The sequence below is a fragment of the Vitis vinifera genome, chromosome 19, assembly GCF_030704535.1.
Source record: "Vitis vinifera cultivar Pinot Noir 40024 chromosome 19, ASM3070453v1".
Lineage (NCBI taxonomy): Eukaryota > Viridiplantae > Streptophyta > Magnoliopsida > Vitales > Vitaceae > Vitis > Vitis vinifera.
In genome coordinates, this window is record NC_081823.1 from 4,235,569 (window position 1) to 4,379,747 (window position 144,179).

Genomic DNA, 144,179 nt, shown 5'->3' on the forward strand with positions numbered 1-144,179 from the left:
TGACGGTAATGACTCTGGAAGCCTAAGCAAGATGACGGTAATGGCTCTGGAAGCCTAAACAAGATGACAATAATGACTCTGGAAGCCTAAACAAGACGATGATAATGGCTCTGGAAGCCTAAACAAGATGATGGTAATGACTCTGGAAGCCTAAACAAGATGATAGCAATGGCTCTGGAAGCCTAAACAAGATGACGGTAATGACTCTGGAAGCCTAAGCAAGATGACGGTAATGACTCTGGAAGCCTAAACAAGACGATGATAATGGCTCTGGAAGCCTAAACAAGATGATGGTAATGACTCTGGAAGCCTAAACAAGATGATAGCAATGGCTCTGGAAGCCTAAACAAGATGACGGTGGTGGCTTTGGAAGCCTAAACAAGATGACGGTGGTGGCTCTGGAAGCCCAAACGAGACAACAGTGATGGCTCTGGAAGCCTAAACAAGAGAACAGTGATGGCTCTGGAAGCCCAAACAAGATGACAGTAATGGCTCTGGAAGCCTAAGCAAGATGATGATAATGGCTCTAGAAGCCTAAACAAGATGATGGTAGTGACTCTGGAAGCCTAAACAAGATGACAGTAATGGCTCTGGAAGCCAAAACAAGACGACAGTGATGGCTCTGGAAGCCTAAACAAGACGACAGTAATGGCTCTGGAAGCCTAAATGAGACGATAGTGATGACTCTGGAAGCCTAAACAAGATGACGATAATGGCTCTGGAAGCCTAAGCAAGATGACGGTGATGGCTCTGGAAGCCTAAACAAGATGACGATAATGGCTCTGGAAGCCTAAACAAGATGACAGTAATGGCTCCGGAAGCCTAAACAAGATGACGATAATGGCTCCGGAAGCCTAAACAAGATGACAATAGTGGCTCTGGAAACCTAAACAAGATGACAGTAATGGCTATGAATGCCAAAACTGAGAAGCGATGATGGCTCTGAACGCCACACTGAAAATAGTGATGATGGCTCTGAACGCCAAACTGAAAATAGTGATGGCTCTGAACACCAAAACTAAAGAGCGATGATGGCTCTGAACGCCAAAACTGAGAAGTGATGATGATGACTCTGAACGTCAAACTGAGAAGTGATAACGACTCTAAACGCCGAAACCGAGGAGGGGACTCTGAATGTCGATCTGAAAACCGATGATGACTCTGAACGCCGAAACTGAGAGAAGTAGTGATGATGGCTCTGAACACCGAAACTGAGAAGTGATAACGACTCTGAACGCCGAAACTGAGAGAAGTAGTGATGATGGCTCTGAACACCGAAGCTGAGAAGTGATAACGACTCTGAACGTCGAAACCGAGAACGCGACTCTGAACGTCGATCTGAAAACCGATGACGACTCTGAACGCCGAAACAGAGAGAAGTAGTGATGATGGCTCTGAACACCGAAGCTGAGAAGTGATAACGACTCTGAACGCCGAAACCGAGAACGCGACTCTGAACGTCGATCTGAAAACCGATGACGGCTCTGAACGCCGAAACTGAGAAGTGGTGATGGCTCTGAACGCCGAAGCTGAGAAGTGATAATGACTCTGAACGCCGAAACCGAGAACGCGACTCTGAACGTCGATCTGAAAACCGATGACGACTCTGAACGCCGAAACAGAGAGAAGTAGTGATGATGGCTCTGAACACCGAAGCTGAGAAGTGATAACGACTCTGAACGCCGAAACCGAGAACGCGACTCTGAACGTCGATCTGAAAACCGATGACGGCTCTGAACGCCGAAACTGAGAAGTGGTGATGGCTCTGAACGCCGAAGCTGAGAAGTGATAATGACTCTGAACGCCGAAACCGAGAACGCGACTCTGAACGTCGATCTGAAAACCGATGACGACTCTGAACACCGAAACAGAGAGAAGTGGTGATGGCTCTGAACGCCGAAACCGAGAACGCGACTCTGAACGTCGATCTGAAAACCGATGACGGCTCTGAACGCCGAAACCGAGGATGTGACTCTGAATGTCGATCTGAAAGTCGATGATGGCTCTGAACGCCGAAACTAAGAGAAGTAGTGATGATGGCTCTGAACACCGAAGCTGAGAAGTGATAACGACTCTGAACGCCGAAACCGAGAACGCGACTCTGAACGTCGATCTGAAAACCGATGACGACTCTGAACGCCGAAACTGAGAGAAGTAGTGATGATGGCTCTGAACACCGAAACTAAAAAGTGATGGTGATGACTCTGAACGTCAAACTGAGAAGTGGCTCTGAACACCGAACTGAAAAATGTGACATGATGACTCTGAATATCGTAAACCGTGAATGAACGGCGGCTCTGAACGCTAGACTGCAAGGAAACAATGTGGGGGAAATATGCCCCAGTGTGGCATGCCGCTGCAAATCTCAAACTGCTATAAATGGCTAAAAGGGGCTCTACGAGTCTCGAACGATGCACCACTAAGCGATCATGTCAATGAAGCGCTCAGGAACAACGGTCAGTGAGGCGAATACAATATATCTCGGCCGAGTGATGGAGACCGCGACGGACATGTGAGAGAACGATCGCCTCCATGGCTAAATGAGGGAAATATGCCCCAGTATGGCATCAAATGTACTCGATCTGCCCTGATGACCCGAGAATAACACCATGGGGATGCATAAAAGGCCTGATGTGTACCGCACTGAAATGATGACGTGGGGATCTAGGCACTCGACATAACCCCATCCGACTATATCAAAGGGTATGAATCTGGCTGAATGACTCAAAAGAGGCTCCTCGGAGTAGCCGGACAAAATGAGATCAAACATCGACCCGGCATGTATCTCATAACCGTGGATGATCATGTAAACCAGTGGGGATCTATAAATCTCGATCAAGATGGGGAATGTGCCCCAATGTGGCATCGAGAATGCAATACGTCGAAAAATCAGATGAGCTCAGGTCATCCATGCCTGGCTAGACGGCTCTCGATAGGCTCCACTAAGGAATCATCGTGAGGATAGCAAATATATCATCATCTCTACATACATCTCGCCAAATAAGGCTAGGCACGCGACTCCCTCATGATCTGTAAATCTCATCCGAACCGAAATATGCCCCTGTATGGCGTCGAAATGTATGATAAGTCGGAGATCAGATAGCATGGAATCATCTATCCTCGAACATGTGACCTCTGCGAAGATCCGTAAAACTCACCCAAAACGGAAATATGCCCCAGTATGGCATCAGGTGCGTGACAGGTCCGAAGAACAAATGTCATGAAATCATCCATCATCGCACATGCGACCTCCATGAAAGTCCGTAAATCTCATCCGAAACGGAAAATATGCCCCAGTATGGGCATCAGATGCACGACAGGTCAGAAATCGAGCGACACGAAATCATCTGTCATCGAACATGTAACAATGGTCGTCCAAATCCATAACTGAATCATGCACACATGCCCAAAATGTACCTCCCAGGTGGAGAGGCATGATGGAATCCAAGTGTCGAGAAGTGCGGACCCGGCTGTGTGGATCTCAGAGGCTCCGTAAGATAAACGATCATGTCCACGTCTCGATGAGCATCCAGTAAGTGATGGTTGCGCAAGTCCGTGAGGATCCATGAACCTCTAAATGAAATGGGATATGCCCCAGTGTGGTACCAGAGGTATGATAGGTCAAAAATCAGGTGACACCAAATCAATCATCATCAAACTCACGATCCTGGTAATCCGAACACAACTGAATCAGACCTACACCTCAAAGAGGCGACTCCCAGAAGAAGAAGCATGACAATATCTAAATGTCAACCAGATCTCAATCACCTGTCCGAGTAGAGGCTATCAAAGACGACATCTGATCCCACGGCCTCAGGGTGGTCTTAAGACATGGGACGTAACGTAGGCTAAGGTGATAGGGTAATAGAAATGAAAGGAAACTAGGCCCAAATACCCGATGATTAGAAAACCATGCCCTCATATATGAAATGCAACATGTATAGTGAACCCCATGAGCCATGGACCTGAGGATGCCTAAAGTGAATATGATATCGATAAGGAGACAAATGAAACGGGATGAACTGATAGTGATATGTGTAATGATGATGCGAAATGAGCATCGAACCTGAGATGGGTCGCTGTAAGGAGAGAATAAGATGCGAAGGGAATGAGATGAATCACAAGCAACGATAAAAACGATGGCGATACAATGAATACGTGAAGAAAAGTGGTGATCGACCTAGATCAAACATGAAATGAAGTCACATCAATAATGAACGTAATGATGGAAAGGACAATGACTCGGAGTCCTTAGGAGAAGGTCACTCATCTCTCTCACAAATAGATATGACGAAGCAATACAAATAACATGGGATCTCAGAGAGCTCACATACGAACTCCCAATAACGAACATACTCGATAAAAATGACCCCCAGACATCGATATACATACCCAATGATCGAGAACACTATGCACATACACACATGTGCTAATAATAGTAATAATGATTTTTTTTTCTTTTCTTTCTCTTTTTTTTTTTTTTTTTTTTTTTTTTTTTTTTTTTTTTTTTTTTTTTTTTTTTTTTTTTTTTTTTTTACATATATACAAATACGCGTACCCTGAACGTGAACAAATGAACCCCAAAGATGATATCGATAACAAATGAACATACCCCCAAGTGATAAGGCAACCCAAAACTCTCTCTAACGAGATGACCTTCTCAAACTAAGGATCTCTAAACCAATGTCCGTGAGATAGATGGTGGAAATGATGTGACTATCCTCCATGTGATGAACTGAGGAGGCTCACCACTCAGGGTGGAGAGAATATGAGACAAACAAATAGTAGATAGGATAAAGAAGAAGAGATGAATAACACAACCAATAAGATGAGATGAAAATGCAGAGGTCCAGTGATAGGAAAAGATGATGAGAAAAACATGCCCCTAGGTCCAAGGCTCATGAAACTACCAAACAATGCATGCATACATTAAAGGGGCCCCTATCCCGGTGTGAAAATGTGAGCAAGGCGATAAGAAAGAAAGGCTATAATGCGCATGCGAGGCTCAATGGGCTAGCAACGGACTATGTACCCAAAGGGAGTAACAAGGTAAATGGCTAACCGAAATGATGGCCACCCATCCTGCGACCATGGTCTCAAACATAGTACCTCTTTAGCTGATCCACATTGGTTGGCTCTGAGAATCGGTTTCCATCTAAATCCATCAACCATGCAGCGCCCTCTGGGGTCAACTCTCTGATGAAATAAGGTCCGCTCCAGTTGGGTCTGAACTTCCCTCTAGGATCTCTGATCAATCCCCTGATGACTTTCAGAACTAAGTCACCTATCTGTAATGGTCTGGGCTTGACCCGCTTTTTGAAAGCGCGAGCCATCTTCCTCTGATACGCACGAACATGGTCTGCTGCTCTCAATCTCCTCTCATCTAGGAGATTGAGCTGATCAAATCGAGCCTGAGCCCAATCTGCCTCGGGAATCTGCTGCTCTAGTGCTACTCTCAACGAACCCATCTCAATCTCAACGGGTAGCATCGCCTCCATGCCATATACCAAGGAGTAGGGTGTGGCGCCTGTAGAGGTGCGAAAAGAAGTCCGATAAGCCCACAATGCAAATGGGAGCTTCTCTGACCAATCCCGAGAAGTCTCGACCACCCTCCGTAATATCCTCTTGATATTCTTATTCGCGGCCTCTACTGCCCCGTTCGTCTGCGGCCTGTACGCAGACGATCTATGATGCCGGATGCCGTATCTCTGTACTAAGGTGTCAACCTCTGCTCTGAAATGTACTCCTCTGTCTGAAATCAACTCATGAGGGACTCCATAGCGACAGATAATGTGTGATCTGATGAAACTAGCAACTCCAGACGATGTCAATCTCGCATACGAAGCGGCCTCCACCCACTTGGTGAAGTAATCGATGGCGACCAGGATGAACTCATGACCACTGGAAGATTTCGGTGAAATCTTCCCGATGATATCAATACCCCAGATGGAAAATGGCCATGGTGAAGTCAGTGCGTGCAGCTCGGAGGGCGGCACGTGAATGAGATCTCCGTGTATCTGACACTCGGGACACCTCTGAACAAACTGGCAGCAATCTGTCTCCATGGTCAACCAGAAGTATCCTGTCCTCATGATCTTACGAGCCAACATATGTCCTCCCATATGTGGTCCGCAGACTCCCGCATGAACCTCTCTCATCACCCGATCGGCAGAGGCACGGTCCAAACACAATAATAGCATCCCGTCAGGTGATCGCCTGTACAGTGTCTCGCCGCAAATCACGAATCGAGTGGCCAACTGTCTCAATGCTCTCTTATCCTTGGCCGTGGCGGCCTCAGGATATATGCCGAGTCTCAAAAAGCGATATATGTCGTGATACCATGGCAAACCATCGTCTATCTCCATATCATCAATCAAACAACAATACGCAGGAGCAGATCTCGACTCAATCAACAAAGGGCGAACAGTGGCATCAACGGGAATATCGATCATGGAAGCTAGAGTAGCTAAAGCATCAGCAAACTGGTTTTGCGCTCTAGGCAGATGTGTATATCTCAAACCCTCAAATCTCGCAACCAGTAGCTCCAAATACGCGTGGTAAGGCCTAAGCTTCACATCTCTAGTCTTCCACTCGCCTTGAATCTGTCTCAATACCAGATTGGAGTCACCAAACACCTCCATCTGTCTAATCCCAAGCTCGAGAGCTGTCTCTAATCCCAAGATACAAGCCTCATACTCAACAATGTTGTTCGTGGCAGGGTGTCGATCCGAGAATGCCAAACGAACTGATCTGGGAATGTGATCACCGTGAGGGGATATCAACAAGACGCCTATCCCATATCCGGAATGGTTGGCCGCGCCATCAAAGTACATGCGCCAACCTGACAGACTAGTCACAGCAGCGACATCCTCGTCTGGAAAATCATCGTCAATAGCTCTGGCATCAGAAACTGGTAATGAGGCTAGATGATCTGCTACAATGCTCCCTCTGATGGACTTCTGAGTGACATAATGGATGTCAAACTCAGTAAGAAGTACCAGCCATCTCATAAGGCGACCAACCAGAGCGGGTCTGTCAAACAAATATCTCAGAGGATCCAAGCGAGATATCAAATGCACGGAATACTCGGTCATGTAATGTCTCAATCGGCGAGTGGCCCAAACCAATGCCAAACAATAACGCTCAATCATGACATATCTCGTCTCGTAGTCTAACATCCTCTTACTCAGATAATAAATGGCTCGATCCTTGCCCGAATCATCGAGCTGAGCTAACATGCATCCCAAAGCCACGTTTGAGACAGACAAGTATAGGAGTAGAGGACGGCCTGGTGTAGGAGGCGCCAACACTGGAGGCGACAACAAGTACTCTCTGATCCTCTCAAATGCGCGCTGACACTGATCATCCCAAACAGTAGGTTGACTCTTCCTCAAGAGTCGGAAAATGGGCTCACAAATGTCTGTCAATCTGGCAATGAATCTGCTGATGTACTGAAGTCTGCCCAGGAAGCCTCTGACCTCCTTCTCGGTCCTCGGTGCAGGCATGTCAAGGATGGCTCTAATCTTGTCCGGATCTACCTCTATGCCTCGCTCACTGACCATGTATCCCAAGAGTTTCCCAGAAGTCACTCCGAAAGTGCACTTCTTGGGATTCAGTCTCAATCTGAACTGTCTGATCCTCTCAAAGAACCTCTCCAAGGCAGCTAAGTGATCTGATCTACCTCGGGATTTCACTATCATGTCGTCTACATAAACCTCGACATCCCGATGCATCATGTCATGGAAGAGGGTGGTCGCTGCTCTCTGATATGTGGCTCCTGCGTTCTTCAATCCGAATGGCATGACTCTATAGCAATAAGTGCCCCACTCGGTAATGAAGGACGTCTTCTCCATGTCCTCTGGAGCCATCAAGATCTGACTGTACCCTGAAAATCCGTCCATAAAGGACAACATCGAATGACCTGCCGTACTGTCAACTAGCATGTCGATGTGTGGAAGAGGAAAATCATCCTTAGGACTGGCCTTGTTGAGATCTCGGAAATCAACACAGACTCTCACCTTGCCGTCCTTCTTGGGAACAGGGACGACATTGGCCAGCCACTCCGGGTACTCAACCACTGATAAGAATCCTACACTAAGCTGCTTCTGGATCTCTTCTTTCACCTGCAAGCTCCAACGAGGGTGCAATCGTCTCAACTTCTGCTTAACCGGTCGGGCCTGGGGCAGAAGTGGCAAACGATGCTGGACGATAGATGGATCAAGGCCTGGCATGTCCTCATAGGACCATGCGAAAACATCCAAGTATGCTCTGAGCAACTGGATGAGGCTGTCCCTCTCATCTGTAGATAGATCTGACCCGATCCTCAACTCCCTAGGCTGATCTGTAGTGCCAAAATCAACAATCTCTGTGTCTCCTACAGCAGGTGAAACCCTCTGATCAACGGGATCCGAATCGGAAACAGAAGATGAGTCATCATCTGAGTCATGCTGTGCAATCTCATCATCAATATCAAAAATCTGTGATGTGGGTGAAGATGGTGCAGATAAATCAATATCACAAGAGACAGGCAAATACTCAAAAATGCTCAAATCCATAGATGGAACATCGGAAACGATGTCAGAACGGGAGACGAACCCCGACAGAACGTCAAATGAAAGAGGTGGGTCCACAGAGTCGGACGCTCCCTCAACAATGCCAACATGGCTATCAATCAAATCATAAAAAACTATAGGGTCCTCAACAGACTCCAGAGCAGGGGCAGTCAGGCTCTCCTCGGCAAGCTCGATGGCGGATACCCCGAAAAGATCGAATGATGAAGCAAGCCCAGGATGAACAGTCTCCTCAATCTGGCTCATGCTCAGGGCGAGCATCTCGTCGATGTACTCGTCGTGTGGGGCGGCTCCGTCCACTATGTCCCCGACCTCATCAAAGGTCCCATGCTCATCGGTCTCGTCCGGGAAGCAAAGCGTCATAAGGCTAGTGCGATCTGGAGAAGAGGGAGCAATCAACACAGAAGTCGAAGGACCAGGGGCTCCGTCTCCCAATCGTAACTGCTGGACAAGGCGCTGAAGCTCAACCTCCTGGGTGGTACTAAGTCCGCCAATGATCACGTCTGCGCGGGTCAATGGCTCTGATGCCCTCACAAAGTAATCAGATAAGCTCATGGTGTATGGGCGAAGAGGATAGTCGAAAGGTGTATGAGTCAGCCGAGAACTCACTCTCTCCTTGCGCAAGCGCGCCATATAGAGATAATCGGCCTCAGTGGGGATGAACCCGAGTCCGAACGGTACGTCATGATCAGGGATGGCTATGAACTCGCTTGGTCCATGCTGACGTCTGCCCAACCCCATGCCGGGTAGATAGGACATGCTCCGCATAATATCGAGCACCACTGTGCTCCCATGCTGGTCAAAGGACATGGCCACAAAATCTCGGCAGAAATCCTCTATCTCTACGGTCTGCACCTCATCGAAGGTGAATCCAGTCAGAAAAAGATCATCATCAGTGTGACTAATCTCGAGCACAGGCTCGGCAGCAATGAACATGTCTCCCACAGACTGCACCACGACGACCTGACCATCGTGAATAAACTTCACCTTCTGATGAAGGGAAGAAGGAATGGCCCCGGCTCGGTGGATCCATGGTCGGCCCAAAAGCAGGTTAAAGGATGTAGGAATCCTTAAAACCTGGAATATAGCGACAAAAGTGGCCGAACCGATCAGTAACTCGATCTCCAATGTACCCATGACCTCCCTCCGAGTACTGTCATATGCGCGAACGGTCTGAGTAGAGGGACCGAAATCAGAAGGAGCGTATCCAAGGGCGATGGCAGTGGCAAGAGGACATACGTTCAGGGCCGAGCCATTGTCCAAAAGGACAGATGGGACTCGGCGGCCTGAACAACCGACAGATATGTAGAGCGGGCGAGTGTGGTCTGAGCCCTCCGGTGGCAAGTCATCATCGGAAAAGACAATACAAGTGGCTCTGCCAGCCGTCATCATATGAATGAGTCCCTCGGGAGTGGTCGTGGTATCAACTCTGATCTGGCTCAGAGCTCGAGTCAGTGCATCCCGATGAGTACTGGAGGACGCTAAAAGGCTCCAGATAGAAATACGAGCCTGAGTGCTCTGCAACTGCCTCAAAATCTCGTCATCCTCTGCTCTGACCTCCTCCTGGGAAGCAGATGTACCCTCAACTGGCCTAGCTGCCGCGGGAGGTGGCTGTCGCATCACCCTACCCCCTCGGAGGATGTACTGGATATCCGGAGTCTGAGAAATATCAACATGCGGAGCTCGAACCTCCTCAACATCTGGGATCAGAATGTACGGCGCCTGAACGCTATAGCGTGTGAATGTCAAAGGCTCGGAAGTGGTAGTCTGTACAGACGCTGCCTCATGAAATAATCGGAATGGAGCAGGCATCTGTGGCTCTAGAGTCACCCCACTCGTCTCATAAATCCCAGCTGGCATGATAGGCTCTGGGTCTGGATCATCCCAACTCAACATATGGACATGATCATCAGTCTCATCAAAGTCCAAGAAATGAATACCACCAGCTGGTGGAGGAACTGCATGTGTGGTGTGGGTCGGCAACGGGTTTGTGGTCACACTCGGCTGGCCCAAGTGTACCAAACCCTGGTCTATCAGATCCTGAATAGCGTGCCTCAGAGCGGTGCATCGATCGGTCTCATGTCCAGGCCCCTGATGATAAGCACAGTGTAAATCCATCCTGAACTGAGCTGGAATCGGCTGAGGTAGTGGCCGAGGGGTGAGAGCAGTCAATAAACCAGCCTCCGTAAGCTTCCGAAGAGCCTGGCTCAACGGCATGCCTATCTGCGAGAACTGCCTCTGCGTCCTCAAAGCAAACGGAGCAGAAGCCTGCTGGGCTCCAGGTCGGGGATAAGGCGCCGCAGGTCTCGCGGTGAACTGAGCAGCGTAGCATGGCTGCCCTGTGGCTGTGTAGGAGACCGCGGGTCGCTCAATGCCCTGAGTGGCATAAGAAGGTAAAACCAATGTCTGCGGCATGTGTGTCTGATCATAAACCGGACGAGGTGTCCGTGGCCTGTACTGATGAGATGCATAGGAAGAATGAGGCTCAGAAAACTGTGGGATCGACTGATGGCGTCTGAAAGGCCTCTGACTGGATGAACTGATAGCGCCAACCTCTGTCGGTCTCGGTCCTATGAATGGTTTCTTCCCCTTAACATCACTAGGGGAAGAATCTGCCCATAAACCTCTCGTGATGCCGTCCTCGACATCATACAAAGCCATAACCAGAGACCCAAAATCTGTGAACGGGGCCCCAACCACATGTCTGGCGATCCTCGGCTGTAGGCTCCTCAAAACCATCTGAATCTGGTCTCTCTCTGATGGTCTATCCACTATCTCAGCTATCTTCCCGCGCCAGCGGGAAATGAAAGAAGAAACGGACTCCTCTGTCCTCTGCCTCAGAGCCTCGAGCTCTCTCCTCGATACGTCTACAACAGTGTTAAACGAAAACTGTCGTAGGAACTCCTGGGCCAAGTCATCCCATGTACGGCGTCTCGAGGACTCCAGAGACGCAAACCAGCGCTGAGCCGCCCCACTCAGAGATAGGGGGAAAAGGGTGATCATCTGAGGCTCGTCTAGTCCATGAGCCCTCATCACGGTGCTATAAAGTCTGAGGTGGAGGCGCGGACAACCAATACCAGTGTACCTCTCAATATCTGGCATCCTGAACTTAGCCGGTAAACTGGCTACCGGCATACCCCCAAAGTCATCCCAAACGACGGATCCATCTGACACTCTCATCTGTCTCATACACTGCTCGATGCGGTCCATGCGCGCATGCGTGTCATCAGCGACAACGGCCTGGGCGACTGCGGGTGGAGCGATCTCAGAATGCCCGTGTAATACATATGGTGATGCCTGGTGCACTGAAGGAACGGGTGGGGGTGGTGGAGGTGGGTGTGAGTCATATGGCGTCTCATCCTGAACTGTCGGTGGTCTACCCTGCTGACCACTGATCTCCTGCCTGAGGCTAGCCAAAGCCTCCTGGATAGAAGCCATAGCGGCCGTGAACTGATCAACCGTGACAACCTGCTGATCCATATCTGGTGTATCTGAAACCCGAACTAATCTACCCTCTACTCTGATCCACGAAACTATACCCAGACTGAGAGTAAAAATCCTGATCCTGAAAGTACTCCTCCTCTGCTCTGATCCACAAAAGGTATATCAAGACGAGGAATCAAAGGTCCGATCCTACAAAGCACGAAGAACGGAATAAGGATATGGCTCGGGGAATGTATAGAAGAAAAGATAATCTGAACGGGAACAAGCAAAGCATCCAAGTGAAGATGAGCGGTCCGACCGTACTCAAACTCGTCCTGATCTCAGTGCACTCTCAACTGGAGACTAAACAGAGGGAAAATCGGATCCAAAACTGCGACTACAGAGGCACGGAAAGCCCTCAGATGCACCCACGTGTAGGGAGGGAATCCTAATCGAAGGATCTACGGCTCAACCTACAAGGTCAAGGTGGCTCTAAATGGAGATAGGTGGACTTTAAAAGATCCCTAGCAGAAGCGATCGTACCCTCCGGTGGTACGCAACCATCTGCACGCCTCAAAAAGAGACGGGGTGCTTCCATGCAAGGTGGTCATCACCTCCACACATGCACTACCTCGACATCCCAGGGGGTTTCCTATGGTGAAACCTCTCAAACTCTCAACACTCAATAGTCTACTAGCGTGCACAGTGATGGTGTGGGTGCATCCGAAACCCTAAGAAGCTAAAGCAGGATATGAAACACACTGGTCACACAAATATCCATGAAACCTAGCTCCAGGCTATACAGGTCTTCAATGATCGGTCTCCAATCGACATCAAAGTGTCACTCCTCCAGAATGCTCCCGTGCATCGATATAGCCCGTCGCTAGACCCTACTCCTAATCTCTGGCTCGGTCAGAGAGCAAGCACACAGAAGGTCTCACACTTGCAATAATGAGAACCGGGATGAAAGGGATGACCGAAACCAAGAGAGTTGGAGGTAAGGGGATATATATATGCGGCCCACATGGACAAGCAACATGCAATCAAGTAGAAGAAGGGCAGTCATGCGACATGCAGTCAGGCAGAGTACAGGATATATCACTCATGCATACATACAAGTCGTGACAATCAAGATGAATAGTGATATGAACATCATGCTCAAAGACGACCGAGAGGATATACAAGTCAGAGAATCAACATGTCAAACTGAGTGATATACAGTGGTGAGTGTATGCATGTGAAATGATCAGAATAATCATGGCAAAATCAGGATCAATGCGCTAAGCAATATGAAATGATCAATCAATATAATCAGCATGTCAAATATCTCAAACAAATATATCGATGAAGCACAAAGGAAATCACTATGTCAGAATCTCCAATCAAGATAATCGACCAATCCAATCAATCATGTCAATGTCCCAAGTGAAAACTCGGGAACCCTCAATGTGCAATCAAGAAGTGAGTATCCACTAATCGACTCATCAAAAGCCACATTTGCTTCACTTTACGTTCAAGCTTGACCCTCTAAAAAAAATTCCCCAGTGGAGTCGCCATTTTGTGGACCCCGCATTTCGGCTCAGTGCGTTTTCCACTCGATGGCGAGCTCGACTCTTATTTTGAAAAATTGATTTGGATTAAAAATGACTTGGAGTCGCCACTTATTTTTGTTTTATTTTTAAAGGGTAAACAAAATAAGAAAGAAAAACCCTAAGTGTGACTCCTTGTTTTGGAAAAAATGGTCTGTGAAAAACCGGATCGGGTTCGGGGGTCAGGTTACTTATCGGGAAGGTACGGTAGAGACCGTAGCACCCCTCTAAATCCCTAAATTTGGGTCTCTACTAATAAAGTGAAACTGACGTGGCAATCGAATAAGAAAGTCAATGGGTACTCACATCAATCATGCATATATGAGAATCAGAATATATATAGTGAATGATCAGAATGAGTGAATGCATACCTGGGCAGCAAACAGCAACGCGCTATCATGGAATGAGGTTAGTGAATAAACGCAAAATGATTATATGTATATCAAGGAACAGAGTAAATCGATCACACATGGCAAATGAATCGATCAATCAGTCAATCAATCATGAAATCTCATATGTGGGGCCCCCACCAAAGCCCATTCTATTTTGCACGAATTAGTCCCGCAAATTCCATTATTCTGGAATTATGAAAATAGCATTCGTGCTTATATAAAATCAAGAGAAACCGAAGATTATTTGAAACCCGAAGAGAATTAAAACTGTTAGAGAGAAAATTGGATTTTTGAAATTTATTTGAAAATTGGAGTATTGGGAATTAAATTTAAGAGTTGGAAATTTAGGATGTCAGACTTGAAAGAAATTAGAATTTTAGAAATCGGAAATTAAGTTCGGAAATTGGGATTCAAAAAAATGTTTAAAAATGGAATTTTGAAATAAATAAATGGAATAATAATAATAAGGACAAAAATAATGATTAAATAAATGAATGGGAATGCTGGAATTTTCGAAATTGGAAATTAGATTTGAAGGCATAAATTTTAAAGAATTGTTTAAAATAGAATTTTAAGATAAATAAACAAACTATTAGTGATTAAATTAATGTGAATATGAGAATTTTCAGGATTAGGAATTTAATTTGTAAATCTGAAGTTTTAAAGAATTGATTTATAATGGAGATAAAATACTAATGATTAAATAAATTAATGGGAATATAGGAATTTTCGGGTTTGGGAATTTAATTCGGAAATCAGAAGTTTTAAAGAATTTTGATTTAAAATGGATTTTCGAAATAAATAAATAAAATACTAATGATTAAATAAATTAATGGGAATATGGGAATTTTTGGGACTAGGAATTTAATTCGGGAATCAGAAATTTTAATGAATTGTTTAAAATGGAATTTTTAGAATAAATACATAAAATAATAATAAGTAAATAGATTAAAGTGAGTATGAGAATTTTCGGAAATTGGAATTGAATTTTAAAGATCGAAATTTTGAAGTATTATTTGAAGGTTGAATTTTTATAAATTGGGCTTTGAATAGGTATGGAATGATGATTTTAATTGATGAGGATAAAATTTAGGCGAATTGTAGAATTTTTATGATTGAAAAATTAAATTAAGGCATGAGATTTTTGAAGAATTAGATTAGATAGATAGATGAATATATGATAGTAATTGATGATCATAAGATTTAAACGAAAATTTGAAGAATTAAATTAAGACATGAGATTTTTGAAGGATATTTGAAAATTGAAGTCTTAGAGATTATTTGAAAATGGGGTTTTTAAGAATTAAATGTAAGAATGAGATTTTTAGAAATTGTAAAATAGATAAATATAGAATAATGTTACTAATTAGAAAAACGATATTTGAACGGATGAAAAGTGGATGGTGAAATTTGAGATTGAAGATTAAATTAGGGAGTCAGGATTTTGAAGAATTGAACTTTAATGATTGGGTTTTTAACGAATTAAATAAATGAATATAGAATATTAATAATAGTAATAAAATAAGTAAGCGTGAAAATTGAGATATCAGGAATCGGAAATTAAATTCGAAAATCGAAATTTTGAAAAATCGTTCGAAGGTGTAAATTGGAAAATGAACGGATAAATAGATAAAATAAAATAATAACGATAGAAGTAGTAAAGATTTAATGGACGAATGTGAAAATTGGATTTTTTGAAGGTTAACTTTTGGGAAATTGAGAATTCGGAAATTATTTGAAAAACGGAAACCTGGAAAATTAGATTTACGAAAAGAATTTTGAGGAATTAAATTTTGAGAGTGAAGATTTTGAAAGTTAAATTCGAAAGTTAAAAGGGGAACCGGAAATTAAACTTTGGTTTCAAATATGAAGAATTTGCATAAAATAAACAAATAGGTAAACGAATAAATGAATAATCTAAAAGGGGAGTGGACGTTAGGGAGATGGGCCAAAGCTGGCCATGTAAGACCATGCAGAGTGGAGTCCCGAACTTGGGGATTTGTGAGGCGGCAAGAAATAAAGGATTTTCAATACGTCAAACTGACAACTCCACCAGCTGTTTGAACATCACTGGTTTGTGTTTCCCGTAGCTCGGGTTCCACCTCTTCGACACCTCACCACCTAATACTCCTGGAAAGGTCGCCGCATTCCCGTTCAGCACCATTTAGTCTTGAAGCGCTGATGCATCGGACCTATACACCCACAAATCCACCATCATAGACGGCGGCAAGGGCGGAACCTTCTTGCTTTGGTGGCTAGAGAACCACCTTAATGACCGCATCAAAGACAGTCTTCACGTTCTTGATGACTCCAACAGCAACAGTTTGACGCATGTCACGAACAGCAAAACGACCAAGTGGGGGACTCGGAGAAAGTCTCCACCACCATGGGCTTGGTGGGAATCATCTTAACAAACCTTGCATCACCATTCTTCAAGAACTTGGGCTCTTTCTCAAGCTCCTTGCCAGGTCGCCGGTCAATCTTGGTCAGTATCTCAGCAAACTCAACAGCAATGTGGGAGGTGTGGCAGTCCAGAACAGGGGCATAGCCATTTCCGATCTGACCCGGGTGGTTCATGATGACGACCTGGGAGGTGAAGTTGGCTGCCCCCTTTTCAAACCTCTCGATAACATGCTTGTCAATATCTCCAAGCTTGCAGATCAAGTGACCAGGGAGGGAACATATGATGTGGAAATTGGTCTTGGGAAGAAAAACAATTTCTGGGTGACCCCGAGGTATTTGGTGGTCCAGGTTAAGGTCTTCAATGTTCAGTAGGTCCAAATTGACACCCTGATTCAGATTCTTCTGAATGAATTCGAGTTGGGACTGAGCGGATTTTTCTAAACATCCAAGAGATGGCACAATGGGGTCCATCCTCAACTTTCTGGGCTTTCTCTTTTGCATCTCTCAGCATTTCATGAGTGTGGTTCACACACTTTACAGGTATCCAGAATTTTCGTTTGTATGAGAATCGAGCTTCTCATGGGGCTCTCCCATAAATATCCCAACCAAAATGATCAACCCAACTGAGATATCCAACACTTTGAACAGACCAGAAACAAAGGAGAACAATCGAAAACAGAGTACAAACAGAGCACAAAAGAATGAAATAAAACGAACCAGTCAGACAGCCACGTTTCATATTACAATCCATGTGCTTAAACGAAGGTAAGTGAGATCAATAAATTTTAGACAAAGACCCAGGCATGATTTAGACATTTTATAGGAAAGCTGCAACAGAGACAGCTCATACCCGAACAAAACTCCAGGAAATGTGAACCAAGAGATCAACAACAAGTTATACTAAAAAAACAACAATAATAGAGAAGGAAAATGAAGAAATCCAAAATAAAGAAATCCATGTTGGCCATACCTGAACCTCTCTGGTAGTGCTTACTCAGCTCCCTCCTCTATAAGCTCTCCCTCTCCTTCTCGATTCGTCCTCCGCCTCCCAGAAAAGCCCCCCCTTTCTATCTCTCTGTCTTCCCTTTAGCTTCCGTTCGTGTCTTCCTCAGCAAGCCAGCCGTATCCCGTCCCCTCTGCCGCCCAAAAACTCTGCCCTCTCTGCAGCCTCATAGCCCCCAAACACAGCCCTCCCATCATGTCGAGCCCCGGGAAAATAAAACTTAAAATTCAAAAAAAAAAGTCCCTCTTCCGGGGGTCTACACAGTGTCTCAATGGAAGTCATGCTCATGGGGAGAGAGACCAGTTTCTTTTGGTGTCTATTGTGAGACTGCCCGAGTATCCAATAGTATTGCAAGCAAGGAGTGCCATGGAGTGCGAATCAGTTTGCCTGAATAACTGCTCTTGCTCTGCTTATGCTTATGACGGAGAGGAGTGTACAATATGGGGTGGAGATCTTCTAAACGTGGAACAGCTATCAGATGATGACAGTAATGCTAGAAGTTTCTACATCAAACTTGCTGCTCTGAGCTAAATAGGACAGGTAAGAGAAAAAGAGTCATAATTGTTGTTGTAGGACATAGTTAAGCATGGGTCTTGTTTTATTTTTGATGTCCATCAAAATGACCATCGATTAAGCTAAATTTAATATCATATGTTTTGTTATGTACAGTTTCGAGCAGCAAGTGGAAGGTATGGATAATTGTTACACTGGCCATTTCTGTAACTTCAGCCTTTGTCGTTTGTGGGATATGGAGAAGGCTCCAAAGAAAAGCTCAGTATTTCTCATGGAAAGACGGATGGCCAATCAGTTGAACGGTTTTTAGATTCCATGGACAGATATAAAACCATTTCTTTCCCGAAATGAGTTCAATACCTCTATTGTAGAATAATTAAAGTAACATTAGGATTTCAATGTTCTAATAACTTCTCTATTGAAAATAAACTAGGAGATGGCGGTTTTGGACCAGTTTACAAGGTGAGATTAGTATCACTCACAATAATGCCTTTCAGAAAAGCCCACTTGGTATATACAGATTTTCTTTTACTTGGTGTCATTGTACTAAGTTAAAATTCCCATGACAGGGAAAGTCACAAAAAGGATATGAGGTAGCTGTGAACTGGACAAGGATGGCAGGAGTTAAAAAATGAAGTCATGCTTATAGCCAAGCTGCAACACAGGAATCTTGTGAAAGTTTTGGGTGGCTGCATTGAGCGAGATGAGAAGATATTGATCTATGAATACATGCCCAACAAAAGCTTGGATTTCTTCCTCTTTCGTTTGTAACTTTCACATATCTATACTTCCAGCTATTGTATATTCAATAGAAAAACTTCACACATTCATCATTCTTCACCACTTATTTGCTAACATTGGTTTGTATTCATTTGGTGCAAAATGGAAATAGATCCTGCAAAACATGGGATTCTAAATTGGGAGACATAGATTCACATCATTGAAGGGGTTGCTTAGGGACTTCTTTATCTCCATCAGTACTCGAGACTAAGAATTATTCATTGAGATTTAAAGGCTAGCAACATTCTTTTGGATAAGGACATGAACCCTAAAATATTAGATTTTGGAATGGTATGAATATTTGGAGGAAATGAATCAAAAGCAACAAAACATATTGTTGGATCTTAGTAAGTGAATCCTAACACATTGTAAAATATGCGAATTATCCCACAACATGTTTTTTTTTTTTTGCATATGTATTTGTATTCATGCAGTTACTAAAGAATTGTTTTAATAATGAATCCAGTGGCTACATGTCCCCTGAGTATGCTTCGGGAGGTCTCTTTTCAACTAAATTTGATGTTTTTAGTTTCGGAGTTCTATTACTAGAGATTCTAAGTGTGGACCCGCATTTTTCACGTGCGTCCCCACTTGATCGGCGAGACTCGCTTTTTTATTTATTTGTGAAAAATTGATTTAAAAAAAAAAAAAAAAAAAAAAGTTGGAGTCGCCACTTATTTTATTTTTATTTTTGAAGGGAAAATAAAACAAGAAATAAAACCCTAAAAAAAATGACTCCATAATTTTTGGAAAAGCGTGTCTTTGAAAACCAAGTCTTGGTCCGGGGATCAGGTTACTTATTGGGAAGGTACCTCTAAGAGGTAGCACCCTTCTAAGCCCTAAAAAGGTCTCTACTAATTAAGTTAAGGGGAATATGGCAATTAATCGGTTAATTATGGATACCTAAGTAGGCTAGGTGATTTCAAAAGATTTGCATGCTAAACAAGATCAAATCACAAAAACTGAGAGTTAGGGTGCGTACCTGAACCGCTCTTCAAGCGCTATCATAAAACATCAGAGTTAATATAGAAGTATAACACACAACATGTATTTAATCAAGATAATTGCACAATGAAGCTTATATATTAAAGCACCCAAGGATTATATTGAACATGGATATGATCTTCAATAGCATACATCTCTATAGAATTTTTGAAAGTGAGTGAGGAAGAGAGCGTACATGGGTAGCAAGCTAAACGCCTTTATGGAAAACAAGGTTAGCCAAATAATAGATTCAAAATAATCTCATATATATCACAAAGAGAAATCACAATATCAAACAAAAAGTGTTGAAGAAAACATCATGGATGTCGGGCCCCCACCAAAGCCCTGATTGATTTTGCATGAGTTGATTCCATAAATTCCATGACTTGGAATTATGGAGTTTGTTCATGCTTGAGAAAATCGAGAAAATCACGAAAATAGTTGAAAATAAAAGAAAATAGTGAAAGTGCATGCCCGGAGGAAAATGGCAGCAAATAGCATGTTAAAATTGGGATTTTACACCTAGATGCTCCTAAGATGGATTTTTCAAAGCTGGGAATGTTTAGATGAACAATGGTTCAAAAATTCAATTTAAAACAGTAAGTTCCCAATCACGGAAGTGAATAGAGGAGAGGGTGTGTGTAGCAAAGTAGCCATGATGAACTGGAGCTTGGGAGTTCAACTAAGTTTGCATTGCTGGTGATTGCAGGTGCTGCTGTTATTCTCTTTAAATTCCCCTTTTTTACTCTCTTGCATGCTTTTAAGTACCTTACATCACTGCATTCTCAGGCCTTTTCTGATTCCTTGAAATCCCCCTACATTCAGATTTACTTCCAAGAGTTTTGGCATCAATTCCCCAATTGGTTTCAGCTTTGGAGGGTGATCATAGGTCCTGGTCGAAAATGAAGACGATTTCCTTTTCCTCAAGCCTTTCTGTACCTTCATATTCATCTATTGGCAGCCTGACTTCCTCCTTAAGTTTATGGTGCAGGGAGTTGTCTATTCACATCAACACATTGATCTGCTTGAAGTTGCCCACTTTCTTTGACAAAACTCCATTTTCCGTGTCTCAAACTATGGTTCAGTTTCTTTATTTCTTCTACCTCAGAACAAAACTTGCAAATCAGAATTCTCCAGTTGTAATTTTATATTAGAATTCTTTAATTACCCCGCTTTATTTTCTGAACTGTGTTTGGACATCACCACCTGTTTCGATTTTTGGAGACCAATTCCAGATCTAAAGGTAGAACTTTCTATTCCTCTTGCAACTGAGAGTGCAAATTCTGTAGATTCTAGGCAGTCATCTCATGCCTTCTTTACACCTGCTCCTTGACTGAATTCCCAGCATCTAAATGTTGGGTTCCAGATGCAACTGTTCTTCCTCCAGATGATTCATTCTGAAAAATGTTCAGGCCAGAGCCATTTGGGACAGCTACCAAACTACCAGCTAAAGACTTTGAAGCAAGCGATGGTGTAGGCTTCAGTTCAAGATAGCCCATGCCAAATTCTTCGTCTGTAACCCATGAAGGCTTCCTCGCAGTTAAAGCTGCAGCAACACCTGTAGCCAACACCTTGAGATCCTCTCTTTCATCACTTTTAATTTTAGCTACCTGTTTTTCAAGGTTAATTCCACTCTTTCGTGTAACAGGGAAGACACTAGAAATTTTAGTTAACATTATAAGAGCATTTCGAATTTCCATGTACTCGGTTGATTCCAAGCACTGAATCAATAACCGTGTGATTCTTTGACTCCATTTCCAGTGTACCTTAATAAACTGGCCATATGTGACACGCTGACTGTTAGGATATCTATAATAGACAGCAAAGCCTGGCATGTTCCCACACTCCCGTTCATATATTGATTCATCACTCTTCCAATAGTAAGCAATCTTCATAGTCTCATACAGAAACCTTCCCAAGTCTACCAGCTTCATATTCAGTACAGCAGCATATCATAGGTTGCAAGGTTTTACATATCAGAACATCGATGGGGTTGACTGTGTTAAAGAATGGTGTTCCAAGGGAATGAAGAGTGTGTACGAACATAGCACAATACACAGCATCGGGCATACTGAAAGTACAGCGAGGAAAGATACAGCGCTGAAGGAACTCCATGTTAATCTTCAAAGTATCAAGACAGGAACTCAACCACTTGTCCTTTTTACGGGCAAGCCGTCTATGGACAGATGCTACATTCTCCTCATGCTTCTGGAGTTCACTAGTTAAACGATCTAGAGATTCTTGAATTCTTTCCTTGTCTTTCTTTCTTTTGGTAATTGCAGAATTTGAATTATCAGAAAGCTCTTCTAGAGCTTTAAGAGCAGAATGCTGCTTGGCAATTTCAGACTCATAGCGATGTCTAGGAACATAAAGATCATAGAGTGTGAGACCCCAGAAACTAGCATAGAGATCAGGAGAGAGGCTATTCCAGGCTTTTGATGGCAACATGGTACGTACAGTATCAAGAAGATCTGACCACACAATAGGCTTCCAAGGAGGGCCAAGATCAAGAATCACTTCACCAGAAGAGTCTGTAGGTTCAGACTCCTTTTCTGCAGTAGACATATTTGTAGATTCAACATCATCTAAAGGCCAGAACATATTAGAACTACTCCGACACTTGAACACATGATCAGGGGATGAGCAGGTGGGCACTCTGTGAAAGGAGACAAATCAGAGAATAATATCCTCAGATAGCCTATGAAGTCGATTCTATCGCTGATGCATAATCATTAGTTACATACTTGGCGCCTGAAACAGCCATTGATCAATTATCAAAGGAGCTTACAATCTCTTGCCGATTGAGTGATAAGTTGAGGTCAAGATCTCTGTATGCTGCATCCCTAAATCATGGTGATAATGACTTCTCCAGATTTCGGCAAAACCTTGATGCATGATCTTAGGATAACCAGACTAACGTTTTCTCTTTCTCCAGGTAGAGCAGTATTACGCGCACTGAAAGTTTTCTACATCTCCTACAGATTCGATTCTTGCTGAAGACTCTTTAGAAGTTTCATTTATAAGACATGTCTGGTTTGAGAGTGGTGTTCCATCTCCAAGGGCAGCAAAGTTCTTCCCACAGCCTATGATTTCAGACATTATCCCATCAGTGCATATGTCAAAAGTCTATCTGAGCACATGTTGAAAGTCTGATTAGCGGCTTCTAGTTTATACAGTCTCTGAGCTTTTCGGTCTCATTGTTCTTGCTATCAGATAAGGAGTTAGTTTCATGCCTATCAGCTTGTCATGTATTTAGCATAGATAGCAAAGTGAAAGGACCACACTTATTTTCAGCATGGTATATTTATCACTCAGCTGAAATCTCCAAGCGTAGATTCCTTCCCTTAAGAATATTTCCATCCAGATAAATAGGAGACAAAATATCCTTCCAGTCAAACATGTGCGACCCATAATTTACAGGTCCTATGCTTTCAACTTTACTCATTAATTCTAAATTTTCTTGTCTTCTGATCATATTGCTCAGAGGAAACCTGTGGGGTGGCCCACTGTGACAGACATGATCATGAGGTTTTTTGACAAGAGTCACTATCTTCATCAGCAAGCATGATTCTAGATGTTCCCAGGTATGACGATTCTGATTGAGAACACGCCTGAATTCTTTGGAATTGCAATACGAGCACCTTCACCAGTGGAGCCTATACAATTCAACCCAGGATGCATCGTTAGAAAGTCAACAATTTCAGAGCCTTTCCTAGTAACACAACTGATAAGGCCTTTTGGAAAGCCAGCCAGGGTGAAAGCAATGCACCATATGAAGAGCAGATACAACACCCTGGGTCGAAGGCTTGAGCATGGTTGAGTTTCTAGCAATCAGTGCAGGAGCAATTTTATTTTTTTTTGGACAACAAGGTTGACTGGATAGTTAAATTGGTGGAATGGTCAAAATGACCAGGTGGAAACCAAATCCCCAGACTTCATAACCTCAATAAATGCATCCTTTAAAGTATCTTTCTTCTTCCTACTGAATCTTCTTTGCCCATCAAGACCATCCTCGTTGTCAGAGAAGTTTCTACGATCTAAAGTGGCAGTAAAATCCCCGGAGTGAGATGTAAAATCAGAACTTGAACTCTCCCGATCAACCTGTTCATCAATTTCTGGAGCATTAGGATTATGATCACTATCCTCTGAATCATCAGGAGGAGGCCCCATACACTGCTCATTATTCGGTGAAGCCACCATATCATTAGATGCAGAAGTGAAATCAGATTCCTCAGATTCATCAAATTCCTCAGATTGACTCATATCCCTGATCCTTCTCATCAACCGCTGGACAATCGGGGTAGTAATCATTATCCTCAGGATCATCTAATGAAAATCTAGAGTTGAATTCTAGTTATTCCCAACTGCAGCTGCCTCAAAAAATAAAACCTCCTCTCAGCTATCAACTACAGAAAGTTTTGTTCTTTGAGAGTCATCTAAGCAGGTCCATGCAGTCAACTTCGCAATCACATGCAGGGTATAGCCAACCCTCGTCATTAGGAGGAATTTCTTCTTTTAACAATGGCGGTTCCAGACAAAACTGGTGAAATCCACGATCACAAGCACCATCACATCAACAAGATGATCAGCTTTGGGCAGATTACCTTTGTTACAGAAATAATTCATAAGAGAATCAAAAGTTTTGGCATCAATTGAAATGCCCCTCGTCCTCATGTTTAGATATGACTGAAAAGCTCGATTTGGATGCTCAGTACAAAGCCCTTGGACCACTGTATTATGAATTTTAACCTGAAGGCCCCAAGTTGGTCGGTTTGGGGAGACCCCCCTAAGGACCATTTCATCAAGGAAGTTTGCAGCCTCATGGGATTTCCAAATATCACTGGAACCACTCTTGATCTTCAGTATGCTGGGGCTCAATAGGACACTCCTGTTTAGATGTTCTTGGCTGAACAATAAACACCTGATCTCTTTCTAGTTTCATCTACACCAGAAAGATTCGATCGGTAAACAGAGGAACTCAAACCATGTGAACCCTGGGGAATAACATCAACTGGAGCAGGACCTCTTCTTCCAAATATCTCAACGTTGGCATTCCAATTGTATTCCATATCAGACTCAACAGTCAATGATCTTCTCCTGAGCTCTTATTTCAATACTTTCACCCCAATCACATCTTCACACTGACATTCAAATATCATAACCATTAAAGTAACAGGTTGTTTGCAGTGGTCATTGTCAAACATCTTTAAGCAATCAAAAGTTCAAAGGCAACCAATCTTTCTTGTTTTTCTCATCCTTCTAACTTTTCTGATATTTCTGAACCAAAGATGCCCAAGAGGATTTGCACTACTCTGAACTTCCCAACTCTCTTACGGATTTTTCTCTTCTGCTATTCTATTTTATTTTTGTGGACCCAGAATCTCAACCCCACTGAGATCACCTTTACGGCTCATAAGCCCACGAATCTATACCTTATTCATTCATAAATATAGGATGACACGCCCGGGAAGCAAAACAGAGCAATTTGAAGCATGCTCAACTATAGAAAAACAGCCCCGCCAAAATAGAGTTTGATAAAAAAAGGGATGAACAAATAAGTGATCCATTAAAGGAAAACCCATTTCATGTTAGGTTCGATGGGTGTGGAATGATGGGATAAGTACGAGCAGATTTCAACAAACGAATACAACCACAGTTCTCATGTAATGCACGGGAAATAATAATAAAAAAAATGGAACCTTGCAGCCCTAATTCAAAATTAGAGAACTCCTAAGGGATGAATCAACAACATCTATAGAAGCAAGTATCAATGTAGACAAACATGTGAATTCTATCATTCCCCCCCTAGCATCCAAGCAAGACTCAAAATATGGCAAAGATTAATACATAACAAAAGGATAATGGGAATGAAGAAGGAATCTACAGTAGACATACCTGGGAATGCTTACTTCTGATAAATAAAAAAATCTGCACTGGTTTCTATCCTCAGAAAATCTCCACTGGTCTTTTTTTTGTGTTTCCTTCTTCTTCTCCTCTTCAACCGTTTCCTCCAATGCGTCCTTCCCCCCCCCCCCCCCCCAATAAAAATCTCTCATTCTTTTCCTTTTCTCACCTATATATATCACCCCTCAAGACCTAAATTTGTTTCCGAAAAGGAAAATTCTCCTCCTTCCTTTCTTCTTCTCTTCTTTTTTTAAATCCTCCAATCAAAAGCAATCTTCCCAATTTCAAATTCCCCTCCAAAACCTTCCAAGGAGAGTCCCATCTTCCTTAAACTCCAATGGTAAGTTTCCTTGCAAAAACATGAAATTTTTGAAGTTAAATAATTGCATGTATAGATAAATAAGTAAATAAATTAAAAAATGGTAAAAATAATAAATAAATAAATAAGTTAAGGAAAATAATATAAAGAGGAAGATAACCAATAAAAAGTGAATGATAATCATAAAATTAAAATTAAAAACAAAATAAATAAATAAATAAATAAAATAAAATAAAATAAAATAAAAGTCTTCGTAGGCTTAGTGTGCCTAAACGGGCCTAAGGTGAGACTAAGTGGGCCTAGGGTAGTGCCTAATGGGCCAAGTGTATCTAAAAGCTATCCTAAAAAAACAAGAAAAGCCTAAGTCTAAGTTAGGGCTGCCAAGGGTCACAATAAGGGATCAAATAATCCCTCAACCAAAATCTCCGAGGTGACTCAGAAAAAGGTAAGTGGTATGAGTAGCCATGGGCCACCAAGGAACTATTGTGGAGCATTGAAAATGAATTTTAAAGACATGTGCTAAAGGGACAAAATTGAGGGTCTACACTAAGTAGCAAGAAGATTACTGATTTTATCATAGTGACTCGCTCAATCTTCTTGGATATGTAAGTGGCACAATTTTCTTCTCTTGTGTAACTAAACTTATCATGTTTACTACTAGATTTAAGCTTTAAGTTACATCCTTGAATGCAATTGACCAAAGGACTATATATGTCTTCTTTTTTCGGAATGTTCATCAAGGTATACTTCTCTTTCCTTTAGGCATGGGATCTATGGAAAAACAACAGAGGACAGGACTTGATTGATCCAGTATTGGATGGGATATCTTCTACATACATTCTGATGAGGTATATTAATGTAGCCCTTCTTTGTGTTCAAGAAAGAGCATATGATAGGCCTACCATGTCCGATGTTGTCTCCATGCTTGGCAATGAAAATGTACTTTTACCTTCTCCAAATGAACCGGCCTTCTCAAATATAAGGGGCGTGAAACCACATGCATCTCAAGACAAGACCAAACTTTGTTCCTTAAATGATGTGACACTTTCAAGCACGAGAGCGCGGTAATTGTTCTAAATTTCATACTTGATATCATATGCCTAAGTATCATCAGCATATTGTCTAGTATTATTTTTGGTTCTTACTTGATGTACTGAACGTGTGATCTTAAGTGTGTAATTTTCTTTCAATGCAGTTCAATAATCTCCTTTTACTAAATCCTTAAGGATTCAGACATGCGTGTCTTCCCATATCTGAAATTTGCAACTAAATCTGCTTTTGTCCATTGCCAATCCATATGAGAATGCCCAGGTCCTGCTCTCTTTAGCATTAATACAATGGCCATACGTGACCAGTACATGCTATAGAACAAGAATTCTAAATTTTGTATGGGGCAGTGAAGCTGCAGCTTCTTCATAGCAGAAAAACCAGTCTTATGTTTGGGAAGCACTCCAAAACAGCAAGCAGTTTTGCAAATTGTTCAACAAATGTGGCAACAATCTCTATGGTTACTGAAAAAGAAATTTATCAGCTTTCCAAATATTTGCTCAGCCAAAAGGAACGGATCGGAAGTGACCAAAACTGAGGCTAGTTTCAAGTTGTGATTCATATCCTACAGTGCTTCATTCAGCTAGCTAGTAATAGCCTAGATGGGTACCTGAAAAATTAGAATCATAACTTGTTTGATGAAGGGAAATGCAATTACAACACCACTGGGCAAAGATGGGCATTGGGCATTGTAAGGGTATGTTTGGTTACAAAAATATTTAAAAAAGTAAAAAATGTTTAAAAAAATAATTTTTTAATATTTAGTTTTATTATAAAAAATACAAAAATAAGTTAAATATAATTAAAAATCATTAAGAAACTATTTTCATTTTTTATATAGAAAAATTAAAAAAGTGAAAAAGTTTGAAACATGATATAAAAATAATTTATTGATTTTAATTTTTTTTTCTTATTATTATTATTATTATTATTTTTATTTTTTCTCAGATTTTTTGAAAATTAAACATAAGAGTACGAAACCTAGAAATGCGCTTTACCATCCGGCGGAGATGGGCACTTCTTAAGAATAAAGATTAATAGGAGTTGGATTTGAACATTATGGAAATTATTATTAAATTTGGCCGGCAAAACAAATCTCCTATATTTTACTGCTACTACAAGTTACTTGTGCCAGCGTATGAAGAAGAAATGTGGTCCTGATGGGGGCTTTATGATATTTTTATCGTTTTTTTTAAATCAAATATTTATAAAAAAAAGGATGTGGTAAAAATTATTTTAAAAAATATTGCACCCAGGACCTACAGTGGAAGAAGTCGAACAAGCCTTGAAAGAAAAAATCATAGAAGAAGATATAGTATTGGAGGGGAGATAAATGGAAATGGGACTATATGATTCACTACTCCATGATTTCTGGGCGGCTTAAACTCTGGTTATGAGTTATGGGTAGCATGAAAATTTCAACGAGAAGGTGGTCTGCTAATCTTGTTTTCTTGCTTATTTCTTCAGGTTTTCACTGGCAATTTGTTGATGCATTTACAGATACAATCTTACAAGGTCAATCACTCACAACCTCTCAGACCATCGTATCCGCTGGTGGTAACTTTGAATTAGGTTTCTTTTCTCCTGGAAAGTCCACAAAATACTATGTGGGGATATGGTACAAGAAAATCTCAGAGCAAACCATTGTGTGGGTAGCTAACCGAGACTATTCATTCACAAATCCATCCGTGGTTCTTACTGTCAGCACAGATGGCAACCTCGAGATTTTGGAGGGGAAGATTTCGTACAAGGTGACAAGCATATCATCAAACAGCAACACTAGTGCCACCCTGTTGGATTCTGGAAATCTTGTTTTGAGAAATAAGAAGTCAGATGTCTTATGGGAGAGCTTTGACTATCCATCGGACACGCTCCTGCCCGGAATGAAACTTGGATATGACAAAAGGGCTGGAAAAAGATGGTCATTGGTATCATGGAAGAGTAGAGAAGATCCCAGTCCAGGAGCTTTCTCCATAGAACATGACGCGAATGAAAGTAGCCAGATTTTTAACCTGCAAGGACCCAAAATGTATTGGACTACTGGGGTGTGGGATGGACAGATTTTCAGCCAGGTTCCAGAGATGCGTTTCTTCTACATGTATAAGCAAAATGTATCCTTTAATGAGAATGAAAGCTATTTTTCTTACTCTCTTCATAATCCCTCCATTCTGAGCAGAGTGGTGCTAGATGTGTCAGGCCAGGTTAAGCGTCTGAATTGTCATGAAGGCGCACATGAATGGGATTTATTTTGGCTTCAACCAAAAACACAGTGTGAGGTTTATGCTTACTGTGGGCCTTTCGGAACCTGCACTGGGGATTCTGTTGAATTTTGTGAATGCTTGCCAGGTTTTGAACCTCTCTTCCCTGAAGACTGGAATCTGCAAGACAGATCTGGAGGGTGTGTGAGGAAAGCAGATTTGCAGTGTGTCAATGAAAGCCATGCTAATGGGGAGCGAGACCAGTTTCTTTTGGTGTCTAACGTGAGACTGCCCAAGTATCCAGTAACACTGCAAGCAAGGAGTGCTATGGAGTGCGAATCAATTTGCCTGAATCGCTGCTCTTGCTCTGCTTATGCTTATGAGGGAGAGTGTAGAATATGGGGTGGAGATCTTGTAAACGTGGAGCAGCTACCAGATGGTGAAAGTAATGCTAGAAGTTTCTATATCAAACTTGCTGCCTCTGAGCTAAATAAGAGAGGTAAGAAAAAAGAGTCATAGTTGTTATTGTAGGAGGACATAAAGCATATGGGTCTTGTTTTATTTTCAAAATAAAATGGCCATCGATTCAGCTAAATTTAATATGATATATTTCCTTCTACAGTTTCAAGCAGCAAGTGGAAGGTATGGCTAATTATTACACTGGCCATATCTTTAACTTCAGCCTTTGTCATTTATGGGATATGGGGAAGGTTCCGAAGAAAAGGTCAGTATTTCTCAAGGACAGACGGATGGCCAAGCGATTCAACCGTTTTTAGGTTCCATCTACAAATAAAAAACCAGTTCTTTTCTGAAATGAGTTCATTAGCACTGTTATTGAATGGTTAAGGTAACATTAGGATTTCATGTTCTGATTACATGTGAGTGTGTATGTGGAATCCAATGTGAGAAATAATTTATTCCCATGCCAGAATTCCTACATTCATATGATATTTATTGTCTGTTTGTTCTTTACCAAGCAGGGGAAGATTTGTTAGTATTTGATTTCGGTAACAGCTCAGAAGATACCAGCTATGAACTTGGCGAGACAAATAGACTTTGGAGGGGCGAGAAGAAGGAAGTTGATTTGCCCATGTTCAGTTTTGCGAGTGTATCTGCTTCTACAAATAACTTCTCTATTGAAAATAAACTAGGAGAGGGCGGTTTTGGATCTGTTTACAAGGTGAGATTACAACCCTTGACAATAATGTTCTACAATTTGTCCTGGAGTGTGAAGGCCCACTTGATATATACCAAATTTCTTTTACTTGGTGTAATTGTAGTCACATGAAATTCCCATGACAGGGAAAGTTACAAAGAGGATATGAGGTAGCTGTGAAAAGGCTCTCAAAAAGATCTAAACAGGGATGGGAGGAGTTAAAAAATGAAGCCATGCTTATAGCCAAGCTGCAACACAAGAATCTTGTGAAAGTTTTGGGATACTGCATCGAGCGGGATGAGAAGATATTGATTTATGAGTATATGTCCAACAAAAGCTTGGATTTCTTCCTCTTTGGTTTGTAACTTCCACATAGATATGCTTCCAGCTACTGTATATTCAATGAGAACTTTACACATTCATCATTCTTCACCACTTATTTGCTAACATCTATTTATTTGGTGTGAAATGGAAATAGATCCTGCAAAACGTGGGATTCTGAATTGGGAGATGCGAGTTCGCATCATTGAAGGGGTTGCTCAGGGACTTCTTTATCTCCATCAGTACTCCAGATTGAGAGTTATTCATCGAGATTTGAAGGCTAGCAACATTCTTCTGGATAAAGACATGAACCCAAAAATATCAGATTTTGGAATGGCAAGAATTTTTGGAGGAAATGAATCAAAAGCAACAAAACATATAGTTGGGACTTAGTAAGTGAATCCTAACGCATTGTAAAATATGTGGATTGTCTCACAACATGCTTTTTTTCTACATGTATATTTGTAATCATGCAATTACTAAATGAATTGTTTTAATAATGAATCCAGTGGCTACATGTCCCCCGAGTATGTTTTGCGAGGTCTCTTTTCAACTAAATCTGATGTTTTTAGCTTCGGGGTCTTGTTACTAGAGATTCTAAGTGGCAAGAAGATTACTGAATTTTATCATAGTGGCTCGCTCAATCTTCTTGGATATGTAAGTAACACAATTTTCCTCTTATGTAGCTAAAGTTATCATGTTTACTACTATATTTCAAGCTTGAAGTTACACACTTGAATGCAATTGACCGAATTAGGACTATATATCTTTTTTTCTTTTTTCGGGAATGTGCATCAAAGTATAATTTTCTTTCCTTTAGGCATGGGATCTGTGGAAAAACAACAAAGGACAGGAGTTGATTGATCCAGTATTGAATGAGATATCTTTGAGACATATTATGTTAAGGTACATCAATGTAGCCCTTCTTTGTGTTCAAGAAAGTGCAGATGATAGGCCCACCATGTTCGATGTTGTCTCCATGCTTGTCAAGGAAAATGTACTTTTATCTTCTCCAAATGAGCCAGCCTTCTCAAATCTATCGAGTATGAAACCACATGCATCTCAAGATAGGCTTGAAATTTGTTCCTTAAATGATGTAACACTTTCAAGCATGGGAGCACGATAAGTTTTCTAAATTTCAGATTGCATATGCTTAAATGTCTTCAGCATATTGTCTAGTATTATTATTGGCCATCAAGTTGATTGTTGATGTACTGAACGTGTGAACTTTTGTATGTATTTTTCTTTCAATGCAGTTCAATAATGTGCTTAATTTTACTCAATCCTCAAGGATTCAGACCTGTATCTCATCTTCCCATCTGTAATTGCTACTGAATCTGTTGGTTTTGAAACTAGATAATTAAAAGAAAAACGGAAGCCAGAAAATTTTTCTCAAAATTTAATGAAATAACAAATATAGGTAATTTAGAATTGTACCTTGCGATTAGGCTGATAAATTTGAACTCCACCTAAAGGATCTTAGAATTCCAAATCCTCTAAAGCACCATGGATCTTTCTCTAACGTTCTCCAAAAAATGATGAACTCAAAACGAGTGGGCGTTTATTATCTTTGGGTTTTTTTTTATATCACACAACTTAATATATTGAAAACTTGTATTCTCACCCATCATCCGAAAAACATTGAGAAAAAAAAAACTTTTTAATACCACGAAGAAAAAAATGACATATTTTGAATTTTGAAAAACATGGGAGAGAATATCTCTCCCCATGATCCCCACTTAAAAAGTGTTTCTTTGAATTTTGAAAAACATGGGAGAGAATATCTCTCCCCATGATCCTCACTTAAAAAGTGTTTCTTAGGGAATACAAGTAAGTGTGGTCTTCACTACATTGTATCAAAAATTATTTTAAATAATCAAATTATAAAATAAATAAATCAAATCAAGATTGTGTGAAATTAATTTAGAATTCAAAATTCCAAACTAATAAAATCAACCCAACATAAAAAAAAATGTTCATATAATTTTAATGGAGCCGTTGAGAGGAACTATGGACATTATAATTTTAAGCTCCAATAATTTTGACAATTAATTAACAACTTAATTAAAAAATCAAAATTATTAATTCCAAAATTACTCCACTAAAAATTTGGAATTGCACTCTTAAAATTATAAAATTAAATATATTCAAAGGATTTGAATTGCCCATTAATATAGTTACTACATATGAGTCAATCCTCCATAAACGGTTCATAATTAAAGCTAGGTTTTTCCGTTAACCTCTTTAATTATATCTTTCTCCTTAAGTGCCATTGGTTCTCTAATGAATAATATATTTATGGTCTAATCATAAATTGAGCGCTCTTATCATTCAAGGCCCGAACCAATACTTATGGTAACCGTCCATCTGACTTCTTAACGAAGGAATGAATTTCATCTTGTATATTAATATTCCCGGCTATTTATTTTATTATACTTCCAATACACCAATAATTTGACACTATGTATTTGTGTCATTACCCGATATGTAAAAAAATACAATACAATAAATAGGAGTCTATTAATCACTCAGAATTAAGATCAATGCATATATGACCATCATTGATTAATATTGAATGCTCTATATTATAACGGAATTTATTAGAGATTCATAATTAATCGTGTTCCAGTCCTATATAATCAAATTATATAAAACGCTTTCATTCCAATAATCTCATTATTAACAATCCGGATAAGATCATTTCATTCATAATGTAATGAACCACGCTAGTAATTTTAAATTAAAGATCCCAACTTTAATTTTTAATTACGAACATATTAGATTATTTTACTTTAAATGTTATCCTCCTGTATATAACACTTATATACAATATTTAAAGTTACAATTAAATAATCTAGGGTTTTCGATATTTATAAAGCATCTATAACATGCATGCAACAATAATATTGAAATAATTCCTTAAAAAAATATTAATAATCAGCAAAATAAAAAACATCTCATTTGTTTATGGGCACATATTCCAACAAAATCTGCTTTTATGCATTGCCAATCCAGACACTAAAATACAACCCTCAGAGCTTACTGCAAATATTCAACTAGTACTAGGAAAGACGAGCTTTTGCGCATGATATAGCTAAGCATAAGTACTAATTAACATATAGGCAAGAGGGAAAGTGAGGAAGGAAAGCAGATATAGATTTTTTTGCCTTTTAAACTGTGATAGCATCTAGCATTTTTTTTAAGAGAAGAAATAGTATAATTTAATTGAGTACTCGTAAAACCTTCTTTTCTTATTGGACATGGTTTCAATAAAACCCATTTGGTTGCCAAGAAATCTGAGGAAATTCCCTTAATTCTAAGGGTTCAAGAACAAGCCGAGTCCAGCACGACTCGGCCGAGTCGTATAAACTCATACTCAATCAGGAATCGCTTAAACTCGGTTAACTCAACGGAGATTCCGAGTTGACTCGGTTGAACCGTTTGTGTTAACAAAAGAAATCGTTTTTTCACTTTCGAATCACAGCAGAGGAACAACAAACGAGATGTAAACCTAAAAAACCTCTCAAAAATCAAAGATTGTCTTCAAAAGGAAAAGCTTCTCAACAACCATGATGAAGAGGAAGAAAGGCATCAGTCTAAACCATGACCGAGTCTTGGAGGTGCACAAGAAGAAGAGGTTGAGGTATTACTAACTTCAGAACGATCATGGATGTGGAGCGCCTTCGATGGTCCCGGTGTGGTAACTGGTGTGATGAGAAGATTCCCTCCATTGACGTGAGCGGCCATCGCTGCATCTGGTCTCTCCTCTCTCTAATTTTGGTCTCAGTTCTCGCCTGCTTCTGTCTGCCTTCCTCCCTCTCTCTCTCTCTCTCTCTTTCTCCCTAGTACGGGTGAGTTAGTGATTTGAAGAAAGGGTGGCAATCGGTGCCAGAAAATTGGGGATTTGAAGACAGGGTGGTCAATGTTTTAATATCACAATTATTTATAATTGTATATGTTAATATTAGGTAATATATTATCAAATTTTATAGTCTTTGTTTTTTTTATGATAATAATTTATTATTTTATATATTAATGGTGTGATATAAATTATATTAGCTTAAGTAAAGTATTATTTTATATGGCAATGATAGCATATTTGATGTATTAATTTATTATTAACAATATATTCAAGTCATTTAATATATTATTATATTAACATATTAAAATCATTTAATTAATAATATATACTTTGTTTAATAAATATAATTTTATATTATATTTAAACATAAAGTGTTGTAATCATTTAATCAAAATTAAAAATAAAATTAATGATTGAATTATATGTCTTTTAGTAAAAATATCATTATAGTTGAAATAAAATAATTTTCAATTCCTAACATTATCATAAATTGTTTTTGTGGAGACTTTATAACTATTTAAATAATATTAAATGTGAAAAAATTTATTTTATAATTTTTAAGCTTATTTAATTATATTTGTTTTTGTAAAAAATTTCAAAATTTTTTTCTAATTTAAAAATTTTTTAGTTATCTTATTTTGCATACCACTTGATACCAAATCGAGATGTTGAGACCGTTATGCCTTGGGACCCTCCAAATTAATGATTGATATCGTCACTTCAATTATATGAATATAAAAAATAAATATGTAAAGAAATACCATAAGACATAATAATAGTATTTTAAAATATTTTTAGCATATTGATATAAATATATATATATATATATAATTATTTAATAGTTATTACTTATATTTAATGGTTTAAAATATTTTTTAGTTTTTAATTAGTATATTTTTTGTATCAATCAATATCGCTTTGACATCTTAGATTTAAATAATGAAAATAGTATCAATTTTTCAAAAAAAAAGAAAGAAAAAGGAAATGATCTTTTAAGGTTAAAGTATTAATCTTTAGGTTTAGATGTTCCCAAACCTTCAATTCTAAGTGTTGAAGACGACTTCGAAGTTGTTGGAAGTCTTGTAAATCTACGATTTTCTATCTGATGATTTGAACCTTGATCTTAATGCACTTTTAGTGGAGATCGATGGAAGAAAGGGTGGAAACTATGAGTCTTTCTCTTTGAAGGTGGAAGATGACTTTCTACAAAAAGTTATGGAAACTTTAACCCCAAGATCGATGTACCTTAAAACCTTTCAAGTCAATGACCCATACCGTAACTTTCAACCATAAGATGGACACTAAAAAAAAAAAGAATTAGAGTTGGATTTGAACACAAACATCTTTCAAAGAAGAGAATGTACCTATCATTATGGAAAATTATTATTAAATTTGGGTGGCAAAATATATCTCCTATATTTTAACCCCTACCATAAGTGACTTTGTGTAAGCGTAAAAAGAAGAACTATAGAAAAGATGCCTTAGGTATTTGCTGATTATGAACTATATCTAGTAAAAGATCATACACGATGTCCGAAAAACTATAGAAGAAGATAAATCTTGAAGGGAAGATCAATGGAAATGGGTCTATGACTCGCCACTCCATGATTTATGGGCTGCTTAAACTCTGATGATGGGTTATGGGTAGCATGAAAATTTCAGCCAGAGGGTGGTCTGTCAATCTTGCTTGTTTCTTCATGTTTTCACTTGGAATTTGCTAATGCATTTATAGACACAATCTTACAAGGTCAGTCAATCACAACTTCTCAAACCATCGTATCTGTTGGTGGTGACTTTGAATTAGGATTCTTTTCTCTTGGAAACTCCACAAAATACTATGTGGGGATATGGTACAAGAAAGTGTCAGAGCAAACCATTGTGTGGGTAGCTAACCGAGGTTATTCATTCACAAATCTATATGTGGTTCTTACTATTATCCCAGATGGTAACCTCGAGATTTGGGAAGGGAAAATTTCATACAAGGTGACAAACGTATCATTAAATAGAAACACCGGTGCCACCCTGTTGGATTCAGGAAATTTTGTTTTGAGAAATGAGAAGTCGAATATCTTATGGTAGAGCTTTGACTATCTATTGGACATGATCTTGCCCAGAATGAACATTGGATATGACAGAAGGGCTGGAAAAACATGGTCATTGGTGTCATGGAAGAGCACAGAAGATCCTAGTCCAGGAGTTTTTATTAGAGAATTCATTATAATAGATTTTCTTATTAGCTTTTTTCCTATAATGTGTGGCCATATACAATTATATTTGTATGAATATTATTTAAGGGTATCAATTGATCGGTAGGTGAATCAATTGATTGGGTATCTAAGAGTCTTATGTATGGAAGACTCAAATTTATAAATAGGGAGTTAGAAAATTTAACTCATATGAATGTGGTGTTACAACTTTTGTAACCCCATCATTATGAAATTTATTTGTACATTATGTTTATGAGTAATAGAGGAAAATGGAAAAGTATAACCTATGCAATTATATAGATGCATTCAAGTTCATACCCCACCATTACCCATTAATTTGTACATAATGGGTGTAAATAATGAGTATAACTCCCATATAGTCTTTGATGGGAAGACTAAGAGATGTATAATTTTTTTTATAAATTGAGGTCCTAAGCCACACTCTCATTCTTATGTCTTTTTGTTGGTTTATTTTTAACAACATACACCACACAAGTGACCCATCCACTATATGAGAGTAGTGAGTCGAAGACCTTGCCAATCCAATTCACAAGGTAACTCAATCTCACTTCAAAAGTGTTATTGATATCATGAATCAAGGTAAGAATATGATCATTATTTGAATACTTATATATATATATTTTTTTTATGCATCCAAAATGGTTTTATAAAATAATAATTTCCACATAAAGTTTATAAAAGTTTGGTTGACATTTCTTTCTATTTTTAAATTCTTCTAATTAGTTGTAATTTCCTATTTTTTTTTGTAATATCCTAATTTTAGGATTGTTTCTTATTTTTGTATTTTGGGTAGATTGTTTCCTATTTTTGTGTTTTAGGTTTTGTGTATATATATTCATTCTTAATCAATGGAAAAGTCAAGCCATTGTTTCTCAATAATCTTCTACTTCAACATGGTATCAAGAGCCTAATTTTCTTTGGTGTATTTTCTTCCTTTTTTTTTTCCCTTTTCCTTAATGGCTTCCAGTGCATCCTTCTCTTCCACCAACAATCCTATCACCATCCAAAACTCTCAAGATCCTCAAAATCCTCTCCTTACAATCAATCTCTCCAATATCACCAAATTGTCATCCATCAATTATCTCACAGGGAGCCTTCAAATCCAATCCTTCTTGAAGGTTATAATCTTCATCACTTCATTGATGGCGCTCATACTCCACCACCACCCACCGTCACCGTCACCATCACTTGTGTTGCATCCCCAAATCTAGTATACACAACCTGGAAGCGTCAGGATCGTCTCATCTTTAACGCTCTCCTTGGTGCTATCTTCGTTTCACTACAACCGCTTATTGTCTGCACCACCACTTCCCTTGATGCATGGCAAACCTTAGTTAATACCTATGCCAAACCCTTGATAATTTTCTCTCCACCAATGGTATATCCCATCTTACTACACCACATACACCTGGACACAATGGCCTTTCCGAATGACGTCATTGTCATATTGTTGAAACCGGTCTATTTCTTCTCACTTATGCATCGATATCTCTAACTTATTGGACTTACGCCTTTGCCACTATTGTATATCTCATCAACTGTATGCCCACACCCACACTATATCTCTCATCTCCTTTTGACCAACTCTTTGAGTCTCCACCCAACTACACTAAACTTTGGGTGTTTGGTTGCTTATGTTATTCGTGGCTTTGTCCTTATTCTCAACATAAACTTAACTCTCGTTTCACTTCTTGTGTTTTTCTTGGTTACTCTTCCTACACCACCTATTATATATTGTGACAATGTTGGTGCCACCTATCTCTATTCTAATCTAGTCTTTCATTCGCGCATGAAACATGTGGCAATTGACTATCACTTTATTCGGGATCAAGTTCAATTATGTGTTCTTCGTGTTACTCATGTTTCCTCAACAGATCAACTTGTCGACGCTCTTACTCAACCGCTTCCACAAAGCTTCTTCCAAGAATTACGGGTCAAGATTGGCGTCTCCTCCAGAGCTCTATCTTGAGGGGGCATATTAGAGAATTTATTACAATAGATTTTCTTTCTATTTTTAAATTCTTCTAATTAGTTGTAATTTCCTATTTTTGTTGTAATCCCCTAATTTTAGGATTGTTTCCTATCTTTGTGTTTTGGGCTAATTCTAGGATTGTTTCTTATTTTTGTGTTTTGAGTAGATTGTTTCTTATTTTTGTTGGAATATGTGCCCATAAACAAATGAGATGTTTTTTATTTTGCTGATTATTAATATTTTTTAAGGAATTATTTCAATATTATTGTTGCATGCATGTTATAGATGCTTTATAAATATCGAAAACCCTAGATTATTTAATTGAAACTTTAAATATTGTATATAAGTGTTATATACAAGAGGATAATATTTAAAGTAAAATAATCTAATATGTTCGTAATTAAAAATTAAAGTTGGGATCTTTAATTTAAAATTACTAGCGCGGTTCATTACATTCTGAATGAAATGATCTTATCCGGATTGTTAATAATGAGATTATTGGAATGAAAGCGCTTTATATAATTTGATTATATAGGACTGGAACACGATTAATTATGAATCTCTGATAAATTCCGTTATAATATAGAGCATTCAATATTAATCAATGATGGTCATATATGCATTGATCTTAATTCTGAGTGATTAATAGACTCCTATTTATTCTATTGTATTTTTTGACATACCGGGTAATGACACAAATACATAGTGTCAAATTCTTGGTGTATTGGAAGTATAATAAAATAAATAGCCGGGAATATTAATATACAAGATGAAATCCATTCCTTCGTTAAGAAGTCAGATGGACAGTTCCCATAAGTATTGGTTCGGGCCTTGAATGATAAGAACGCTCAATTTATGATTAGACCATAAATATATTATTCATTAGAGAACCAATGGCACTTAAGGAGAAAGATATAATTAAAGAGGTTAACGGAAAAACCTAGCTTTAATTATGAACCGTTTATGGAGGATTGACTCATATGTAGTGACTATATCAATGGGCAATTCAAATCCTTTGAATATATTTAATTTTATAATTTTAAGAGTGCAATTCCAAATTTTTAGTGGAGTAATTTTGGAATTAATAATTTTGATTTTTTAATTAAGTTGTTAATTAATTGTCAAAATTATTGGAGCTTAAAATTATAATGTCCATAGTTCCTCTCAACGGCTCCATTAAAATTATATGAACATTTTTTTATGTTGGGTTGATTTTATTAGTTTGGAATTTTAAATTCTAAATTAATTTCACACAATCTTGATTTGATTTATTTATTTTATAATTTGATTATTTAAAATATTTTTTGATACAATGTGGTGAAGACCACACTTACTTGTATTCCCTAAGAAACACCTTTTGAGTGGGGATCATGGGGAGAGATATTCTCTCCCATGTTTTTCAAAATTCAAAGAAACACTTTTTAAGTGGGGATCATGGGGAGAGATATTCTCTCCCATGTTTTTCAAAATTCAAAACATGTCAGTTATTTTTTTTTTCTTCGTGGTATTAAAATTTTTTTTTTCTCAATGTTTCTCGGATGATGGGATGAGAATACAAGTTTTCAATATATATTAAGTTGTGTGAGAAAAAAAAACAGAAGAATGAAAAACGCCCACTCGTTTTGAGTTCATCATAATTTGGAGAACGTTAGAGAAAGATCCATGGTGCTTTAGAGGATTTGGAATTCTAAGATCCTTTTGGTGAAGTTCAAATTTATTAGCCTAATCGCAAGGTACAATTCTAATTTACCTATATTTGTTATTTCATTAAATTAATACAAGTATTGATCATTGAGAAAAAATTTTGAGAAAATTTTTTTGGTTTCCGTTTTTTTCTTTTATTTATCTGGTTTCAAAACCAACAATTGGTATCAGAGCAGGTTGATACTCTGTATTAATTTAATGAATGATTATTTGATAATCTTTGCATGGCTTTCGGTAGGCACTTTTGCATATTGATGTTTGTTTATTTTTATGTTCATGGTGATGAATGTTTGTGGGAATGGATTGGCCGTTTTTTTATTGGTTCCATGGATTTTGTTATTTTTGTAATAATTATTTTATTAGATCTTTTGTAAATAGGATTCTTGCTGTAATTCCTATTTTATAAGATTTTTTGTAAATAGGTTTACTGTTGTAATTATAAATCGGTTTTGGGTTGAATTTTATTGAATTTGAGAAATTCAATGGAGACAACCACAATTCAAGGAAATTTGAATATTATTGAATTTGAGAAATTCAATGGAGACAACCACAATTCAAGGAAATTTGAATTTTATTGAATTTGAGAAATTCAATGGAGACCACCACTTTTCAAGGAGAAGATGAAGATGTAAATTTACAGGAAGACCCAGTTTTATTATTTGTATTTTTTTTATTTGGGTTGTATTTAACGTCCATGGAACCCGACCATTTCCATTTTTATATTTATAAAGTTGATGATTACTTTGTCCTGCAAGGGGTGGAGCCAGGGGATTCAAACCCATGAAGGATGGGTATTCCTTGCTAGTACCACCAGGCTATGGCTTCTGGCTGGTTATTTATATGAAGAAGGTTTATTTCACGTTGCCCCTAAACTTTATCCCTGGCTCCACCACAACCCTTGTTTTAGCATGTCATTTTAGTTAGAAAAGTGCCTACCTATTTTTGCATGTCATGCATTCATGCGTTTATTTTTATTTTATTTTATATAATGTCACAGATGACTTAATTTATAATTTTAAATTGTTTAAAATATAAAGGCTTAGTAATTTAAAATGTTTAAATTGTCTAAGGTTTATGAAACAATAGTTGTTTTATAAATTAAATACACCTTTTGCAATATAATGAGTGGGAGCGGGTAATATTACAATATAAACCCTAGGTCTCCACCATTAATACAACACTGTGAGTTTTTAGTAGCGCTTAGAGACGCTTTGATTTCGTCCTCCCTACGGAAAGTGTCTACTAATTTCAATAACAAGGTTGTCTTCCATGAGATAGGATTTTAAGATGTATTTTAGAATTGACCTACCCTACGACGGCAATTTCTAAATTAAATCTTAAAAATCTGATATGGTGGGTTACACTCATAAAGATATAATTAAATTGGTTAATTATTTTCTTGACCGAACTTAAAGGAAATTAATAAGTATTAGAAATATGAGATATTTTGGATAATATTTATTAATTGAGAAAGTCTCATTTTAATTAGCAGCTTTTTGACCTACCCTACGGCGGCACTTAGTTGTGGTAATTAAAATTCCTTAGGCTGTTAAAGTATAATTTTTGGTGTATTTTATCATGAGCATTCTTGCTTCATATTTACTTTGCCTTTAATTTTCTTATGATATTTATGCAATTATTTATTGAAAATATTTCTTATTTTTGTTCAGCAAATATGTCAAACCCAATTTTCTCACTTCTCGCCTCTCAAGTTTTAACTGGTGAAAACTTTGTAAAATGGAAGAGCAACATGAACACTCTTCTCATTAATGAGAACTACCACTTTGTCCTTAAGGAGGATTGTCCTCCAGTGCCTCCAGCTAATGCCTCCAAGGCTGTCTCAGAAGAGTATAATCGTTGGATTATTGCAAATAACAAGACCCGCTGCTACTTGTTAGCAGCAATGAATGAAGTGCTTAGAACTAAGCACGAGGGCCTTGAAACTGCAAGAGAGATTATGGAATCTCTACAGCAGATGTTTGGACGCCCCTCTGAGCAGGCCCGCCACGAAGCTGTGAAAGCTGTTATGAACAGTAAAATGAAGAATGGTTCTTCAGTTCGTGAGCATGTCCTTAAAATGATTCATCACTTTAATGAGGCTGAAATCAATGGAGCTAAAATTGATGAAAAGACCCAGGTTGGCATGATCTTAGAGACACTTTCACCCTCTTTCCTCCAATTCAGGACAAACTACATCATGAACCATAAGAAATGTAATTTGACAGAACTCCTGAATGAGCTGCAATCTTATGAGACCCTTATAGATGATAAGGGAGGCAAGGCAAATATTGTTGAGGCTAATGCAGTTGTGGGAAAGGCTTCTTCTTCAAAGAATAAGAAGAAGAGAAATGTGAGAAATCAAAAGGACAAGAAGAAGATCCAAAAGAAGAAAGGGAAGGCTGTTGAGCCTAAACCTAAGGGGAAATGTTTCCATTGCAATCAAGACAGCCATTGGAAAAGGAACTGTAAGAAGTACCTTGATGAGCTGAAACAAAAGAAGAAACAAGGTAAATTAGATTTATTAGTAATGGAAACATGCTTAGTTGAGAATGATTTCTCAAGCTGGATTATTGATTCAGGAGCATCTAACCATGTTTGTATTTCTTTGAAGATGCTTGAGTCATCTAAGGATCTTGAAGAGGGAGCTTTCATGATGAGAGTTGGCAGTGGGGCAAGAGTTTCAGCGACAGCAGTTGGGACAGTACGACTGTCATTTGCTAATAATAAATATTTGTTATTGCACAATGTTTATTTTATTCCGGATTTCAAATGGAATTTGATTTCGGTTTCAAAGTTACATGAACAATTTATTTCCGTTTCTTTTGATATTGACTCTGTTTCAATCTATAAGAATGGAATGAATATTTGTTCAGGTTATGTTGATAATGGTATATATTTTGTTAAACCAATTTTCAAAAATTTACTTCAAACCGAAATGTTTAAAGTCGCTGAACCAACCCCTAAAAGAAGAAAGATTTCTAATGATAAAAATGACACATATTTGTGGCATTTAAGGCTTGGTCACATTAACATAGGTAGAATTGAAAGACTAGCAAAGGATGGTCCTTTGAAAGAGCTAAAAGTTGGCACTCTACCAGTTTGTGAATCTTGCCTAGAAGGCAAAATGACCAAAAGGCCATTTTCGGCTAAGGGTGAAAGAGCAAAAGTACCTCTAGAGATCATACATACTGATGTATGTGGACCTTTGAATGTCAAAGCAAGAGGGGGCTATGAATATTTCGTCACATTTATTGACGATTATTCAAGATACGGATATGTATATCTGATACAAAGAAAATCCGAGGCTTTCGAAAAGTTCAAAGAATTTCGTGCTGAAGCAGAAAAACAGCTTAGCAAATCAATCAAAACTCTTCGATCAGATCGAGGAGGAGAATACTTGGTTTATGAATTCAAGGACTACTTGATTGAAAATGGAATATTATCACAGCTCACGGCACCTGGGACACCTCAGCAAAATGGTGTAGCCGAAAGAAGAAATCGCACTTTGCTTGACATGATGAGATCAATGATGAGCTATTCTTCTCTGCCAACCTCATTTTGGGGATATGCATTACAAACGGCAGTATATATTCTGAACATAGTTCCATCTAAGTCAATCCCTAACACTCCCCTAGAGTTATGGAATGGTCGCAAACCTAGTTTGAGACATATTCGCATATGGGGGTGCCCTGCGCACGTGTTAAAGGGAAAGACTGGGAAACTAGAACCTCGCTCTGAGGTATGCATGTTTGTAGGATATCCTAAAGGAACAAGAGGAGGTATGTTTTATAGCGCTCAGGATAACAAAGTATTTGTGTCAACAAATGCTACGTTTCTCGAGTATAACTATATGGCAGATTTTAAACCTAGAAGTAAAGTAGTTCTAGAAGAGTTGCTAGCTGATGAGATCAGCCCCATGCCAACAACAGTTGTTGAACGACAAAGAAAAGAAACCACTGCTCAAGATCTAACACCACCGCCACCACGACGTAGTGGGAGGGAAATAAGATTGCCCATTCGCTATCGTGAAAATGGAGAAGCACAAGTTGCAGTCACTGATGGCAGTGATGATGATCCATTGACATTCAAAATGGCGATGGATGATGTTGATCGAGAGAAATGGTAGGAAGCCATGAAACTCGAAATAGAGTCTATGTACTCAAATTCAGTCTGGGAACTTGTAGATCTACCAGAAGGCATTAAGCCTATTGGTTGCAAATGGATCTATAAGAGAAAAAGAAGACCTAATGGGAAAGTAGAGACTTTCAAGGCAAGGCTGGTGGCAAAGGGTTTTACCCAAAAGGAATGAGTAGACTATGATGATACTTTTTCACCAGTTGCCATGCTAAAATCCATTAGGATTCTCTTGTCCATTGCTGCTTATTATGATTATGAGATATGGCAAATGGACGTCAAGACAGCATTTTTGAATGGCCATCTTGAAGAGACTATTTATATGGTCCAACCAGAGGGTTTCGTGGTCAAAGACCAAGAGTAGAAAGTGTGCAAACTACAAAGGTCCATTTATGGACTTAAGCAAGCTTCTAGATCTTGGAATATCAGATTTAACGAAGCCATAAAGTCTTATGGTTTTGAACAAAATCTGGGTGAACCTTGTGTCTATAAGCAAATAGGAGGAGATAAAGTGGTTTTCTTAGTTCTTTATGTGGATGACATTCTACTCATTGGAAATGATGTAGAATCTCTATCCAAGGTAAAGAACTAGCTAGCCAGCCAATTCCAAATGAAGGATTTGGGAGAGGCAAGCTACATTCTTGGTATCCAAATGACTAGGGATCGTAAGAATAGGCTTCTGGCATTGTCTCAGGCAGCATACATTGACAAGGTGCTTGTCAAGTTTGCAATGGAGAACTCTAAGAAAGGGAATTTGCCTTCTCGACATGAAGTCCATCTCTCTAAAGAGCAGTGTCCAAAAACACCACAAGATGAGGAGAAAATGAGACGAGTTCCCTACGCATTAGCAGTTGGTAGTTTGATGTATGCAATGTTGTGTACAAGACCTGACATATGCTTTGCAGTGGGAGTGGTTAGTCGATACCAGTCAAACCCAGGATTAGATCACTGGGTAGCAGTCAAGCATATACTTAAATATCTGAGAAGGACAAGAAACTATATGTTGGTATACTCTGGTAGGGAATTGATTCCTATCGGATATACAGATTCTGATTTCCAATCAGATAGAGACTCTCGGAAGTCTACTTCTGGGGCCGTTTTCACTTTGGGAGGTGGAGCCATTATATGGAGGAGTGTCAAGCAAACTTGTGTTGCTGATTCAACCATGGAGGCTGAATATGTAGCGGCTTGTGAAGCAGCTAAAGAAGCAGTCTGGCTTCGCGAATTCTTGAAAGAACTGGAAGTTGTTCCAAATATGCATGAGCCAATTAGACTCTATTGTGATAATAGTGGAGCAGTGGCTAATGCCAAAGAACCCAGGAACCATCGCAAAGGAAAACACATAGAACGGAAATTCCACCTGGTAAGAGAGACTGTCAGTAGAGGAGATGTTTCAGTTGAAAAGATCGCATCTGCGAACAACATAGCTGATCCATTCACTAAGACTTTACCAGCTCAGACTTTTGAGCAACATCTTGAAGGGATGGGACTTAGAGACATGTCACATTTGCTTTAGGGCAAGTGGGAGATTGTTGGAATATGTGCCCATAAACAAATGAGATGTTTTTTATTTTGCTGATTATTAATATTTTTTAAGGAATTATTTCAATATTATTGTTGCATGCATGTTATAGATGCTTTATAAATATCGAAAACCCTAGATTATTTAATTGAAACTTTAAATATTGTATATAAGTGTTATATACAAGAGGATAATATTTAAAATAAAATAATCTAATATGTTCGTAATTAAAAATTAAAGTTGGAATCTTTAATTTAAAATTACTAGCGCGGTTCATTACATTCTGAATGAAATGATCTTATCCGGATTGTTAATAATGAGATTATTGGAATGAAAGCGCTTTATATAATTTGATTATATAGGACTGGAACACGATTAATTATGAATCTCTGATAAATTCCGTTATAATATAGAGCATTCAATATTAATCAATGATGGTCATATATGCATTGATCTTAATTCTGAGTGATTAATAGACTCCTATTTATTCTATTGTATTTTTTGACATACCGGGTAATGACACAAATACATAGTGTCAAATTCTTGGTGTATTGGAAGTATAATAAAATAAATAGCCGGGAATATTAATATACAAGATGAAATCCATTCCTTCGTTAAGAAGTCAGATGGACGGTTCCCATAAGTATTGGTTCGGGCCTTGAATGATAAGAGCGCTCAATTTATGATTAGACCATAAATATATTATTCATTAGAGAACCAATGGCACTTAAGGAGAAAGATATAATTAAAGAGGTTAACGGAAAAACCTAGCTTTAATTATGAACCGTTTATGGAGGATTGACTCATATGTAGTGACTATATCAATGGGCAATTCAAATCCTTTGAATATATTTAATTTTATAATTTTAAGAGTGCAATTCCAAATTTTTAGTGGAGTAATTTTGGAATTAATAATTTTGATTTTTTAATTAAGTTGTTAATTAATTGTCAAAATTATTGGAGCTTAAAATTATAATGTCCATAGTTCCTCTCAACGGCTCCATTAAAATTATATGAACATTTTTTTATGTTGGGTTGATTTTATTAGTTTGGAATTTTAAATTCTAAATTAATTTCACACAATCTTGATTTGATTTATTTATTTTATAATTTGATTATTTAAAATATTTTTTGATACAATGTGGTGAAGACCACACTTACTTGTATTCCCTAAGAAACACCTTTTGAGTGGGGATCATGGGGAGAGATATTCTCTCCCATGTTTTTCAAAATTCAAAGAAACACTTTTTAAGTGGGGATCATGGGGAGAGATATTCTCTCCCATGTTTTTCAAAATTCAAAACATGTCAGTTATTTTTTTTTTTTTCGTGGTATTAAAAAATTTTTTTTTTCTCAATGTTTCTCGGATGATGGGATGAGAATACAAGTTTTCAATATATATTAAGTTGTGTGAGAAAAAAAAACCGAAGAATGAAAAACGCCCACTCGTTTTGAGTTCATCATAATTTGGAGAACGTTAGAGAAAGATCCATGGTGCTTTAGAGGATTTGGAATTCTAAGATCCTTTTGGTGAAGTTCAAATTTATCAGCCTAATCGCAAGGTACAATTCTAATTTACCTATATTTGTTATTTCATTAAATTAATACAAGTATTGATCATTGAGAAAAAATTTTGAGAAAATTTTTTTGGTTTCCGTTTTTTTCTTTTATTTATCTGGTTTCAAAACCAACAATTTTTGTGTTTTAGGTTTTGTGTATATATATTCATTCTTAATCAATAGAAAATTCAAGCCATTGTTTCTCAATGATCCTTTCTCTGCTTCAACAGTTTTCTCCCTGGAGCATGACCTTAATGGAACTAGCTAGATTTTATCTTGCAAGGGAACAACAGGTACTGGACTAGTGGCGTCCGGGATGGGCAGGTTTTCAGCCTGCTTCCTGAAATGCTTTTAGACAATATATTGAAATACAATTATTCCTTTAGTAAGGATGAGAGCTATTTCAATTACTCTCTCTATAATTCTTCCATTATAAGCAGAGTGGTCCTGGATGTGTCAGGGCAGATTAAGCAAATGACATGGATTGAAGACACTCATCAATGGAAATTGTTTTGGTCTCAACCCAGAAGACAATGTCAGGTTTATGCTTACTGTGGGCCTTCTAGAATCTGCAATCTGGATTCCTATGAGTATTGTGAATATTTGCCTGGCTTTGAACCTCGCTCCCCCGGAAACTGGGAATTGCAAGACAGATCTGGAGGGTATGTGAGGAAAGCAGATTTGCAGTGTGTCAATGGAAGTCATGGTGATGGGGAGAGAGACCAGTTACTTTTGGTGTCTAATGTAAGACTGCCCGAGTATCCACTAACATTGCAAGCAAGAGTGCCATGGATTGCGAGTCAGCCAGCCTGAATAACTACTCTTGCTCTACTTATGCTTATGACAACGAGGAGTGTACAGTATGGAGTGGAGATCTTCTAAACCTGCAATAGCTATCAGAATCTGACAGTAATGCTGGAGATTTCCATCTCAAACTTGCTGACTCTGAGCAAAATAGGAGAGGTAAGAAAAAGGGAATGCTCATACTAGTTGTTGTAGGACATAAAGCATATAAAATGGCTATTGATTTAGTTAAGTTAAATGTCATATATTTCCTTCTACAGTTTCAAGCAGCAAGTAGAAGCTATGGCTCATTGTTACACTAACCATTTCTGTAACTTTAGCCTTTGTCACATTTGGAATATGGAGAAGGCTCCAAAGAAAAGGTCAGTATTTCTCATGGATAGAAGATGACCAAGCAATTCAAGGCTATTTAGATTCCATCAACACATACAAAACCATTTCTTATCTGATATGAATTCATTACCATTGTTGTAGAATAATTAAGTTCATATTAGAGTTTCAATCTCCTGATTACAGTATTGAATTAGCTTATTCCCATGCCAGAATTCCTACATTCTTATAGAATTTAATCTGTTGGTTCTTTACCAAGCATGGGAAGATTTGTTACTATTTGATTTCAGTGACAGCTCAGAAGATACCAACCATGAACTTAGTGAGGCAAATAAAGGTTGGAGAGGAGAGAAGAAGGAAGTTGATTTGCCAATGTTTAGTTGTGCGAGTGTATCTATTGCTACCAATAACTTCTCTATTGAAAATAAACTAGGAGAGGGAGGTTTTGGACCAGTTTATAAGGTGAGCTTAGTATGACTAACAGTAATGCCTCTTAGAAAAGAAATGTGAAAATTTTTGCTACTGTTCTACAATCCCTCAACCGTAAATGCCCATTAGGCATACACAAATTTTCTTTTACTTGGTGTGGTTGTTGTACTTAGTTGAAATCCCCATGACATGGAAAGTCACAAAGAGGATATGAGGTAGCTGTGAAAAGACTTTCAAAAAGATTTGGACAGGGTTGGGAGGAGTTAAAAAATGAATCCATGCTTATAGACAAGCTTCAACATAAGAATCATGTTAGACTTTTGGGCTGCTGCATTGAGCTAGATGAGAAGATACTGATTTATGAGTATATGCCCAATAAAAGCTTAGATTTCATCCTTTTTGGTTTGTACTTCTCAACATATCTAAACTTTTGTTTATCCTAAGCTCAATAAAAAGCTTTTTTCATTCATTGTTGTTGGCCTTTTATTTACTGACACCAGTTTGTATTTATTTGGTGTAAAATTGGGATAGATCCTGCATGACATGGGATTCTGGACTAGGAGACACGTCATTCACATAATTGAAGGGGTTGCTAAGGGATTTCTTGATCTCCATCAATACTCCAGATTGAGGATTATTCATCAAGATTTGAAGGTTAGCAACATGTTTTTGGATATGGACATGAACCCCAAAATATCAGATTTTGGAATGGCAAGAATTTTTGGAGGGACTTGGTAAGTGAATCCTTGCAAACTGTAAGATACATGGATTCTCTCTCTCTCTCTCTCTCTCTCTCTCACACACACACACACACACACACACACACATATATATATATATACATTTTTGTCACAAGGCAGCTACTAAATGATTTGTTATAATAATGAAATTTAGTGGCTACATGTCCCTTGAATATGCTTTGGAAGGCCTCTTTTCAACTAAATCAGATGTCTTTAGCTCCAGGGTTTTGTTACGGGAGATTCTAAGAGGCAAAAAAAAATACCAGATTTTACCAGAGTGATTCACTCAATCTTCTTGGATATGTGAGTAACACAATCTACAATGTTCTAATATACTAATTCTTGATTTACTAGTCAGTAATTTTTCACATCTTGTTTACTAGTCAATTTTAAGCTAAAGTTCTTTGCATGCAATAAAAAGGACCATGCATCTGTTTTTCTTTTTTGGAAATTTGCATCAAAAGAACATTTTCTTTCCTTCAGGCATGGGATCTATGGAAAAACAACATAGGGCAGGACCTGATGGATCCAGTATTGAATTGGGAGGCACGGGTTCACATCATTCAAGGGATGGCTCAGGGACTTCTTTATCTCCATTAATACTCTAGATTGAGAATTATTCATCAAGATTCGAAGACTAGCAACATTCTTTTGGATAAGAACATGAACAAAACATATAGTTGGGACTTAGTAAGTGAATCATTATTATACTCATTTTTATGTGGAATTTAAAGTTTTAAAATTTTGTACAAAACAATTTGCACTTATAGCTTTTTAAATAAGAAAACTATTTTATATTTTTAAAATAAAATAATGCAATTGTGGCATGTGAAGAAATTTTTATTTTTATGGATAAATATATTTTACAAATTTTATATCAATTTCTTTTTTATTTATATCTATTTATATTTTTTTTCAATGTTTTCATAATCGAATTGGTCATTGAATTGAAAAAGTTACTGGTTCACGGTTCATTGGTTGGATTGGTGTCGATCCGTGATTGAATCAGTGATGTTATAAATAAGTAATTTATATATTATTAAAATTCAAAATGTTATATAAAATTTTTTAGATATATAAAAAAATAAAAATCAATAATATTTATTTTTTCATCTTTAATATTATCAAATTAACATATATCAATAATATAATATTATCAATAAAAAAAATATTATCAAGTCCGAATCGGTGCCTGGTCCACCAGGCTAGTGGTTTTGACCGCCTGTCCGTTGGGCTCATGAGCGGTCGGCATTCCGGCCTAATTAGGCTACCTGGACTGGATTAAGCTCCAGTTGATGGTTGAACTGGCCAATCCAAAACATTGATTTTTTTTTTTTATCTCAATATTTGTATCTTATTTACTTCATATAAACTTGAAATTATTAATTTAAATAACAATTATCCATTATCCATTTAAAACCAGTCATCCTCACATTTATCTCTACACCCAAATGCCCATTTCCTATTGAAAAGTGAATATCACATTGGATGCATTGAATTGTTGTTTCCCTACCACCACCCCTTTTAACTTCTCTTCACTTTGGCATCACAAACTTAAGCAATTTTTTTGGGATGTTGAGATGAGATCATGAGACAAGCGTTCAGAGGACGTGTTGAGAGTTTCTGATATCTTCCACGACAGCTAAGACCATGAATCTGAAGAGAAAGAACTGAAGAAGAGGGAGGAAAGTGAGAGTTGGTTACTCCCTTAATTTTCAAATTTAAAATGGATGATGAAGTCTGAAGATGTCATATTACACATCCAATGGGCCCAATAAATTCTTGGGTACCTACACAGACTGTTTCGTAGAATTTTCCTAAAAGATATTTTGAAAGGGAGATCGATGGAAAGGAGACTTTTACTTACCAGTCGCCGGGCCGCCTCAGATCCGCTACTGCCTGTTTTGGATGGCTATAAGATTATTGATGGGCTGCGTAAACGCTTCTTATGAGTTATGGGTAGCATGGAATTTTCAACCAGAAGGTGTTCTGCTTATCTTGTTTTCTTGCTTATTTCTTCAGGTTTTCACTGGCAATTTGCTGATGCATTTACAGATACAATCTTACAAGGTCAGTCAATTACAACCTCTCAGACCATCATATCTGCTGCTGGTAACTTTGAATTAGGATTCTTCAAGCCTGGAAACTCCACAAATTATTATGTGGGGATATGGTACAAGAAAATCTCAGACCAAGTCTCAGACAAAACCATTGCCTGGGTGGCTAACCGAGAGTATGCGTTCAAAAATCCGTCTGTGGTCCTTACTGTCAGCACAGATGGTAACCTCGAGATTTTGGAAGGGAAGTTTGCCTACAAGGTGCAAGCATATCATCAAATAGAAACACAAGTGCCACCCTGTTGGATTCTGGAAATGTAGTTTTGAGAAATGACAACTCAACTATCTTATGGCAGAGCTTTGACTATCCATCGCACGCTTTCTTGCCGGGGATGAAAATTGGATATGACAAAAGGGCTGGAAAAACATGGTCATTGACGTCATGGAAGAGCACTGAAGATCCCAGTCCAAGAGTTTTCTCCGTGGAGCAGGGCCCTAATGGAACTAGCCAGATTTTTATCTTGCAAGGGCCAACAAGGTTCTGGACTAGTGGCATATGGGATGGGCGTACTTTCAGCCTGGCTCCTGAGATGCTCGAAGACTACATATTTAATTACAGTTATTACTCTAGTAAGGATGAGAGCTATTGGAGTTACTCTCTCTATGATTCTTCCATTATAAGCAGATTGGTGCTGGATGTGTCAGGGCAGATTAAGCAAAGGAAATGGCTTGATTCCTCTCATCAATGGAATTTGTTTTGGGCTCGACCAAGAACAAAATGTGAGGTTTATGCTTCCTGTGGGCCTTTTGGAATCTGCCATGAGAGTGCAGTCGATGGATTCTGTGAATGTTTGCCAGGTTTTGAACCTGTCTCCCCTAATAACTGGTACTCGGACGAAGGGTGTGAGGAAAGCAGATTGCAGTGTGGCAATACTACTCATGCTAATGGGGAGAGAGACCAGTTTCGCAAGGTGTCTAGTGTGACACTACCGAATTATCCACTAACACTCCCAGCGAGGAGTGCCCAGGAGTGCAAGTCAGCTTGCCTAAATAACTGCTCTTGCTCTGCTTATGCCTACGACAGAGAGACGTGTACAGTATGGAGTGGAGATCTTCTAAATTTGCGACAGCCATCCCATTACAACAGTAGTGGTCAAGATTTCTATCTCAAACTTGCGGCCTCTGAGCTAAATGGGAAAGGTAATAAAAGTAGGGAATGGTCAAACTTTTTTTGTGGAAGGACAGAGCATATGATTTTCTTTTTCTTAAATATAAGATGAAGTTCATCAAAGATTAGTTACATTTATTTCTTTTTGCAGTTTCAAGCAGCAAGTGGAAGGTGTGGCTAATTGTTATACTGGCCATTTCCCTAACTTCAGCCTTTGTCATTTGGGGGATATGGAGAAAGCTCCGAAGAAAAGGTCAGTATTTTTCATGGATAGAAGATGGCCAAGCAATTCAAGGGTATTTAGATTCCATCTACACATACAAAACCATTTGTTTTCTGCAATGAGCTCATTACCATTGTTGTAGAATAATTAAGGCCATATTAGGATTTCAATCTCCTGATTACATGTGAGTGTGGACCTGCACTATAGTGCGATAAAAATCAATAATGAATCAATTTATTCCCATGCCAGAATTCCTACATTCTTATGATACTTGACAGCTGTTTCGTCTTTATCAAGCAGGGGAAAATTTGTTACTATTTGATTTAAGTAACAGCTCAGAAGATGCCAACTATGAACTTAGTGAGGCAAATAAACTTTGGAGAGGCGAGAACAAGGAAGTTGATTTGCCAATGTTCAGTTTTGTGAGTGTATCTGCTGCTACTAATAACTTCTCTATTGAAAATAAACTAGGAGAGGCGGTTTTGGACCTGTTTACAAGGTGAGATTAGTATCTGTGAATTTTCTTGGTATGTACAGAGTTTCTTTTACTTGGTGTCATTGTACTAAGTTAAAATTCCCATGACAGGGAAAGTCACAAAAAGGATACGATGTAGCTGTGAAAAGGCTTTCAAAAAGATCAGGATAGGGATGGGAGGAGTTAAAAGAATGAAGCCATGCTTATAGCCAAGCTGCAACATAAGAATCTTGTGAAGTTGTTTGGTTGCTGCATTGAGCAAGATGAGAAGATATTGATTTATGAGTATATGCCCAACAAAAGCTTGGATTTCTTCCTATTTGGTTTGTAACTTCTACATATCTGAACTTCTTGCTACTGTGTATTCAATAAAAAACCATTCATTATTATTCACCACTTATTTGCTAACATGAGTTTGTATTTATTTGGTGTAAAATGGAAATAGATCCTGCAAAACATGGGATTCTGAATTGGAAGACATGGGTTCACATCATTGAAGGGGTTGCTCAGGGTCTTCTTTATCTGCATCAATACTCCAGATTGAGGATTATTCATCGAGATTTGAAGGCTAGCAACATTCTTCTAGATAAGGACATGAATCCTAAGATATCAGATTTTGGAATGGTAAGAATATTTGGGAGCAACGAATCAAAAGCAACAAATCATATAGTTGGGACTTAGTAAGTGAAGCCTAACAAATTCTAAAATATGTGAATGTTCATACAACTTTTTTTTTTTTTCTACACATATATTTGAAATCATGCAGCTACTAAATCGTTTTGTGATTAATAATCAAATTCAGTGGCTACATGTCCCCTGAGTATGCATTGGAAGGCCTTTTTTCGACTAAATCTGATGTCTTTAGCTTCGGGGTCTTATTACTAGAGATTTTGAGTGGCAAGAAGAATACTGAATTTTACCAAAGTGACTCCCTCAATCTTCTCGGATATGTGAGTAACACAATATTTCCTCACATAACTATTTATGATGTTTTGATATGCTAATTCTTTGTTTTCAATTCCCCTGTTATATTACCTATTTGGTTGTCTTGGGCTAGTAAATTTTCACATTATGTTTACCACTCAGTTTCAAAGCTTATTTCATATCATTGGCTACTATAAAAAGGACTTTATTATCTTTTACTTTTTGGGAATTTGCATCAATGGATAATTTTCTTTCTTTTAGGCATGGGATCTGTGGAAAGACAACAGGGGACAGGAGTTGATGGATCCAGTGTTGGAAGAGACATTGCCAACACACATTCTGTTGAAGTACATCAATATAGGCCTTCTTTGTGTTCAAGAAAGTGCAGATGACAGGCTTACCATGTCTGATGTTGTCTCAATGCTTGGCAATGAAAGTGTACGTTTACCCTCTCCAAAACAACCGGCATTTTCAAATCTGAGAAGTGGGGTGGCACCACATATATTTCAAAACAGGCCTGAAATTTGTTCCTTAAATGGTGTGACACTTTCGATTATGGAAGCACGATAATGGTTCAGAACTTAATAAATAATATGCTTAAATTTCAGCATATTGTCTTGCGTTGTTTTTGTGAATTCATAGCTCATGTATTGAAATGGACATGTGATCTATGTGTTAATTTTTCTTCCAAAACAGTTCAATAATCATTCAGACCTGTGTCTAATATTTTTATCTGAAACTGTTATGAAGTCTGATTTTATCCAGTTGAATTTGGATTTAATTTGATTATGATCTGTACCCTCATCAATCCAAGGAGTGAAGGACAATTTTCAGAGCTCAAAAACCAACAAATGGCGCATTTAGGGCCAATCCATCTATAGAGAGTCAACTATCCACCTTCCACTTATTCTCTTATATGTGTTTCCGAATGCCCTGGCATATGTATATCTTGCACAGATTCAATTCTGTACTACTGTATATTTACTATGAGACTGACTAAGTTCTACTGTTTTGAGAATAGTGCAGTGTATATATCTTGCCAAGAATATTCTATGGAGCATAATTCCTTTGTGAAATCAGATGTTTCCAGCTAAGGAGTTGATTGTGAATCCTGTGACAAGAGGAACTCGAAATATTACCTCTCACTGAGAATCCTGTGAATTGAAACCTCCTTAACACCTACCATATGAAAATGAATGATTTTTCTTTTCTTTTTTTCTGTAATTTTATGTATTAGCATGGTAAGTGAATTCAGTTTTCACTGGGCATCTGAAAGAAGATAATTTGAAACAGTTTTTGGTATGGGGAATGGGGTATGAGGACAAGATGCTGTAATTGATGGATATGTCAGTGGGGAAAGAAATTATCAGAACCCAGGTGTAGGTATTAACTTAGCTATAATGGGGGAAGGGAGTGAACAGAAGCAGGGTTAGCTTCAATTTCAGATTCATATCATACAGTGCTTCATTCAACTAGTAATAGCGAAGACAATTCAGCTACTCAGCATAGGAGGGAGGAATTAGTTAAGCAGTTGTAGATTTTTCGCCTTCCAAATCCAAAGTGATCAGACAATTTTCCAGAAAAAAAAAAAGTGGTATAACGTTCCCTGTGACTTATAACACTTCCCATTTGTTTGGACATAGTTTGAATAAAACCCCTTTGGTTGCCAAGAAAACCAAGGAAAATGCAAAAGAGAAATAACTTGAAGTCTACAATTTCTGTAGTTTATGATGGAAAGCTCAAGTTCAAGCTCAAGTAAGGCTAAACGAGCCCATTGACCCTCTCTCATCTCTACAACATAGACTTCAAAAGCAAAATGGGTAAAATAATGGTCATTTAAGGGGCCCTGCGCTTGGCTTGGGAATCAGTTTCATTGAATATTTTAGGAGAGATAACATATAGCAAGTCAAAAAGTAGATAAGTACAAACTAATTTTGCCGTCCAGCATAGAAAATCTAATCCCAGTGGGGCCTTAAGTACATGAATTTAGTGTTCTTTCCATCATTCTTCTCATTCTGGTCATGGTCTAGATTGAAGAAAGGTCCGATACAAATTGGAAAAGTCATAGAAGGAAATATATCTAGAAGGGAATCCTAACAAAAGGTCTTTCAAAACTGCTACACCTTGCTTTGCATCGTAGTTGGTCTCTGCATTGAATGAGTCTTTTTTTTTCCTATGTCCCCTGGAGACAGAAAATCTGAAAACATTTCTAAATGGTTTTCCAAAATACAGTGCATGGGAGGTTCCAGGACTTTGAGGGAAAGGAAAGCAGCAGAACCAGCTGGGGAAAATCAGGTATCTGATTTCTTCTATTAATTCATCAGCATGAAAAGGATCATTTCCTGCCACTCTAATGTTGTTTAATCTATTCAACCACGGAAATTAGGGAAGACTTTGACGAAAATGATGCGCGGTCAAGTTCTGCTACCTGCTACATTGAATTATGCTTATCTAGGGAAGATGCATTGAAGTCTTAGAGCATTTGAGATTTTTTTTTTCTTTTTTTCTCTTAAGACACAATTAATTGTCCATAAATTAATAGCTTGGGAACAAGGAAAATCAATTAATTAAGTGAATATTAATTGCTTATTAATTAATAAATCATTAATTTATCAAGATAGTTCTTATTTTTTCAAAATATTGTATTCAATATTATTTATTATAATTGTTAGGAAGTGTCCCAATTTCCTAATTAGTATAAATTTATTTTTTGTAAAGAATATTATATGAATGTTTTTAGGTTAATATATTATTGTAATATTAGATTTTCTTATAGGGTAAGGAAGGTTGTTGGAAATATCTTTGTACATATTCTAGGTCATGAGGAGAAAAAGTTATGAGATGGAAATGACCATGTAAAGATTATACGGGGTAAATAGAGATGTGAGAAAGAACGGGAGGTACTCGGTGGAGCGAGATGACTTGTGGTAGGGTAGGGATACGAAGAGTAGGAAAACAGGAGATGTTTTAAGAACCCAATAATTGTATCTGGTTATGTCCTCTATAATGTTTTGGTTCTATCCTTTGTAATGTTCTCTATTGTATAATGAAATGATTCTCTCTCATCTGTGGACGCAGACATGGTTGGTCGGATGTGATGAGGGAGCAGCAACACCACTCTTCATCTCTGAACTAGACTGTGATGTAGACTTTGGTATGGATCTTGACCCCAACTCAACCTCCACCTGTGTGCTTGATTTTTATTGCTCTTTATCACAAGAATATCTAAAAGATGAGTCATGAAGCATAGTAGTTTCATAAAAAATAACATCTCTATTGACCATGACTTTCTTGGTTTTTAAACACCATAACTTATATCCTTTAACACTAGACTTATAGCCAAGGAAGACACATTTTATAGACCTAGGTTCTAGCTTTCCATTATCAACATGAGTATAGGCAGGACATCTAAATACCTTCAAATCAGGGTAACTAGCAGGAGTACCAGACCATACCTCTTGTGGAGTTCTTTTGTTAGTAGTAGTTGAGGGATAACGATGAATGAGGAAACAAGATGTAGCTTTAGTCCAAAAAGACTTAGGTAAACCAACAATGGAAAGCATATAATGTACTTTCTCCATCAAAGTCCTATTCATTTGCTTTGCCACACCGTTTTGCTGTGGGGTATGACGAACTGTATGATGCCTCGCGATTTCTTCTGACTTGCATAGAACATTAAATTCATAAGAACAAAACTCCAAGCCATTATCAGTGCGAAGACGTTTTACCTGCTTCCATGTCTGCTTCTCAATCATAATTGTCCACTCCTTGAATGTAGCTAACATATCACTCTTTTTCTTCAAGAAGAACACCCAAACTTTTCTGGAAAAAATCATCAATGATAGTTAACATATAACTAACACATCCCTTAGAAGGCACCCTAGATGGTCCCCGAAGATTAGAATGTATATAATTGAGTGTCCTCTTTGTGTTGTGAATGCCTTTTGTGAATTTGACTCTTCTCTGCTTCCCAAAAACGCAGTGCTCATAGAACTTTAGTTTTCTAATACTCTAACCATTAAGAAGTCCTCTTTTGCTCAATTCAATCATCCCATTCTCACTCATATGCCTAAGGCGCATATGCCAAAGTCTAGTAACATCACCATCTAATAAGGAAGAAGTAGCAACAACTACATCACTTATAACTGTGGATCCCTACAAGACATATAATTTGGTAGATCTTTTCTGCCATTTCATCACAACAAGAACACATTTACTAACCTTTAAGACTCCACCTTCACCAGTATACTTGTACCCTTTTGAATCAAGAGTACTCAATGAGATAAAGTTCCTCTTTAGATTTGGAATGTGTCTCATATCACCAAACATAGATGGACATTCAAGAATAAAGATTAGAATTAGATTTGAACCCAAACATCATTTAAATCAGAGATTGTATAGGTCATTATAGAAGATTATTATTAAATTTGGCCCGAAAAATAAATCTTTTACATTTTACTCCCTACTATAAGTGACCTACCACCAGCCTAAAAAGAAGAAATGTGGGCCTAATGAGGGTTTTTTTTTTTTTTTTGATATTTTCCATTTATATAACTAACTTGAACAATGGTGTACCCTTAAAAGTAGAAAAGATCCATGTAGTATTCTTCGGTTTATTATGGTTATGTTTGGTTATGAGAAAATTTAAAGGAAAATGTGAAGAAAAGAAAATAAAAAAGAAAAATAAAAAGAAAGAAAATTAAAAATGGGTTTAAATTCAATGAATTATTTTTATATGCTTCTCCAAACTCATTTCACTTTTTTTTTTCATTATAATAAGATTAAATAATTTAAAAATATATAAAATTTTAACTAATTTTATTTTATTTTGTATTTTTTCATAATGAAACTAAATATAAGAAAACTATTTTTCTTAACTTTTTTTTTCTTAATATTTTCCAAGAGACTAAATATAGCCTAGATGTATCTAGTAGAAAGATCCAACATGGGGTTGGAAAAAAATCATAGAAGAAGATATATCTTGAAGGGGAGATCAAAGGATATTAAATGGGACTATGACCCACACCTGAGATTTATGGGCTGCTTAATGGAACAAACCAGATTTTTATCCACCATATTGAATATTGAATATGGTATTCTTCCAATTATTAAATGTATTCAGCGAAAAGGTCCAATTGTTAGTAAAAGAAGAACAGGTCAAACTATCGTACTAGGGTGCTATGAGTGAGATTGTGATTACATCAACTTTTAATTATTTAGAATATTGTCCATTATATATTTTAATTTTTTATAATATTAATTTATTTTATTGATTAAGAATTATAATTTAATGTATACTTAACATTAAAATCTTATATAGTTCCAATTTCATACAAGTAACTAAATTTTTTATATTGATCTCATCTCTGCACCCAAATGCCCATTTCCTCTTGAAGATTAAAAATTAAAAATAAAAATTAATCCATCTAACAACCAAGTTAAAATGTATTTATATATCATAAAAAAAAAAAATCATCACCGAATAAACCAATAACCATAAAAATAAAAATGGAAAATCATCTATAAATAAATCAAAACAAAATATAAAAAGAAAATAATATTTTCATGGTTGATTAACCCTATGAGTTGGATGATAAAAGCGTTAATATCGAGTTGGAGGCAAAACCAATAACCATCGGAAGATATTCTTCGATTGCTACCACACGGTGCTGTAGAATTTTCCAAAAGGGAGGCCAGTGTAAAGGAGACGTGCAAGATGTTCTTCTATTGCTTCCACACAGTGGTGTCGAATTTTCCTAGAAGATATATTGAAAGGGAGATCAGTGGAAAGGAGACTTTGACTCACCGGTCGTTGGGCCTCAGGTCCGCCACTGCCTGTTTTGGATGACTATAAAACTATTGATGGGCTGCTTAAACGCTGCTTATGAGTTATGGTTAACATGAAAATTTCAACCAGAAGGTGGTCTGCTAATCTTGTTTTCTTGCTTATTTCTTCAGGTTTTCACTGGCAATTTGTTGATGCATTTACAGATACAATCTTACAAGGTCAATCAATCACAACCTCTCAGACCATCATCTCTGCTGGAGGTAACTTTGAATTAGGATTCTTTTCTCCTGGAAAGTCCACAAAATACTATGTGGGGATATGGTACAAGAAAATCTTAGAGCAAACCATTGTGTGGGTAGCTAACCGAGACTATTCATTCACAAATCCGTCCGTGATTCTCACTGTCAGCACAGATGGCAACCTCGAGATTTTGGAGGGGAAGTTTTCGTACAAGGTGACAAGCATATCATCAAACAGCAACACTAGTGCCACCCTGTTGGATTCTGGAAATCTTGTTTTGAGGAATGGCAACTCAGATATCTTATGGGAGAGCTTTGACTATCCAACGGACACACTCCTGCCCGGAATGAAAATCGGACATGACAAAAGGTCTGGAAAAACATGGTCATTGGTGTCATGGAAGAGCGCAGAAGATCCCGGTCCAGGAGATTTCTCCGTGCAGGTCGACCCTAATGGAACTAGACAGATTTTTAGCCTGCAAGGACCCAACAGGTATTGGACTACTGGGGTGTGGGATGGGCAGATTTTCAGCCAGATTCCTGAGTTGCGTTTCTACTACTTTTATAAGTACAATACATCCTTTAATGAGAATGAAAGCTATTTCACTTACTCTTTTCATGATCCCTCCATTCTGAGCAGAGTGGTGGTAGATGTGTCAGGCCAGGTTAGGAAACTGAAATGGCATGAAGGCACACATGAATGGCATTTATTTTGGCTTCAACCAAAAATACAGTGTGAGATTTATGCTTACTGTGGGCCTTTTGGAACCTGCACTCGGGATTCTGTTGAATTTTGTGAATGCTTACCAGGTTTTGAACCTCGCTTCCCTGAAGACTGGAATCTGCAAGACAGATCTGGAGGGTGTGTGAGGAAAGAAGATTTGCAGTGTGTCAATGAAAGCCATGCTAATGGGGAGCGAGACCAGTTTCTTTTGGTGTCTAACGTGAGACTGCCCAAGTATCCAGTAACACTGCAAGCAAGGACTGCTATGGAGTGCGAATCAATTTGCCTGAATCGCTGCTCTTGCTCTGCTTATGCTTACGAGGGAGAGTGTAGAATATGGGGTGGAGATCTTGTAAACGTGGAGCAGCTACCAGATGGTGACAGTAATGCTAGAAGTTTCTACATCAAACTTGCTGCCTCTGAGCTAAATAAGAGAGGTAAGAAAAAAGAGTCATAGTTGTTATTGTAGGAGGACATAGAGCATATGGGTCTTGTTTTATTTTCAATATAAAATGGCCATGGATTCAGCTAAATTTAATATGATATATTTCCTTCTACAGTTTCAACCAGCAAGTGGAAGGTATGGTTAATTGTCACACTGGCCATATCTTTAACTTCAGTATTTGTCAATTATGGGATATGGCGAAGGTTCCGAAGAAAAGGTCAGTATTTCTCATGGACAGAAGGATGGCCAAGCAGTTCAACAGTTTTTAGGTTCCATCTGCAAATACAAAGCCAGTTCTTTTTTTAAAATGAGTTCATTACCACTGTTATTGAATAATTAAGGTAACATTAGGATTTCATGTTCTGATTACATGTGAGTGTGTATGTGGAATCCAATGTGAGAAATAATTTATTCCCATGCCGGAATTCCTACATTCTTATGATATTTAATGTCTGTTTGTTCTTTACCAAGCAGGGGAAGATTTGTTAGTATTTGATTTCGGTAACAGCTCAGAAGATACCAACTGCTATGAGCTTGGCGAGACAAATAGACTTTGGAGGGACGAGAAGAAGGAAGTTGATTTGCCCATGTTCAGTTTTGCGAGTGTATCTGCTTCTACAAATAACTTCTGTATTGAAAATAAACTAGGAGAGGGCGGTTTTGGATCTGTTTACAAGGTGAGATTATAACCCCTGACAATAATGTTCTACAATTTGTCCTGGAATGTAAAGGCCTACTTGATATATACCAAATTTCTTTTACTTGGTGTAATTGTAGTCTGTTGAAATTCCCATGACAGGGAAAGTCACAAAGAGGATATGAGGTAGCTGTGAAAAGGCTCTCAAAAAGATCTAAACAGGGATGGGAGGAGTTAAAAAATGAAGCCATGCTTATAGCCAAGTTGCAACACAAGAATCTTGTGAAAGTTTTGGGATACTGCATCGAGCGGGATGAGAAGATATTGATTTATGAGTATATGTCCAACAAAAGCTTGGATTTCTTCCTCTTTGGTTTGTAACTTCCACATACATATGCTTCCAGCTACTGTATATTCAATGAGAACTTTATACATTCATCATTCTTCACCACTTACTTGCTAACATCTATTTTTTTGGTGTAAAATGGAAATAGATCCTGCAAAACGCGGGATTCTGAATTGGGAGACGCGAGTTCACATCATTGAAGGGGTTGCTCAGGGACTTCTTTATCTCCATCAGTACTCCAGATTGAGAGTTATTCATCGAGATTTGAAGGCTAGCAACATTCTTCTGGATAAAGACATGAACCCTAAAATATCAGATTTTGGAATGGCAAGAATTTTTGGAGGAAATGAATCAAAAGCAACAAAACATATAGTTGGGACTTAGTAAGTGAATCCTAACGCATTGTAAAATATGTGGACTGTCTCATAACATGCTTTTTTTCTACATATATATTTGTAATCATGCAATTACTAAATGAATTGTTTTAATAATGAATCCAGTGGCTACATGTCCCCCGAGTATGTTTTGCGAGGTCTCTTTTCAACTAAATCTGATGTTTTTAGCTTCGGGGTCTTGTTATTAGAGATTCTAAGTGGCAAGAAGATTACTGAATTTTATCATAGTGACTCGCTCAATCTTCTTGGATATGTAAGTAACACAAATTTCCTCTTATGTAGCTAAAGTTATCATGTTTACTACTATATTTCAAGCTTTAAGTTACATACTTGAATGCAATTGACCGAATTAGGACTATATATCTTTTTTTCTTTTTTCGGGAATGTGCATCAAAGTATAATTTTCTTTCCTTTAGGCATGGGATCTGTGGAAAAGCAACAGAGGACAAGAGTTGATTGATCCAGTATTGAATGAGATATCTTTGAGACATATTCTGTTAAGGTACATCAATGTAGCCCTTCTTTGTGTTCAAGAAAGTGCAGATGATAGGCCCACCATGTCCGATGTTGTCTCCATGCTTGTCAAGGAAAATGTACTTTTATCTTCTCCAAATGAGCCGGCCTTCTTAAATCTATCGAGTATGAAACCACATGCATCTCAAGATAGGCTTGAAATTTGTTCCTTAAATGATGTAACACTTTCAAGCATGGGAGCACGATAAGTGTTCTAAATTTCAGATTGCATATGCTTAAATGTCTTCAGCATATTGTCTAGTATTATTATTGGCCATCAAGTGGATTGTTGATGTACTGAACGTGTGAACTTTTGTATGTATTTTTCTTTCAATGCAGTTCAATAATGTGCTTAATTTTACTCAATCCTCAAGGATTCAGACCTGTATCTCATCTTCCCATCTGTAATTGCTACTGAATCTGCTTTTATGCATTGCCAATCCAGACACTAAAATACAACCCTCAGAGCTTACTGCAAATGTTCAACTAGTGCTAGGAAAGACGAGCTTTTGCGCATGCTACAGCTAAGCATAAGTACTAATTAACATATAGGCAAGAGGGAAAGTGAGGAAGGAAAGCAGCTATAGATTTTTTTGCCTTTTAAACTGTGATAGCATCTAGCATTTTTTTTAAGAGAAGAAATAGTATAATTTAATTGAGTACTCGTAAAACCTTCTTTTCTTATTGGACATGGTTTCAATAAAACCCATTTGGTTGCCAAGAAATCTGAGGAAATTCAGGATGTGGATGGGGAATTTGAAGTCTACCTTCGTCCCTATAGCTTAAAATGAAAAGGCATAGTTACAAACTAAGCTTACATTCTGGCAGAAACGTATATATTCCCTATTGGGGCTTGCAGTAGGAGATTGACCTGGAAGCCAACCAGAAAAGACATGCATCTATGATTAAAAGGAGCTCATGCTCACAAGAAACTTTCTCTCTATCCAATGTGGGATATGACACCCTGAAGTATGAATATCACTACTTACTATTGCTAGCTATGGACAAGGAAAAAAAAACAAGAGAAGGAAAAAAAACGAAAGGAGGAATAAGCAAAATGATGTCCAAGGATTCAAAATTGTTTACAGTAATTGGCCAGAAGCTAGATCAATTTCATGAAAATATTTAATTCCCCAAAATTAAGAGTAAGTTTTTCCCAACAAAATTGTTATTTTTTTAATTCCCTTAATCCTATGGGTTCAAGAACAAGCCGAGTCCAGTACGACTCGGCCGAGTCGGATAGACTCATACTCAATCAGGAATCGCTTAAACTCGGTTAACTCAACGGAGATTCCGAGTTGACTCGGTTGAACCGTTCGTGTTAACAAAAGAAATCGTTTTTTCACTTTCGAATCTCAGCAGAGGAACAACAAACGAGATGTAAACCTAAAAAACCTCTGAAAAATCAAAGATTGTCTTCAAAAGGAAAAGTTTCTCAACAACCATGATGAAGAGGAAGAAAGACATCAGTCTAACCCATGACTGAGTCTTGGAGGTGCACAAGAAGAAGAGGTTGAGGTATTACTAACTTCAGAACAATCATGGATGTGGAGCGCCTTCGATGGTCCCGGTGTGGTAACTGGTGTGATGAGAAGATTCCCTCCATTGACGTGAGCGGCCATCGCTGCATCTGGTCTCTCCTCTCTCTAATTTTGGTCTCAGTTCTCGCCTGCTTCTGTCTGCCTCCCTCCCTCCCTCTCTCTCTCTCTCTCTCCCTGGTACGGGTGAGTTAGTGATTTGAAGAAAGGGTGGCAATCGGTGCCAGAAAATTGGGGATTTGAAGACAGGGTGGTCAATGTTTTAATATCAAAATTATTTATAATTGTATATGTTAATATTAGGTAATATAGTATCAAATTTTATAGTCTTTGTTTTTTTTTATGATAATAATTTATTATTTTATATATTAATGGTGTGATATAAATTATATTAGCTTAAGTAAAGTATTATTTTATATGGCAATGATAGCATATTTGATGTATTAATTTATTATTAACAATATATTCAAGTCATTTACTATATTATTATATTAACATATTAAAATCATTTAATTAATAATATATACTTTGTTTAATAAATATAATTTTATATTATATTTAAACATAAAGTGTTGTAATCATTTAATCAAAAATAAAAATAAAATTAATGATTGAATTATATGTCTTTTAGTAAAAATATCATTATAGTTGAAATAAAATAATTTTCAATTCTTAACATTATCATAAATTGTTTTTGTGGAGACTTTATAACTATTTAAATAATATTAAATATGAGAAAATTTTATTTTATAATTTTTTAGCTTATTTAATTATATTTGTTTTTCTAAAAAATTTCAAAATATTTTTGTAATTTTAAAATTTTTTAGTTATCTTATTTTGCATACTGCTCTATACCAAGTCGAGATGTTGAGACCGTTATGCCTTGGGACCCTCCAAATTAATGATTGATATCGTCACTTCAATTATATGAATATAAAAAATAAATATGTAAAGAAATACCATAAGACATAATAATAGTATTTTAAAATATTTTTAGCATATTGATATATATATATATAATTATTTAATAGTTATTAATTATATTTAATGGTTTAAAATATTTTTTAGTTTTTAATTACTATATTTTATGTATCAATCAATATCGCACTGACATCTTAGATTTAAATAACGAAAATAGTATCAATTTTTGAAAAAAAAAAAAAAAAAAAAGGAAATGGTCTTTTAAGGTTAAAGTATGAATCTTTAGGTTTAGATGTTCCCAAACCTTCAATTCTAAGTGTTGAAGACGACTTCGAAGTTGTTGGAAGTCTTGTAAATCTACGATTTTCTATCTGATGATTTAAACCTTGATCTTAATGCACTTTTAGTGGAGATCGATGGAAGAAAGGGTGGAAACTATGAGTCTTTCTCTTTGAAGGTGGAAGATGACTTTCTAGAAAAAGTTATGGAAACTTTAACCCCAAGATCGATGTACCTTAAGACCTTTCAAGTCAATGACCCATAACATAACTTTCAACCATAAGATGGACACTAAAAAAAAAAGAATTAGAGTTGGATTTGAACACAAACCTCTTTCAAAGAAGATAATGTACCTATCATTATGGAAAATTATTATTAAATTTGGGTGGCAAAATATATCTCTTATATTTTAACCCCTTCCATAAGTGACTTTGCGTAGCCGTAAAAAGAAGAACTATAGAAAAGATGCCTTAGGTATCTGCCGATTATTAACTATATCTAGTAAAAGATCTTACACGGTGTTTGAAAAACTATAGAAGAAGATAAATCTTGAAGGGGAGATCAGTGGAAATGGATCTATGACTCGCCACTCCATGATTTATGGGCTGCTTAAACTTTGATGATGGGTTATGGGTAGCATGAAAATTTCAGCCAGAGGGTGGTCTATCAATCTTGCTTGTTTCTTCATGTTTTCACTTGGAATTTGCTGATGCATTTATAGATACAATCTTACAAGGTTAGTCAATCACAACTTGTCAGACCATTGTATCTATTGGTGGTGACTTTGAATTAGGATTCTTTTCTCCTGGAAACTCCACAAAATATTATGTGGGGATATGGTACAAGAAAGTGTTAGAGCAAACCATTATGTGGGTAGCTAACCGAGGTTATTCATTCACAAATCTGTATGTGGTTCTTACTGTCATTCCAGATGGTAACCTCGAGATTTGGGAAAGGAAAATTTCATACAAGGTGACGAACGTATCGTCAAATAGAAACACCAGTGCCACCCTGTTAGATTCAAGAAATTTTGTTTTGAGAAATGAGAAGTTGGATATCTTATGGTAGAGCTTTGACTATCTATTGGACATGATCTTGCCTAGAATGAACATTGGATATGACAGAAGGCTGGAAAAACATGGTCATTGGTGTCATGGAAGAGCACAGAAGATCCTAGTCCAGGAGTTTTTATTAGAGAATTCATTACAATAGATTTTCTTGTTAGCTTTTTTCCTATAATGTGTGGCCATATACAATTATATTTGTATGAATATTATTTAAGGGTATCAATTGATAGGTAGGTGAATAAATTGACTGGACATCCAAGAGTCTTGTGTATGGAATACTCAAATTTATAAATGGGGAGTTAGAAAATTTAACTCATATGAATGTGGTGTTACAACTTTTGTAACCCCATCATTATGAAATTTATTTGTACATTATGTTTATGAGTAATGGAGGAAAATGGAAAAGTATAACCTATGCAATTATATAGATGCATTCAAGTTCATAACCTATCATTACCCATTAATTTGTACATAATAGGTGTAAATAATGAGTATAACTCCCATATAGTCTTTGATGGGAAGACTAAGAGATGTACAATTTTTTTTATAAGTTGAGGTCCCAAGCCACACTCTCATTCTTATGTCTTTTTGTTGGTTTATTTTTAACAACATACACCACACAAGTGACCCATCCACTTTATGAGAGTAGTGAGTCGAAGACCTTGCCAATCCAATTCATAAGGTGACTCAATCTCACTTCAAAAGTGTTATTGATATCATGGATCAAGGTAAGAATATGATCATTATTTGAATACTTATATTTATTTTGTTTTATGCATCCAAAATGGCTTTATAAAATAATAATTTCAGCATAAAGTTTATAAAAGTTTGGTTGACATTTCTTTCTATTTTTAAATTCTTCTAATTAGTTGTAATTTCCTATTTTTGTTGTAATCCCCTAATTTTAGGATTGTTTCCTATCTTTGTGTTTTGGGCTAATTCTAGGATTGTTTCTTATTTTTGTGTTTTAGGTTTTGTGTATATATATTCATTCTTAATCAATGGAAAAGTCAAGCCATTGTTTCTTAATGATCCTCTCTCTGTTTCAACAGTTTTCTCCCTAGAGCATGACCCTAATGGAACTAGCCAGATTTTATCTTGCAAGGGAACAGCAGGTACTAGACTAGTGGCTTCCGGGATGGGCAGGTTTTCAGCCTGCTTCTTGAAATGCGTTTAGACAATATATTGAAATACAATTATTCCTTTAGTAAGGATGAGAGCTATTTCAATTACTCTCTCTATAATTCTACCATTATAAGCAGAGTGGTCCTGGATGTGTCAGGGCAGATTAAGCAAATGACATGGATTGAAGACACTCATCAATGGAAATTGTTTTGGTCTCAACCCAGAACACAATGTCAGGTTTATGCTTACTGTGGGCCTTCTAGAATCTGCAATCTGGATTCCTATGAGTATTGTGAATATTTGCCTGGTTTTGAACCTCGCTCCCCCGGAAACTGGGAATTGCAAGACGGATCTGGAGGGTATGTGAGGGAAGCAGATTTGCAGTGTGTCAACGGAAGTCATGGTGATGGGGAGAGAGACCAGTTTCTTTTGGTGTCTAATGTAAGACTGCCCGAGTATCCACTAACATTGCAAGCAAGAGTGCCATGGATTGCGAGTCAGCCAGCCTGAATAACTGCTCTTGCTCTGCTTATGTTTATGACAGCGAGGAGTGTACAGTATGGAGTGGAGATCTTCTAAACCTGCAACAGCTGTCGGATTCTGACAGTAATGCTGGAGATTTCCATCTCAAACTTGCTGACTCTGAGCAAAATAGGAGAGGTAAGAAAAAGGGAATGCTCATACTAGTTGTTGTAGGACATAAAGCATATAAAATGGCTATTGATTCAGTTAAGTTAAATGTCATATATTTCCTTCTACAGTTTCAAGCAGCAAGTAGAAGCTATGGCTCATTGTTACACTAGCCATTTCTGTAACTTTAGCCTTTGTCACATTTGGAATATGGAGAAGGCTCCAAAGAAAAGGTCAGTATTTCTCATGGATAGAAGATGACCAAGCAATTCAAGGCTATTTAGATTCCATCAACACATACAAAACCATTTCTTGTCTGATATGAATTCATTACCATTGTTGTAGAATAATTAAGTTCATATTAGAGTTTCAATCTCCTGATTACAGTATTGAATTAGCTTATTCCCATGCCAGAATTCCTACATTCGTAAGGAATTTAGCATCTGTTTGTTCTTTACCAAGCAGGGGAAGATTTGTTACTGTTTGATTTCAGTGACAACTCAGAAAATACCAACCATGAACTTAGTGAGGCAAAAAAGGTTGGAAAGGAGAGAAGAAGGAAGTTGATTTGCCAATCTTCAGTTTTGCGAGTGTATCTGCTGCTACCAATGACTTCTCTATTGAAAATAAACTAGAAGAGGGAGGTTTTGGACCAGTTTATAAGGTGAGCTTAGTATGACTAACAGTAATGCCTCTCAGAAAAGAAATGTGAAAATTTTTGCTACTGTTCTACAATCCCTCAACTGTAAATGCCCATTAGGCAAACACAAATTTTCTTTTACTTGTGTGGTTGTTGTACTCAGTTGAAATCCCCATGACAAGGAAAGTCACAAAGAGGATATGAGGTAGTTGTGAAAAGACTTTCAAAAAGATCTAGACAAGGTTGGGAGGAGTTAAAAAATGAAACCATGCTTATAGCCAAGCTCCAACATAAGAATCTTGTTAGACTTTTGGGCTGCTGCATTGAGCTAGATGAGAAGATATTGATTTATGAGTATATGCCCAATAAAAGCTTAGATTTCTTCCTTTTTGGTTTGTAGTTCTCAACATATCTAAACTTTTGTTTATCCTATGCTCAATAAAAAGCTTTTTTCATTCATTGTTGTTGGCCTCTTATTTACTAACACCAGTTTGTATTTATTTGGTGTAAAATAGGGATAGATCCTGCAAGACATGGGATTCTAGATTGGGAGACACACATTCACATAATTGAAGGGGTTGCTCAGGGATTTCTTTATTTCCATCAGTACTCTAGATTGAGGATTATTCATTGAGATCTGAAGGCTAGCAACATTCTTTTGGATATAGACATGAACCCCAAAATATCAGATTTTGGAATGGCAAGAATTTTTGGAGGAAATTAGTTGATAGCAACAAATCATATTATCGGGACTTGGTAAGTGAATCCTTGCAAACCGTAAAATATGTGGATTCTCACATAACATGGCCTTTCTTTTATATATATATATATACATTTTTGTCACAAGGCAACTACTAAATGATTTGTTCTAATAATGAAATTCAGTGGCTACATGTCCCTTGAATATGCTTTCGAAGGCCTCTTTTCAACTGAATCAGATGTCTTTAGCTTCAGGGTCTTGTTACGGGAGATTCTAAGAGGCAAAAAGAATACCAGATTTTACCAGAGTGACTCACTCAATCTTCTTGGATATGTGAGTAACACAATCTACAATGTTCTAATATGTTAATTCTTGATTTACTAGTCAGTAAATTTTCACATCTTGTTTACTAGTCAATTTTAAGCTGATGTTCTTTGCATGCAATAAAAAGGACTATACATCTGTTTTTCTTTTTTGGAAATTTGCATCAAGAGAACATTTTCTTTTCTTCAGGCATGGGATCTGTGGAAAAACAACATAGGGCTGGACTTGATGGATCCAGTATTGAGTTGGGAGGCACGGGTTCACATCATTCAAGGGGTGGCTCAGGGGACTTCTTTATCTCCATTAGTACTCTAGATTGAGAATTATTCATCGAGATTTGAAGACTAGCAACACTCTTTTGGATAAGAACATGAACAAAACATATAGTTGGGACTTAGTAAGTGAATAGTAACACATTGTAAACAATTCAAAACATGTTAAAACATTATCATACTCATTTTTATGTGGAATTTAAATTTTTAAAATTTAGTACAAAACAATTTGCGCTTATAGCTTTTTAAATAAGAAAACTATTATATATTTTTAAAATAAAATAATGCAATTGTGGCATGTGAAGAAATTTTTATTTTTATGGATAAATATATTTTACAAATTTTATATAAATTTATTTTTTATTTATATATATATTTTTTTCAATGTTTTTAGAATCAAATCAATCATTGAATCAAAAAAGTTATTGGTCCACGATTCATTGGTTGGATCGGTGGTCGAACCATGATTGAATTAGTGATGTTATAAATAAGTAATTTATATATTATTAAAATTAAAAATATTATATAAAATTTTTTAGATATATAAAAAAATAAAAATCAATAATATTTATTTTTCATCTTTAATATTATCAAATTAACATATAGATATATTAATATTTTAACATTTGATTAAATAATATATATATATATAGATAATATTTAAATATAAAAATATTTGTTGAAGGTTATTTAATTTCCTTTATATATGTTACACTATTTTATTTATATTATTTACATTTTCACTCTTATTCAAAATTTATGAGAATTTTATTATATAACGTTGTTGTGTCTGGCATGTATATAACACGCACAGCAAAGTGGTGGTGTGTATGCGTTTTGAACCCAAGGTTAGTTGTTCAAACCCATGAGCTGCAGCCCAAGATATGGCACATCTTGCACTATGTTTGAGCCCATTTTACCCAATAAAAATATCCATGAAAGAAGAGAAAACTCATGAGCGGGCCGGCATTCCGGCCCAATTAGGCTACCCGGACTGGATTAGGCTCCAGTTGATGGTTGAACTGGCCAATCCAAAACATTGATTTTTTTATCTCAATATTCGTATCTTATTTATTTCATATAAACTTTGAAATTATTCATTTAAATAACAATTATCCATTATCCATTTAAAACCAATCATCCTCACATTTCCAAATGAAAAGTGAATATCACATTGGATGCATTGAATTGTTGTTTCCCTACCACCACCCCTTTTAACTTCTCTTCACTTTGACATCACAACTTAAAACTATTTTTTTGGGATGTTGAGATGAGATCATGAGACAAGCGTTCAGAGGACGTGTTGAGAGTTTCTGATATCTTCCACGACAGCTAAGACCATGAATCTGAAGAGAAAGAACTGAAGAAGAGGGAGGAAAGTGAGAGTTGGTTACTCCCTTAGTTTTCAAATTTAGAATGGATGATGAAGATGTCATATTACACATCCAATGGGTTCAATAAATTCTTGGGTACCTACACAGACTGTTTCGTAGAATTTTCCTAAAAGATATTTTGAAAGGTAGATCGATGGAAAGGAGACTTTGACTTACCAGTCGCCGGGCCGCCTCAGATCCGCTACTGCCTGTTTTGGATGGCTATAATATTATTGATGGGCTGCGTAAACGCTGCTTATGAGTTATGGGTAGCATGAAATTTTCAACGAGAAGGTGTTCTGCTAATTATCTTGTTTTCTTGCTTATTTCTTCAGGTTTTCACTGGCAATTTGCTGATGCATTTACAGATACAATCTTACAAGGTCAGTCAATCACAACCTCTCAGACCATCATATCTGCTGCTGGTAACTTTGAATTAGGATTCTTCTCGCCTGGAAACTCCACAAATTATTATGTGGGGATATGGTACAAGAAAGTCTCAAACCAAACCATTGTCTGGGTGGCTAACCGAGAGTATGCGTTCAAAAATCGGTCTGTGGTTCTTACTGTCAGGACAGATGGTAACCTCGAGGTTTGGGAGGGGAAAATTTCATACAGGGTGACAAGCATATCATCAAATAGCAAAACTAGTGCCACCCTGTTGGATTCTGGAAATCTTGTTTTGAGAAATGACAACTCGAGTATCTTATGGCAAAGCTTTGACTATCCATCGGACACTTTCTTGCCGGGGATGAAACTTGGATACGACAAAAGGGCTGGAAAAACATGGTCATTAGTGTCATGGAAGAGCTCAGAAGATCCCAGTCCAGGAGTTTTCTCCCTGAAGTACGACCCTAAGGGAACCGGCCAGATTTTTATCTTGCAAGGGTCCACAATGTACTGGGCTAGTGGCACCTGGGACAGGGATGGGCAGGTTTTCAGCTTGATTCGTGAGATGCGCTTAAACTATATGTTTAATTTCAGTTATTCGTTTAGTAAGGAGGAGAGCTATATCAATTACTCTATTTATGATTCTTCAACTATAAGCAGATTGGTGCTGGATGTGTCAGGGCAGATTAAGCAAATGGCATGGCTTGAAGCCTCTCATCAATGGCATATGTTTTGGTTTCAACCAAAAACGCAATGTGAGGTTTATGCTTACTGTGGGCCTTTTGGAATCTGCAATGATAGTGCAGTTGATGGATTTTGTGCATGTTTGCCAGGTTTTGAACCTGCCTCCCCTAATAACTGGAACTCGGGTGACAAATCTGGAGGGTGTGTGAGGAAAGCAGATTTGCAGTGTGGCAATAGTACTCATGCTAATGGGGAGAGAGACCAGTTTCATCGGGTGTCTAATGTGAGACTGCCAGAGTATCCACTAACACTCCCAACGAGTGGTGCCATGCAGTGCGAGTCAGATTGCCTAAATAACTGCTCTTGCTCTGCTTATTCTTACAACGTGAAGGAGTGTACAGTATGGGGTGGAGATCTTCTAAACTTGCAACAGCTATCAGATGACGACAGTAATGGTCGAGATTTCTATCTCAAACTTGCGGCCTCTGAGCTAAATGGGAAAGGCAATAAAAGTAGGGAATGGTCAAACTTTTTTTTGTAGAAGGACAGAGCATATGATTTTCTTTTTCTTAAATATAAGATGAAGTTCATCAAAGATTAGTTACATTTATTTCTTTTTGCAGTTTCTAGCAGCAAGTGGAAGGTGTGGCTAATTGTTACACTGGCCATTTCCCTAACTTCGGCCTTTGTCATTTGGGGGATATGGAGAAAGATCCGAAGAAAAGGTCAGTATTTTTCATGGATAGAAGATTATCAAGCAATTCAAGGGTATTTAGATTCCATCTACACATACAAAACCATTTGTTTTCTGCAATGAGCTCATTACCATTATTGTAGAATAATTAAGGCCATATTATGATTTCAACCTCCTGATTACATGTGTGTGTACCTGCACTACAGTGTGATAAAAATCAATAATGAATCAATTTATTCCCATGCCAGAATTCCTACATTCTTATGATACTTGACATCTGTTTCTTCTTTATCAAGCAGGGGAAAATTTGTTACTATTTGATTTCAGTAACAGCTCAGAAGATACCAACTATGAACTTAGTGAGGCAAATAAACTTTGGAGAGGCGAGAAGAAGGAAGTTGATTTGCCAATGTTCAGTTTTGCGAGTGTATCTATTGCTACTAATAACTTTCTATTGAAAATAAACTAGGAGAGGGTGGTTTTGGACCAGTTTACAAGGTGAGATTAGTATTTGTGAATCTTCTTGGTATATACAATTTTTCTTTTACTTGGTGTCATTGTACTAAGTTGAAATTCCCATGACAGGGAAAGTCACAAAAAGGATATGAGGTAGCTGTGAAAAGGCTTTCAAAAAGATCTGGACAGGGATGGGAGGAGTTAAAGAATGAAGCCATGCTTATAGCCAAGCTGCAACATAAGAATCTTGTGAAGCTGTTCGGCTGCTGCATTGAGCAAGATGAGAAGATATTGATTTATGAGTATATGCCCAACAAAAGCTTGGATTTCTTCCTATTTGGTTTGTAACTTCTGGCTACTGTATATTCAATAAAAAACCATTCAGTATCATTCACCACTTATTTGCTAACATGAGTTTATATTTATTTGGTGTAAAATGGAAATAGATTCTGCAAATCATGGGATTTTGAATTGGGAGACACGGGTTCACATCATTGAAGGGGTTGCTCAGGGTCTTCTTTATCTACATCAGTACTCTAGATTGAGGATTATTCATCGAGATTTGAAGGCTAGCAACATTCTTCTAGATAAGGACCTGAATCCTAAAATATCAGACTTTGGAATGGCAAGAATATTTGGGAGCAACGAATCAAAAGCAACAAATCATATAGTTGGGACTTAGTAAGTGAAGCCTAACAAATTCTAAAATATGTGAATGCTCATACAACTTTTTTTTTTCTTTTTTCTGCACATATATTTAGAATCATGCAGCTACTAAATCATTTTGTAATTAATAATCAAACCCAGTGGCTACATGTCCCCTGAGTATGCTTTGGAAGGCCTCTTTTCGACTAAATCTGATGTCTTTAGCTTCGGGGTTTTATTACTAGAGATTTTGAGTGGCAAGAAGAATACTGGATTTTACCAAAGCGACTCCCTCAATCTTCTCGGATATGTGAGTAACACAATATTTCCTCATTGGTTGTCTTGGGCTACTGGTAAATTTTCACATTATGTTTACCACACAGTTTGAAAACTTATTTCATATGATTGGCTACTATAGAAAGGACTTTATTATCTTTTACTTTTTAGGAATTTGCTTCAATGGATAATTTTCTTTATTTTAGGCATGGGATCTGTGGAAAGACAGCAGGGGGCAGGAATTGATGGATCCAGTGTTGGAAGAGGCATTGCCAAGACACATTCTGTTGAAGTACATCAATATAGGCCTTCTTTGTGTTCAAGAAAGTGCAGATGACAGGCCTACGATGTCTGATGTTGTCTCAATGCTTGGCAATGAAAGTTTACATTTACCTTCTCCAAAACAACCGGCATTTTCAAATCTGAGAAGTGGGGTGGAACCACATATATTTCAAAACAGGCCTGAAATGTGTTCCTTAAATAGTGTGACACTTTCAATTATGGAAGCACGATAATGGTTCAGAACTTAATAAATAATGTGCTTAAATTTCAGCATATTGTCTTGCGTTGTTTTTGTGAATTCATAGCTCATGTATTGAAATGGACATGTAATCTGTGTGAATTTTTCTTCCAAAACACTTCAATAATCATTCAGACCTGTGTCTAATATTTTTATCTGAAACTGTTATGAAGTCTGATTTTATCCAGTTGAATTTGGATTTAATTTGATTATGATCTGTACCCTCATCAATCCAAAGAGTGAAGGACAATTTTCAGAGCTCAAAACCAACAAATGGCACCTTTAGGGCCAATCCAGCTATAGAGAGTCAACTATCCACCTTCCACTTATTCTCTTATATGTGTTTCCAAATGCCCTGGCATATGTATAGCATGTACAGATACAGTTCTGTACTACTGTATATTTACTACGAGACTGACTAAGTTCTACTGTTTTGACAATAGTGCAGTGTATATATCTTGCAAGAATATTCTATGGAGCATAATTCCTTTGTGAAATCAGATGTTTCCAGCTAAGGAGTTGATTGTGAATCCTGTGACAAGAGGAACTCGAAATATTACCTCTCACTGAGAATCCTGTGAATTGAAACCTCCTTAACATCTACCATATGAAAATGAATGATTTTTTTTTTTTTTTTTTCTGTAATTTTATGTATTAGCATGGTAAGTGAATTCAGTTTTCACTGGGCATCTGAAAGAAGATAATTTGAAACAGTTTTTGGTATGGGGAATGGGGTATGAGGACAAGATGCTGTAATTGATGGATATGTCAGTGGGGAAAGAAATTATCAGAACCCAGGTGTAGGTATTAACTTAGCTATAATGGGGGAAGGGAGTGAACAGAAGCAGGGTTAGCTTCAATTTCAGATTCATATCATACAGTGCTTCATTCAACTAGTAATAGCGAAGACAATTCAGCTACTCAGCATAGGAGGGAGGAATTAGTTAAGCAGTTGTAGATTTTTCGCCTTCCAAATCCAAAGTGATTAGACAATTTTCCAGAAAAAAAAAAGTGGTATAACGTTTCCTGTGACTTATAACACTTCCCATTTGTTTGGACATAGTTTGAGTAAAACCCCTTTGGTTGCCAAGAAAACCAAGGAAAATGCAAAAGAGAAATAACTTGAAGTCTACAATTTCTGTAGTTTATGATGGAAAGCTCAAGTTCAAGCTCAAGTAAGGCTAAACGAGCCCATTGAGCCTCTCTCATCTCTACAACATAGACTTCAAAAGCAAAATGGGTGAAATAATGGTCATTTATGGGCCCCTGCGCTTAGCTTGGGGATCAGTTTCATTGAATATTTTAGGAGAGAGAACATATATCAAGTCAAAAAGTAGATAATTACAAACTAATTTTGCCGTCCAGCATAGAAAATCTAATCCCAGTGGGGCCTCAAGTACATGAATTTAGTGTTCTTTCCATAATTCTTCTCATTCTGGGCATGGTCTAGATTGAAGAAAGGTCCGATACAAATTGGAAAAGTCATAGAAGGAAATATATCTAGGAGGGAATCCTAACAAAAGGTCTTTCAAAACTGCTACACCTTGCTTTGAATGGTAGTTGGTCTCTGCATTGAATGAGTTTTTTTTTTCCTATGTACCCTGGAGACAGAAAATCTGAAAACATTTCTAAATGGTTCTCCAAAATACAGTGCATGGGAGGTTCCAAGACTTTGAGGGAAAGAAAAGCAGCAGAACCAGCTGGGGAAAATCAGCATGAAAAGGATCATTTCCTACCACTCTAATGTTGTTTAATCTATTCAACCACGGAAATTAGGAAAGACTTTGACGAAAATGATGCGATCGCGGTCAAGTTCTGCTACCTGCTACATTGAATTATGCTTATCTAGGGAAGATGCATTAAAGTCTTAGAGCATTTGAGATTTTTTTTTTCTTTTTTTCTTTTAAGACACAATTAATTGTCCATAAATTAATAGATTGGGAACAAGGAAAATCAATTAATTAAGTGAATATTAATTGTGTATTAATTAATAAATCATTAATTTATCAAGATAGTTCTTATTTTTTCAAAATATTGTATTTAATATTATTTATTATAATTGTTTGGAAGTGTCCCAATTTCCTAATTAGTATAAATTTATTTTTTGTAAAGAATATTATATGAATATTTTTAGGTTAATATATTATTGTAATATTAGATTTTCTTATAGGGTAAGGAAGGTTATTGGAAATATCTTTATACATATTCTAGGTCATGAGGAGAAAAAGTTATGAGATGGAAATGGGTATGTAAAGATTATACGGGGTAAATAGAGATGTGAGGAAGAACGGGAGGTACTCGGTGGAGCGAGATGACTTGTGGTAGGGTAGGGATACGAAGAGTAGGAAAACATGAGATGTTTCGAGAACCCAATAATTGTATCTGGTTATGTCCTCTATAATGTTTTGGTTCTATCCTCTGTAATGTTCTCTATTGTATAGTGGAATGATTCTCTCTCATCTGTGGACGCAGACATGGTTGGCCAGATGTGATGAGGGAGCAGCAACACCACTCTTCATCTCTGAACTAGACTGTGATGTAGACTTTGGGATGGATCTTGACCCCAACTCAACCTCCACCTGTGTGCTTGATTTTTGTTACTCTTTATCACAAGAATCTCTAAAAGATGAGTCATGAAGCATAGTAGTTTCATAAAAAATAACATCTCTATTGACCATGACTTTCTTGGTTTTTAGACACCATAGCTTATATCCTTTAACACTAGAATTATAGCCAAGGAAGACACATTTTATAGACCTAGGTTCTAGTTTTCCATTATCAACATGAGTATAGGCAGGACATCTAAATACCTTCAAATCAAAGTAACTAGCAGGAGTACTAGACCAAACCTCTTGTAGAGTTCTTTTGTTAATAGTAGTTGAGGGATAACGATGAATGAGGAAACAAGATGTAGCTTTAGTCCAAAAAGACTTAGGTAAACCAACAATGGAAAGCATACAATGTACTTTCTCCATCAAAGTCCTATTCATTTGCTCTACCACACCGTTTTGCTGCGAGATATGACGAACTATATGATGCCTTGCGATTTCTTTTGACTTGCATAGATCATTAAATTCATAAGAACAAAACTCCAAGCCATTATCAGTGCGAAGACGTTTTACCTGCTTCCATGTCTGCTTCTCAATCATAATCGTCCACTCCTTGAATGTAGCTAACATATCACTCTTTTTCTTCAAGAAGAACACCCAAACTTTTTTGGAAAAATCATCAATGATAGTTAACATATAACTAACACCTCCCTTAGAAGGCACCCTAGATGGTCCCCGAAGATTAGAATGTATATAATTGAGTGTCCTCTTTGTTTTGTGAATGTCTTTTGTGAATTTGACTCTTCTCTGCTTCCCAAAAACGCAGTGCTCATAGAACTTCAGTTTTCTAATACTCTGACCATTAAGAAGTCCGCTTTTGCTCAATTCAATCATCCCATTCTCACTCATATGCCTAAGGCGCATATGCCAAAGTCTAGTAACATCACCATCTAATAAGGAAGAAGTAGCAACAATTACATCACTTATAACTGTGGATCCCTACAAGACATATAATTTGGTAGATCTTTTCTGCCATTTCATCACAACAAGAACACATTTACTAACCTTTAAGACTCCACCTTCACCAGTATACTTGTACCCTTTTGAATCAAGAGTACTCAATGAGATAAAGTTCCTCTCTAGATTTGGAATGTGTCTCATATCACCAAACATAGATGAACATTCAAGAATAAAGATTAGAATTAGATTTGAACCCAAACATCATTTAAATAAGAGATTGTATAGGTCATTATGGAAGATTATTATTAAATTTGGCCCGAAAAATAAATCTCTTACATTTTACTCCCTACTATACTTACCACCAGCCTAAAAAGAAGAAATGTGGGCCTAATGAGGGGTTTTTTTTTTTTTTTGTTGATATTTTCCATTTATATAACTAACTTGAACAATGTTGTACCCTTAAAAGTAGAAAAGATCCTTGTAGTATTCTTTGGTTTATTATGGTTATGTTTGGTTATGAGAAAATTTAAAGGAAAATGTGAAGAAAATAAAATAGAAAAGAAAAATAAAAGGAAAGAAAATTAAAAATGGGTTTAAATTCAATGAATTATTTTTATATGCTTCTCCAAATTCATTTCACTTTTTTTTCTTCATTATAGTAAGATTAAATAATTTAAAAATATATAAAATTTTAACTAATTTTATTTTATTTTGTATTTTTTCATAATGAAACTAAATATAAGAAAACTATTTTTCTTAACTTTTTTTTCTTAATATTTTCCGGAGACTAAATATAGCCTAGATGTATCTAGTAGAAAGATCCAACATGGGGTTGGAAAAAAATCATAGAAGAAGATATATCTTGAAGGGGAGATCAAAGGATATTAAATGGGACTATGACCCACACCTCCTAGATTTATGGGCTGCTTAATGGAACAAACCAGATTTTTATCCACCATATTGAATATTGAATATGGTATTCTTCCAATTATTAAATGTATTTAGCGAAAAGGTCCAATTGTTAGTAAAAGAAGAACAGGTCAAACTATCGTATTAGGGTGCTATGAGTGAGATTGTGATTACATCAACTTTTAATTATTTAGAATATTGTCCATTATATATTTTAAATTTTTATAATATTAATTTATTTTATTGATTAAGAATTAGAATTTAATGTATACTTAACATTAAAATCTTATATAGTTCCAATTTCATACAAGTAACTAAATTTTTTATATTGATCTCATCTCTGCACCCAAATGCCCATTTCCTCTTGAAGATTAAAAATTAAAAATAAAAATTAATCCATCTAACAACCAAGTTAAAATGTATTTATATATCATAAAAAAATCATCACCGAATAAACCAATAACCATAAAAATAAAAATGGAAAATCATCGATAAATAAATCAAAACAAAATATAAAAAGAAATTAATATTTTCATGGTTGATTAACCCTATGAGTTGGATGATAAAAGCGTTAATATCGAGTGGAAAGGAGACTTTGACTCACCGGTCGTTGGGCCTCAGGTCTGCCACTGCCTGTTTTGGATGGCTATAAGATTATTGATGGGCTGCTTAAACGCTGCTTATGAGTTATGGGTAACATGAAAATTTCAACCAGAAGGTGGTCTGCTAATCTTGTTTTCTTGCTTATTTCTTCAGGTTTTCACTGGCAATTTGTTGATGCATTTACAGATGCAATCTTACAAGGTCAATCACTCACAACCTCTCAGACCATCGTATCCGCTGGTGGTAACTTTGAATTAGGTTTCTTTTCTCCTGGAAAGTCCACAAAATACTATGTGGGGATATGGTACAAGAAAATCTCAGAGCAAACCATTGTGTGGGTAGCTAACCGAGACTATTCATTCACAAATCCATCCGTGGTTCTTACTGTCAGCACAGATGGCAACCTCGAGATTTTGGAGGGGAAGATTTCGTACAAGGTGACAAGCATATCATCAAACAGCAACACTAGTGCCACCCTGTTGGATTCTGGAAATCTTGTTTTGAGAAATAAGAAGTCAGATGTCTTATGGGAGAGCTTTGACTATCCATCGCACACTTACCTGCCGGGGATGAAGCTTGGGTACGACAAAAGGGCTGGAAAAACATGGTCATTGGTGTCATGGAAGAGCGCAGAAGATCCCAGTCCAGGAGATTTCTCCCTGCAGGTCGACCCTAATGGAACTAGCCAGATTTTTAGCCTGCAAGGACCCAACAGGTATTGGACTACTGGGGTGTGGGATGGGCAGATTTTCACCCAGGTTCCTGAGATGCGTTTGCCCGACATGTATAAGTGCAATATATCCTTTAATGAGAATGAAATCTATTTGACTTACTCTCTTCATAATCCCTCCATTCTGAGCAGACTGGTGCTAGATGTGTCAGGCCAGATTAGGTCTCTGAATTGGCATGAAGGCACACGTGAATGGGATTTATTTTGGCTTCAACCAAAAACACAGTGTGAGGTTTATGCTTACTGTGGGCCTTTCGGAACCTGCACTCGGGATTCTGTTGAATTTTGTGAATGCTTGCCAGGTTTTGAACCTCGCTTCCCTGAAGACTGGAATCTGCAAGACAGATCTGGAGGGTGTGTGAGGAAAGCAGATTTGCAGTGTGTCAATGAAAGCCATGCTAATGGGGAGCGAGACCAGTTTCTTTTGGTGTCTAACGTGAGACTGCCCAAGTATCCAGTAACACTGCAAGCAAGGAGTGCTATGGAGTGCGAATCAATTTGCCTGAATCGCTGCTCTTGCTCTGCTTATGCTTATAAGAGAGAGTGTAGAATATGGGCTGGAGATCTTGTAAACGTGGAGCAGCTACCAGATGGTGACAGTAATGGTAGAAGTTTCTATATCAAACTTGCTGCCTCTGAGCTAAATAAGAGAGGTAAGAAAAAAGAGTCATAGTTGTTATTGTAGGAGGACATAAAGCATATGGGTCTTGTTTTATTTTCAATATAAAATGGCCATCGATTCAGCTAAATTTAATATGATATATTTCCTTCTACAGTTTCAAGCAGCAAGTGGAAGGTATGGCTAATTATTACACTGGCCATATCTTTAACTTCAGCCTTTGTCATTTATGGGATATGGGGAAGGTTCCGAAGAAAAGGTCAGTATTTCTCATGGACAGACGGATGGCCAAGCGATTCAACCGTTTTTAGGTTCCATCTACAAATAAAAAACCAGTTCTTTTCTGAAATGAGTTCATTAGCACTGTTATTGAATAGTTAAGGTAACATTAGGATTTCATGTTCTGATTACATGTACTGTGTATGTGGAATCCAATGTGAGAAATAATTTATTCACATGCCAGAATTCCTACATTCATATGATATTTAATGTCTGTTTGTTCTTTACCAAGCAGGGGAAGATTTGTTAGTATGTGGAATCCAATGTGAGAAATAATTTATTCACATGCCAGAATTCCTACATTCATATGATATTTAATGTCTGTTTGTTCTTTACCAAGCAGGGGAAGATTTGTTAGTATTTGATTTCGGTAACAGCTCAGAAGATACCAGCTATGAGCTTGACGAGACAAATAGACTTTGGAGGGGCGAGAAAAGGGAAGTTGATTTGCCCATGTTCAGTTTTGCGAGTGTATCTGCTTCTACAAATAACTTCTCTATTGAAAATAAACTAGGAGAGGGCGGTTTTGGATCTGTTTACAAGGTTAGATTACAACCCCTGACAATAATGTTCTACAATCTATCCTGGAATGTAAAGGCCCACTTGATATATACCAAATTTCTTTTACTTGCTGTAATTGTACTTAGTTGAAATTCCAAAGACAGGGAAAGTCACAAAGAAGATATGAAGTAGCTGTGAAAAGGCTCTCTAAAAGATCTAAACAGGGATGGGAGGAGTTAAAAAATGAAGCCATGCTTATAGCCAAGCTGCAACACAAGAATCTTGTGAAAGTTTTGGGATATTGCATCGAGAGGGATGAGAAGATATTGATTTACGAGTATATGTCCAACAAAAGCTTGGATTTCTTCCTCTTTGGTTTGTAACTTCCACATACATATACTTCCAGCTACTATATATTCAATGAGAAAACTTTACACATTCATCATTTTTCACCACTTATTTGCTAACATCTATTTATTTGGTGTAAAATGGAGATAGATCCTACAAAACATGGGATTCTAAATTGGAAGACACGAGTTCACATCATTGAAGGGGTTGCTCAGGGACTTCTTTATCTGCATCAGTACTCCAGATTGAGGATTATTCATCGAGATTTAAAGGCTAGCAACATTCTTCTGGATAAGGATATGAATCCTAAAATATCAGATTTTGGAATGGCAAGAATATTTGGAGGCAACGAATCAAAAGTAACAAATCATATAGTTGGGACTTAGTAAGTGAAACTTGACAAATTATAAAATATGTGAATGTTCATACAACATTTGAAATCATGCAGCTATTGAATGATTTTTCTCATTAATAATCAAATCCAGTGGCTATATGTCCCCTGAGTATGCTTTGGAAGGTCTATTCTCCACTAAATCTGATGTCTTTAGCTTTGGGGTCTTGTTATTGGAGATTTTGAGTGGCAAGAAGAATACTGGATTTTACCAAACCGACTCGCTCAATCTTCTTGGATATGTGAGTAACACAATATTTATTCACTTACATAACTATTTATGATGTTTTGATATGCTAATTCCTAGTTTTCAATTCCCTTGTTATATTACCTATCCAGTTGTCTTGGGATACTAGTAAATTTTCACATTATGTCTACCACTCAGTTTCAAGGCTTATTTTATATTGTTGGCTGATATAAAAAGGACTTTATTATCTTTTACTTTTCGGGAATTTGCATCAATGGATAATTTTCTTCATTTAGGCATGGGATCTGTGGAAAGATAGTAGGGGGCTGGAGTTGATGGATCCAGGGTTGGAAGAGACATTGCCAACACACATTCTGTTGAGGTACATCAATGTAGGCCTTCTTTGTGTTCAAGAAAGTGCAGATGATAGGCCTACCATGTCTGATGTTGTCTCAATGCTTGGCAATGAAAGTGTACGTTTACCTTCTCCAAAACAACCGGCATTTTCAAATCTGAGAAGTGGGGTGGAACCACATATATCCCAAAACAGGCCTGAAGTTTGTTCCTTAAATGGTGTGACACTTTCAGTTATGGAAGCACGATAATGGTTCAGAACTTAATAAATAATATGCTTAAATTTTAGCATATTGTCTTGTATTGTTCTTGGTGAATTCATAGCTCAAATACTAAAATGGACAAGTGACCTTATGTGTGAATTTTTCTTCCAAAACAGTTTAATAATCATCTTGTACTCAATCCCTATGGATTCAGACCTGTGTCTCATCTTTCAATCTGGAATTGCTACTAAATCTGACTTTATCCGGTCAAATTTGGATTTAATTTGAAAATGATCTGTTCCATTGTCAATCCAAAGAGTAAAATGCAACTTTTTTCATTGCTTAGTAGCTAACAAAAGGTGCCTTTGGGGCCAATCCAGCTATAGAGAATCAACCACCCACCTTCCACTTCCTCTCTTATGGATGTTTCTGAATGCCCTGGCATATGTATATCATGTACATATACACCACCAATTTGGCCTGGGATGAGTTTCATCGAATATTTCAGGAGACAACATAAAACAATCAAAAAGTAGATAATTATGAACTAATTGGCCATCCAGGACAGAAAATCCATCTCCCAATGGGGCCTTAAAGCACTTGAATTTACTGTTCATTCCATCATTATTTTCGTTCTAGGCATGGTCTAGATTGAAGAAAGGTCCCATACAAATTGGAAAAGTCATAGAAGGAAATATATCTAGGAGGGAATCCTAACAAAAGGTCTTTCAAAACTGCTACACCTTGCTTTGAATGGTACCTGGTATCTACATTGAATGAGTGTTTTTCCTATGTCCCACCATTAAAATGAATGGGAGTCTTGCAAATTACATAGATTTTTTTTTATAATGTATTATTTTATAAATTTCATAGAATTATTAATTTAGTATTTTAGCCCCAAAGTCCCTAAAAAACATTATTTGCTTGAGGGGTTCATATTATCATGTATTAATTTATTGAAATTCTACTATTTTTTCCTTAATTAAAAAGTGAATTTTTTATTTTATTATTTTATTTTTCTTTAACAAAAAAAGTCACTTTTTCTCTTTTTTCTTTGAAGTCCTCTAACTTCATAACACTCGAACTCATTTTCTCATACAAAATAAAATTAATCAAATTCAAATTTGAAACATTGAAAATTAATCAATAACATAAAAATCAATTAGAGTTACCTTTGTTTGATTTGAAACAAATTAGAGTTACCTTTGTTTGATTTGGCTACCATTAATACTGCTACTAACAACTTCTGTGTCATAAATAGAACTGGCACAGGCAGCTTTGGTCCTGTTTTCAAGGTAACATTTGATTGTAAGACAAAGTGTGTTTCCTATGAGACAATATGCAGGGCAGTTTGTCAACAGGACAAGAAGTAGCAGTGAAGAGGTTGTCAAAGAATTCAGGACAGGGTCTTTAAGAGTTTAATAATGAGGTTTTTTTAATTGCCAAACTCCAACACAAGAATCTTGTGAGGCTTTTAGGCTGCTGCATTCAGTTCGGATTATTTTATTTTCGGTTTGAACTTCTCAACCCTTTATATCTCTTTGGATTGGTTTGGGTACATGATCATCCATACCTTACTCATGCATCTATAGAGTACAAATAGTTATAATCACAATTTACAAGGGTTGAAATGATGTGCAGATCAAAACAGAAGAACGTTATTGCCATAGAAAAAGGCACTTTGACATTGTTATGGGGATCGTGCAAGGACTTGTTTATCTCCACCAAGATTCCAGATTTCAAATCATTCATTGGAATCTTAAGGCAAGCAATATACTGCTAGATGAAAACCTGAACCCCAAAATTTCAGACTATGGCTTGGCAATAATTTTTGGAGGGGGATGAAATGGAAGCAAAAACAGAGTAATTGGAACATAGTAAGTTCTGTACTTCGACTTTAGAAATGATGTGCTTTTCCTTGAAATAACTTATATTTGAAATCTTCATGCAGTGGCTACACGTCCCCAGAGTATGTGCTTGATTGCAAATTTTCTGTTAAATTTGATATCTTTAGTTTTGGTGTGCTTCTGCTGGAGATTGTGGCTGGTATAAAGAACAGGGGTTTCTATCATTCAAACTACCACCATAATCTTCTGGGACATGCAAGTAGAAAGAATGAAAATCCACCTCTGTCACACATACACATCAAAGACGCATGCCCTCTCTTGCTTTTCTGACAAAGTATATGGCTTCCAATTGCTTTAGACATGCTTTGGAAACAAGACAAGGCCTTGGAAGTAATGGATGCATGTTTGGAGGACTCATGTATTGAATCCCAGCTACTAAGATGCATACAAGTCGGTTTATTATGTGTTGAAAACCTCCCAGCAGATAGACCAGCTATGTCATCTGTGATTTTCACGTTGGGTAATGAGGGAGCAACACTACCTTAACCTAAACATCCTGGTTTCTTCACAGAAATAAGTATGATCGATACAGATGCAACAACAGGACGTGAAGAGTTACCTTCAGAAAATGTAGTAACCATCTCAGTGCCAGAAGGTAGATAAAGGATTCAAGCACTATGTCAGCATGTGCAGGGTGCATCCAAGGTTTAATTCATGTAGGATATAGCACTAGGCTCTTCAATGGATGGGCACCAATTTCCTTAAGGTTGCAAAACTAGATTATAGCTTGGGCCCAAGGAGGCTAAGGTATTGGATTTACTGCACTAGAACCATATCTGCTGGGCTTCATAATCCTCTAAATGTATGAATAAAATGTGCTGGAGTGTGTCCTCTATGGCAGCTCAGGGCAGTGTGATTTGTAACTTAAAACTCACTAGTAAAACTTTTGAAATTCATATTTTCACAGGATCAAGTTGCGTATACGCACAAGAATGTGGATTCTGCAGTGACCTTAGCTGATTCGCTTTATTTTCCTCAGAGTTTACATTTGCAGGGCTTGTATAGATGCTGAGCTATACAAAAAATCTAGATTTCAAATCTCTCAAGAATTTCTAGAGGTGTTCAAAATCCTTTGAAATGTCCTTGGGAAGTGCAATGAGCTTGCAACAAATTGGAGTGAATGGAGATAAACAAATTGAAAATCAAATGAGAGGATTTGAAGCTTAAACAAATAATCACCTTCACATAATAAGGTGTGAATCTCTACTGTCTCTCTCAAGTTAGAAATTATGCTGTTGAGCAATAACAAGGCAATATGCTTCTCCAAGATTGTGTGCAATTGATTAAATAAGTGGAATATATACATCTTTTAACTTCTTTTCATCTTCCCAGAAGCTTCAAAATTTTTTGCAAAACATTAACTTGAATACTGTACAGTGGCAAACCTTAGTGGGAGCTTTCAAATTATTTAGGAGAAAGAATTCAAGAACTATGTAACAGATGATTCACATAGGTTCTTTCCTTAGGACTAACATGGAAAGAATTCAAGTAAATGGAGATGAATGTTTATCAAATTAATAGAGACAAACCTACCAAGCAACCATTGAGATGCTACAAGCTCAATTCAGATAGTTTGATCTTGCAACATTTTTTCCAATTAATTGAGGGGGCATAAGAGAAGACACTGATTTTACATCTTAGTAACTTGTTTTTCATTGGATTTGGAAAATTCCAAGTTACCCTGTTCAGACAATTCTTCCAATTGAAATAATTGAGCTTGCATAGCACGGTACTCTGTTAAGATTCTGGAGTCCTTGAAGACTGCAACCTGATCCACTTGATGCTGTGTCATGGTTCAATTAACTAGCTAGTCATGCTTGAGAGGACCTGTCTGACAAACTCCAAGAAAAATCTACATTAGCAACTATTTTATTTTAATTTTCTTCCTATGTCTATAAGCAGATAGCATAGAGTGATTTATGGTATATCTTCAAATTAATAAATGGTAGTTTTTTCATTTTTTTTCATTCGTTCATGTACAGAGTATATATAGAGGGTAATTACCATTCTAAGAATGGGAAGGAACGATACAAGGAAAGAATGATATAAGGAAATAACAACTAATATCCTAATATCTCAACTTTCCTAATATCTCAATATTCTTAATATCTCAATATTCTTAATATCTCAATATTCATAATATCTCAATATTCCTAATATCTCAACTTTCCTAATATCTAAACATTCCTAATATCTCAACACTCCCCCTCAAGTTGGTGCATAGATGTCACACATGCCCAACTTGTCTAAAAATTTTGAGAACACTTGACTTGAGACAGCTTTGGTGAGGATATCGGCCAATTGATTTTCTGATTGAATCTTAGACAATTCCACAATCTTATCATCCAACTTTTCCTTAATGAAGAATCTATCCACCTCGACATGCTTTGTACGATCATGTTGTACTGGATTATGAGCAATGTCACATGCGGCTTTATTGTCACAAAACAATCGGATTGGTTGCTTAGATAGGTAACCTAAATCCTGTAAGAGGAGTCTTAGCCATAATGCCTCACAAAGTCCTAGAGCCATACCTCTAAATTCCGCTTCTGCACTTGAATGGGCGATGACATTCTGCTTCTTACTTTTCCATGTCACAAGATTACCACCTACAAAGGTAAAGTAACCAGATGTAGATCGCTTATCATCCACTGCACTAGCCCAATCAGCATCAGTATATACTTCTATACTCTGATGATCAACATTTTTAGCGAACAAAATTCCCTTCCAAGGAACATTCTTCAAATACCTCAAAATACGCATGACTGCATTCATATGTTGCTCTCCAGGATTATGCATGTATTGACTCACTACACTCAATGCATAAGCAAGATTTGGACTTGTATGAGCTAAGTACATTAACTCCCCACAAGTCTCTGGTATCTTCCCTTATCGGTTGATACTTGATTAGGCTCAACACACAATTTCAAACCTTCTTCTATTGGTGTATTAACAGGTTGACATCCCAACATTCCAGTCTCCTGTAAAAGATCTAAGGCATACTTTCTTTGAGACAGAAAAATTCCTTCACTTGATCGAGAAACTTCAATCCCAAGAAAGTATTTCAGAGGACCTAGATCTTTCATTTCAAATTCTCTAAATAGATAATTTTGCAAAGCTTTTCTTTCTTCAGGATCATTTCTTGTAACTACCATGTCATCCACATATACGATAAGTGTCGTAATCTTACCATGTTGCTTTTTTAGGAACAAAGTGTGATCTAAATTACTTTGACGATAGCCAAAAGCTCTCATTGATTTTGTGAACCTTCCAAACCATGCTCTCGGGGATTGCTTCAACCCATACAATGACTTCTTCAATTTGCACACCTTCTGACATTGCTTTTCTGACACCATGCATCCTGGTGGAAGATCCATGTATACTTCTTCAGATAACTCGCCATGCAGAAAGACATTTTTCACATAGAACTGTTGTAATGGCCAATCTAGGTTTGCAGCTAAAGATAGTAATACTCGAACTGTGTTGATCTTAGCTACAGGTGCAAATGTCTCTGTGTAGTCAATTCCATAAGTTTGAGTGTACCCTTTTGCTACCAGTCTTGCTTGAAATCGTTCAATACTACCATCTGCCTTGTTCTTCATAGTATAGATCCAACGACACCCAATTGGTTTCTTTCCTGGTGAACATTTTACGAGTTCCCATGTTTCATTATTCTGCAATGATTTCATCTCTTCATTCATGACTGTTTTCCACCTTGGATCAGCTAAGGCTTCCTGCACACTGTTAGGAATAGCTACAATAGATAATTGATTTAAAAATGACTTATTTGATTCAGACAAATGATGGTTAGACACATAGTTGCTCATGAGATATTTGACTTTGGTAGACAATTCAGGTTCATATGTGGGTTTAGGAATACCTCTATTATGACGGTGTGGTAACCGTTTCATGAATGGATCAGGTTCCAAATTAAGAACACCCTCAACAGACGACGATTGGTTTGGTATTTCAGTGAAGACACATTCGAACCCAAATTGTTGACCACTCATATCCAACTCACCCGCTTCTTGGTTCACTAGTTCAGATTGTCCAAATTCATCCTCCTCAGAGATATGATAATCGTAATCGAGAGTCTGAATTTCCTTATGGTACTCTCCCTAAAGTTCAGACTCAGATGAAAAATACATCGAATCTTCATGAAACACCACATCCATTGTAATAAACATTAGTCGAGTTGGAGGATGGTAACATCGATATCCCTTTTTGTGCAATGCATATCCAACAAACACACATTGCAATGCATGAGAAGTTAACTTGGTGCGTTGGTGTTTGTGTAGATGCACAAATTCCATGCAACCAAAAACACGAGGAGGTAGATTTGGGACGGTTGGGGCAACTATGGCATTAGTAAGAGCTTGGAGAGGTGTTTGGAAGTTAATTAGGCTAGAAGGCACCCGATTGCTCAAGTATGTGGCAGATGTGATTGCTTCTCCTCAATAAGATATCGGTATTTTTGCTGCTATCAAGGAAGCACGAACAACCTCTAATAAGTGCCGATTTTTTTGTTCAGCGACTCCATTTTGCTAGGGTGTATTGGAACAAGTAGTCTAATGAATGATGCCATGTTCTTTCAAATACTTTTGAAGATCAGAACTTTGATATTCTCCACCATTATCACTACGCAAAACCCGAACCTTTGCATTGTACTGAGTTTCAATCATTTTATGAAAATTTTGAAACAACAAGTTCACTTCATCTTTGGTCTTCATCAAGCATAACCATGTCATTCTGGTACAATCATCAATAAAAGTAACAAACCAACGTGAGCCACTCAAAGTTGGGACTTTGGATGGGCCCCAAACATCAGAATGTAAAACCATAAAAGGAAGCGGACTTTTATTCAAAATTAACGGAAACGAAACACGATGACTTTTAGCCAATTCACAAATATCACAACGGAAACCAGAAATATCACTCTTTGCAAACAAACTAGGAAACAATTTTTTTAAATAACCAAAGGAAGCATGTCCCAGACGTCGATGCCACAACCAAATTTCAGACTTTTTCTTCTCCTTCTCAGATCCATCTGCCATCAAGGCTTGTTGCAACTTATTTGAATCCTTTGACTACAAGTCCAAGTAATAGAGTTTTCCCCGCTTAATACCCTAACCAATCGTCTGTCTTGTTTGGATGACCTTAATCACACAAAATTTAGGCCAAAATATGACAATACAAGATAAGGCTGCAGTGATTTGAGAAACTGAAAAAAGATTGTAATATAGAGATGGAACAACTAAAACATAATCCAAATTCAAAGTATCAGTAAGAGTTAAGGATCCTTCCCCAATGACTGGGGTTGTGTTACCATTGGCTGTGGAAACAATTTTTTGTGAGGAAGGTCTAAGAGGTGAAACCTGTCTAGAATCAAAAGTCATATGATCTATAACACCAGAATCAATTATTGATTCGTGTGCCTAGCTGGTGTACCTTGAGTTTGGTCCTCAGACAGGAGTAATCAACAAAATTTATAACCTATATCACCATGCACTAGGATAGCCTTAGCTAATATAGCATAGTGGCTCTAGGATCGTTCACTGGGAAGGGTTTTCAACTTATAACTGATACCAATTCAAAGTTGAATTGGTGTTTTTTCATTTCAAGGTTAGCTTCAAAAGAAAACATAAACTTTTGTTGAAAAATGATTTGTTTTAAGCTAACTAAAAAGAAAGTAATGGGAATTACTTATGAAGAAAACGTTCCTTGGAGTTTTAGGATCACTGGGATCAGGCTCCTCATGCAAAAACAGAGCTCCGGTCACTTGAATCTTTTCCTCGCATTAAAGAATTAACATGTAGTTAATTCTCTAACCGGTGTTGTACAGATGCTTCCCTTTTATGGATTTCAGCACTAATTCCTTCTTACTGATGCATCTTGCAATGGCTCGTGCCTCTCACCTAGCATTTGTCATTCAAGGTGATCATTAACCTTGGACTTCCTTTCTCAAGCTCGCAAGAGATAACTAATGGATGTCTCCTTAGAGTCCAAAAGCTTACCAAGTGTTGGCAATTCTAGAAATCCTACCTTCAAGTCACCTCCCAAAGGCTCGTAAAAGGTAAACTAGCGCATCTCCATGGACGGAGATCATTTGCCTTACCAAGTGTTGGTCCAGGTGAATTGAAGGCGTTTTAAGTTAACTAAAAACATAGAAACCATAAACGGGTCACACTTTCTCTTCATTAACAGCTGAAACAACAAAACTACCAATTCTTGCACTCGGGGCCTTACCCAGCTACCTTAGCTCCAAGAGACAAAAAAGTCTAGCCACTCATTCTCTGAGGAAACATCCTCAGAGCTTGTTTGACTAGTAAGAAAAATACAATCAAAGTGAGTAGGTAAGGCAGAGCAAAGCTCTGTATTTTACTTCCTTCAAAACTATACAAAAAGTTGTGTCTCTGAGAACAAGCTCCCGAGATGTCTCTGTAATGAAAATTACAAACAATATATATATGAGGTTATTCACCCTTTGTGCTTACTTAATAACTAAGGAATCTTATAATTGGTGGATTACAAGGAGAGAATGGGGATTTAGACATCAAATATCTGAAGCAAAAAATCTAAAAATATCGATCGCAAATATCTGGAAGCACTCTGGAGGATTTCGCAGGTGTGCAAGATGGCTGTGAAATTTTACAACCTGAAGGACACCATTTCGCAGCCAAAGGCTGATTTCCCAGCCATCACCTTGTGATTTCGTAGCCTGCGGAATTGACCTTCAGCTTGGTGTGATTTGCTTGCTCTAACTTCTTCATTTCAACTCCGAATCGCACAGCATTTGAAGCGTTGGATTGCTGACTTCTCGAGCTTCGAAACAACATATAGTATGCATAAATTGAGCTCTAGGAAATGCTCCAAAAGTGTCCAACAATTGCTATCCTCTTGAATTCTTCATGTTAGATTTCTCTCTTTGCTTTCCCTCCTTGTATTCATGATTTGCTTATGGGAAAGGACTATAAAGCTTCAAAGCTTAGGTTCTTCATGTTAATGAGCTTTCAATTGCTTTGCCATGGATTCCATAGAACTCTCCTCAATCTTGGATTGCTTTGGTGATCAAAATACTATCAAAAACACCAAAACTTACACAATTTGATTAGAAATGATTGCAAAGGTACTTAATATGCTAATTGAGTTAAAAGGTAATAACTACTACTCAAAAGTGTTTAAAAGAGTTAATTACAAGCTATCAAATAACACTTTTTGAGTAGTAATCAATTATCCATGCACTATTAATAACAGGTGTAAAAGTATTTAAAAACTTACCACCATGATCTATAGCGGCTACCAATGCAGAGGCTTTCTCAGCAACATTAGCCTTTATTTTTATTTCGGCAATAGTTGCAGTCGAGGTTTTCTTGGAATCCTTCTTCCGTTGATCACGATTATTGTCATTAATAACAAAGTGGTGATAGCCTAAACATGATCTAAAGGTCTATGGTTCAAATCCTCGGTTCCTCATTGTTTTCATGGTCATACCAAGAGTCGTTGCTTTGAAATTGTGGGATAACCAGACTGGTGGGATCAGTCTTATTGCAGTGAGTGCATTTGAAGGTTGACTTATCAATATTAGGGCTTGTCTTAGGATGGTTGATCACTGTTGGACTACCATAGCAACAAAATATCCAGGATGTCAATTCCATGGATCTGATACCATCTTCAAATTGATAAATGGTAGTTTTTTCAATTTTTTTTCATTCGTTCATGTACAAATATATAGAGGGTAATCACCATTCTAAGAATGGGAAAGAATGATACAAGAAAAGAATGATATAAGGAAATAACAACTAATATCCTAATATTTCAACTTTCCTAATATCTCAATATTCCTAATATCTCAACTTTCCTAATATCTAAACATTCCTAATATCTAAACATTCCTAATATCTCAACACTAACTAATATAAGGAAAGAATGATATAAGGAAAGCATTCCTAATATCTCAACAGTATATCCTCTATGGCACCATGTTTTTCCATAAACACATTGATGATGAATAAGCTTTCATAAATTAGATAGGGCATGAGCTTTCCATGTGGCACTATTTTTTTTTTTTTTTTTTGTGGAAAATAATTTAGTATTTTAAGCTTTACTATAACCCATAAAACTTTTCCTTCATTTGGAAAAAATGAATCTGAAGCTACCCAGAAGCTGACCTGAAAAGACATGTCTTAATTGTTCTTTTAATTATTAATTTTATTGTGGGCATGACCTAGGTTGAGAAAGGTCCAATAAGGCTTAGAAAATTCATGGAAAGATATATATATATATATATAGAAGTGATAGGTCAAGTTCATTCATCCGCATGAAAAGGACCAGGGTCGACTTCTTAATGGTTCGTACTTACTAACGTAGAAATTAGGGAAGAAATCACGACAGGTGCTGCTACCTAGGAAAGGTAACACCATTGCACTTGACTATGATCCTCTACCTCATGTTCATGTGATGATTATGACGTAGGTGACAACTGTTTTATCAGATTGGAAGTATAGAATTCCAAGAATATTGAAGACAAATCAAGCGCAAATGAAGGCGAAGATTAACAGATGGATTATTACTCACAAAGGAAACTAAGGGTGAATCTTCCCAGACAACGATACAGAAATGAGTGATGGGTGCTGCAGTCCCTGTTTCAAGGCGGCTGTATCGCCTACAATTAATCAATCTCTACAAAAAGTGATTAAAAAGTGAATTTTTTTAACAAAAAAAAAGAGTTCTTTTTTCTTTTTTTTCTTTGAGGTCTTAACTCTATAACACTCGATCTAATTAAAACTAACATGGAAAGAATCCAAGTAAATAGAGATGGATGTTTATCAAATTAATAGAGACAATCCAGACATCAAGATTGGCATGCCAAGCAACCATCGAGATGCTACCTTCCAAGCCCTATAACACAAACTCATTTAAGATAGTTTGATTTTCTGACATTTAAAAAAAAAAATTCAATGAGGGAACATTTGGGAGGACTTTACAATTTTACATTTCAGTAACTTGTTTTTCATTGGAATTGGAAAATTCCTAGTCACCCTGTTGAGGCAGTTCTTCCAATTCTAATGCTTGATCCCTTAAACCTACATAACACAATACTCTGTTGGACTAAGACTGAAAGCTTGACCAAGTCAAAAACTGCAGTGTTGTCCTCTTGATGCCGTGTCTTGGACAACTTCCAGGAAAAACCTACATTAGAGAAATTTTAGTATTTTTTTTAACTAGTGTATAGAAGTTTTCCTTCCATTTGTGAGAAATGTCAATGGAGACCCATATTTTCTTCTCCATCTTTTGTGCTTGGATTTGTCTCTTTCCATTGGAGTTTTGTATTGCAGCTGATTCGTGCCCAATTGGTGTATCAGCTGATTCATGTCCAGTTGGTGCTCCTTGATTGAGGGAGTAATCAACAAAATTTATAACCTATTACACCATGAACTAGGGTAGCAAAGACAAAGCTACTATAGCATAGTGGCTCTAGGATCGTTCACTGGGAAGGGTTTTCAATTCATAAATGATACCAATTCAAAGTGAATTGGTGCTTTTTCATTTCAAGGTTAGCTTAAGAAATAAAACACAAACTTTGATTGAAAAAGGTTTAGGTTTAAACTAACGGCAAAGGAAGTAATGGAAATTACTTATGAAGAAAAACATTCCTTGGAGGTTTAGGTTCACAGGGGAGGTTTCTCATGCAAAAACAGAACTCCGGTCATTTGGTTCATTTCCTCTCATTAGAGAATTAACATATAGTCAATTCTCTAATCGGTGTTGTACAGATGTATCCTTTAAATGGATTTCAGCTCTAATTCCCTCTCACTGATGCAACTTGCAATGGCTTGTGCCTCTCACTTAGCATTTGCCATTCAAGGTGATCTTTAACTTTGGACTTCCCTTCTCAAGCTCGCAAGAGATAACTAATGGATGTCTCCTTGGAGTCCAAAAGCTTACCAAGTGTTTTGGCAATTCTAGAAAATCCTACCTTCAAGTCACTTCCCAAAAGCTCACAAGAGGTAAACTAGTGCATCTCCATGGACGGAGATCACTTGCCTTACCAAGTGTTGGCTCAAGTGAATTGAAGGTGTTTTAAGTTAACTAAAAACATAAAAATCATTAAAGGATCACACTTTCTCTTCAATAATGGCTGAAACCACAAAGCTACTAATTCTTGCACTTGGAACCTTTCCCAGCAACCTTAACTCTAAGGAACTAAAAGTCTAGCCACTTATTCTCTGAGGAAACATCCTCAGAGCTTGTTTGGCTAGTAAGAAAATACAATCAAAATGAGAAGGTAAAGCAGAGCAAAGCTCTGTATTTTTCTTCCTTTGAAAACTATACAAAAGATGCGTCCTCCCCTATTTGATCGATATATGATCGATATCTTATGTAAAGGAAATTACAAACTATATATAAGAGGTTATTCACCCTTTGTTCTTACTTAATAACTAAGGAATCCTATAATTGGTGGGTTACAAGGAGAGTTTGGGGATTTAGACATCAAATATCTAAAGCAAAATATCTCAAAATGTCAGTTGGACATATCGGGAAGCTTCAAGAGAACACCGCGGCACTATGCAGAAAAATATCTCAAAATGTCGATCGGACATATCAGGAAGCTTCAGGAGAACATCGTGGCACTGTGCAAAATGGTTGCGAAACTCTCCGGGTAAGCGCTATCAGAGGATTCGGATATGTCTGACCGGGGAAGTTGAAACGCCCTCCTCTCTCATCCGGTGTCAACCGCCGGATGTGAAACATTCGGATGGAATGTCGGCGGAGAAGAATTTCGGATGTGAGACATCCGGGTGGAATGTCGGCGGAGCAGAATTCCGGATGTGATACATCCGGGTGGAATGGCAGCGCGCTCCCCTATCCGGACTCCCTTAGGGAGAAGCACACGGCACTCGCGATCATTACACCCTGGACGATAGCATATCCTATCAGGATATGTGGTCCGTATCATTGGCTAAAGTGCACAAGCCTTGCTACGTCATTCCGATAGCCTGCCACAGCTCACATTCTGCCGCCCTCTGATAGTGTGTCCGGACGCCCTGTCCGGACATCTTTTGCCATGGATTTCAAAGAACTCTCCTCAATCTCGGATTGCTTTGGTGATAAAAAAGCTATCAAAACACCAAAACTTAACACAATTTGATTAGAATTGATTGCAAGGGTCCTTAATATGTTAATTGGGTTAAAATGTGATAACTACTACTCAAAAGTGTTTAAAAGAGTTAATTACAAGCTATGAAATAGCACTTTCTGAGTAGTAATCAGCAGCTGATTCCATAAGGATGGACGAATCCATAAGCCATGGTGAGACTTTAGTTTCCTCAGGCCAAAGTTTTGAACTAGGCTTCTTCTCTTCTAGAAGCTCCAAAAACAGGTACTTGGGAATATGGTACAAGAATACACCCCAAACAGTTGTATGGGTTGCAAACAGAAACAACCCAATTGTAGATTCTTACGGAGTTTTAACCATCATCAACAATGGCACACTTGTTCTTCTCAACCAGTCAAAGAGTGTAATCTGGTCTCCCAATTTGTCAAGGGTACTTGAAAATCCAGTTGCACGGCTCCTAGAGACTGGAAATCTTGTTCTCAGGGATAATAGTAATGAAAGTTCTGAAAGCTATATATGGCAGAACTTTGATGATCCATCAGACACAATGTTGCCAGGCATGAAGGTGGGATGGAACTTAAAGACTGGTCTACAACAAAAATTGACATCAGGGAGAAGTGCTGATGACCCATCCATTGGAGACTTCTCTTACAGAATTGATATTAATGTGCTGCCTTACATGGTTCTTGGTGTGGGATCAAGCAAAAAAGTCCGTTTCGGGCCGTGGAATGGACTTGAATTCAATGGTGTTCTTGTGTTGGACTACTTGGTTTACAAAGAAGTTTTTGTTAACAACGACGATGAGGTATATACCCTCTGTGAGTCTAACAACAATAAGATCATTTCAAGACTAACATTGAACCATTTAGGTTTCCTCCAGCGTCTGATATAAAAAAAAGGAAGCTCTGAATGGGATGAATTGTACTCAATTCCCAGTGAACTTTGTGAAAATTATGGCCATTGTGGTGCTAATGATATCTGTAGAATTGGCAAGACGCGGATTTGTGAGTGTTTGCCAGGTTTCACACCAAATTCACAAAAAAGGGACATGTTTAATACATCAAGCGGATGCACACGAAGAAGGCATTTGGATTGCCAAAGTGAAGAGGGATTTGTAAAGGTTACAGGGGTGAAATTGCCCGACTTGATAGATTCTCATGTGATTAATAGTGTGAGCCTTAGGGAGTGTGAGGTGTTGTGCTTGAGCGACTGTTCTTGTACAACATATGCCTAATCAAATGCATATGCTTACTCAAATCCTAATGGAAACAATGGCTGTTTGATGTGGTCTGGGGACCTGATTGATATCAGAGAGTTAACTTCAGAAAAACATGCGGAGGACATCTATATCCGCATGCACACTTCAGAGCTAGGTAAGACACTTGATTTTCTGTAAATCACTTTTTGATTGTAAGCTATTGGGGTTGTCTCCAATAGCCTAAGCCCTAAGTTATCCTGGTAAATTAAGATGCAGAATTACTTATTTTCCAAAATCAGAGATTCAATTTGACAAGAATATTATAATCTAGTTAAAACTAAGACCCTATATTATATTCCAGAAGAACCATAGCTGTTAGGATTCAAGTTAATTAATGATGAACTGACTTGTAATAATCCTAACAAACAGAAAGCAAATATCCAATTCATTTTCCGAAGAAACAGGAAAATCTGAAGAAATGGACAAAGCCTACTTCTGAAAGTACTAATGAACAAAAGGATTTATATGAAAAGTGGGAGCGCTCTAATCGCATGAGTCTAATGATTATGAAAGGTTCAATCACTCCTGCAATTCATGGAGCAATCCCGAATTCAGATAATGCAATGAGCTATATTAAATAAGTTGAAGAACAATTCTTAGGAACTTCCAAGTCCTTGGCAAAGTACTCTTATGATCAAAATGATAACAATGAAATATGATGGTCATAGTGGTGTACGTGAGCACATCATGAAGATGAGTGACATGACTTCTCAATTAAAAGGAATGAACATGGCAATTTTTGAAGGTTTTCTTGTTCACTTCATAATGACTTCCTTTCCTTCACAATTTGGTCCTTTCAAAATTAATTATAATACTCAGAAGGATAAGTGGAAAATGAATGAACTAATTACCATGTGTGTTCAAGAAAAAGAGAGGCTTAAAATGGAAAAGCCCGATATGGCTCACTTCACTATTGGTCCAAATAAAAAATCCTTCAAGAAAGGTAAAGGTAAGAAAAAGAAGCAAGGTAATGATGTATCTCATAATGGGAAAAAGGACGAAAATAAGATACAATGTCATTTTTGCCACAAGAAAGGTCACAAAAGAAGATATTGTTTTGGCTTTAAGGCTTGGTTGGAAAAGAAAGGCAAAACTCAATGCTTAGTGTCTTATGAATCTTATTTAGTTTATATACCACCAAACTCTTGGTGGATTGACACTAGTGCAAGGATTCACATAATGAATTCATTGTAGGGATACCTTACAAGCAATAGACTAAGTAAAGGAGAGTGAACCATTACTTTGGGAAATGGAACGGAAGTGGAAATTGAGGCTATTGGCACTCTTCGTTTAATTTTGGATACTGGTTTCATTATGGATTTAGTAGATACAGTTTATGTTCCTGTTTTTACTAGAAACCTAATTTCAGTTCCAAGACTTGATTCTTATGGTTATGAATTAAAGTTTGGAAATAATGGAGTTTCCTTGTTCTATAATTCTTGTTTGGTTGTCTCTGGCACTTTACATGGTAATCTTTATTCATTGAATTTAGATTGCAAATATTCACAGTCTCTTTTATCTTATCATGTGTATGAATCTCTAAAAAACGAAATCGAGTGAATGAAAATTCATCCATATTATGGCATAAGCGATTGGGTCACATTTCAAGAGAAAGGATGGAACGTCTTATTAAAGATGAAATTTTGACTTCACTTGATTTTTATAATTTTACTAGTTGTGTTGAATGCATAAAGGGAAAAATACACTAAGGTTAAGGAAAAGGGTGCCTCAAGGGTCACTGAATTGTTAGAATGTATTCATTCTGACATTTGGGGACCTTATTCAATTCCAACTATCAATGGACATAAGTACTTTATTTGTTTTATTGATGACTTTTCAAGGTATTCTTATGTGTATCTTATTTGTGAAAAATCTGAAGCATTAGATGTTTTTAAGATTTATAAAGCTATGATTGAAAATCAACTCAATCGGTGAATTAAAAGTGTAAGATCTGATAGAGGTGGTGAATATTATGGTAAGTTCACTGAATCAGGTCAACATCTTAGTACTTTTGCCTTATTTTTAAGAGAGCATGGTATCATTGCAAACTACACAATGCTTGGAACACCAGAGCAAAATGGTGTAGTAAAGCGACAGAATCGTACTCTAATTGACATAGTGAGAAGTATGATGAGTAACTCAACCTTGCCTGAATTGTTGTGGGGTGAAACATTGAAAACTACTGTTCACATTCTCAATCGTGTTACTAGTAAGGTTGTACCTAAAACTCCTTATGAGTTATGGGTGGGTAGGAAACCAACTTTGAATTATTTACATGTATGGGGATGTCCAGCTGAAGCTAAATTTTTTAACCCACAAATAAAGAAATTAGATTTTAAAACCATAAGTTAAAATTTCATTGGCTATCCTGAAAGATCAAAATGTTTTAGATTTTATTGTCATGGCCAATGCCCTAAAATTGTTGAAACTAGACATGCTGTGTTTTTGGAAAATGAATATTTTAGTGGGAGAACTGAGCTTAAAAAGTTAACCTCTAATGAAGTATCAACACCAATGATGGAATATGGTGTGACTCAAGGGGTTTCTTGTAATGAAAATGAGAATGTCCCAACTACTAAAGTAATTTTACGTAGATCACAAAGAGAGAAAAGACCTGCTATATCAAATGACTACGAGGTTTATCTTAATGAGTGTGATTATGATGTTGGCTTGGAAAGTGATCCTACTTCTTATGATCAAGCCATCAATAGTGAAAATTCAACTCTATGGCTTTATGCTATGGAAGAAGAGTTGAAATCAATGAAAGATAATGAAGTTTGGGATCTTGTAGAATTGCCCAAAGGAATTAAAACTATTGGTTGAAAATGGATTTTTAAAACCAAATATGATTCTAAGGGCAATGTCGAAAGATACAAGGCCAGGTTAGTTGCAAAAGGATACACTAAAAAAGAAGGAATCGACTACAAGTAAACATTTTCTCCCATTTCCAAGAAAGATTCCTTAAGAATAGTCATGGCTTTAGTAGCTCATTTTGACTTAGAGTGACATCAAATGGACATTAAAACTGCCTTTTTGAATGGTGACTTGCATGAAGAGGTTTATATGGATTAACCTGAGGGTTTTCAGGATAAAGGCAAGGAACATATGGTATGTAAACTTAAAAAGTCCATATATGGTCTAAAACAGGCTTCTAGACAATGGTATCTTAAGTTCCATGAAATTCTCATCACTTTTGGTTTCAAAGAGAATCTAGTGGATTAATGTATATGCCTTAAGATCAGTGAGAGCAAAATTTGTATTATTGTATTGTATGTTGATGATATGTTGCTTGCTAGCAACAATATGGGAATGATTTTTGAGACCAAACAATTTTTATCTAAGAATTTTGATATGAAAGATCTTGGTGAAGCATCCTATGTGATAGGAATTGAAATTCATCGAGATAGGTCACGTGGATTATTAGGATTATCCCAAAAGAACTATATTGAAAAAGTTCTTAAAAGATTCAATATGCAAAATTGTTCTAGCAATGTTGCTCTTGTTGTGAAAGGGGACATATTTTGTGAACTTCAATGTCCTAAAAATGATCTTGAAAAGAAACAAATGGACAAAATTCCTTATGCTTCTGCAGTAGGGAGTATCATGTATGCTTAAGTATGCACTCGACCAGAGATAACTTATGTGGTAGGCATGCTTGGTCGATACCAAAGTAATCCAAGTATTGATCATTGGAAAGTAGTTAAGAAAGTATTACGTTATTTACAAGGGACTAAGGACTACATGCTTACATGCAGAATAACAGATAATCTAGAAATTATTGGTTATTCTAATTCTGATTATGTTGGCTATAAGGATACCAGAAAATCTACATCTGGGTATATTTTTATGTTATCAAATGTACCTATTTTATGGAAGAGCCATAAGCAATCATTGATAGCTTCTTCTACAATGGAGGCAGAATAAGTAGCATGTTATGAAGCCACATGTCATGCAATATGGTTGAGAAACTTTGTATCAGGGCTTCATGTTATTGATTCGATAATGAGACCATTGAGAATATATAGTGATAATAGTGTTGTTGTTCGATTCTCTAAAAATAATAAGACTACAGGAGGATCAAAGCACATTGATATTAAGTATTTGGTTGTAAGGGAGAAAGTTCAAAATGGAGTTGTCTCTATTGAACATATTGAAAATACACTCATGTTGGTAGATTCATTGACAAAAGGTCTTCCACCTAAGCTTTTTATGGATTATGTTGCGCACATGGGCTTGGTGGCAAGTTTGTCAATTTTAGATTGATTAAGAGTGTAATGTATGTGATCACATTATAATGAGAATAAAGTTCTTGATTATGATATATTGATGATTATTATGTTACTTTTATACATCATTTTTGTGCACAATCTAGATGTTTAAAAGTTGATGGGACCATTATGTGAATGAATTAGTATTATCACCTTAATGTTGCTAATGTCATAAAATTCATTGATTCATGTTAATGGAGGTGCTAGTACTATAATCCTTGAAGAATATTGGATCATTGTGTGATCCAATCATTTCAATGATTTTGTGTTAGTGGTTCTATGAAACATAATCTTAATGTAAAGGATGCCTATTTTGAGAAATTGTTATGGCCATATTATGTTTTAATCTATTCACTACTACAAAAAAACAAAACAAGGACGCTCTTATCCTTGGCGTTTTTGAAAAAACGTCATTATTTAGTTAGATATACTAAAATGTTGACGCTTGTTTACTACGACGCCTCTATAAGCGTCATTGAACTGTAAAAGTTTAAAGACGTTGGCGCTTATTTTAAGCATCATTGTATACACATTTCAATAGGCGTCCTTGGCGCTAAAAAGCGTCATTTTCTTTCTTACATAGTATGTAATATATTTCCCATTACCTCCATATAATTCGCTGCACCTGTCAAAAGACAAATTTAGCACCCCGACAAGCCTTAGAAGACCAGTTGTGAGTATCGAAACCCTTCGAAGACCTAAACCCTCAGAGCATAAAAAACCCTAAGCCTTCACTCTCGTTGAAAACCCTAGGCTTTCACTCTCGTTGAAAACCCTAAGCTTTCTCTCTCTCTATTGAAAAACCTTAACCTTTGGAAGAGTACTATATTCAGACTCTAATCTACAACTATTCTTAACTAGCTTGTTGGTAATGGAATCTCATAGATTTGAGTGGCAACGAAATCAAAAGTGAGGTGGGAGACAATATTGGGGTGATATATCACATTGTGAAACAACGACGTGTAGTTGGTGAGTAGCCGAGTTGTTTGGGGGTTTTCATTTTCAAGATCCTACTCCGATCTCCTCTGTGAAGCAACCAGAAAATGTGAAGGTTTCTGTTCTTAGACCAACTCGAATATGATCTACATCTGGTTAGGAAGATTTATTTTGGGGGTCAATGTATGTAGTTCGAATCAAAGGACCATCCAGATAGAGGAGTCCATGGGTTGGAAGAAAATGAAGCTTTATGGAGATGATGGTCACTGGAGGTAGCATAGGCATGGAAATTAGAAATCTTATTGTGGAAGGTAAAATTTTTTAGCAAAAGTGAAAATTTTTAATTGGAAAGATTTCAGAAATTGGGACTCCGTGGATTGTGAATTTGTGACTTGAAGGGTTGGCTGTTTAATATGAGTTTTTGCATTTTTGTGGAAACAAAGCTGCAAATTTTCATATTTTTATGGATGAATAATCCTCTGCATGTATAAGATCCTTGTAGGATTTGAAAATGTATCAAATTTCTGTCATCACTATAGTGGCAATTCCTACTTGTATCATGATTCTTGACTTGAATTCCTAAGTTTCCAACTTAGTTGGAGGTGTGGCAGTTCTATTGCTGATTTATCTTCTATGTCATTAAGTAAAAGGGATGTTTGGTAAGTCTTGTATGGTATACGATGGAGCATTTTTTATTGGTAAATTCACATGTTGTTTTTCCCATTGAACTGCTGTTTTTCTTTCTTTATTTTTTTAAAGCTAATTTTGGTTGTAATTTTGTGCATAGTATTTAGAACAGAGCCTCCTTGAGAGTTATTCATCTAGTTGAAGGCTTCCCTTTGTGGTATTGCTACTTTATGCTTGCTAGAAATATTTAATCATCAATTAACTATCTTGTGTTTATCTCAAAATATGATGGGCAGTTTGCTATGAGGGATTTTATCTGCATTACTAGTTGATAATCACACTTTGGAAGGTGAAAAGACCTTCATTTAATAGAGGATCATATTTTTGATCGGATACCGAATTTTGTTTACCACTTTGTCAGGCTATGCACTTCAATTTGGCATTGGGTTATCATTTCTAATTCAAATTCCATTCCAATTGTTACCATTTCCGAATAGTGCATAGCAATGACACACAACGTTTGGAAATTTCAAAATCTTATGTACAGGATGCCATGAATTTAAACAATGTACTAATATTTATTATGTATTACCTATCTTTCCGCCCTTGGATTCATGTTGTGGTTGTTCAAAAATACCCCATTATGATTCAATTCATACTGTGCAACATGAAAGAATAATGAAACTTGAAGCTTCTGCCAAGGCAGGACATGGATCCTTTCTACTCTTGATAGCCAGTTATAATATTTGAATCTATATTCTGTTATTTATAGTCATTGGCATTGGTGTTTAGTCCCTTGACTTCTATAGTAGTCCATGGTGACATGATGAAAAAGGAAATGGAGGCAAGTGCTCTGCTGGGGTCCATGGCTTTGCAGTGAAGCTTAATGTGGTAATACCATTCAGATCAAGATTTTGTTTTCTAGTTTTCTTTCGTACTTCGTTTTACTGGGGTTATGTGTTCACATCCACTGTTGACAATTTGGAGAAATTTATGAGGTTATGCATTTTAGACTACATTTGAACATATGAATTTCAATATTTTCATCTGGGAAGTTATTTTCCTTAGTCTCCAGTCTCCACTGTAGTTTCCAATAAGATGTTTTATATTTTGTGGTTTATGGATTATTGCACTTGGAAATATTTTTTGCTTCTTGGAACCTATCCACATTGTAGTAGTTTTGGGTAGATGATTATATTATGTGTTTGATATACTTCCTGTTTTTTGTTTCTAAAGATATAAGACATAAGGTAAATCCATACTTTTCATATAAAAATTATGATATTTCATGTTAAAGTTACTACAATTTTTTATTTATTTTTAAAGATAGAAGCTTACATGTTATCCTTGTAATGTTGTTACTATTTTTCAGTTTTAATCTCTAGTAGTGTTTTTCTTGCTATTTTGTAGTCTTACCATTTGATTTTTTTTTGCTCAAAATCTCTCCAAATTTCTTCTTGGTTGACTGAAAAACATGATGAGCCTATGTTTTGCAACGAATTTCCATCTATGGTCACTATTTTCCTCACCTCCCTTGAATCCATTTCAGAAGTTTGTGCATGTCCATGGAAGATTCCACAAAGACCCTTGAAATTAAATGTGAATTTTTTTTAATTTTTAAAAAATAAAAGGTACAAAAAAAATTTCCTTATTGACTAAACAAGAAGAAAATTAGCATAACACACTTAAAAATCTTCTTTGTCATCCATATGTAGAGATGTAAGAGAAATTCAAGTGTTATAATATCATTATTGGAAGTGATTACATCAGTTAAGAAAAAAAAAAAAAGATGGAAGGAGCAGCATTGGGTCAAAGGCTTACAATAAGAAGAAAGCATGAGCCTATCTGTTAAGCATTGGTAAGATTTGTGTTGGGCCACTTGAAAGCTAATGTTTGAGATAAAAAAAACCTATAGGTATAGAGCTGATTGGAAGGGATTCACTTATTAATGTCATTCAAAATATGATTCTCTTTCTTGTGTTTATCTATTCTAAGCAGAAGATTTTCTAGCATTAAACTTTGCTCTGTGACAAAAGAATGCCATTCAACCATACTAATTAAACTATCTTGAAATTAGGAATTTGTTATTTATATAAAAACTGAAACAATTGTTCTTTGAATTAGGTGGCAAGAAAAAAAAAACACAATTGTAATGCTTTCTTAAAGAGGAAAACATAAGCTAGGTGTTCCAGAATGTGACAAAAATCACAAGGTAAAATTCCCATTTCAATGTTGATTCCCAACACCTAAAAAAATGCATAAAACAGGAAACATAATGGAATTCTTTCTAATTTTCTTTTACTTGTTCTTTATCTAGTCTCTTATGGATGGATTTCTTTAGATATATGAGATTTGGGATTAAGAGATAGGTTGGAGCCCTATTTAAGTTTCAGTTTTTTGAGAAACTATCACAATTTGGAGATCTACAACCATTTTGTCCTTACATTTTTCTTGTTAAACATTGCAATAATCTATTTTGAATTTTGCCAAAAGACCTATAATTGATGTGAATGTTTATTAGAATATGTGTGGTGTTGTTGAGATTGCTTCTATTCTCTTTATATATATAAAAAAATAATTGGTATTTTTTCTATGGTGGTGAAGAAGCATAAGAATAAGGGGCTTGAATCACTTGTATCCTATAATAAATAGTTTGGACTAAATGAAGAAAAATTCTGGTATTTGACCCATAGCCTCATGCTGGTATTTGACCTTTAGGAAAACACTTCAATGAATCCCATTTATCAAGCCCAAGATGCAGATAAAAATTCTGGTATTTGACCCATAGCCTCATGATTCCAATGCATGGACCATGCTCTAATTAAACATTTATTGCCTTTGCCTCCTGTAGGTCTCAAGGTGTATTAGGTTTTCTACTCCTTCAGTGGAGCTTATGAAGTTCTAAGACTGCTGCAGAAGGCTTGATCTCGAATTCAGGTGATGCACTCCCACTTCTCCAATGTTAATGAAGATTATATCTAAAGTATAATATATGTGAGTGACCTTATTAGTATATATAGATGGAATCTTGTGATGTGTTACCTTATTGGTAGTGCTGATTTTTCTAATAGTAAACAATGGTTGATATAGTTATTTAAGAATTTTGATTTTCAATCCTACTTGATTTCTAGAAGGAAATAGAAATGTTAGAGCAAAGCTAGCAAGTTCATCATAATCTTTAGATCATTCTTGCGAACACCAATGCAAAGAGGCTTTTTGGATTTTATTTTATAGATCATATCCACCAACTTGTCTGTTTCCAAAGTACTATAATGAAATGAATTCTAATAAGCCATAGCAAAGGGTTAAAACTTAATTGGGAAATCATATTATTTAATTTAGATATGCTCATTGAAATTTTGGCTTATTGTCATATGATGAACTTCTCTACTGGCCTTAATGAGCATCCAAGTTCAAGTCAATCTTCAAACCTTCTAGGTGCAACTTTTGTAACTTTTTGTGATTAGTTTTTTCATATATAAATTAAAAATGAAATTCCCTATCATTCTTCCTTCTCCTATTTTATCCGATGAGCTACACAAGCACTACCTATTCTTTTTCTCTGAATAAACACTACATATCCTAAATTTCATTAGGAATTCTCTTGAATCTTCCTGTTTTAGAATTTTTGATCCAATGACCTATACTTTCTACCCTACTCAAAAGGTCTTAGGCTCTCTTGCTACTATTGTGGGTGATTCTGAAAAGGAAGGGAAATCGAATCCAACTTAACTATTTCTATCTAAAATGCATCTCATCCAAAACCAATAACAGGAAATCTCACCTAGTTGTTTACTTTGTTGCATTTTATGTTAGATGCCATTAATGTAATTTTTCTTGCTTATAAAAAAAAAAAAATTGCAAGCCACCCACCTCTCTCAAATTCTTTATTTCTATAATTGATATACTCCTTCACAACTAGGGCATCATCAAGAATTTTTTCTACCTTCTCAAACATTATTCTGAGATTCTAAGATCATCTCATCAATGACCCTTTTTAGCCTTTGAACAATTTTGCCATGAGTTTATAATGACCCCTTACCAAACTATATATATATATATCAACAAATTTTTATGCTTAGATTTAGTTCACAGAAAATTTGAACCAAGTATAAGGAGAAAAAAAACATGAAAATGAAAATAAACAAAAAAAGAAAAATATAATAAAAATTTAAATTAAATTCTTATTTTTCTACCACAATCCTCCAATTTTCTTCCTCTAAAATTGTATAAATTCTCAAAAAAAAAAAATTCTATTTCATTAATTTTTCTTTATATCTTTGAAACCAACTAAACAGAAAATCAAATTGCCTTTGTGTTATTTATTCTCTTTTTCTTACTATTTCTCAAGTTTCATATAAAATCTCACAAAAACTATTTATTTATTTATTTAAAATTAAGTTTTTTCCTAAATAACCAAGTAATTATCCAACTAGGAGTCATACTTTTCATCACTTTCCCAACCAAGTAAGTGCCCAACTAGCTCATTTGCATTAACCTAATAACTATAAATCGCATTTACTTAATTGGCCAATCTTCTTTAAAGCTTTAAATGTGTCTGGATCCTTACATTGTACTAATCCAAATCCTTTCTTAAAGCTTTCATTCTTCAAACTTGTACTCTTATGAGGTTCTTTAAGAGTTATTGAGAATAATTTGCTCCTTGTTTCAACTTCTCTAATCTCTAACACCATTTTTTCTCATTCCAAATATTAAGGTTGGTAAAATCTAACTCCAAATAAAAAGTAAGTTCTATTGCCTTAGTTATAATAATTTCATAGTTATAATATTAAGTATGATTAAACCCAACTTAATGTTCATAGCTAATTGCTTTTCTTTCAAATTTTAAAGTCAAAACTTGAGATGTTTTTTTCTGAACATCATCATGCTTGTGAAGAAGTTGATTCATTGTTGCTTTCATAGTATAATAAAGGGTCACCATTCTCAACCCAACTACCTTCTCCTTTTTCCTTGCTAATTTTGCTTAGGTAAATTTTCATCTTGTTGAATATTTATTTTGGGTTAGTTAATGTTTATGTCATGTTTCATTTATCCTCTTATTGTTTTGGGGTATTATGATTTGTCACTTTTAAATTTTGATGTTATATCATATTTGGAAATATATTACTCGTAAAGAATTTTTTTTTTTTTTTACTAATGAAGAATTCAAATTAAATTTCCCTTAACTTTAACAAATTGATGTTTCTCTCTATTTCTTAATTTGGGGTTGCAACAATTATTTGGCTTGTTTTAATGATGTAGGAGATGAATGGGCCTTAAAGATTCAAAATACTAACTTAAATTGTACCAACAGTAATTTTGGCTTAGGAATTTGACAGTGTTGGTGATTGATTTTCCATGTTTTCTTTCTATCTTGAATTGTAATTTTAGTTGAATGTTAATAGAAATATTAGACACCGTCACAACATCTTATCTCTCTTCTTCATGTTTTCATTTATTAATCATAATTTTTCTTTTTTAATATATTTATCTATCTATTTATAGATCACTCTCCTTTTCCTAGCTTGGAAGAGAGAGAGAGAAAGAAATAGTGAAAGATAGAAAGGGATAGAGTGTTCTACTCTACCATCTAAGTATGTGATGAAAAATGAGTACAATTGAACTCTTGTTACTATTTTTATTATTTTTGAAATTTCTACGGCTATTCTCCTCGGATTGATTTAATTCTATTGCTCCTAATTTACCATCCCTCAAGGCTGAATCACAGCCTAAATCACAATTTTTTTATTTATTTAATTTCTCCTTAGATCTAGAATAAATTTATTAAAATTGCATGACTTCTCTATCATTTATTTCATAAAAACATTCAACTACTTCTTGAACTTTTAGGTTGAATATATATTTCGTTAATATTTAGTATTGTGATTGGGTTTCTTAATTATTTTCATTATGTCAGTTGTATTTTCCTTATTGACTATTATATTACATAGTGTAGTTAGCTTATTAAAATTTAAATGAGTCTAAATCTCTTAAGCTGTTATAACATCATAATAGTAGTTGCTCCTCCATTGCATATTAGTAGCCTCTATATAGAAGAGGTGCATGTTAAGGTTTGACTTCTTAGTATCCCTTGTTCTTGTTTTATTTTTTGTATTAAATGTTAATCAAATTATTGCCAAAAGTTACTCTAGATGGCTTATTATTGACCACAACTAATACCGGTAGGGAAATACAAAAGTTTGACTATTCTATAGATGGGTTCATAAATTTGTGTTCTCCTCAACATGTTTGTATTTTTCTATCTTTTCTAAAATATTTGTTTATAATATTAATAAACAAGAGATCCAACTTTCAATATTTTTCAATAATATATCTTCATATTGTTCAGTGCAATTAGTTGCACTAATTAGACAAAGTGGTCTTCTATCAAGGATATAGAAAAAGAATAAAAGAAAAAAAAAACAAGGCTATCATTCTATATGAGAACAAGAGTAGGAGGTAATGATTGTGACAACTAGGAGTAAGGGGTTAACTACTAATAAGATAGAATTCTATTTGTACTATAACTTTATAATTTAATTATTTACTTTTATAATTAGATAAAATTTTGATCATAACATAGTGATAACATGATGGTTTTCATCGTGTTTGGACCTTGATATTTTTTTTTTATTGTGCATTATAAGACTTATTCTTGTATTCAAGAATGCTTTAAGAGGTCACCATTAAATGTCCATACAGAGCAACCCTAACTCATATATACACTTTATAATAAGCATTTAATGCATATTTATTCACTTAGAGTCTATGAGTTTATTAAAGATTTAATTTAACTGTTAATTTATACTAAAAATACAATATTTTATCTCATAAAAACAAAATTTATTTCTTCTATGTTGTTGAATAAAAAATTGAAGTACATTTTTTTCCTTATTTTGGGGAAAGCATAATATGTTAGTTGAAATTGTAGTTAAGGTATTTTGTTGATAGAGTACGAATTTATTTATTTAGCTTCAACTCATTGGTCTCCTTAATGAAATATTTGTATGTCTAGTTTTACTTTGATGAATTCTTTATGAGGTCTTTTTCAAAGTAATGCTCTAAAGGTGCAACATAGAGATGACAATAGAGAGCTTTTTATCTACATTAGAATAATTTGTTATATTTTATTTCGAAAACACTTCATAATATAATTTTTTTTCTTATAATGAATTGAAAGGAGCACAATCCATGTATCTAAGAGGCTAATTCATGTAAGCAAACTTGATAACCTAAATTAATTTTGTGAAAGTTATACTTTCATTTATGCTTATTATTTATTGTATGTATATATAATTTAGATGTTTTCTACTCTTCCTTATATTTATTTACAGGTTACAAAGGAAGTTTGCTAAAAGAAGAGAAGCCATTATGCTAAAGAAGGCGAAGTCAAAAACCATGAAGATTACATCAGTGAACTCATTAGGAGGTTGAACTAAGCTTTTAAAGATTATGGTTTATTTTAGTAGTCTTGATACCAATGTTTGTTCTTATGTTAGAATTAGAAATTCTTATTGAAATATTTTGGTATAATTAATAAGTTTATGTGTAATTAATATATATAGGTGGTTACATTAACTGTTTAAACTAGGTTCATGTATATCAATATTTGGATATATTTTAATTAATAAAATTTGATTTTATTTTATAGGTTGTAATTGTTTTTTAAATTTAATTATATAAGAAATCAACTATTTTAATAATGGAATCAAAATATTATTTTTTAATAGAAATTGTTCAAAGATGATGCTTTTATAAGCGTCATTGTTAACGTGAAACAAAGAAGACATTTTTAAAAGTGTCATTAATAAAATTAAATCAAAGATGGCGTTCACATAAGTGTCAAGAAAGGTAATTTTATACAAATTATTTCAACAAAAAATGTTCAAAGATGACACAGGAGCATAGATGACGCTTCAGGGAAGCGTCATCTTTTACCTTTCTTGACACTCAAAAAATGTCATTATTTCACTTTTTTCTTGTAGTGATTACAAATATAATTATGTAGGCCAAGTGAGAGATTGTTAGCTTTTTTCCTATAATGTGTGGCCATATATAATTATATTTGTATAAATATTATTTAAGGCTATCAATTGATAGGTAGGTGAATAAATTGATTGGGCATCCAAGAGTCTTATGTATGGAAGACTCAAATTACAAATGGGGAGTTAGAAAATTTACTTTATATGAATGTGGTGTCACAACTTTTGTAACCCCATCATTATGAAATTCATGTTGTACATTATGTTTGAGTAATGGAGGAAAATGGAAATGTATAACTTATGCAATTATATAGATGCATTCAAGTTCATAACCCACCATTACCCATTAATTTGTACATAATGGGTGTAAATAATGAGTATAACTCCCATATAGTCTTTGATGGGAAGACTAAGAGATGTACAACTCTTTATAAATTGAGGTCCCAAGCCACACTTTCATTCTTATGTCATTTTTGTTGTTTATTTTTAACAACATACACCACACAAGTGACCCATCCACTATATGAGAGTAGTGAGTTGAAGACCTTGACAATACAATTCACAAGGTGACTCAATCTCACTTCAGGATCAAGGTAAGAATATGATCATTATTTTAGTATTTACATTTATTTTGTTTTATGCATCTAAAATTGTTTTTTAAAATAATTATTTTCGCATAAAGTTTGGTTAACAAGAAGAGAAAAATAATTGTGTCTTACACATCATATTTTGCAGGGCAATCTATCTAGAGTAGCAGTAGCAGTGAAAAGATGAATTTAGCACAGGGTGTTCAAGAGTTCAAGAATGAAGTTGTTTTGATTGCGAAACTTCAGCACAAGAATCTTGTCAGGCTTTTGGGTTGCTGCATTCAAGGAGAAGAAAGAATATTACTCTATGAATATATGCCTAACAAAAGCTTGGATTATTTTATTTTTGGTTTGACCTTCTTATCCCTATCTGTTAGGATTAGTTTCACTTTTTGATCACCCATATTATGCTCAGTCGTGTTCAATTCAATTCACACATCTAAGTAATTAATTAGGCCTAATAAAAAAATTTATAAAGGCGGATGTATTGTGCAGATCAAAACAGAAGAGCATCATTGGCATGGGATAAGTGCTGCAAGATTGTTATGGGGGTAGCACAAGGGCTTCTCTACCTCCATCAAGACTCTAGATTTCAAATTATTCACAGGGATCTCAAGACAAGCAATATTTTACTGGATGACAATCTCAATCCTAAAATTTCAGACTTTGGCTTGGCAAGAATTTTTGGAGAGAATGAAATGGAAATGAGAACAAAGAGAATTTTTGGGACTTAGTGAGTTATAAACCTTTATAATCTTATAAAATGGAATTTATCCCTTCAAATAACTTATACTTGAAAATGTTAGTGCAGTGGCTATATGTCCCCGGAGTATGTGATTGATAGGCATTTTTCTATCAAATTGGATGTCTTTTAGCTTTGGTGTTCTTTTACTAGAGATTGTGAGTGGTAAAAAGAACAGGGGGTTCTCTCATCCAGATCACCATCATAACCTTCTGGGACATGTAAGTAGAAAGAATGCAATGGTGTTTACTCTCTCTCTCTCTCTCAATTTGTCTCTACTCTCTAGCTTTTTCTGTCTTTTTTGAAAGAAAATAAATATGATTTTTGCTCTAGGCATGGCTGCTGTGGGAACAAAACAAGGCCTTGGAATTAATGGATGCATGTTTGGAAGATTCATGTGTTGCATCGCAAGTATTACGATGCATACAAGTAGGTTTACTATGTGTTCAAAACCGTTCAGTAGACAGACCAGCAATGTCATCAGTGATTTTCATGTTGGGCAATGAGGGAGCAACATTGCCTCAAGCTAAACATCTTGGTTTCTTCACGGAAAGAAGTTCAGTGGATACAGATACAATGTCAGGAAAGATAGAGTTACATTCAGAAAATGAAGTAACCATCTCAAAGCTAAAAGGTAGATGAAGAATTCAAACATCCGCTAAGTGAAATAGTTATGCAGGTGCCAGCTTCTCTTGATAAAACGGCTTGCAAAGGCTCCTCCGTTGCAGCTCAGGGCACTGTAATATGCAACTTAAGACTCACTAGTAGAATTTCTAAATTCAGATTCCCTCTGGATCAGGTTGGTAGTAAGCAGAAGAACATGTATTCTACAGTCACTTTATTAGCTACTGTCTTTTTTTTTTTTCTCCTCAGGATGCATGGGGCTTGTATGGTTGGTGAAGTGTATGCCAAACTATAATTTGGTTCCAACCATTTGCTTTCAATTATCTTGATAATTTTTGAAGTTCTAAAATCAATTAGGTAGTACACAGTGGGAGCGCCATAATGACACCCCTCTAACTTTATGAGAGGGAGAACTGGGGAAATATTTGGTCCTTATATAACAATTTAAGCATGTTTCACCAAAGCCCAAGCCAATCTGAAGGCTAGGTTGCTACTTGTGTTGCAAGGTATTTGAGGCTAGGTTTGGGCCAAGCTTCCACTTGTTGTAGAAGCTCCATAGGGGCTACAGCCGAACACCCATTAAAAGCCCAAACCAATTGAGCCTAGAGGATGAGTACCAAAGCCCAATGCAATCTCAAGGCAAGGTGTTTGTACCTTTGATCCACTGAGCTTTAAAAGCAAAGGTGAGGCCATTGAGCTATATGTCATGCTACAGTAATAGCTTTGTAAAATTAAATACATAGCAAGATTAATGGTTTTTCTTCAAAAATTTTTTATGTAAATATTAACTAATCATACTAGACAGTGGCAAAGAGCTTTCAATTTTTTTGAAAGATATTATCATGGTTTGAAATATCGATAAATATAGATATATCAGTACTTAAATTTTAAGGATATATTGGAAATATTAGTGGATATTTTGACAAAAATATCGATAAGATGAAAATTATTCAAAATTCATAAAAATATTTAGAAAAACTTAAAAAAAATGATAAAATAAATAAAAATACACATATTAAAGTTATTTTTTATAATTGACATAGATATGATCAAATAGAAAAATATCAATTAAGATAAATCGATATTAATAATTTATTGTTTATCTAATCAAATTAATTTTAATTTGTAAAATTTTAGAACTTCATTATTATTATTTTTTATTTTAGTATTTTTTGAATAAATTTATATTTTTAATATTTTAAAATAAAAGCATTCAAATTAAAATAATAAATATAAAAAATTTAAAAGTGAAGTGATAATAATTTTTTAAAATAGGATTAATGAAATAAATGATTATACATTTAATATTAAAACTATAATTTATTTATTTCAAATACATTCGATAATATAAAATAAATGACACAATGCATATATGATTTTTTAATATTTATATTTTTTATATTTAATTATCATATAAATGATATTAAAAAATTGTTAAAAAAATTATAATAATGGTTTCAATACATTTATTAATTAAATAAATAAATTTTAAAGTAAAATAAATAAAATTAATTAATTAATTTTTTAATAATGAAGTTTAACTAATTTACTACCAACATATATTAATTGGTGTGAAATTAGCTTAGTGGTAATTTTGAAAGGGGGCAACAGCAGTGACAGGCAGAAACATGATTGGGCAGCAGCAGCCAATATAATTAAAGGGTTGACCGAAGTTGACCACGGAAAATATCGGAAAATTTCCCAAAAAAATGAGCAAAATTTGAGAGGGGTACAAGCAAGTACCTAAATTCTTTTCATGTTAGTCCTAAGCATTTATCGACATTTTTGCCGATTTTTTAAGAAATTTCCCGATATTTTTTATGGTCAACTCGATCAACCCTTCAATTACATTGGCTGCTGATGTGCAATCACGTTGTTGCTTTATGGAGATGAATGTATATCAAATTAATAGAGACAAACTAGACATCAAAATCGGTATGCCAAGCAACCATTGAGATGCTAACTACTTCTAGGCCCTATGAGGCAAACTCAATTCAGATATTTTGCTCTTGCAACATTTTTTTCCAATTAATTGAGGGAGCATTAAAGAAGACACTACAATTTTACATCTTAGTAACTTGTTTTTCATTGGAATTAGAAAATTCCAAGTTACCCTATTCAGACAGTTCTTCCAATTGAAATGATTGAGCCCTTAAACCTTGCATAACACTCTACTCCGTTAGACTTTAACTGAAAGCCAAGTGTATTCGAAGACTGCGACCTGATCCACTTGATGCTGTGTCATGGTTCTATTAACTAGCTGGTCATGCTTGCGAGGAGCTATCTCACAAATACCAAGAAAAATCTACATTAGCAACTATTTAATTTTAATTTTTTTTCCTATGTCTATAAGCAGATAGCATAGAGTCAACTATTTAATTTGGAAAAATGGAATCTGAAGCTACCCAGAAGCTAACCAGAAAAGACATGTCTTTATTGTTCTTTTAAATATCAATTTTGCTTTGGGCATGACCTAGGTTGGGGTACAAGGCTTAGAAAAGTCATGGAAAGAGATGTATATAGAAGGGAATCTTAATATATAAAAGTGGTAGATCATGTTCATTCATTGGCATGAAAAGGACCAGGGTCGACTTCTTAGTGGTTCCTACCTACTAAGCGTGGAAATTAGTGACGGCAATTGTGGTTTCTTCTCCTGCCTAGGGAAGGTAAGACCATTGCACTTGACTATGATCATCTACCTCATGTTCGTTTGATGATAATGATAACAAAGGTGGACAACTGTTTTATCAGATTGGAAGTATAGAATTCCAAGAATATTGAACAAAAATCAAGCGAAAAGGAAAGAGAAGATCAACAGATGGATTATTACTCAGAAATGAAACTAAAGGTGAATCCTCCCAGACAACCATACAGAAATAGGTGATGGGTGCTGCAGTCCCTGTTTCAAGGCAGCTGTATCTCATATAGACAATCAATCTGTACAAAAATTAATGTTTTATTGTTTAAGAGACTTTAATTTTGTTCAAATCTCTCACCAGTCTTATGGTGTATAATCCTGTGAAATTATCACTGAAAAAAGTACTACCCACCAGAGTATAATAGTCATTCGATCTTAGACTAAGTAACAGATGATTCACATAGGCTCATTCCTTAGGACTAACATGGAAAGAATTTTCAGGTGAATGGAGATGAATGTTTATCAAATTAACAGTGACAAACCAAACATCAAGATTGGCATGCCAAGCAACCATCGAGATGCTAGCTACTTCCAGGCCCTATGACACAAACTTATTTCAGATGGTATGATCTTCTGTAGCTTGTTTTTCATTGGAATTGGAAAATTCCAAGTCACCCTGTTGAGGCAATTCTTTCAATTCAAATGCGTTAACCCTTAAACCTACCCTGTTGGACTTAGACTGAAAGCCTGACCAAGTCAAAAACTGAAACCTTATCCTCTTGATGTTGCGTCTTGGACAAATTCCAGGAAAAACCTACATTAGAGAAATTTTAGTATTTTTTTAAACTTGTGTATAGAAGTCTTCCTTTCATCTGTGAGAAACGTCAATGGAGACCCATCTTTTCTTTGCCTTCTTTTGTGCCTGGATTTGTCTATCAATTCCCTTGGAGTCCTGTATTGCAGTTGATTCCATAAGGATGGACCAATCCATAAGCGATGGTGAGACTTTAGTTTCCTCAGGTCAAAGCTTCGAACTAGGCTTCTTCTCTCCCGGAAGCTCCAAAAACAGGTACTTAGGAATATGGTACAAGAATACAACCCAGACAGTTGTATGGGTTGCCAATAGAAACAACCCGATTGTAGATTCTTATGGAGTTTTAACCATCTTCAACAATGGCGCACTTGTTCTTCTTAATCAAACAAAGAGTGTAATCTAGTCTCTCAATTTGTCAAAGGTACCAGAAAATCCAATTGCATAGCTCACGATCCAGAGTCATTCTTCTTATTTATGACCCAGAGTCATTCTTAGCATTTAGAGCCCTGAGCGCATGACCTAGAGTCGTTCTTCTTATTTATGACCCTGAGTAATTCTTAGCATTTAGAGCCCTAAACTCACGATCTAGAGTCGTTCTTCTTATTTATGACCTAAAGTCATTCTTAGCATTTAGAGCCCTAAGCTTACGATCCAAAGCCATTTTCACCCTTTAGGCGTTCAGAGTCACCACTTTCTTTCAAGGGTGTTTAGAATCGTAGGCCTTCAGATCCATTCCTCACTTAGACATTCAGAGCCATCTCTTTTAGTTTTAGGCATTTAGAGCCATTTCTCTTCCAGTTTTAGGCATTCAGAGCCATATTTTCTAGTTTACGTGTTCAGAGCCACCTTCCTCAATCAGGCGTTCAGTGCCACCTTGCTTAATTAGGCGTTCAATGCCACATTGCTTAGTTTTTTTAGTGTTCAGAGCCATCACTTTCTCTCATAGGCTTTCAGATCCACCTTGCTTAGTTTAAGCATTCAAAGCCATTTTTCTTACTTAAGCGTTCAGAGTCATCTCTTCCAATTTTAGGCATTCAGAGCCATAATTTAGTTGTTCAAAATCGTTCGTCTCAGTCTAGGCATCTAGAGCCACATTCTGGGCGTTCAGAGTTGTGATGTTCCAGAGTTTGTCCTCCTCTATTGTGTGTGATATAGCCCTTTGAGCTTATAGCTTATGTTTTGATTGTATCATTGGTGCCCTTCACTTTGCGCTCTTGTATGGTGCATGTATATTTTTCCTTCTATATATGTTCATTCCTATGTTCCTAGGTGGTTCGAATGCCACTCAACTTTGACATTAATTTTCGAGTCACTTTTGGAGACATCTTAGAGGGAGTCTGGATCCATAGTGCAGCTTTAGTTTTTAGGATTTTAGAGCCCTTTTTGTTCATTTGTGGGTTTGAGCCAGTTTGTGGTCTACTTGTGTACCTTTAGGGGGTTTTTTTTTCTTTGGTAGTGTGGACCCGCATCTTTCACGTGCGCCCCCACTCGATCGGCGAGACTCGCTTTTTATTCGTGAAAAATAACTTTTGGAAAAGTCGGAGTCGCCACTTATTTTATTTTTATTTTAAAGGGAAAATAAAACAAGAAAGAAAAACCCTAAAATGTGACTCCATAATTTTTGGAAAAAGCATGTCTTTGAAAAACCCGAGTCTAAGTCCGGGGATCAGATTACCTATTGGGAAGGTACCTTTAAAAGGTAGCACCCCTCTAAGCCCTATAAAGGTCTCTACTAACTAAGTTAAGGGGAATGTGGCAATTAACCGGTTAATTATGGATACCTAAGTAGGCTAGATGGTTCCAAAAAATAGCATGCCAAACAAGATCAAATCATAATAAAGGAAGGTTAGGATGCGTACCTGGACCGCTTCTCAAGTGCTATCATAAAACATCAATGGTTAATTTAAACAATATATCATCCAGCATGTATTTTATTAGAAATAATCAAACAATGAAACATGTATATCAGAACACTCAAGCATTATTAGACATAAGCATTATTTCACAATGACAAGCATATTCACAGAATTCAGAAAGTAGGTGATAGAGGACATACCTAGATAGCATAGATAATTTGTAACGTGCTTCCTCAAGTTGTAAGGGGTTAGATAAATAATAAAATATAGAAATCCTAGCATGCTCGTTGTCTAATTAGCATAGTAGAAGTGATCAAAGTATACAAAATCATCAATTATCACATACATCTTGTATATAATTCCTAAAAAAAATAGATATGATTTCAATAAATGGCAAGGGTGACAGTAAAGATGAGTTTTAAAAAGATGATTTTATGTAGGGGTTTCACCAATTCCCCAATTGATATACACAAATATAGCTTGGAATTAAATGTTATCACTTTCATAAAAATAAAAAATAAAAAATAAAAAATAAAAAATAAAAATTCATGAGTATTAAAAAAACATTTTTTTGATAGTTTTAATGAATTGTATTTATAAAATAAAGTTTTGATTTACTTAAATAAGAAGGCTTTAATTTCATGCAAAGAAAATATTTTTTAAAAAAGTTTGTTCACAAGAAAATAAATGTTATCACTTTTATAAAGGAAATGTTTCATAAGTATTAATAATAACAATGATAATAATAATAATCGATTCCATAGTTTTAATGAATTTTATTTATAAAAAGAAGCTTTAATTTATTAAATAAAAATACTTTAATTCCATGCAAAGAAAATGTTTTTAAAAAGTTCATTCACAAGAAAATAAATGTAATCATCACTTTTATAAAGGAAATATTTCATAAGTATTAATAATAATAATAATAATAATAATGATAATTGATTCCATAGTTTTAAAAAAAGTTTTAATTTATTTAAATAAAAAGACTTTAATTCCATGCAAGAAAATAAATGTAATTATCACTTTTATCAAGGAAATATTTCATGAGTATAATAATAATAGTAGTAATAATTGAGTCCATAGTTTTAATTAATCTTATAAAAGGAAGTTTCAATTTACTTAAATAAAAAAAGCTTTAATTCCATGCAAAGAAAATGTTTTTTTAAAAGAAAGTTTATTCACAAGAAAATAAATGTTATCACTTTTATAAAGGAAATATTTTATGAGTATTAATAATAACAATAATAATAATAATAATTGATTCCATAGTTTTAATGAATTTTATAGAAGGAAGCTTCAATTTATTTAAAAAAAGACTTTAATTCCATGTGAAGAAAATGCTTTCAAAAAAATTCATTTACAAAAAAAAGAGAAAGAAAATTAATTAATTAATAATGGTAATAATAATAAAACCTTATAAAAAATATATTTGATGATTTAAAAATATTTTTTTTTTATGTAAGAATATCTTTTATAATTTAAATTTTCCTTTAATAATTTTTTTTAACTTTATTTTATTTACAAGAGGATGATTTCCACAACTCTTTATTTAGAAAGCACAAAATTTTTTTTTATTATTTTTTTAAAACATAATAAATTTTTTTTAAATAAGATAAACAATTATTTTATATTTTAATCCAAGAGAACAAAAAAAATGTTTAAAATAATTTAAATATTACAACTTTTTATTTTTTATTTTTGAACAAAGCTATCATAAAAATTATCAAAACACTTAAAAATTCAAACTTTTTCATCATCATAAGGAATTATCCCAAAACTAAAAATTAAGCACAATATAAATTTTCATTAATATCCAAATTATTGAAAACTAAAAAAAACTTGCAAAATATTTCAACTTTTCATTAACATCACAAAATTATCCAAAACGAATAAAACATCTAATTTTTAAATTATCATCCCGAATCATCCAAGACAAATGCCTACAAAAAGTAACATGAGATTAGCAATAATAATAATTATAACTAAAATAAAATAAACAAAATAAATTCAAAAAACCAAAAAAAACTAAAAATCCTAACTTGATTTATATTTTATTCAAACAATCATTAACACATCTCATATAAATACATTAAATCCAACAAAACACTCACCGAAAGACATTAAATCCTATTATAACCGTCCATGATTTCATTCCCTTTTTTTTAACAAATAAATAAAAACATGCCAATAGCATCATTTACATCAGGACTGACCATATATTCACATTCGTTTGCATTTTAAATCCAACAAAACGAAGTCAAAGAACACTAACCTTGCTTGCAGCTACCCTCTTTCACGATTGTGTCACTTTTTCTTCTCAGTCTAGTTATGTCTGCTTCTTCGATCTGGCTCTTGTGTTCCTTCACCACAAAGAGTCCCCAAATCAGCCTATGCGTCCTTTAGAAGTTCCACCCGGAAATGTGATCTCCATGTCTACAATTTTCTTCTGAATCTCATTAAAAAAAATCCACCAAAATTCTTCCAGAACTCTTTTTTTTCTTTCTTCTCCCTCAGACGTCTCCCTCTATTTTCAAGCTCTCCTCTCCAAAAAATCCTCCTCTCTCTCCTCAAATGTCTTTCTCATATTCCCCAAAAAAAAAACCTAAATCCCCTTCATCACGCCTCTTCTCCCTTTTTTGCATGTGAGTTGACTTTTCTTTCCTTCTATGAATTCCCCCTGCTCTCTTTCTTGCAAAATACAGTCTGTCTATTCAATATGCCACCTCAATTCTTCCTAAAATATATCATCTCTTTTCCTTTTCTGTTTAAAATATGCTTTAACCCAAAACACTACTGAATCCTCCTTCCATCATCACATGATTCTTTTTCCAAAAGACAAATTACATTACCTTCTTTGCTGCTCATCATTTCTTTTTTCATACATAAGCTGAATCTTCCCCATAACATGGCTCCATTCATTTTTTCCATATGTCTACTCTTGGAACCAATATGGTAGCTACCCACTCCAAGCTTCACATCATAGGCACTTTCTTATCTTTCTATTGGTGGACTTCCTACAAAATTTCAAAGTTAATAAAGTAATAGTAATAATAATAATAATAATGAAAACGTTTAAACAAAATTATTAAATTAAACTAAATAAGTAAAGACAAGTATTATGGAAAAGTGATAAAATAATAGGAAAATAAAATAAATGAAGAAATATACAAAATAATAAATAAAATAAAATAAACAAAAATATAAAGGTAAAAAAAAAGTCAAGCAATGTGATTTTACAAAAACGAGTCTTGCAAGTCATACAAGCCATGCAACCACGCAAGCCATGCCCATGCAAAAAATGATCTAAATGGGCCTAAGGTGCCTAAATGGGCCTAGAATGCCTAAATTGGCCTAAGGTGCCTAAATGGGCCTAAGGTGCCTAAATGGGCCTAGGGTGCCTAAATGGGCCTAAGGTGCCTAAATGGGCCTATGGTGCCTAAATTGACTTAAGGTGCCTAAGTGGGCCTAAAGTGCCTAAATCGTCCTAGGGTGCCTAAGTGGACTTAGGGTGGTGCTTAAGTAGGTCTAAGGTGCCTAGGGTGTATCTAAGTGAACCTAAAGTGCCTAAGTGGGCTTAGGGTGACGCCAAATGGGCTAGGTGCGTCTAATGGGCTTAGGGTGTACTAAGTGGGCCTAGGGTGCCTAAATGGGCCTAAAGTGATCTAAGTGGGCCTAAAGCGTCTAAATGGGCCTAGGGTTACCTAAATGGGCCTAGGGTGCCTAAGTGGGCCTAATGTCACAGGATGCTTCAAATGACCCTCCCCATGGGCTTATATAGGCGGAGGGAAGCTTCTGGAGACTCCTGGAGCCATCTACACTAAGCCATTGGTGGGAAGAGTGTGGAAGGTTCTAGAAATGCCTAGAGATGTCCACACATCTCTACACTATGGTGGAAGGCATGAGAGGAGTCCAAGGCTTTCTAGAGACTTCTAGGAATCTCTTGTATATTCTTGTACATAGGGATGTACATAGAATAGGGTAGGATGTTCTAGAATATTCTTGATTTGTAAGGGAACCCTCCAAGGTTCTAGAGAGTTCCCTTGGTGCTTATAAATAGGTGAGGGCCTCATTTGGCCAAGGCACCACCCAAATCACTTCCTAATCAAGCAAGTGAGCATCCAAGCACTTGTAAAGGCTTCTTGAGTTAATAGAGCTTCCATTCTTTCAAGAGTTGCCTACCAAGCTTCTTAAGCTTTTGAGTCGCAAGTGTCTTAGCCGAGCAAGCTAAGCATTGGGGAGCAAGGCTGACTTAGCAAGATCAAGCGTCTTGGCTTGTCTAAGTGCCGCACGAGCTTAGTGAACGACTAAGTCCGTGACACTAAGGTGCCTAAAAGCTATCCTAAAAAAAACAAGAAAAGCCTAAGTCTAAGTTAGGGCTGCCAAGGGTCACAATAAGAGGTCAGATAATCCCTCAACCAAAGTCTCCGAGGTGACTTAAAAAAGATAGGCTACACGAGTATTAATGGGCCACCAGGGAATTGCTATAAACGACATGTGCGAGGAAGACAAAATGGAGGGTCTACAGGTAGAGTTCACTTCATTCCACTCACTATTCACACTTTCTTTTCACTCTAGTGTTCATATTCCTTACACTTGTGAACTCTACCGAAGAGGGGCATATTTGTAAACCCCTCTTGGACTAGGGGATTTTTTTCTCACTCAGAGGAGCTAGTTGAACATTTCATTTGGAGTGGGGGACGACTTCCAGGTGAGTTGCATGCATAAGATGTGTGGCAAGGATGTGACCACCTTGCCATGGTGGTGGTTGAAGTAGTAGAGTTGGTGGTGAAGTCTTCGCTGAACCAGGAGCAGTGAGAGTGGGTAGAGGCTTGGACTGGAAGCTAAAGAAATAAGGGGAAGAAAACTAGCTCAAGGGGGGACAGGAAAAGGAGGACAGAGAGTTGGGAACCTGGGAGAGTTTAAAATAGAGAGTTGGGTACCTGAGAGAGAAAAAACGAGAGGGTGAGTGAGGAAGAAGAAAAATTTTCAGCAGTGGAGTTTTCAGAGGAATGAGCTAGGCATAGGGGGACGGGGATTGAGAGAGAACAAATTTTTTTAAAATGGGACGTTTTGAGAGAAAAACAAGGGAGCTTTTTGGCAACCCCTCCACCAGCAACTCCATCATTGGCTACTCCGCCACCAGCAACCCCTCCATTGGCTCCTCTTGCCTCTCCATAGTAGCGATTCCAACGTAAGCTCCAAGCACGAAGGTGAAATCTTTGGCCTTGGCTCCATCGCCACTTACGAACAGTCCACTGGCACCACCAGTGGAGGCGTCTGGACTGATCTCAGGCGGAAACTCACCAGGCCAGATGCGAACGATGTGAATGGAGTGGAAAGGTTATGGTTGATGAAGAAGGTGGTCGAGAGCTTGGCATTTGGACTAGCATTGAGCTTGATGATTTGAAAGAGAAAAAACATCGAGAGAAAGAGAGAGAAGTCTTCCAAGTGAGAGATTTTCTCTTCTTATATCTACTTCTAGATGTTAGTTTTTCTGCTAAAAATTCATAATGGGTAAGAGGAAGGTTCACGTCAACATTGTCGTCATTGGCCATGTCGACCATGGCAAGTTGACCACCACTGGTAATTTGATTTACAAGCTTGGAGGTATTGACAAACGTGTTATTGAGTTGTTTGAAAAAAAAGCCGCTGAAATGAATAAAAGATCATTCACGTATGCTTGGGTCTTAGATAAGCTCAAGGCTAAGCGTGAACATGGAATTACCATTGATATTGCTTTCTGGAAGTTTGGGACCACAAAGTACTACTGCACTGTTATTGAGGCTCATGGTCATTGGGATTTCATCAAGAACATGGTTACTAGCAGCTCACAGGTAGGCTGTCTTGTTCTCATTATTAATTCCACCACTGGTTGAGCATGCACTACTTGCTTCCATCCTTGGTGTGAAGCACATGATTTGCTGTTGTAACAAGATGGATGCCACACATCCTCTTAATCCTTCATCTCTTGGTGTCAAAAAAAAAATATATATATATATATATATATATATATATATATATATATATATTAAAAAAAATCCATTTTCAAGTAATTTTTCGAAATTTCCTTTTATAAAATTTAATTTGTAAAAATTCCATTTTCAAAATCCCACTTTTCAAATTTAATTTACTAAACTTAATTTTTTCCAAACAACTTTTCAAAATCCCAATTTTCAAATTTAATTTTCAAAACTTTCATTTTCGAATAATTCTTCAAAATTCCAATTTTGAAATTTAATTTTCAAAACTTCCATTTTCAAATAATTTTCCAAAATTCCAATTTTCAAATATTTTTCCAAAATTCCAATTTTCAAATAATTTTTCAAAATTGCAATTTTCAAAACTTCCATTTTCATTTTTTTTTAAATTCCAATTTTTAAATTTAATTTTTAAGATTTCAATTTTCAAATAATTTTCAAAAATCTAGTTTTCTTTCAAATAATTTTAATTCCACTCCAGTTTTCAAATATTTTTAATTCTATAACTTTTCATCCTTTATTAGGGTTTTAGGTAAAAAAAAAAAATCTTGTTTTTTAATAAACTTGCTATCTTTCCCTTCAGGTAAGCACTTTCACAAATTTTCTTTGATTTTCAAATAATCTTTTGTTTCTCTTGATTTTAAATAAGTATGAATATGATTTCCATAATTCCAAAACAATGGAATTTGTGGGATTAATTCATGCAAAATCAATTGGGCTTTGGTGAGGGCCCTATATATGAGTTTTCTCTACTGATTGTCAACTGTTATACTTAATGAATATTGTTTGATCTTTGTCTTGCTCTTTGATATGCATGTGATGATTTTATACTTTAGCTAACCTTGTTTCCATGATAACATACTATTACTTGTTGCTAAGGTACGATTTCACTCCCACTTTGCTTATTCTTACGCATGATTTGTTTTATTATCTGATCATTCCATTGATTTCCTAATGAATTGTCATGTTTACTTCACCTTATTTAGTATAAACCCATTTTTTAGGGCTTAGAGGGGTGTTGCGGTCTTTACCGTACCTTCCCAATAAGTAACCTGATCCCCGAACCCAGGTTTGGTTTTTCACATACCGTTTTTTCCAAATAAGGAGTTACACTTAGGGTTTTCTTTTTTTATTTTGTTTTCCATTTAAAAATAAAACAAAAATAAGTGGCGACTCCAAGTCTTTTTCAAAAAATCAAATTTTCACCAAATAAATAAAAAAACGAGTTTCACTATCGAGTGGGAACGCATCAAGCGAAATGCGGGGTCCACACATACATACTTTAGCAAATAAAATTATTTTCTTTTCTCTTTGAAGCTAGAATAAATTCATAAATAATCAAATCAATTGGTTCAATGAATGAAATGATAATTCCTTTCCCTTCATTTAAAATAAGCTTGTAGTTTAAATTAAAAAAACAAAACAAAAAAAAAAAACTATTTTAACTAGCCAAAATTATTATTATTAGAGCTATCACTATCACACTTATCGCCTTTTCTTTATTTTATTTTATTTTTTTATTTTAATTAAAATTGACATGTTTAATTAAGATATGTGCCCTTGGTTCTTCAATTTTCTAAATAAACTTCAACAAAAAGATTGATTCATTTGAAAATTTTACTCAATAGATTTGCTAATAAAATGATGGTATCACCATTTTCAATTAAATTGATTTAAATTATTGCTTGGGTTAAAATGAATCTGACCAATTCCAAAATTAACTTGACAATTATTCCAAAATTTTTTTTGTTGTTGTTGTTTTATTTTTTATTTATTTTATTTTTTAAAATCAAAGGTAACATATTATCTTATTTGATTAAGTAGTTTCGAGATAAATTTTCAACTTATGAGTATTTTTCGAGAAAATGATCTTTTTCAATTATTTGAGAAGGATCAACTTTAAAGAATTTTCTTTTTATTACTTCATAAATATTTTTCCCATTCAAATAGCTTTCAAATCAAGATTGTTTTGACTTCAATTAAAACAATTAATCTACTTAGTACTCTTGCCCTTAAGTATCCCAAAACTCATTTAATATTTCAAATAAATAATAACATGATTATTTTGCAATCCAAATATAAGCAATCAATTAAATTAATGGAGACATCATATCCCTTCACCAAGCATTCCCTTAATTCTATTGGTTCAACAACAATGTCTAAGTTGTTGAAATCATAATTCGACTTAAAGTCAAATTAGAATAAGTTTAGGAATTGGATAAATATTAGGAATTGTAATTTATTTAGCCTTCCTATGTTAATTAGGACTTTTAGTCTAATAGGAATTGAAGTTTTATTACAAGTATGATTAGTTTATTATAAATAGGCTTGTTATTATGTTGAAAATTAGAATGCAATAAATTTATTTTTTTAGTAAAGTATTATCAATACCCAATTGTGTGGGTTTCAACAATTGGTATCAAAGCCAGAAGATCAGACAAGGTGAAATGCCATATCAGAGCTAGAATACCAAGGAATGTGCATAATTACAAGAAAGTTCCAATCTTGTTGATGAAATTATAGCTACGAATAATAACTCAATTCATCTTCAACTCCTAAAATCCACAGGTAAAATTTTTTACTATTGGTGTATTCAAATGCATGTCTTATTTAGATTTCAAGATTTATGGGATCTAGTGAATATTAGTTACAATGAAGTGACGGATTCAAAAGAAGTCGAGGCACTATCAAAGGAGCAGAAAAATTATTTGAAAGATTCTTGAAAGAAAGATCAAAAAGCACTTTATGCCAATATTCCAAGTAGTGGATGAATCCATATTTGAGAAGATCTTAGAGACGGAAACAAAAAAAGAGGCATGTGTTACTTTACAAAAGTTATACAAATGTGATGAACATGTCAAGCGAATGAAGTTGCAAACATTAAGAGGTGACTTTGAGTCTCTTCGCATGAATGACTCTGAATTTATCTCAGATTATTTTGATCGGGTACAAACTATTGTTAACCAGGTGCGGGTTAATGGTGAGAAGCTTGATGATCAACGAATAGTAGAGAAAATTATGCACTTTTTTAAGTGCAAGATTCGACTATGTTGTTGTTGCAATTGAAGAAGAAAAGAATATTTTCACTCTCACTGTTGAAGGGTTGATGAGTTCATTGTGTTCACATGAACAACGAATGAATTACAAAATCAACTCTACAAATTTAGAGCAAGCCTTGTAGAGTATAGCATATACTGGAGGTCATGGTGGCCAACTAGGTGACTGAGGCCGTGGTCGTGGCAGAGGTAGAGGAGGATATAACAACTTCAACAATAAATATGGAGATGGTGATACAAATTCTTCTAAAGGAATGGGAAGCACTTTTAAACCTAAAGTTAAGTCACACATACAATGTTTTAGGTGCAAAAAGTATGGACATTATAAGTCAGAATGTCAAACAAAATTGTAAAATGAAATAGATGAGCATGTAAACATCGTCGAGGTAGAATAGAATTTGGTGTTGGCTTGCAATGTGGCAACCAGGGATTGAAAAATCGGAAAATGTCGCCGATATTTCGAAGAAATATCGGATATCGGACGGCGTCGAAACGATAATCGTCACCGATTATCGATCAACGGAAAAATCGACAAAAAATCGGCAAAATCGCCGATATATCGGCGAAATATCGGCGAAATACCGATTTATCGGGAAATTTCCCGATATTTTCCTACCAGTCCAGCCCGCGCACAGGATACAAAATCTGGCTCAAAAATCGTGGATTTAGGGTTCGTGAAATTTAAATCCAATGGCACAACAACAAAGAGACCCTTAAAACAGATCCAGAAAACACAGGGAGCAAAAGAAAAGCAAATTTTTTGGTTTTCTTTGGGGGTTTTGAATGGATGGATTTTCTCGGAAATCAAACGAGAATGAATTTTCCCGGAAATCAAATGGGGGATGGATTTTCTTGGGAATCAAACGGGGGTTGCAAAAAAAATAATATGAACGTGATTAGATTAGTACCTGCGAGGATTGAGAGTGGCAGAGGAAGATAGGTCTTTTTAGGAAGAGGAACTCTCTTGGCTGGAGGGCAGCTTCAGAAAAGGGGAAAGGGGAATTCTCTCGGCTGGAGGGCAACTTCAGACGTGGGTGGCCCTTTTAATTTTTAGATTTAGTAGAGGTAAAAAAAAAAAAAAAAAAATCATGAGAGCAATTTTCCTCTACCCATATAAATAATTATAAATTATTGAATTTTATTTTGATTATTAAATAAATTAATATTAATAAAAAAAAGTTGTTACTATATGTTTTTAATAAAATTTTAAAAATTAAATCTCAAATAAAATATTTATATAAATTAATTTAATTTTCATTTAAAATATAATAAAACATGTTTTAATAAAAATATTTTAAAATTTTTTAAATAAACATTATCTTCAGCAAATTGGGTCATCTTCATCTAACAATATAATGAAATCACATCGATCTCTTCCTTAATATAAGGACTATTGTAATATCATATGTATTATATTTATGTATAAATTATTTTTATTCAATAAAATCAAATATTTTTTAATTTAATTCTAACTCTATATACTTTCAAAATTCATATATATTATTTTTAAAATTCAAATATCGAATCTATCAATATATCTTTATTTAAAATATCTTCTTAATTATATATATGTCAATTACACTTACAAGATAACTTTAAAATGTGTATTTTTACTTATTTTATCATTTTTTTAAGTTTTTTCAAACATTTCTATTAATTTTAAATAATTTTCACTTTATTGATATTTGTGAAAAAATATCCACGATATTTCTCCGATATTTCTCCGATATTTCCGATATATCCGTAAAATCGAAGTACCGATATATCCGTAAAAACCGATATTTCAATCCTTGGTGGCAACATCAAATGCAGATCGACAAGATGTTTAGTATCTTGAAATAGGAAATTGTCAACAGATGTTTGAAGATTTTAGGGAGACAATGAAACAACAATTTGAAATGATAGATTTAGGATTAATGTCCTATTTTCTTAGAATTGAAGTCCAACAAACAAATGATGGTATCTTTATCTCACAAAAGAAATATGCTTTAGACATTCTAAAGCATTTCAAGATGGAAATCATCATCAACAATCCATACTCCTATTGCAGAGCGACTAGAGATGAAAAAGGAAGACACTAGAGAATTAGTAAATCCCACATATTTCAAGGGCATAGTAGGAAGTCTTCGTTATTTAACTTCTACTAGACCGGATATTGTTTATGGAGTCGGAATTATTAGTTGATTTATGGAAAAACCATATTAATCACAATTGCAAGCGACAAAGCGAATTTTCAGGTATGTAAATGGTACTTGTGATCATGGAATCTTCTACTCCTACTCAAACAACTTCAATTTAGTGGGCTACACAGATAGTGATTGGGGAGGTGATGTAGAGACTAGAAAGAGTACTGTTGGATATGTTCTTTTTTATCTTGGAACAAGAGCATTCTCATGGTCATCAAAGAAGCAACAAGTTGTAGCATTATCAACTACAGAAGTTGAATATATGGCAGTTACTTCCACATCATGTCAAGTAGTTTGTCTTCGTAGGATGCTTAGTGAATTGAAGTATGAATAGAAGGGTCCTACAAAGATTTTGTGTGATAATAAGTTTGCTATTGCATTGACAGAATCTGAAGTTTCATGGTAGAAACAAACACATAAGCATCAAATTTTATTATATTAGGGAACTTCTGAAAAATCAAGAGATTGAAATTAAGTTTTGTAGATTAGAAGATCAAGTTGCAGAAATTTTTACCAAGCCATTAAAAATGGACATGTTTGAGAAGTTTAAGATGATGCTTGGTGTGATTGACTTTACAATTCGGATTAAGGGAGACTGTTGAAATCATAATCCGAATTAAATTCAAATTAGAATAAGTTTAGGAATTGGATAAATATTAGGAATTGTTATTTATTTAAGCTTCATATGTTAATTAGGACTTTTAGTCTAATTGGAATTAAAGTCCCATTACAAGTATGATTAGTTTATTATAAATAGGCTTATTATTATGTTAAAAAGTATAATGCAATAAATTTATTTTTTTAGTAAAATATTATCAATATCGAAATGTGTGGGTTCCAACATAAGTCTGAGAACTTAAACAAAACTAATCAAGCCTAAAATAGAAAAAATAGTAAATTTAACTAAAAAAACTAGAACCCAAACTTGTTTGATAAAAGGGAAAAGCACTTACTAGGCAAGATGGGCATTGGGCACCTAAAATGTGAAATGCACTCTTACCACCAGGCACTGATGGACACTCAGAGAATAAATAGTAGAATTTGATTCGAACCCAAACCTTCTTTAAAAAAAAAAAGAATGTAAAGATGATTATGAAAAATTAGGTGTTGGCATTTTTTTTTCCTAATTTTTATTTATTTATAGAAAATAGCTTATTTTTAGATTTCAGATAGTTTATTTTTGTACTTTTTGTTAATATATAACTTATTTCTTAAATTTTTTATTTAAAAGAAAAAAATCAAAATATTTTACTTTTTCTGATTACTAAAATTAATTTATAGCCTTTTCTTTAATTCTTAAATACTTAATAAAAATAAAATATGAAAAAAAACAAATAACTTAATATTTAACACTATTAAATACTATTTAGTTTTAAGTTCCGAATAAAATTAAGTCAAAAAAGTAACACCACCTTAGAATTAAATTTGGTTGAAAAAATAAAACTCTTATAATTTACCTTCTACCCATAAGTGACTTTGTGTCAGCATACAAAGAAGAAATGTGGGCCTAATGGGGGATTTTTGATATTTTCCTTTTTTTTTTGTAATACAATATTTGTAAAAAAAAAAAATGTAGTTATATAAATAATTTTAAACAATGTTGTTTCCCAAGGGGACCTCATTCGGTACAAAAAATGCATGTGGTATTCTTCCAATTATTAAATTGTATCGAGCGAAAAGGTCCAACGCATATTTGAAAAAGGGAGAATTCCCATTTAGAGTAGGCTGCTAGTGATAATGATTATTAAATTGTATCTAGCAAAGGTCCAACATGTATTTGAATAAGGGAGAATTCCCATTTAGAGTAGGCTACCAGTGATAATGACCTAAAAGGATCATCATATTTGCAAATTCTTATCAAGTCCTTTGAAAAATTAATCATTTCAAAATCCCAGTTATACATTTTTTTTTTGTCCTTTTCTTCTTTTTCTCATTTAATTTTACCTTTTTATTGTTTTTCTTTTATACTTTTTTACACATTATTATTAACTATTAATATTATTATTTATAATATTAATGTTTTGAATTATTCATGTTACTTATTAAAATCATTCTTATTAATATTATCTATTTTTATGATTATTATTCATATTTTTAAAATAATAATTAGAAGAAAAAATAAAACAAAGAAAAGACAAAATAGAAAAAAGATAAAGTAAGGATATGTTTAACTTTAAAGCGAAAGGTATATTTGAATTTTTTTATTTTGAGATACTTTGAAGAATTATCAAAGTTGATGACCCTTTAGGATCATTATCATTCATAGCCCACCCTATATGATAATTTTCCCTTAAAACAACTCTTCTGTGTCATACCTCTAATGACCACAAGTGAGATTGTGATCAATCAAGACAATTACAATAAAATTTAACAACTAATCACTTTCAATTTTTTTATAATATTTATTTTATTGATTAAGAATTATAATTTAATAAAAAAGGAGGTTGTTATTCACAACATCCCTTTTGCTAAACGTAACACTTTTTTGTCATATTTTTTTTCTACATATGCCCTTTTAAATAAAGAACTCTCTCTAACCTCCTCTCAACATATTGAACCTAAATTCTAATTGGTTAAGGCTATGAATCACATACGAAATACAATGAATGATGAAATTCAATCATTTGATGACAATTTTTAGGTAAGATTTATAACTTTCATTTGTTTTTATAAAGAAATATATATATTTATCAAAAAATAAAAATAAAAATCGGCAACTTGGGTGGGGCTCTAGCGTCCTGGGAGGCGACAATGACCACAGTGGTTATGGTTTGGAGTAGGGATGGAAGTCAGTGACCATCGGCAACGGTGGTTGGGCTAAATTTTTTGTTTATAATAATTATAAAAATCGAATTTTTTATTATTATTTATAATAGTTACTAAATTACTTTTCGTTTATAATAGTTAGAAAATTCTTCATGACATAAATTTTTGCTTATAATAATTATAAAATTCTAATTCTTTTATTTGTTTATAATATTTACTAAATTACTAATTTTTTTCTAAGAAAACATTATAGTAGCCACATAAATTATTAATTTAAACAAGATTTGTTTTTGCCAATTTTCACCAATTTTACTAATTTCAATGTTTTAATTTCTTTTTTTGAAAATTTTAACTAATTGCTTCATGTTTTAATTTTTTAAAAACTGTCATGTACATTCTCATATAATTTGGATAATGTTATTGTCTTCATGATATAAATAGAATTTTTTATCTATTTTGTAGGATGAATATTTTGTGGAGGAATTTCCATCACAATTGATAGATTATGGCAAACATTTCACTATACATAAAAGAGTCAAAGACCGAGAAGAGTTTATTGAAGAGGTTAAACAAATTGGAGAACAACAAAATATATTTGTGATTATTTGTCGTTCCACTAAAGCTGATGGTTCAGGAAGTGGCAAAGTATGGATAGGTTGCGAGATATTCGAAGGTTATAGACCGTAATAGAACAGAAAAACTGATGTGGTGCCTAGAAATTGAACTAGGACGAAGAAGTGTCGTTGTCCCTTTATGTTGAAGGGTATTGAACAGGATGATGGATATTGGACATTAGTCATCATTAATGGCAACCACAATCACTACCTTGGAAAGTATCCTCACGATCATTCATCGGTTGGTAAATTAAAGGAAATAGAGTTCAAGATAGTAGCTACAATGACCGAAAGTCATGTTAAGCCACAACTTATTTTAAATCACGTCAAATGGGAGAATCCAAGCAACTTGAGTTGTGGGAAACATGTCTACAATGCCAGACAAAAGCTTAAAGATCAGAAAAAGAATGGTTGTTCAGTGATGCAACAACTACTAAAATTGCTAATTGATCATGGTTATATCACCACTGGTATAGAGAAGTGATAAGGTTAATTTTGAGGAAGAGAAGGTAGAAGAGAAGAAGAGGACGGAGAAGGATTTTTGGATTTTTCTGCTATGCTTTATTGATCATAATACCGACTATTTATAATAGTCTTACAACTGGGAAATAAAAAACAATGCTATAACTTAGGAAAGAACTAAGGCTAGTCCACTTGGCAAAACAAATAAAACAACACGTTGAAGACTATCTCCGACCAGCTTATTAAGTGGAGAATAGTTAACAGACTACTGACTAAGTCTTGTAAGGCTCACGTATCATGCCTCCCCCTCCTTAAGGATCCTTGTCCTCAAGGATAAAAATCTAGATAGGACCTATTGAAGCGTCATTCGTTCTCCCAGGTTGCATCTTCCCTTGGTGCTCCCTTCCACTTGATTTAAACTTTAGACCTTGGACGGTATTTCCCTTTTTGAATAACTCGTCGATCAAGTACAACTTCAGGTTGTGGTAGTATAACAAAATCTTCTGAGACTAGAGGAAGTTGATTCTGAACTAGAGTATGTACTGGACCCAAATGTTTCCGCAACATGCTAACATGAAATACATTGTGAATTTGAGTCCTCAGAGGGAGAACTAACTGATAAGCCACTGGATCTACTTTTCCCATAATTAGATAAAGGCTAAAGAAACGTGGAGCAAGCTTCATTGAAGCTCGAAAGGCCACAAAAGTTTGGCGATATGGTTGGAGCTTCAGATAGACATAATCACCAATATCAAAGAAGACTTCTCATCGTTTCTGATATGCTTGACATTTCATTCGTTGACTAGCTTGTGAAAGGTTGTGGCGTAGCACACTTAAGATGGTGTCACAGTCACGAAGGTATTCATCAATTGCTTGAATGCGAGAAGTACCTGGAACATAAGTTAGAATGCTTGGTGGAGGAATTCCATAGACGACTTCAAATGGTGTCATTTTGGTTGAGGAATGTATGAAAGTATTATAGCTAAACTTAGCCCAGGGAATCCACTCAAGCCATTTTCGTGGTTGATCACCTGCAAAACATCGCAAGTTTTGTTCCAAAGTGCGGTTTACTACCTCGGTCTGACCGTCAGTTTGTGGGTGGTAACTTGAGCTCATGCGAAGCTTGGTTCCTTGTAGCTAGAATAGTGTTTGCCAAAAAGAACTGATAAACACTTTATCTCGATCACTCACTATGGATGTCAGAACACCGTGGAGGCGAACCACGTTGGCTATAAATGATTTAGCAATAGTGGCTGCGGTATATGGATGTCTTAAGGCAACAAAATGAGCATATTTTTTTAAGCGATCAACAATTACCATGATGACTATGTGTCCATTTGACGGTAGTAATCCTTCGATAAAATCCATTGATACTTCAGTCCACATCCAAGTAGGAATGGGTAATGGTTGAAGTAAGCCAGCTAGTTTCATGCAATCGGTTTTGTACCTTTGAAATACACTGCATTGTTATAGAAACTCCTTCACTACTCGACGCATACTAGGCCATCTGAAGCTGAGCTTGATGCGAGAAAGTGTTTTATGGAATCCACAATGCCCCCTAGTTGGTGATGAGTGGCAATCTTCAATTATTTGGTGAATTAAAATTGAAGTGGGACTTAAGTAGACTTTGTTGTTTTTGAACCAAACTTCATCTCGAAGTGTTAGCTGGTAAGGAGATTGTGTTTGGCTCAACTTCTTATAAAAAGGATCTTTTTGTACTTCCTCTTAAAATTTTGGCTACCAATTTGCATGTGGCATAGAAATGGATAAGAACTGAAATTCAACTACAAGAGAAAGGGAGTCAACAACTTGATTTTCAGGCCCACGCTTGTACTCAATTTCATAGTCATATCCAAGGATCTTTGGGAGCCACCGGGTTTGTGCTGGTATGGTAATTCGTTGCTCAAGTAAATATTTGAGGCTCCTTTGGTCGGTGGGCATCGTAAATGGTTTGCCCAGAAGATATGGACGCCACTTTTGAATTGACTTGACAATGGCCAACATTTCTTTCTCATATGTAGATAACAAGGCTGACCTCTTCAGAGCTTCACTAAAGTAAGCTATGGGTCGATTATTTTGAGAAAGGATTGCTCCGATTCCAATCCCACTAGTGTCGCATTCAATTACGAATATTTGAGAAAAATCTAGAAGGCCTAGGACTGGTGGAGATGTGAGTGTTTTCTTTAGTCTTCGAAAAGCAAGTTCCGCTGCATCGTTCCATTTAAATCCTTCTTTGGACAAAAGTTGCGTTAATAGAGCCGCTATACCTTCAAAATGACGAATAAATTTGCGGTAATACCCTGCAGCCCGAGAAACCCACGCACTCCTTTTGTTGTGGAAGGTGTTGGCCATTCAAGAACAACTTGTATTTTTGTTAGGTCTACTGCCACTCCATGTTCGGAAATGATGTGTCCCAAATAGTCCACCTAAGAAACACCAAACCTGCAATTGGTTGCCTTAGCAAACAAGTGATTAGATTTTAAAATATTAAGGACGGTCCGGAGATGTGAGAGATGGTCATCCCATGTCTTTGAATAAACTAGAATGTCATCAAAGAATACCAAGATAAATTTTCTGAGATATGTGCGGAAAATTTCATTCATGAGGCTTTGGAAGGTGGAGGGTACATTGGTAAGGCCAAACGACATTACAATGAACTCATAGTGCCCTTCATGTGTTCGAAAAACTGTTTTTGAAATATCTTCTTCATATACCCGAATCTGATGGTATCCAACCTTCAAATCTAACTTGAAGAAGAATTTGGCTCCGTGAAGTTCATCAAGGAGTTCATCAATTACTAGAATTGGATATTTATCCTTGACTATGATGAGGTTCAGTGCTCGATAGTCAATGTTGATGTCTTGCGTCCCAGGGATCCACGTTGCTGCCAGGTGGACGCACGCTTTCAACCAAGATTGAATTCTGGCTCAATCGATCTTGCAAAAGATGTCCGGACAGGATGTCTGGACACACCTTTCGATGGTTTTGTTAGCCATGGCTCCAGAGATTAAGTTGTCGGCCTTTTTCAGGGATAGCAAGCTTACCTTCTTCCTTGTATGAAGGCCCTTTTATATAGTGTCAGAAGCTCTGCCTCCCTCTTTAATGGTGGGAAGACTTTTTAGCTCGTCATGATGTCCTCAAGGTGGTGGTAGGGTCATCATCACCCTGCAGGCGGCTGTCAAAGATCGTGAGAGGCAACTTGCCATCGCTTCTGTCCTTTCGCTCTACAGGCGGCGGAATGTGGGTTGTGGCAGGCTGTCGGGGATGACTCAACAAGGCTTGCTCGCTACAGTCAATGATCCGGACAATAGGTCCAGATAGGATAGAGCATCGCCCGGGTATGATATTTGAGAGTGTTGTGTGCCCCCTTGGGGGACCCGGATAGGGGTGTGCACCATGTGTCCTCTTGGGGAGTACAGATAGAATTACTCCGGATAGCGATGCGCGCCACGTGTCATCGGGGGGAGGGATTCCTACAATGCCTCCCTTTTAACTTGTCGATTTTGCCCGGGCAAAATGGGTGGGTTAAAAGTGATTGTTTTTACAACTTAGGTTACTTTTTTGCGCTCATTGGGCCACGTGGCGCGCGTAGGTGAAAAGGAAGAAGAGCATTTATGACGAGTCGTCGTCCTTGGGAATTCCCAGGCAGCGTGTCTTTTCAATAACGGCACGGCTGGGCGTTTGGAATACCGAGGGGCTGTTTCTCTTTAAATAGCAGGCCGAGCCCCCTACGCCTGCATTTTTTCCTTCTGCATTTCTGCTGATAGTGTTTTCTCTTCGACTTTTTGCGTATCTTCGGCTATAAGTGAAGTTCTAGGGTTTCTGCTAGCGATATTCGTGTTGTGAGGGTGACTGCATCGCGGGCTTCATCTTCGTTTCGCCAGTTTGTGCTAGGTATGTTCCCTATTCTTGCCTTTTCTTCGTTGTGTTTGTTTTTTTTATTGTTTCTAGCTTGTTGGGTAAGCTACTTGTGATTGAGGGTCGGTACTGGGGTTCAGGGGTTTTTCGAGGGGTTTTTGGTTTCGTTTTGGGTGCGTTAGGGTTCCTGTTGCACCCCTGCACCTTTTGCGAGTTACCGATCCTGCTTTGGGGTAGAGCCAAGGGTTAGGATGGGGATGTTGGGTATTTTAGGTTTTTTGGGCGTTTTTGTTATTAGGGTTGTGGGGTCGGGTCATTGTTTTTTACTGTTGGCATCCTGCCATGCAGGTTCCATTTCGGCCCCACTCTTTAAAATGCCTGCGAAAAAGGACATAGCTTGGTCCAGTGTGGTCGGGTAGAGCGACAAGGATGCGTCCGGGGTGGTCTATGCGGAAAGGTTTGTTGACAAGCTGAACGTGAGGCAGTTCTGTGAACGCTTCTGCATTCCGAATGGCGTGTCCATTTAGCTTGTGGATGAAGAGGTCGTATCCATTGAGAAATCTGCGGACAACGCTATCTACTTCACCAAGGAGCAATTCAATGCGGGGCTCCGGTTCCCTCTCCCATCCTTGTTCAAAGAATTTCTTCACTTCACCTAGATCCCTCCGGCCTACATCCATCCCAACATAGTCCGGGTGCTGATGAGGTGCAGCATTCTGAGCATGCTGTTTAACTTGGATCTTTCGCTGCTAGAGGTCTTTTTCATCTATTCCATCAAGAAGGGGAAGACTGACCTCTTCAGCCTGGCTGCCTATATGTCTTCCCTCTAATTGGTGACTCATCTTTCGGATTCGACGAAGGAGGGATCCAAGGGGCATGTACTAGTCAGGGGTGTCTGGGCTGGGCTGTCAGAGCATCCGGAGAGAGCGTTTTCCCCAAACCGTTCGCTGGTGCTCCCAGGTAGGGCAACTTGTGGGGTTTGTCTAGCGTTTGCCTGTTGTTCTCTTATTTTAGTGTTATCAGATGGCTAACATTTTTGGTTGTTTGACAACGCAGGTACGGACAGGAGGGGTCGCGTGGTCGAGTGGGTGGAAAAAGTGTTTTTCGACCGCTTGAACAAGTTATTCGAGATCACCATAGCTAAAAGGCATCATCAGACGCTGCTCACTGCTCGAAACTTGTTGACGGTTGTCCGGGAGCCTCAGCCATACGTCACCAACATTCTCCCTAGGTGGTTGCCAAAACGAGTAGTGCCTGGGGAGCATTTTGTATTGAAAGACTTGCCCTTTTACGAGAGGGCTCGCAAGGCTGACGTAAAGGCGCGCCAAGAGCGCATTGACCAGCTAGAGGAGAAGAGGCAAGAGGGGACGATAAGGAAAGCACCTAGTGAAAAGGGGCGCTACTCTCCTCCAGCGGCTCGTCCTCCGGCCACAAAGGAAAAAAAGAAAAAGAAGAAGACGAAGAAGACGAAGAAGACACTTGCACAGGTGCTCCAGATTGCAGCCCCCACTCTTGAGGCTTCGTTTTCCTCTTGTAGGTCCGGACCTAGCCGGTCGGACCACACTATTCCAGAGTCTGAGGAGGTTGAGGAATCTGAGGCTACTTCCAGCTCCCTTCAGCTTGTAGTCTTCCACCAGGGTCCTAGCTCTCCCCAGCCTGATCCGGAGTCTGCTGGCTTGCAAGTCGCAAATGAGCCAGAAGAGATGAGAAGCATAAGTGAGCTTAGGGAGAGGCTGATGCAAAGACATGGCAAAAGGCTGCATATCCCCATCGACCTGGGGCCTCCCCCAGCTAAGAAAGTTTGCTTGGATCGGGGTGGGGAGGACCCGACGCTCTAGGTTCCGGTTCCAGCTGCGACCCGTCCGGATGGGAATGGTGCGAGCACGAGTGCCCCGGTCCCTCCGAATGCCGCAGGGTCTAGCACGGTGGCTATGGCTCCGATCGACGCTCCAGGGCGTAGCTCTCCTACTATGGTGAGGACCCCTATGCCAGAGGGGGTTCCGGAGGCACCGAACAGTGAGGAGGCTCCGGTCGAGAGGAGTAGTTATACTGCAGCAGTTCCTCCAAGCTGGGAGGAACTGATGGATATGCTGAAGGGGGTGTCTTGCTTCACAGACGCAAAAGCGTGGCACCCTTTTGGTATTTCTGAGTTCGCTGTGCCTTGCGTTCAGCACCTACAGGAATGGACAATGCCAGAGGCTGTAGAAATGGTAAATATTTCTTTGTTGTTTTTCTCTTGTTTGTTAGCAGTTATCGCTTTTCCATGTAACTTTGTCTGCTATTTTGTTGTCGTTTTGCCCAGGTTATATCCGGCATCCGCTACATGTTGTGCACACGCGAGCAACTTTTCCAGCGGCTGAGGGTGGCGAAGGCCATGCGTGCCTTTATCTCCCAGCATCCGGGTGGCGTTGAGGGGTTGCGCGCCCAATTGGAGAAGGTTGAAGCGGAACTGGCCTCCGCGCGGAAAGCGGTGTCAGATGGGGCGGAGCAGCTGAGCCAGGTTGAGGGGGAGAAGGAGGCTATCCGGGCGGGGGTTGATACTTTAAAGAAAGAAAAAGAAGCCTTGGAGGGCCAAGTCAATGAAGCTGGGCAGGAAAACCTCCAATTGAAAAGAGAGACGGAGGAACTTCGGGCTAGCCTCGCCGCCCAGAAAAAGGAGTCTGAGGATTTGCGGGCTAGTCTGGCGGCTCAAAAGGAGGAAATGGAGGCTAGGTTCGCCGCACAGAAGAAGGAGATGGAGGAGAAATACCAACAGCAGGCGGACGAGATGTACTTCTTCGGCTACCGCTGCTGTATGAAGAAGCATGGAATTATGCATGATACTCCTTCTTTCCATTCTGATGAGGAGGATTCGGTGCCTGGGGTTCCGTCCAGCTGAGATTTCTTTTGGTGCAGACTTTACAATTTTTCCTTTGTTTTGCTGCGTATGGGGCAGCTATATTTGTAAAGACACTTTGTTCTTTATTTTACAAATACACTACATTTTCTCTATCTCTTTTGCTTACTCTTTATTTCCTTTCATTGATAATACTGCTTAAGATTGGATACATTCCATGGACGAAGCAGCGGGGTTCCGTCTAGTTTCTATAGATGATAGGCTTCGTTTTCACTTGTCTTGGATACTATGTAGGGGTCTTCCCAATTGGCTTGAAACTTTCCTGCTCCTGTCTCAGCAATGTTTTTGAATATCTTCCTAAGGACCATCCTTCCACTTTTGAAGCTCCTGGGTCTTGCCTTGCGGTTATAGTGAGCGGCTGCCCTTTGTTAATAGTCGGTCATCCAGATGGATGCGCTCTCTCTTACTTCGTCTACCTAGTCCAAATTTCTTCCTAGTTCCGCATTTGCATCATCCTATCATCCTACCTCGGTTCGGATAGTGGGTAGCCCTATTTCTGTGGGAATGACTGCGTCCATACCATATGCGAGGGCGAAGGGAGTATTTCCTGTCGGTCATCCGGGTGTGGTCCGATAAGCCCACAGGACGCTGGGTAGCTCCTCTACCCACTTCCCTTTGGCTTGCTCGAGCCTCTTCTTTAAGGCAGTTATTAGGGTTTTGTTAGTGGCCTCTGCTTGTCCATTGCTTTGAGGATAACGCGGTGTAAAGTATAAATTCCAAATGTTTAGTTCCAAACAGAAATTCCGGAAAGTGATGCTATCAAACTGTGGGCCGTTGTCAGCTATAATGGTTTGAGGGATTCCAAAGCAGTAGATGATGTTCTTCCATACAAACTTGGTGACATCTTTGTCCTTGATGCTAGCGTATGCTTCAGCTTCCACCCATTTGCTGAAGTAATCCGTGGCGAAAAGCAGGAATTTCTTCTGGGCAGCTGCGGCTGGTAGGGGTCCTACTATGTCCATGCCCCACTACGCGAAGGGCCAGGGGCCAAAAATTGGTTTTAACGTCTTCAACGGCACATGCGATATGGGGACATGCCTTTGACATTTGTCACACTTTTTGACATAGGCTGCCACATCTTTTTTCATCGTGGGCCAATAATATCCTTGCGAGTGGGCCCGGTGCGCTAAAGATCGACCTTCGGAATGATTCCCACACACCCCTTCATGTAACTCAGTCAACACATACAGGGCTTCTGAGTGGTCTAGGCACCTGAGGTAGGGGCCTATAAAGGACCGCTTGTACAAGTGCCCCCCGATCAGGGTGAAACGGGCGGCTTGTATCCGGGTCTTATGTGCCTGCTTGGGCTCTTCGGGCAAAGTGCCTGTCCGGAGATACTCTATGATGTCTTCCGTCTAGTCTTGGCCGTATGCTTGGTTTGCCTCAATGGTATTGCAAGTGGAGGCTCCTGCGACGGAGGGGTTAGTTTGCACATGTATAGGCAATAATATGGCTTCTTTGATGGGGAGGGAAGCGGCTATGCCTGCCAGGGCGTCGGCACGTCCATTTTCAGTTCGTTTAATTTTTTTCGATCGTCCATTCGGTGAACCGTTGTAAAGTGTCTCTTACTTTAGTCAGATATCGCGCCATGCGCTCATCCTTAGCTTAGTATTATTTCTGAACGTGTCTTACCACAAGTTGGGAATCACTATAGACCTGTAACCTGGAGACAAACAGGGTGAGGTCCAACCCAGATAGGATGGCTTCATACTCGGCTTCATTGTTAGACGCGGGGAATCCCAGTTGGATAACTTGCTATAACTGTTCTCCTGTTAGGGACTGTAGCAGGAGCCCTACCCCGGACCCTAATGACCGGGAGGCTCCATCAACTTGCAAAGTCCACCATTCTTCCCCGCATGGTTCTTTGTGTTGGGCAGGCCTTTGGGAGTATTCCAGCACAAAGTCAGCCATTGCCTGCTCTTTCATGGACAACCTGGGTTGGAATTCAATTCCATACTCGCTCAACTCTATGACCCATTGAACCATTCTTCCGGTCAGGTCTGGCTTGTGCAGGATGT

The 144,179-nt window shown here is 36.5% G+C and overlaps 3 protein-coding genes and 4 pseudogenes across 3 annotated transcripts; 6 read left to right on the top strand and 1 right to left on the bottom strand.

The window, feature by feature from the left end:
• Nucleotides 1-16,214: 16,214 nt before the first annotated feature.
• On the bottom strand, nt 16,215-16,863 carry LOC100243533 (elongation factor 1-alpha-like; annotated as a pseudogene).
• Nucleotides 16,864-28,312: 11,449 nt separating this feature from the next.
• LOC100246936 (receptor-like serine/threonine-protein kinase SD1-8) lies at nt 28,313-31,885 on the top strand. The gene is made up of 7 exons (XM_010646085.2): nt 28,313-29,624; nt 29,748-29,849; nt 30,106-30,305; nt 30,428-30,638; nt 30,760-30,994; nt 31,112-31,259; nt 31,423-31,885. The coding sequence occupies exons 1-7, from the start codon at nt 28,328-28,330 to the stop codon at nt 31,726-31,728; spliced, it is 2,499 nt and encodes an 832-aa protein (XP_010644387.1). The 5' UTR covers nt 28,313-28,327; the 3' UTR covers nt 31,729-31,885.
• Nucleotides 31,886-51,659: 19,774 nt separating this feature from the next.
• LOC100245158 (G-type lectin S-receptor-like serine/threonine-protein kinase RKS1) lies at nt 51,660-64,186 on the top strand (annotated as a pseudogene).
• A 1,175-nt stretch (nt 64,187-65,361) lies between these two features.
• On the top strand, nt 65,362-71,359 carry LOC132253449 (G-type lectin S-receptor-like serine/threonine-protein kinase SD1-29; annotated as a pseudogene).
• A 1,066-nt stretch (nt 71,360-72,425) lies between these two features.
• On the top strand, nt 72,426-85,200 carry LOC100260532 (uncharacterized). Its single transcript, XM_003634606.4, is given in 16 exon segments — nt 72,426-74,275; nt 74,387-74,488; nt 74,757-74,906; nt 74,909-74,955; nt 75,043-75,253; nt 75,360-75,594; nt 75,721-75,868; nt 76,041-76,348; nt 78,796-78,935; nt 81,460-82,758; nt 82,882-82,983; nt 83,347-83,546; nt 83,669-83,879; nt 84,003-84,237; nt 84,338-84,485; nt 84,727-85,200. Coding segments are annotated over 16 exon segments (5,166 nt in total). The 5' UTR covers nt 72,426-72,954; the 3' UTR covers nt 85,036-85,200.
• A 540-nt stretch (nt 85,201-85,740) lies between these two features.
• LOC104877531 (G-type lectin S-receptor-like serine/threonine-protein kinase At1g11410) lies at nt 85,741-114,402 on the top strand. Its single transcript, XM_059735535.1, has 6 exons — nt 85,741-85,750; nt 86,185-86,282; nt 86,333-86,393; nt 102,918-102,926; nt 113,877-114,017; nt 114,164-114,402. The coding sequence occupies exons 1-6, from the start codon at nt 85,741-85,743 to the stop codon at nt 114,400-114,402; spliced, it is 558 nt and encodes a 185-aa protein (XP_059591518.1).
• Nucleotides 114,403-125,826: 11,424 nt separating this feature from the next.
• LOC132253450 (elongation factor 1-alpha-like) lies at nt 125,827-128,960 on the top strand (annotated as a pseudogene).
• The last annotated feature ends 15,219 nt before the right edge of the window (nt 128,961-144,179 follow it).

Excerpts from the sequence above, each read along its gene's own strand:
- LOC104877531 (XM_059735535.1), top strand. Across the intron at positions 86,283-86,332 it reads GCTTTGGTCCTGTTTTCAAG|GGCAGTTTGTCAACAGGACA; the intron begins GTAACATTTGAT and ends GACAATATGCAG. Across the intron at positions 114,018-114,163 it reads CTTGGATTATTTTATTTTTG|ATCAAAACAGAAGAGCATCA; the intron begins GTTTGACCTTCT and ends TGTATTGTGCAG.
- LOC100246936 (XM_010646085.2), top strand. The coding sequence starts at position 28,328 with ATGGGTAGCATGAAAATTTCAACGAGAAGGTGGTCTGCTAATCTTGTT. Across the intron at positions 29,625-29,747 it reads CTCTGAGCTAAATAAGAGAG|TTTCAAGCAGCAAGTGGAAG; the intron begins GTAAGAAAAAAG and ends TTCCTTCTACAG. Across the intron at positions 31,260-31,422 it reads CGCTCAATCTTCTTGGATAT|GCATGGGATCTGTGGAAAAA; the intron begins GTAAGTAACACA and ends TCTTTCCTTTAG.